Below are 144,179 nucleotides of genomic sequence, written 5' to 3'. Positions count from 1 at the left end.
ATGATTAATGAAAGCCCGAGAGACTGGAGAGATTTATGACTGAGAGAGGCCGAGGGCCTGATTGTGAGATATTGATATTATAGCACGTGAGTTGTCCGTGCAACACGTGATTTGGCTGTGCAGATCCTTATATTATACTATAGCACGTGAATTGGCCGTGCAGTACGTGAGTTGGTCGTGCGGATCCTTATATTATAATAGCATATGAGTTGGCCGTGCAACACGTGAGTTGGTCGTGCGGATACAGATATTTATATTATGGCACGTGAGTTATCCGAGCAGATTATAGCGCTTGGGCTGTAGGAGCCCCTCCGGAGTCTGTACAGCCCCAGTGAGCGCGGGTACCCATTGAGAGTGAGTGATGAGGGCTGGGAGCCTAGTGAGTGATGAGGACTGGGAGCCTAGTGAGTGATTGTTGTTCTCAGAGGTTGTACTTGATTTTTATTTGTTGTTGCACTTAGTTGCTATCTGTCATTGCTGTGAAATCTCTGAAAGATTTTTATCTACGGATTACATGAACATGAACTGTATAAAAATTGATTTGACATTAAATTGCCAGATTTGACAGCATGTGTATTTTTTGCTAGAATTACTGGAAATGAACCATAACTATGTAGCTCGTTTCTATCTTCAGTTTATTATTTATTATTGTTACTTGCTGAGTTGGTTGTACTCATACTACACCCTGCACTTCGTGTGCAGATCCAAGTGTTCCCGGACATAGCGGGTGTTGATCCTTTCGCGCAGTTGATTTTCAGGAGATTTTGAGGTAGCTGCCGTGTTCCGCAGACCTTGTCTCTCCTTCTCTATCTCCTTGTTTACTGTATTTGGTCTCTGGCTATTATAGACCATATTTTCTAGACTTGTATTCATATTAGATGCTCATGAACCCATTGACACCGGGTTTTGGGAGTATTTATATTTGTACTTGTGAGATTTTCTTCCGCTGAAATTAGTCATTATGTTTTCGTATTTAAAAGATATGTGATTTATTGAGATTGTCGGCTTGCCTAGTATTGAGTTAGGCGCCATTACGACGGGCTAGGTTCTGGGTCGTGACAGATTTCCACCTAGCAATTGAAGGTAAGTAATTCCTACACAATGTAAGTTAAATACATAGATTATGGGTATATTCTAACATGTAAAATTGTGAAAATTATGGGTTTAGTTGAAAAATCTAGGTTTCTGATAAAAATGGGATTTACCCACGAAAATAGTTATAGAATTGGGTGAAAATTATATATTTGCGTTCGTGAGGTTATGGGTAACAATTATCTTCAAACAAATTTGGAATTCGGGCACGTAGGCCGAGGGGTGAATTTTAGGAATCTTCTGATTTGGGTTGGGTAATAGTTAAATTATGAACTTTTGAACATGTATTGACTAATTTATATAACATTTGGCTAGTTTTGGATTGTTCGACACTGAGTTGAGGCTTTAGAACAAATTTGTGGGCCGGAAAGTGAGCTTTAAGACAAGGTATATTAATTATCTTGAATAGGACTGAGGCTAGAGACTTTAAAGTTAAAAAACTTCCAATTTAGAATTCTTATTTTGGGGAAGAATTGACGAATATTTAATATCTCTGAGATATCCACGTCCTCTCGCGTCGTAAGTACTTCTGCGAACGAGGTAAACTTCTTTATTCTCATCAAAATTGACAAATGCAAAACACACACTATAATATGCTCGCTAATCGAATATAGTATAATATAATATCGTATCCACATGGATTGGAGTTAAAGAGTATTATCATACTTTGTAGCTAGATTGCTATCCAAGATAATCAATAGTTTAGAATTATGTGATTAAAAACTAAAATTAACTAAGAATCTAAAGCTAATTGACGAATGACAATCAAAACAAAAATAAGCAAAGAAGATATCAATGGGAGAAAATAGGGATTGATTGGATATGTGCAAGATAAATGATTGGGATTTAATTCTAGTTAATTCACTTCTAATGTTCAAGTGCGTCTCTCGAACTCACTCAATTATTAGTTCAAACGTTTAGTAGAAACTCCTCTCTCGATTAAGTCTCAACCTCACAATATGAACCAATGTAAGCTCGGTGAAGATATGCACGACTTCGTAGTGGATTGGTTTTTAGGAGAACCTCTCTCGATTATCCTCCTAACTAGGTTTAATCAGCACTTCAACTAGCCTCTTTCGATTACTAAGAAGAGTTAATGAATTCAACCAAACAGATAATGCAAAGATATCACAAGTTATGCCTCTCTCGATTACATAAACATGTGAATATAGATGCAACTATATAAAACATCCAAAATGATTCAATACATAAAAAACTAGAGTTATAATCCACAAACAAATATCAAAACACCAAATCCATCAAACACTAAAGGGAACTACTCCATGGATATGGAGTAATTCATCACAAATATGTTTAAAGTAAAGAAAAACATAAAACGATCCAAACTCTTGTCTTGAGTGAGGATTGAATGATGAATTCCTTGTGCTTTTGCTTCTCCACCTCCTCCTTAACCTCCTTAGGTCTTAGATGAGTCAAAAGTCCTAAACATAATATTTTTACATGTATTTATACCAAGTAGGGTCAGGCCCAAATAAAACCACCTTTTCCTATGCGAATTAGGACAATTACTTTGTAAAATTTGTACAGGCGTGCCGCATGGGGCGACGCGCCAGGCGGGGCGGCAGTGGGAAACTTTACAGAGCTCAACAATTCATAGGCATCAGGATTTGTACTAGCGCGTCACACAGTGTGTCGCATAGTACGTCGCATTAGTGCAAATTTCTCAAATACGGATTTTGCTTCGATTATGACATCCAGACTTGGTCCTCGACCCCGAACACGATCCCGACTTAATCCCTTGGGCTTTTACTCAGACTTCAAAGCTCCAAATAGCTCAAATTCATTCTGTAATATCTACATAGCTCGGAATCCTCCTACCAGGCATAAAATACACAACTAGTCAGAACACTAGCGATTAAAGCTCAAACTCAATTAAAGTGCAGTAAATTAGAGTGCAATAAGTGACTAAAATACGAGATTATAGCCTACCATCAACACCCCACACTTAAATCATTGCTCGTCCTCGAGTAATCAAACTACACTTCATAAAGACACGACCGTTTTAAACAACTCTCATAACTCATCAAACCAAGAATATTTAAAATAGATTAAGCACAATAACGTAACATCATAGCCTCAAAATTTGACTCAAAAGTATCACGTATTTTTCACAACCTACTCACTTACTCTAACATAGAGGTCAATGACATTACCTTCCTTTGTGAATCATGTGCCCTCACATAACAATATAGAGTAGTTCCTCACACAATAAAAGATAATTAGGAATGCAAGATATAAAGAATTCACTCACTCTCAGAAACAACATTCATATGCCACAAAAGATGCACCATAGGCTTGCCCATAGTGTACTACTCTACTAATTGAGTTCAATCAGTCAAGGATCAAGTAGGACTTTAATTGGTTGTAATGTAAGATGCGGGATGGGCCGGATACCTTTAAATATAAGAGTGACTACACCTCCCTAGGCACTTTAATACATACATTTCATTGTTCAAAACCCCACACTTATGTCAAACCATAACTCCACCTTTACATCAATATACATTAACTCTCAACTTCTTTAAGCACAATTAAATCAAGATTTACCACTATCATGGAATATTTTGCACAATCATACAATATTTTTTTTTCCTTTTCAATTCAAGTGGCTCTTACTTTTTCAATACAGTGCACCTTTCTCCTTATTTCATTAGTTCCACTCAAAAGCCAAACCAACCACCCCACACTTCAAATTTTACAAAGTTCATAACAAATTTAAGTACTCACTAGAGGATAAAGGTTCAAATAGATGGTCAATTCACAACAAATGGGTAAGGCTTGTAATGTGATTGCCAAAGAAACAAGATTACAAGCTCAAAGGGGTTAACTAAGATACATAACAATTAGGTGGGTAAGAGCATATAATTGGTTCAACAAAGAAATGCCTAAATCACTTCCAAGCCTGAACAATACTACTATTTCGCTTTGCAAACACACAGGACAAGTTCTAGATATTAAATGCAATGCACAAAATACACAAAACCTCACACACACATGGCACCTAACTCACTCAAGATCAAACTATCAAGACACTTTAGTCAAAGCAGTTAAGCAAAGTTAAGATCATACACTTTAAGGTACTTATACAAGAGTCAAAAACTTAGCCTAAGCGTCACAGCTAAAGCACTCATTATTCTCAAGGTATAATAGAGTCAAGAGATATTACTTTCAATTGAAATCACAGCACAAGGTTTCCTACTATTCTACAAAACCAAAAACTAGCTACACCTGGTTCAAATAAAACCCTTGGAAAAGAATTGCGGCACAAAGAAAAACCAAGAGGGAATTATTACACTAACTACAAAAGAAAATCTTTTTGTCTCTTCCTTTCGACTTTAATCCCTCAAGTAACCTGTCGAATGATATCCATCGTCGGGAAAAGTCAAAAATTTTAAATTTTTATGGTTTTATTTTTCATTTTTTCTTTCAAACTACTAAAATTAACAAACAAAAACTAAGACTAATATACATACAACATACAAATATCCCCCACCCCACACTTTAAGTTGTGGCATGTCCCCATGACACATAATTAAAAAGCATAAGGTGAAGGAAACTTCCCTGAATTTTCAGTCGGGGTTTGAGTCGAAGTCGGGCTCCATTCTACACGCCCGAACTAATGTACACATCCATGCAGACAGCTTCTTCTCAGCCTTCTTGGGGTACACCCCACACTTATCATTTCCACTCATTGCAGCCTCTTCTTTCGAGCTCTTCAGTTTCCACTCAACACTTGTAACTGGCTTCTCATTCTTCACCCCCGTTTCTATATTTATCTCAAAAGTCACAGTCTCCTCACCCACTCTAAGCATGAGTCTTCTCTCGTGTATGTCTAACATTGCTCTGCCCATTGCTAAGAATGATCTTCCTAAGATGAGAGAGACCTCTTTATTCTCCTCTATATTCACTATTTAAAGTCTACAGGAAATACAAACTTATCTACCCGTACTAAAACATCTTCCACTATCCCCTCGGGTATCAGAGTTGTTTAGTCAGCCAACTACAAAGATATTGGTACCTACCATATCTCTACAATCTCACTCTCCAGCTTCATGTAAATAGACAAAGGCATTAGATTAATTGAGGCACCAGAATCACATAAAGACTTATCAAATTTAATAGTTCCTAAAGAGCAAGGTATAGTAAAACTCCATGGATCTCCACGCTTTTGTGGGAGTTTGTTCTGCAAGATTGCATTGCAATGCTCTGTGAGCTTGACTATTGATGTTTCTTCTATCTTTCTCTTCTTTGTCAGGATTTCCTTCAAAAATTTTGCATAAGCTGGCATTTGGGAGAGCACCTCTGTGAATGACAAATTTACATGAACTTGTTTCAGCATATCCAGAAATCTCTCAAATTGCTTGTACAGCTTCTCTCTATAAATCTTTTGGGGAAAAGGTAAAGCAAGCATGTGCTTACTCTCTTCATATTCATCCCTTCTTGAATTCTCTTCCTTCTTCTTTTTCTCAGTTCCCTTCTCGCCTTTCTTCTTCTTATCAACTTAATTTTTCAGCTGATCCCTACTTTCTTTTTCAAATACCACCTCTTTATGGATAGGGGTGGGCTCTTTCACTATTTGTCCACTTCTTAGAGTTACAACATTTACCGTCTTCTTGGGGTTTCTTTCAGTATCAACTGGCAAAGTACCTGGGATCCTTTCAGACAATATGGTGGCAATTTGTCCCACTTGCTTCTCTAAGTTTCGCAGCCTTGTGCCAAGTTCTTTGATAGATGCACCATGAGAATCTAACCTCTCATCTGTCTTGATAATAAAGAACTTCATCAGATCTTCTAACCCAGGCTGATTGGATTGTTGAGGTTGAAATTATTGCCTTTGATGATTTTGGAAGCCTGGAGCTCCTTTTCCCTAGAATCTGGAGTTGTTTTGTTGCTACGCATTTGCAGTACCCCCAGGTGAACTCCATGAAAAACCGGGGTGCTTCTGACCTATTGCATTGAAGTTATAATTTCCCATATTATTTACTTCCTCAGTTGAGGCATGACACTCATGAGTAGGGTGTCCTCTTCCAAATATATCACAAGTTGCATGATTCTCACTTTGTACAGAAGCTAAGGTCAGCTTCCATATCTTTTTCGCCATGGCGTCAAGATGTACCTGCACAGATGTGTTAGCATCAACCTGGTGAATACCATTCGCCCATCTTCATTCAGCACTTTCAGAGGGCCACTGCTTTGCATCTTCAGACAATTCATCAAGAATAGTTACTATCTCCTCTGGTGTCTTTTTCATCAAAGGGCCTCCAGCTGCATTACTCAATGTTCTACGTGAGGCCGATGTCAAACCATCCCAAAAATCCTGGAGTTGCATCCAGAGTTCAATTCTGCTATGTTGACAATTTCGAACTAATTCCTTAAACCTCTCCCACGCTTCAAACACAGTTTCAGTCTCTTTCTGGAAGAAGTTATGGATTTCCCTTCTAAAATTGCCCGTTTTAGCTGAGGAGAAATATTTATCAATAAATTTTCTGGTCATCTCCTCCCATGTTCTAATTGATCCCCAGGGCAAGCTTTTAAGCCACTGCTTTGCATCATCTTTGAGTGTGAAGGAAAATGCCCTTAAATACATTGCATCTTGTGACACACCATTATATTGAAAGGTGTTCATAATCTCCTCTAAGTCCATTAGATGTGTATTTGAATCTTCGTTTGGCTTCCCTATGAAGACACAACAATTCTGAAGAGTTTGGAGAAACCCTTGCTTCAATTCAAAATTGTTCGCAGCCACTGGAGGTGGTCTAATACTTGATAAGCCTTGGTTGTAGACCGGTCTAGCGTAATCACCAAGTGGTCTCCCAGCTCCGGGAGCTATGTTTCTGAATTGGTCTGCACCCACGGGTCGATTCTGAGCAATTCTTCGAGCCCTCTCCTCTTCATAGACAAGTTGTGCATTTCGAAGAGCATCTTCCTCCGCATCTCGTGCAGCTTTTTTTCATTGTTGGGCTGCCTCTCTTGCAGCCAAATCAATATTATCATCATCTCCAACCATAATTTCTTTGGTTGAGGATTGCCCAACCTTCTCTATATTCTCGGGGAGATTTCTTTCCTTCCTCAATTATCGCAGTTGTTTCTCGATTTCTAGTTCGTATGGTAGCAATTATTTCCAGAAGATCGAGTCATGCACCAATCTAACATGTAGCCTGCGCACAGTTAAAAACCACCAACATAAAACAAAAACAAAAAAAATAAATAAAAAGAAATATTTCTGAATTAGCACTACGAACTATTTCAAACACTATTGATGACAATCCCCGACAATAATGCCAAAATTGACGAACGCAAAACACACACTAAAATATGCTCGCTAGCCGAATATAATATAATATAATATCGTATCCACATGGATTGGAGTTAAAACATTATTACCGTAGTTTGTAACTAGATTGCTATCCAAGATAATCAAAAATTTAGAATTATGTGATTAAAACTAAAATTAACTAAGAATCTAAAGCTAATTGACAATGATAATCAAAGCAAAAGTAAGCAAAGAAGATATCAATGGGAGAAAATAGGGATTGATTGGTGCAAGATAAATTTCTGGGATTTAACTCTAGTTAATTCACTTCTAATGTTCAAGTGCGTCTCTCAAACTTACTCAATTATTAGTTCAAACGTTTAGTAGAAACTCCTCTCTCAATTAAGTCTCAACTTCACAATATGAACCAATGTAAGCTCGGTGAAGATATGCACGACTTCGTAGTGGATTGGTGTTTAGGAGAACCTCTCTCGATTATCCTCTTAGCTAGGTTTAATCAACACTTCAACTAGCCTCTTTCGATTACTAAGAAGAATTAATGAATTCAACCAAACAGATAATGCAAAGATATCACAAGTTTTGTCTTTCTCAATTACATGAACATGTGAATATAGATGCAACTATATAAAACATCCAAAATGATTCAATACATTAAAAAACTAGAGTTATAATCCACAAACAAATATCAAAACACCAAATCCATCAAACTCTAAAAGGAACTACTCCATGGATATGGAGTAATTCATCACCAATATGTTTAAAGTAAAGAAAAACATAAAACGATCTAAACTATTGTCTTGAGTAAGGATTGAATGATGAATTCCTTGTGATTTTGCTTCTCCACCTCCTCCTTAGGCCTTAGATGTGTCAAAAGTTCTAAACATAACTTTTTATATGTATTTATACCAAGTAGGGTCGGGCCCAAATGAAGCCACATTTTCCTACGCGAATTAGGACAATTACTCTATAAAATTTGTACAGGCGCGCCGCATGGGGCTCCAGGTTGGGAGGCAGTGGGAAACTTCAGAGAGCTCAACAATTCACAGGCATCAGAATTTGTACTAGCACTTCGCACAGTGTGTCGCATAGTGCGTCGCATTAGTGCAAAATTCTTAGAGTACGGACTTTGCTTCGATTATGACATCTAGACTTGGTCCTCGACCCCTGAACACGATCTCGGCTTAATCCCTTGGGCCTTTACTCATACTTCAAAGCTCCAAATAGCTCAAATTCATTCTGTAATATCTACATATCTCGGAATCCTCCTACAAGGCATAAAATACACAACTAGTCCAGAACACTAGCAATTAAAGCTCAAACTCAATTAAAGTGCAGTAAATTAGAGTGCAATAAGCGACTAAAACACGAGCTTATAGCCTACCATCAATAGGAGCGGGTCGTTCACCTCGGCAGTGTAACAGATGCATCTATGATTTGTGTCGTTCGACCCTCGGTAGTGCACACAGTATATATATTTTTGGATCGAGTCGTATGACCTCGGCATAAATCGTGTGTAATATTACTCGATACCTGATTTCACTTGATATTACGTTATGGCTCGAGATGTTGTAAATTTATTAAATGACAGATATTGATTTGGGGTTAAAGATATTGGTTAGAGATTTTGAAATTTATTATCAGTTAATGGGTCATTTACTTACTGCTTGACATTGTGTTATTGTTATTGTTTCCATGGCTTATACACGTTTCGAATTCCTGTATTTTATTGTTGGCACATAGTAAGTGTCGATGTCGACCGCTCGTCACTACTTCTTTGAGGTTAGACTGGATACTTACTAGGTATATTTTATTTATGTACTCACGCTACACTTCTGCACTAATCATGCAGGATCTGAGGTAGGTGCACCTGGCAGTTATCCCGGCGTGCACCCCTGATACTTCGAGACCGAGTGGTGAGCTGCCTTCCGAGTCCATTCTACAACACCTGGAGTCTCTCTTTTGAATTTATTTTCTGTCTACTCTATTTCATACAGTAGTATAGTGTTTTGTATATTCTACTAGTAGCTCATAAACTTATGACACCATGTCTTGGAAAATATGCTAGTAGACATTCTGTGGTTTTGAGTATTTATTTCACCACACTTATCCTAATAATTATTTATATTTTATTTTATTAAATCTTTCACCTCTCACTTGCTTAATAAATAAAAATCAATTATTTCGAAGTCGTTAAAAAGAGTAAATACATGTCTAGTTCACGTTGGCTTGCCTAGTGGCAACGCTGGGCGCCATCACGACCTATAGGTAAATTTGGGTCGTGACAACATGGTATCAGAGCACTAGGTTCATGTAGGTCTCACAAGTTATGAGCATGCCTAATAGAGTCTTGCGGATCGGTGCGAAGATGCCGTACTTATCCTCGACAGGCTATAGGGTGTTAGGAAACTACTCTTTCTTCATCTCCTATCGTGTAGTTAATGTTGTGCTAAGTATCTTTCTCTTATTCTCTCACATATTATGAGAACGCACACGACAGATGTACCTGATCATGGAGGAGTTGCTCCCCCAGTTGTTACAGGTCGAGGCAGAGGCCGAAGAAGGGCTCCAGCCCATGGTAGAGGACGTCCCAAAGTTGCCCCAGTTGTGCCACCAGTGAATCCAATAGAGGATCCGATTATTGAGGAGTAGGGGGGTGCTTGCAGCAGAGCTAGCCTTGGTAGATTTCATGTCCGCACCGGGATTCTAGGAGGTCATGGGTTGTATGCTGCGGTTCATGGATTTTATGACTCAGGCTGATTAAATTTCAATGGACCCAGCCACATCTCAGGCGGGAGGGTGAGCACATACTCCTACTGCTTAGGCTCCAGGGCAAGCAGCTGCCGTATATCAGACCCCGGGCGCACTACCCGTGGGCGGAGTTCAGCCAGCTGCAACAGTTATACGTGAGCCCAGACCAGTTGCGGCCGGCAAGCCGCAGAAGCCATTGGACAGATGGACCAAGCTACATCCTCCTATCTTTGGAGGTGAGAGACATGAGGACCCCCAGGACTTTATTGATCAGTGTAGAGACATACTGCACAACATGAGGATATTGGAGTCCCACGGGGTGGACTTTACCACCTTTCAGCTGAAGGAAATGGGATGTAGATGGTGGCATTCTTATCTTCTCGGCAGACCAGCATGTTCTCCTCCCATGACTTGGGACCAGTTCACATCTTCCTGGATAGAGATATTCCACCCTCTCAGAGGAAAGAGTTGCGATTTCAGTTCGAGCAACTCCAGTAGGGCCAGATGTCGGTGACCGACTATAAGGCGAGATTCTCTGAGTTGTCTAGCCATGCACTTATGATACTTCTTACCGATGCATAGAGAGTGTGGAGGTTTGTTGCGGGGTTGCACTCTAGTATCCAGGCCACCATGGCCCTAGAGGTTGATATGGGGACTTCTTATGAGCTAGTTGTGGAGATAACTCAGAAGATCGAGGGTGTTCGTCAGCAGAGCCAAGAGCAGATGCCGCAGGACAAACGGTTTCATTATTTTGGAGGGTTCAGTGGTGCTCCATCTAGGGGAAAAGGTCAGTTTGGCAGAGGTCAGCCTAGCAGGCCCGCATATCCAGCACCGCCGCCTCCTCGGGGTGCTCCAGTGCGACCCTATTTCACCGCCATGCCAGAGAATTCCTACCACCCACCAGCTATTTAGGGTTCCTCTAATGGTTATTCAGGCCAATAGGGTCAGACTTCAGGTCAGCAGTCCACTGTTCCGAGGGGTTGTTACGAGAGTGGGGATCCTGGCCACATAAAGAGGTTTTGTCCTAGACTTTGGGGAAATGCAGTACAACAGGGTTATCAGCCTATAATTACAGCACCAGCTGTCGCACCAGCCATCCGGCCGTCTAGAGGAAAAGGGCAGGTGGATAGGGGCCATCCTAGAGGTAGAGGCCAGACAGGTGGCACTCCAGCTAGGTTCTATGCTTTTTCGGCCAGACCAGATGCAGTGGCCTTAGATGCCGTGATCACATGTATTATTTCTGTCTGCGGTAGGGATGCTTCGGTACTATTTGATCCAGAGTCTATATATTCATATGTTTCATCTCTGTTTTCTCATTTCCTGGGTCTTCCTCGTGATTCCTTGGGTGCTCCTATTTATGTGTCCACTCCAGTGGGTTTTGTTATTATGGATCAGATCTATCGATCCTGCATTGTTACTTTCTATAGTTATGAGACCAGAGCGGATCTTCTATTTCTTGATATGACCAACTTTGAGGTCATCCTGGGCATAGACTGGTTGTCTCCATATTATGCCATCCTTGATTGCCAAGTCAAGACTGTTACCTTGGCGATGCCGGAGTTGCCTAGATTGGAGTGAAAGGGTTCATTTGTCAATGCATCTAGTCGGGTTATCTCTTTTCTGAAGGTTCGACACATGGTCGAGAAGGATAATTTGGCTTATCTAGCTTATGTTCGAGATACTACCGCAGAGACTCCGACGATTAATTCAGTGCCCGTAGATTGGGAGTTCTCCGATGTGTTTCCTTTTGATCTTCGAGGCATGCCGCCAGATCGTGATATCAATTTCTACATTGATTTTGCTCCAAGTACCCAGCCTATCTCTATTCCTTCATACCGCATGGCTCCGAGGGAGTTGAAGGAGTTGAAAGAATAGCTTGATGAGTTGCTAGCAAAGGGGTTCTTCAGACCGAGTGTGTTACCTTGGGGGTGCACCGGTATTATTTGTAAAGAAGAAAGATGGGACTATACGGATGTGCATTGATTACCACCGGTTGAACAAAGTTATCATTAAGAACAAGTACACGTTGTCGCGTATTGATGACTTATTTGACCAGTTGTAGGGTGTTCTCTAAGATTGACTTGAGATCGGGATACCATTAGTTGAAGATTTGTGATTCGGATGTTCCGAAGACGGCTTTCCGGACTAGATATGACCATTATGAGTTTCAAGTGATGTCCTTCAGTTTGACTAATGCCCTGGCGACGTTTATGGATCTGATGAACTGGGTATTTAGGCAATATATTAATTTATTTGTCATTGTCTTCATTGATGACATTTTGATCTACTCGCATGGAGAAGCACGAGCAGCATTTGAGAGTGGTGCTTCAGACTTTGCAGGAACATAAGCTATATGCTAAGTTCTCTAAGTGTGAGTTTTGGTTAGATTCCATGGTATTCTTGGGGCATTTTGTATCAGGTGAGGGTATTAAGGTAGATCCCGAGAAGATTGAGGCAGTTCAGAGTTGGCCTCTTCCTACCACAATGACCGAGATTAGGAGCTTCTTGGGGTTAGCAGGTTATTATCGTCGATTTGTTGAGGTTTTCTCATTTATTGCAGCACCTTTGACTAGATTAACCCAGAAGGGTGCTCCGTTCCGATGGTTTGACGATGGTGAGGCGAGCTTTTAGAAGCTCAAGACCGCCCTGACTTCAGCACTGGTGTTAGTGTTACCTTCCGGTTCAGGGATGTATGCTGTGTATTATGATGCTTCACGCGTTGGCCTGGGTTGTCTATTGATGCAGGAGGGGCAAGTTATTGCATATGCTTCACGTCAGTTGAAGCCCCGAGAGAAGAATTACCCAGTGCATGATTTTGAGTTGACCGCGATTATTCATGCTCTTAAGATTTAGAGACATTATCTTTATGGGGGTGTCCTGTGAGGTTTACATCGATCAGCGTAGCTTGCAGCATTTGTTCAAGAAGAGGGATCTCAATTTGAGGCAGCAAGTGGCTTGAGTTACTGAAAGATTATGATATTACCATCCTTTATCATCCGGACAAGGCGAATGTGGTTGCGTATGCCTTGAGCAGAAAGGCGGAGAGTATGGGTAGTTTGGCATTCATTTCATCATAGGAGAGGCCATTAGCTTTGGACATTCAATCTTTGACTAACTGACTTGTGAGGTTGGATATTTTAGAGCCCAGCCAAGTTTTTGCATGCGACGTCGCCCAGTCTTCACTATTCGAGCAAATCAAAGCTCGCCAGTACGACGAAACGCACATGTTGGTTATCAGAGAGATGGTAATACAATGTGGTGCCAAGGAGGTTACTATCGGTAAGGATGGTGTTCTGCAACTCCAGGGTCGTTTATGTGTCCCTAGTGTTGATGGGTTGAGGGAAAAGATTCTAGAGGAGGCACACAGTTCTCGGTATTTATCAAAGTGCTACAAAGATGTATCGTGACCTGAGGTAGCATAATTGGTGGTAGCGGATGAAGAAGAACATAGTTGAGTATGTTGCAAGGTGCCTAAATTGCCACCAGGTTAAGTATAAACGCCAGAGGACATATGGCCTACTCCAGCAGATGGTTATACCTGAGTAGAAATGGGAGCACATTACTATGGACTTCGTAGTTGGGTTGCTGCGAACCATGAGGAAGTTTGATGCAGTTTAGGTCATTGTCGACACATTGACCAATTCGTCACACTTCATTCCGGTTGTGACCAAGTATTCTTCAAAGAGGTTAGCCCAGATTTACATTCAGGAGATTGTTCGGTTGCATGGTGTGCCTGTTTCCATCATATCAGATAGAGGACCTCAGTTTACTTTGCATTTCTGGAGGGCAGTACAGAGTGAGTTGGGGAACCGGGTAGAGCTCAGCACAACGTTTCATCTGCAGACCGATGGGCAGTTGGATCAGACGGTTCAAATCTTGGAGGATATGCCCAGAGCATGTGTAATTGACTTCGGAGGGCAGTGGGATCGATTCTTGCCTTTGGCTGAGTTTGCTTACAACAACAGTTATCAGTCCAGTATTGAGATGGATCCATTTGAGGCTTTATACGGTTGGCGATGTCGTTCTCCCATCGGATGGTTTGGGCCCGGCAAGGCTAAGTTATATGATGCTGATTTGGTGAAGGTTGCCTTGGAAAAGGTAAAGTTGATTCAGGAGCGACTTCGCATAACACAGTCCAGATAGAAGAGTTACACGGATCAGAAAGCATGTGAATTATCATTTATGGTGGGGGAGAAGGTTCTCTTGAAAGTCTCATCGATGAAGGGAATCATGAGATTCGGGAAGAAGGTCAAGTTGAGTCCAAGGTTTATAGGTCCATTTGAGGTGTTGAGGCAAGTTGGGGAGGTTGATTATAAGCTTGCTTTGCCTCCCAGTCTATTAGGAGTTCATCCGATTTTCCATGTGTCTATGCTCCGGAAGTATCATGCCAACAGGTCGCATGTGTTAGACTACAGCACGGTTCATCTAGATGAGGGTCTGGGTTATGAGGAGGAACCAGTTGCCATTGTTGATAGGAAGGTTTGCCAGTTAAGGTCCAAGAATATTTATGCGGTAAAGGTTCAGTGGAGGGGTTAACCAGTCGAGGAGGCGACTTGGGAGACCGAGGAGGGCATGCGTAGCATATATCCACACTTATTCGGCACTCCAGGTACGATTCTAGACCCGTTCGAGGACGAATGTTTGTTTAAGAGGTGGAGAATGTAACGACCCGACCGGTTATTTTGCTTTCTAGATCCTCGTTCCCCTAAATAAGACTCTCTATATGTGCTTTTACTATTTTATGACTTGTGGGGATGGTTAGTTTGAGTTTGTAAGGATTCGCGTTGAAATCGGAATACTTAGTTCCTTAATATTGGCTTAAAAGGGTTAAATTTGACTTGGGTCAATATTTGTGGTAAACGACCCCGGAATCGGGATTTGAAGGTCCTAATAGGTTCTTATGATTATTTTGGACTTGGGCGTATGTTCGGATCGGGTTTTGGATGACCCGAGATTATTTCGGCGCCTAAAGTTGGAAGTTGACTCATTGAAGGTTTTAAAGTTCTTTAAATTTGGTTTGAAGTAGGTTTTGGTATTATCGAGGTTTGTTTGGAATTTCGAGCCTAGGAATAGCTCTGTATGATCATTTAAGACTTGCACGCAAAATTTGGTATCATTTCGAGTAGTTTAAGTATGATTCGGCGCATTCGGAGCGAGTTGGAAGAACTTGATGTTCATAAGTCGATTCGATTTGGTTTGGAGCGTGATTCTTAATTTTGATGTTGTTTTACACATTTTGAGTCTTCGAGCGAGTCTGTCTTATGTTTACGAACTTGTTGGTTTATTTGGACGAGGCCTCGGGTGCTACTCGAGCGATGTACAGATCGAGTTTAGGCTTGAAAGAGTTGCTGGTGCACCAGATCTAGTGTGCCCGCACCTGCAAGCTATTTGCCCACAGGTGCGAGCTCTTGGCCGCAAAATCGGTTTGGGGCGAGTGGTCAATGGCCCGCAGAAGTGGGAGCCCGTTCGCAGAAGCAAAGTCAGCCGGTCTGGGCTAGGACCGCACCTGCGATGGATTGTCCGCTGGTGCAGTGCTACAGATGCGGCTCATGGTCCGCAGAAGCGAAAACGCTAGAGGCAGTAAGGTCCATTTAATACGGGAATTAGGCCATTTTTGGCTCATTTATTTCACTTCTTGGGCGATTTTGGAGCTTCTTAGAGAGGGATTTCTACCTAGCTATTGAAGGTAAGTAATTCCTACACAATGTAAGTTAAATACATAGATTATGGGTAGACTTTAACATTTAAAATTGTGAAAATTATGGGTTTAGTTGAAAAATCTAGGTTTCTAATAAAAATGGGATTTACTCACAAAAATGGTTATGGAATTGGGTGAAAATTATATATTTGAGTTCGTGAGGTTATGGGTAATAATTCTCTTTAAAAAATTTCGGAATCCGGGCATGTGGGTCGGGGGTGAATTTTAGGAAGATTACGATTTGGGTTGGGTAATTACTCTAATAGTTAAATTATGAACTTTTGAACATGTATTGACTAATTTATATAACATTTGGCTAGTTTCGGATTGCTCGGCACCGAGTTGAGGCTTTAGAACGAATTTGTGGGCCGGAAAGCGAGCTTTAAGACAAGGTAAGTCTCTTGCCTAGCCTTGTAAGAGGGAATTCATCCCCTTAGGTGTATATTGTTGTGCGTTATTTGTTTGGGAAGCTACGTACTCACTAGGTGACGAGAGTCTGTGCGTAGCTATATTTCATGAGATGTCCGGGTAGTCTTAGATTTACATCATGCTTTGATTGTACTATCATATTTGTTATGTATATTAATTATCTTGAATAGGACTGAGCCTAGAGACTTTATAGTTGAAAAGCTTCCAATTTAGAATTCTTATTTTGGGGAAGAATTTATAAATATTTAATATCTCTGAGAAATCCATGTCATCTAGCGTCGCAAGTACTTCCGCAGGCGAGGTAAACTTCTCTATTCTCATGAGAGCGGGTCGTTTGCCTCGGCAATGTAACAGATACATCTATGATTTGTGTCGTTCGACCCTCGGTAGTGCACACAATATATATATTTTTGGATCGGGTCGTACGACCTCGGCATAAATCGTGTGTAATATTACTCGGAGCCTGATTTCACTTGATATTACGTTATGGCTCGAGAGGTTGTAAATTTATTAAATGACAGATATTGATTTGGGGTTAATGATAATGGTTAGAGATTTTGAAATTTATTATCAGTTAATGGGTCATTTACTTAGTGCTTGACATTGTGTTATTGTTATTGTTTCCATGGCTTATACCTGTTTAGAATTCCTGTATTTTATTGTTGGCACATAGTAAGTGTTGATGTCGACCCCTCGTCACTACTTCTTCGAGGTTAGACTGGATACTTACTAGGTACATTTTATTTATGTACTCACGCTATACTTCTGCACTAATCGTGCAGGATCTGAGGCAGGTGCACCTGGCAGTTATCCCGGCGCGGACCCCTGATACTTTGAGACCGAGTGGTGAGCTGCCTTCCGAGTCCGTTCTACAACACCCGGAGTCTCTCTTTTGAATTTATTTTCTATCTACTCTATTTCATACAGTAGTATAGTATTTTGTATATTCTACTAGTAGCTCATACACTTGTGACACCAGGTCTTGGAAAATATGCTAGTAGACATTTTTTGGTTTTGAGTATTTATTTCACCACACTTATCCTAATAATTATTTATGTTTTATTTTATAAAATCTTTCACCTCTCACTTGCGTAATAAATAAAAATTAACTATTTTGAAGTCGTTAAAAAGAGTGAATACATGTCTAGTTCACGTTGGCTTGCCTAGCGGCAACGCTGGGCGCCATCATGACCTATAGGTGAAATTGGGTCGTGACAACTTATCATACCATCTTCCTTAACTTCCTAGAACTGCGTGCCTGTCTAACCAGTACCACTATCTCGAGGGCAAAACCTCGTAATGTGACTTAAGTGAATGTGGTCAGTGCGTGGCGAACGGTTCATCAAGCCATTTTTCGCCTTAACTCCCTAAATAGGAAGAGGGTTCCAATTCCCTCTTCATAGAGCTATCCATTTTAACAAACTCCAGCACATTTTTCTTGGATTTTGCAGTCTCTCCTTCACTTATATCGAGTCGTTGCTCGGTCTTGATCAATTTTTGATCCTTATCAAGCTTTTTGTTTTTTTATCAAGACTGTTGCTTTTTTTTTGCTTTTTTGTGACCTATTTGGGAAATAATTATTCTTAACTACATCTTCAGCCTTTATACCAACTTCCCTAATTTGGAGAGCGATTTTGCCGCTGGAGAAAGAGAGATTGGGGTTGTGGATGTTAATTTTCCTCATATTGTCTTCATTGGGTTTGAGATTTTGGTTCAATTTTGTTTCTATGGTGGTGTTGTCTGCTGATGTTGAGGGTTACAGAGAGCTAGGGTTTTTGAGGGTTTTATGATTTTGACTTTTTGAGTTCCAAGTTATACTCGACCTAATACCTTTGTTTATAGGTCAAAATTATGGGAAAATGACTAATTCTTAATTTGGAAAAGGGCCATATATGTCCCTCTACTATCTAAAATAGGTCATATATGTCCCCAGTTACACTATTCAATTAACAAAGTCCCTACCGTTTGCGCCCAGAAATTAAAATATCCCTTTGCCGTCTACTCCTAAATTTAAAACAAAATTCACCTGTCAGTCTTTTATTGGATGAATTAAACCCACCCCTTAGTTTTAAATTAACCCACCGACCCAACTCAATTTATCCGACCCACCCAATCCTTTAATTAAAAAAGATCCCAAACACATCGGTCTCTCGTTCCCTTCATTCAACTAACGAGACCAAATTAGGGTTCTTCAAGAAAGAGTCCAAGAGGAAAATGTCTACTCCAATTTCTTTCATTATCAGTTATTTGATCTTATTACGCTGTAAATACTGTCCAAAAAGGTGGTTTGACATGTCAGAAAATAGTTCATCCAAAAGGAAGTGCTACTGTAGGGAATTTGCTAACCACTTCACTTCGACTACTCTTTTTAATCCTGGACGGAGATTCTATAAGTGTCCAAAACCAAAAGTAAGTGATTATTATTAAATTTTGTCATGTTTGAAATTTTTTATAATTTAATGAATTCTTTCCCTTTGATTTGTTTGAATTTTATTTTGGTGTTACATGATGCTTCATGTGGTTATTGGGAATGGTCAGATGATCCTATTCCCGATAGAGCGCTCATTGTAATCAACAATTTAAGGTCTCAGTTGGATGCGGAAAATATTAAAATCGGTACTTTGAAGTCGTCGTTGGACAATGTTAAAATTGAAAGGGATAAATTGAAGGAGAAAATGGTCGTCGTGAAGGCAAGAAACCATGTTCAAGTGACTAGGTTAGAAGAGAAAATCCTCAAGATGAAGATTTTCATTATCATTTTATGTACCCTTTTTTTGGAATTTTAGCTGCTAGGGTAATGAATTGAAGTTGATTATGATACTTGATGTATTGGTAGGGAATGTTACCTTTTTTATGTTTTGTAACTCCAAAAATTATGTAGGCTCATATATTAGATGAGTTCACCTTTGTTTAGACTACTTCAAATCTTGTAACCTTGATGTTTTAAGTTGATGTTTAAGTTCTAATGTTAATTGATCTTGTTGGTTCTACTATAGATTTAAGTTGAAGTTAAGTTGCTCCATGTTTAAGTTGGTCTTGATGGTTTAAGTTGAAGTTTAAGTTGCTTCATATCAGTTGGTTGTTCATATAGTAAGCCTCAAACTGCAGATTGAACAAACTACACAAACTGCAAATTCAAATATTAACACAAACATCATATTCAACAAATTGCAGATTCAATAATTGCACAAACTGCAGATTCAACAAACTCTGCACATACTGCACATGAAATAAACTCTGTAGATTCAACATACTGCACATACTGAATATTCAACATTAGCTGCAGAACAACAGATTCAACATAGTGAACATACAGCAGATTAACTGCAAAACTGCAGATTCAAAACTGAAATTGTAGATTCAACATAGTAACTGCATATTTCATTACACAAAATAAATCCAGATTTGTGGAGATATGGATGCCATATTATACCCCCTAAATACTAAAAAAATAATTGGCACAAACATGGTGATAATATGGCATCTAACCCTAACTTTCAGCAGGAAGTCTTAACAAACTATATAATAGTAAATGTACTGTCACATGGCAGTAATTACAACCCAAGAAACTACACAAAAAACAACCTATTTAGTTCTATTACAATAGACTTCAGTTACTTCCCCTTCTTGGCTTCAGCTTATCCACTTTCTTTTTGCTTTGCATCTCCAGTTGGCTTCCAGTTACAACATTTTATCCCTTCCATTTGAGGCCTGGTGGTTTGAAAGGAAGTGATGATGGAAGACTGACACCATTTGTATCACCAGTGAAGGAATTTACCCTTACATTTGAAGTTTGAGGTGGTTTTCGCCTTTGTAGAAGTCTTGTTTTAGATTCTGGCATAATTGTTGGCCTTGTAACTACATCTGGATCAAGTTCAGGGAGGGCAAAGTCAGGGAATGGACTGCTTGATTGACTGTGCACAGATGGTGTAGGCATGAACATAAAATTTGAGCCTTGAACACTCGATTGACTTGCTTGACTAGATTGGGGTGCTTTTAGGTATATTTCTTCTTCTGATTGTTGCCCCACACTATCATCTTCATCAACTAGATGTCTAGCATTTTTCCTTGACCGTTTTGTCATAGGTAGCTATTGTTAACAAGTAAAAACAGTTAGATAAAGTAAATGTTAGTATTGTTAACAACTAAAATAAGTAAGATATGCTGGAGGATTTACTTTCTCACAACCTCTTGCATTATGATTTGCCTCTCTACAGTTGGTGTAAGTCATTACTCTCCATTTTCTTGAAGTTTCTCATTCACCTTGCCTTTTGATTGCCTCATATTTCTGTCTGCTTCTCTTGATTTTAGGCCTCCCAGCCACCTTGACTAACTCAGGTTGTTCCATTTCTTGTGATGGATCTACCGTCCAAAAATTTTCACCCTTGACTGGCTGCAATTTGTACTTGTAGGTAAGCAGATATGCTTCTTTGTTGTACCACCAGCTGATTTCATTCATAGACTCCAAATTTTTATATTGCAGGGATTTAATTGCATGCGGACATTGGATTCCAATAAGATCCCATCCCCTTGTCACGACCCAAAGTTTCCTCCGTAGGATGTCGTGACGGCACCTAGTCTCGAAGACTAGGTAAGCCTAACACTTATTGAATTAATAGAATAATTTGACCAATAATTAATAATTATAAAATAGAACCTTATCACACAACTTACAATTCCTAAAATCGATAGTACAAGTCATAAGCTCTACTGAGTTCGCTAAGAGAATCCTTAAGTACAACTGTTCGGAATAGAAATCAACCAGTACAAAAACAAAATAGGAAGGTGACTCTGAGGCTTGCGAACGCGACAGCGGGTTTACCTCGAGTCTCTACAGCTCGACCAGCCAGCTAATAACCAACAACAACCATGGCACCTGGATCTGCACAAAAATGTGCAGAAACATAGTATGAGTACACCACAGCGATACCCAGTAAGTATCAAGACTAATCTCGGTGAAGTACTGACGAGGGACAGTCAAGACACCTACCGGACTAAACAACCTGAACAAGTGTGAAGGTGAACTAACGGAGGAAATAATATTAATATAAAGCTAAGCATGATAAGGAACACAAATTAGTACTTGCAATGATACATTAATAACAACAATATTTAACAGGAAGCAGTCAAGTGATAATAATGTAGAGTAAGTTGAGCACGGTCTAAGTCCGGGGAAATCAAATAAAGGGAAAACCACTAACAACTCCATAAGAACAACCGCTTTCACACCAGATCTGTTCAAGCATTTCCACGAGGTACCGAACCTCATAATCATCGCTCACGGTTCCCAATTCTTGAACCCTAATCACTTGGAATCTTGTGACCACATTACATATCATAACTGCATGGACGACTCACATGCCAAGAGAATAATTCTCACACAGAAGGAAAATAGACGAGAGTACATGTAATGGTCAACAACGTCAGGATTTCTCTCTTAAATTGATAAGGTGATTTAACGTGTATACTTGTGCAAGAATTTCAAGTCAACCGATAAGAGTAGAGACAATGAATGGCACATAAGAAACGATCAGCACAAAAAGTACAGAGTAATAAAAGCAGAAATGAAGCTGAAACAACAACTAGCACAATAAAATTAGCTACACGGAGCTGAGCAAATAATGCAAAATGGAGAAAGACAATTAATAGTATGCTAAGAAAATAACAACCAAAGACAAGTGCACAGAAAAAGAGGAAATGACAATAGAGCCCTCCCGAGGTACCGCCTCGTAGTCTCAAATCGTAAATGAATCACAACTGCATGGCAAAAACCTCATGCAAATAATAACAACCGCACGTCAGAAACCTCGTGCAACAATAACGACTGCACGACAGAAACCTCGTGCCACAATAACATCCGCACGGTAGAAACCTCATGCCACATGTTATACCCCATATTTTCGTACGTGAAAGTACGCCATAAATAAATTGATGAAAGCTCGGAAATGAGATGTTACATCCTGCATTTTTGTACGTTAAAAGTTCGTCGTAAGTTAATCGACGTGAATTCGGGAATGAGGTTATTTTGAAATTATAAGCATTATGCTATTTCAAACACGTGATGAGTAAATTTGTGAAGGAGAAAAGGTAAGCAAATCGAAGAAAATGAATTTAGTCGAAGTTTGACATTTTGGAATAAAATACGGCCCGAGCTAAAATACCCGGTATTTATGGACTAATACCATACAAGGTACCACATAGCCATGATAGTGAGGTGTATAAAGTGTGTTAAAAGTGAGTAGTATTTTAAGTAAATTGAGATAATTCTTAATTATGTGGGTAACTAGTTAATTATTGGGTAATAGGACATTACCTAGTTAATTAAGGAATTAAGGATAAAGACTAAAGGGCCCCAACGTGGCAGCCCATAAAGTCTTACAATGTGACTCTTAAAGTGCATAAGATAAGTGGAACAATTAGGGAAATTGTTTGGCCAAGTCATCCCTATCAATTGGGGCCCACAAAACTCCACAATTTTAAGAGATTTCTTATTAAGGTATGATGCTAGATGTCTAAGTAACGGATCTCTTTATCTTGGAATCTCTTTATCTTTACTTCATTAAGGAATTCATAAGAGATTATTAAAGAGTCTCTCTAATTCATTCAAGTGAGATTCATACAAATTGGTAGTGGTAACGTGATTCATACAAATTTACAACAAATTGCTCTCATCTACTACATTAGAAGAAAAAAAAAGCTTCAACAAGGGTAATAGTTTATAATAGCAACGTAGTTGCTTCAAACCTTTCATGCAAAGACCATTTAATATTATAGCAGCGTGGGATTTGCGATTCTAAAGGAGTACGGTGCAATCTTTCTCAAGAATATCATACGGAATGTTCCCTATTTTGATCTCACTGTCACGTGTGTTAGAGGGATTATCAATAGAATTGGTTCAGGTATGTTAAAGCTATCCCTTCTTTCTTTTTGGTATGATCCAAATAATACAAATGAAATGAGCAAAATACTCAACTTTCATAAATGACTCTATTTATAGAAATACTAGGGGTGTCTATATTCTTGATTCCCTATGTGAATTATTATTATATATTCCGTTCATGGGTCTCAGAAAAATACGTATTTGATAAAGTTAATCCGAAAGGCATATTAATTTTTATGACATTCCGAGAAATCTTATTAACGTATTTCTTATGCATTTCATGCATTTATACATATACATTGACCCATGACCAGATGGCATTATATACATATATATTATATGTATATGGGATATGGGAAAAGGTTACGGCGTTATATACGCACCACTACCTGATCAGCTGGTATACGTTGATGATTTGCCCACAGTGGCCTAGATGATATGATGGGATGGCCTCAGAGGCTTGATGATATTATGAACGCATATACCCATGCATGGTATGACATTTATATGCATATGCATGATATTATAATATTAAATGATTCACAGAGTTATTCAGATATACATGTCGAGTTTTTTACTCCATGTCTATTGTTTACTGATTTTCATTCCTTAAATACTCGGTACATTATTTGTACTCATGTCCCTTTTGCCTAAGGACGCTGCGTTTCATGCCCGCAGATCCGATAGACAGATCGAGAGTCCTCCGAGTAAGCTATCAGCTCAGCGTAAGATATTGGTGCGCTCTATTTGCTCTGGAGTTGTTATTGGTCAGTATGATTAGGAAATGTGTTGATTGGTATGGCGGGGCTCTGTCCTGACCTTTATAACATTTATGTATCCTTAGAGGCTTGTAGGCATATATCGTGTACGTGAAAGATTGTACGGCCTTATCGGCCTATGTTTAGTGAAATTTTGGTCCTATAGGCCCTATGTCACATGTATACTTGTTTATGTCAAATTGGGTCATCTTATATTGAGTATTCCCTTATGTTTATTCTGGTTAGCCCATGATGGCCCGTTTGGCTCATTTGCCAATGATAGTATGATAAGAATGATATGAAATGTTGGTACTCGATTAAGTAAGGCACCGGGTGCCCGTCGCGGCCCATCGGTTTGGGTCGTTACAAAAGTGGTATCAGAGGAGTTCTGTCCTAGGGAGTCTACAAGCCATGTCTAGTAAATTCTTGTTTATAGGTGTGTTGTGCACCACACTTATAAGCAGGAGGCTACAAGGCATTTAGGACTATCACTCTTTTTTCTTACTCTAGATCGTGTGGTAGAGCTCAGTTATAAGAACTCAATTTCCTAAACTCTATATTATTTATAATACGATGATGCCTACATCCAGAAAGACAGTTGGTAAGAGATTGAATATGTCTATGGAAGAGTTGAGTCAGAGGAACTTGATTTTTTTTCATGATGCTTATGATGAGTAAATGTAAGGTTTTCAACAGAACATGTGGGTACTAATACGTGTAAGCTTCTTGATAAGGAGCCTTAAGGCAAGAATATCTATCCATCCATATGGTGAAAAGCAATAATAGATTTAGAAGATAGATACAAGTTTTAACAAGTAAAAGAAGTAAGGTGAAGAATGGTACGAGGCGCCCAGTTAATGAAGAATATCAGTATTTACAATTCAGGCAGAGGAATATAAGCCTTTTGAGTTACCTTCAACAATAACAGAGGTATGTACAATTGGCCACACCCATCTAATTTATGCCTTATCTGGGCTAACAAAAATAGTATAAGAGAAGGACGGATATCAGGATCCGGCTGGGATGAGAGTAACCCAAAATGGTGAATGGATTGTTTGTGTTAGTTGACATTTCCGAAGGATATTGCAAATGTGCTAATAGATCTCCTTGTGAGACACCCAAATGGTGCACTCTAGAATAGTACAGCTAGATATGAGTACTGCAAAGATAGGCATTGGAAGCCTTGAAGGGATAAATATTACCTTAGTGTGGCTCCCGTCCCTAGTAGAGAAAGAATGTTAGGCAATCCGATGGGCCGGAAGATGCAGCAAGGGGAGCTAAAAGCAAAAGAATGTCTTGTTTGAGTTTCAGAATAAAGTGATAGACATAAATGTAAGCGGGAAATAAGAAGAGAGTTAATAAAGCATTATGAAGTAAGATGTGATATATGGATGACAATGGTAGATCAAAAAGATGATAGTATTACAGAGTCTATAGTAAAGTGAAGGAAAAGACAAGAGGTGACATACCTTGAGACGACAAAAGAGTATAGGCCATAAAGTCATATCCTCATTTCAAAAAATAAGTTCGTGACTCCAACGCTACTACCAAAAGGAAAAGTTAGACCCCAAAGTAATAAGAAATCAGCATGGACCGATGAACAAGATAAACTAAACATGAATTAGGGACTGAGCGATTTGATAATAGTCGGCATCATGAGAATTTCAGATTTCGTTCCGGCGATGATAGAATGGACGATAGAAGAATACCCTTTAAAGGTCATTCAGGAAGGCGCTTTCCTAAAGCAAGAAATGTGAGCAAAGTTAAGCTTAAGGGACTGTGTGTGCCAGTTACACTAGGTGTCACCCTCACAAGTAAGGAATTTTGTTATCCTTGGTACAAAAGGATTGCCGCAAAGGCGAGTAAGGGTCATCGATGATGTGAAAAGATGCTAAAGATGAAGAGGTAAAACATCTATAAGTAGATCGTCGTAGCTCTAAACCATAGTACTCCCCTAAAGGGGGGAATATGGAGTGATGTGGCATTAAGTCAGAATTAAGTAGTTCTAGTAATTATGGAATGGTAAAGGAAGAATGCGATGAAAATGAGAAAGGAGTGAGATTGCACTTATTCAAAGCCTACAGATATGCTACGATTCCAAAACAGTATGGAAACACGATGTCAAGGAGAGGAAGTAAGGATTACTACCCGAGATGTTATTGATAGATAAGGAGCATGTGCGAGACGTAAGTTAAGATAAAGGAGATAACCCAAGAAGATTACGCGGAATATTGATATGAGAATAGGCCAACGAGTAGTTAGTAGTTGATCTAGGAAGAGCCTAGTTATGGCTAAACAAGAGGACACGGACAAATCAATAGATCGTGCAAGATAAACAGAGTGAACCCCAACATGGGGAATTCATCCTCACAGATATGACATCGTGACCTTGAGAAATATTCAGATAGGAGTTGGGGTAGTTAAAAATATTGTATGAGTGTTATGGAAATAAAAAAGAGTCCCACTGGGAAGATAGTCAAAAATTCAGTTCAGAAGCAACCGTACGAGCACATGAGTGTGGAGGCAAGTAACTAAGGATAATTATACGTGAGTGCGAACATCAAAAATTTTGTCGGGTAAATGATATAACAAGCTTGTAACTTTAGAAGAGCCAGAAGTCTCCCTAAGTACTACAACGAATGACTAGATGAGGAAATAAGGAAGAAGACTTCAACCTAAGCACAGTGACCTAAAGAGGAAATGGTCATGTAACAACAGTCTCACAACAACATTATATGCACTCCATAAGAAAGTGGCACCTATTAGATCTAATGAGCGGAAAAAGAAACCAAAAGTAATATTCGAGATCATATGAGTTATACAAAAATTCCGGCATGCGTGGGAACTAAGATAAGCTAAGTATGCACGCAACAAGGGGGCAGAAAGCTGAGAAGGAACGAAAGGAATTATTCGATCAATGATCCAAAATCAAAAGATAGCCTAGGCCTACATAAAGGCTGATCAGAAGGAAGAGGAAACTAAAGAGTTACATCAACAAAGTAAATCAGGAGTCTAATTATTGGACCCAGAAAATTATAGAAATCGTGATTGAGTACATTGCAGAATCACTCTTAATATCGGAGGTACAAGAGAGATAGTACAGTAGCCATATTCTATAATGGCTCTACGATAAAGCCAGTCAGAAAAGTACCAGCCTCATAAGAAGTCAATATGAAGCTCCCACCAGATTGTGTATGCACTAGAGGTGCAAGTATTATAGTAGAGTTTCAAGTTATGGATGTGAACTATACTTGTGTTAAAGAGAGGTCATGCAAGAGATAGAAGATATAATGCGAAATTTTAAAGTAAGAAAGGTAAAGGTGAACAACGTACGAGATACTCAAATGCAGAAGGTTGTGAATAGTCCATACTTCAAATAGAAGGCTAGAAGCGTTGGGATCCAGTATCCGGGAATGATAGCGGTGTCGTTAGTAGCATATCTTCCAGCCTATGTTTTCTAGGTATCGATAAGCCTAATTAAGAGAGTAAAGAAGAGTTAGAGACAATATGATGTCTCGCTTGATGTTCCATAATAACATATGAAAATCTATGGTGCAAGCAAGTTGAAGGAAGGTGGAGAATAATATAAATAGATATGTGTAGGTCGCAATCTAAAGTATGGTAAAACGACAAGGTTTTAGCAAGACAGGAGTAAGGATAAGAAAGGGCGAGTGAGAAGGTGACGAGAATGGATAAGTCCTCAAGATTAAGCCCATGAAAATAAGAAGAGCTGATGGTTTCTCTAAAGTTATACAAAGCACAGTATAGCCTGAATGAACTCAAGGGAGTCTAAGACTAATGACATTTAGAAGAGATGGAATGCCGCCCTGATAGTACAATGAGGGTGTAATTGTGATAAATAAAGGATGACGATCGGGGCTTCAATTGAGTAATGATTTGAAGAGGATTTCATGAATTGTATGGAACTAAAATACCCACGTATGGTGAGTCATATTGGGATGCTATAAAATACGACAATTGAAGTACAGTATCGCCCCTAAGTGGATCAGGAAAATCACTTCAAATATTTCTCTATGCAACATAAGCCCTAGTGGCAATGTATTATGTAAGAAGTTTCAAGTTATCAATAGAAGATTGTAGATCAACATTGAGGTGAATCGACAATAGGTGGATAAAAGTTACAAAGTACGAGATGAGATTAGGCCATCAGTCTTAAGATGAACAGTAATGAAGAAGCGTTAAAAGACTTAGCTTTATGCATATAGGATAAGCAACAAGAGTAACCTGAAGTTTGGTCGCAGACCTCAGTAACGATAAATCGAAGTAAGACTTATGGTATAGTATGGACTACTTAGATGTAGTAAAGCTAATGACGCCCAGAGGGACAGCTTGACATAATTTTGTATATGTGCACAAAGTGAGGCCTAGAGATTGGCTAAAAGCTAGAGGAAAGAGAAGAGAAGCATCGCATAGGCGCGCATACAAAGTTAGAGTCGTACATGCTGCATAATAGAAGGTAGCAACAATTACGAGATTGGAAGGATTCCGACCATAAGTCATGGTGTGAGAAAGAGGCATAAAGGGGGGAATGCCCTGGCATTTGGGATTCATTCACAGAACAGTTGCCTAGATAGCAAGAGGAGTACTAAAGTATTCGCAAGAGCTATGTGTTATAAGAATGATAAGTGTATCAGTCAACATTCGACGATGAATGTTCCAAAGGGGGGAATGATGTTGCACCCCATATTTTCGTACGTGAAAGTACGCCATAAATAAATTGATGAAAGCTCGGAAATGAGATGTTACATCCTGCATTTTTGTACGTTAAAAGTTCGTCGTAAGTTAATCGACGTGAATTCGGGAATGAGGTTATTTTGAAATTATAAGCATTATGCTATTTCAAACACGTGATGAGTAAATTTGTGAAGGAGAAAAGGTAAGCAAATCGAAGAAAATAAATTTAGTCGAAGTTTGACATTTTGGAATAAAATACGGCCCGAGCTAAAATACCCGGTATTTATGGACTAATACCATACAAGGTACCACATAGCCATGATAGTGAGGTGTATAAAGTGTGTTAAAAGTGAGTAGTATTTTAAGTAAATTGAGATAATTCTTAATTATGTGGGTAACTGGTTAATTATTGGGTAATAGGACATTACCTAGTTAATTAAGGAATTAAGGATAAAGACTAAAGGGCCCCAACGTGGCAGCCCATAAAGTCTTACAATGTGACTCTTAAAGTGCATAAGATAAGTGGAACAATTAGGGAAATTGTTTGGCCAAGTCATCCCTATCAATTGGGGCCCACAAAACTCCACAATTTTAAGAGATTTCTTATTAAGGTATGATGCTAGATGTCTAAGTAACGGATCTCTTTATCTTGGAATCTCTTTATCTTTACTTCATTAAGGAATTCATAAGAGATTATCAAAGAGTCTCTCTAATTCATTCAAGTGAGATTCATACAAATTGGTAGTGGTAACGTGATTCATACAAATTTACAACAAATTGCTCTCATCTACTACATTAGAAAAAAAAAGCTTCAACAAGGGTAATAGTTTATAATAGCAACGTAGTTGCTTCAAACCTTTCATGCAAAGACCATTTAATATTATAGCAGCGTGGGATTTGCGATTCTAAAGGAGTACGGTGCAATCTTTCTCAAGAATATCATACGGAGTGTTCCCTATTTTGATCTCACCGTCACGTGTGTTAAAGGGATTATCAATAGAATCGGTTCAGGTATGTTAAAGCTATCCCTTCTTTCTTTTTGGCATGATCCAAATAATACAAATGAAATGAGCAAAATACTCAACTTTCATAAATGACTCTATTTATAGAAATACTAGGGGTGTCTATATTCTTGATTCCCCATGTGAATTATTATTATATCTTCCGTTCATGGGTCTCAAAAAAATACGTATTTGATAAAGTTTATCCGAAAGGCATATTGATTTTTATGACATTCCGAGAAATCTTATTAACGTATTTCTTATGCATTTCATGTATTTATACATGTACATTGACCCATGACCAGATGGCATTATATACACGTATATTATATGTATATGGGATATGGAAAAAGGTTACGGCGTTATATACGCACCACCACCTGTTCTGCTCGTATACGTTGATGACTTTGCCAACAGTGGCCGAGATGATATGATGGGATGGCCTCAGAGGCTTAATGATGTTATGAACGCATATACCCATGCATGGTATGACATTTATACGCATATGCATGATATTATAATATTAAATGATTCACAGAGTTATTCAGATATACATGTTGAGCCTTTTACTCCATGTTTCTCTCATGTCTATTGTTTACTGATTTTTATTCCTTACACAATCGGTACATTATTTGTACTCATGTCCCTTTTGCCTAGGGACGCTGCGTTTCATGCCCGCAGATCCCGATAGATAGGTCAAGAGTCCTCCGAGTAGACTATCAGCTCAGCGGAAGATGTTGGTGCGCTTAATTTGCTCCGGAGTTGCTATTAGTCAGTATGATTAGGAAATGTGTTGATTGGTATGGCGGGGCTCTGTCCCGACCTTTATAACATTTATGTATCCTTAGAGGCTTGTAGACATATATCGTGTACGTGAAAGATTGTACGGCCTTATTGACCTATGTTCAGTAAAATTTTGGTCGTATAGGCCCTATGTCACATGTATACTTGTTTACGTCAAATTGGGTCGTCTTATATTGAGTATTCCCATATGTTTATTCTGGTTAGCCCATGACGGCCCGTTTGGCCCATTTGCTAATGACAGTATGATAAGAATGACATGAAATGTTGGTACTCGGTTGAGTAAGGCACCAGGTACCCGTCACGGCCCATCAGTTTGGGTCGTGACACCACAATAACATCTGCACGGCAGAAACCTCGTGCCATAATAACTTCCGCACGGCAGAAACCTCGTGCCACAATAACATTCGTACGGCAGAAACCTCGTGCCACAATAATATCTGCATGACAGAAACCTCGTGCTATAATAATATCCGCACGACAGAAACCTCGTGCCACAATAACATCCACATGGCAGAAACCTTGTGCCATAATAACATCTGCATAGCAGAAACCTCGTGCCACAATAACACTGAATACTACAGCACAAATGACAATAACACAAGAATACAACAAGTAATTCAACTCAAGAACTCCAGAAAACAAAAAGACGGAGGGACGAACTCATAAGGAAAGACATAACAGGAGATAATGGTACAATATACCAATAGCTCAACAAGGAAAAGATATTGTGTAGCAATGATCCCACATAAGTACAATTCAACGATAAGAGGGATAACATCAATCAATGACTCCAATTAGGGGTAAGTCAGCAATGTTAAGGGATAATAAATCTTCACTTAGGGTGGAGCAATTACGGAAGAGATTCAGAAAATTCAATTAAGGATAAGCAGATTATGGAAAAGATAATAATAACTTCAATCAAGGATAAACAATTACGAACAGGATATCATAGCAATAAAAGAGGCAACAACTTCAATTAAGGCACATAAGAGTATAATCGACAATAAGGCTAGAACATGAAGCAATTAATTCCAGTTAAGGCTGGTAAGGGTGAATTTAGTAAATGAGGAATTTAACATGATAAAACAACTTCATATTTAATGGACATAAGAACCTAAGAGCACTAGATGGTCAAATTTCCACAAATAAGTTGAGGCATATACTCGTCACCTCACGTACTCGGCCTTCACATGACACAATTAGCACAAAAGACTCAAATCCTAAGGGGTAGTTCCTCCCACACAAAGTTAGGCAATATACTTACCTCAAAGAAGCTAGACCGTTACTCTAAAATGACTTTCTCGCGTGAAACAACCTCCGAACGGTTCAAATCTAACCAAAATAATTTTAATTCATAAATAAAACTCATAGAAACAATTTCGGATAATAAAGCTTCAATCTTTAACAAGAACTAAAATTCAACCTCCGGGCCCGCACCTCGGAACCCGACCAAAATTATAAAATCCGAACACTCATTCGATTACGAGTCCAACCATACAAGAATTACCAAATTCCGATATCAATTCGTCCTTCAAATCATCATTTTATATTTTGAAAGATTTCTACAAATTTTCCCTAAATTTCCAACTTAATTCACTAATTAAATAATGAAAATAGCAATGGATTCATGAAATATAACAAGATTCGGGTAGAGAACACTTACCCCAATGAGTTGCTTGAAAACCCCACGAAACATCTCCCAAAACCGAGGTCTACAACTCCAAAAATGAATAAATCCTCAAACCCTTCGAAATATATGATTCTGCCCAGGTATCTTGCTTCTGCGGTCAGCAGGTCGCTTCTGCGACATCCGCTTCTACGAAATTTATCCGCTTCTGCGGAAAGGCCTTGCCTCAGACAAAGTTGCTTCTGCGACATCATATGCGCTTCTACGTGCGCGCTTCTGCGCTCAACATCCCTCACCTGCGATCAACGCACTTGCGCCCAGGGGTCCGCATGTGCGACCACACTAGAACTCAGCCCAAACAAACCTCACCCAAAAAATGCTCCAATTGATCCGAAGTTTGTCGGAACCTCACCCGAGCCCCTCGGGACCCCGTCCAAATATACCAACAAGTCCAATAACATAACACGGACCCGCTCGAGATCTCAAATCACATCAAACAACATTGAAACTACAAATCGCACCATGAATCAAACTTATAAATTTCCAAATCTTCTAACTTCTAAAACTCGCGCCGAAACTTATGAAATCAACCCGGAATGATGCCAAATTTTTCATGCTAGTTCCAAATAACATAACAGAGCTAATTCAACTCTCGGAATCGCATTCCAACCCAAATATCACCAAAGTATACTCTCGGTCAAATCACTCAACCTTCCAAAACTTCAACTTTTCCAACTTTCGCCAAAATGCATCAAATTACCCTATGGACCTCCAAATCCAAATATGGACACACGCCTAAGTCCAAAATTACCATACAAAGCTATTGAAATTATCATAATATCATTTTAGAGTCCTCTACATGAAAGCCAAATTACGGTCAACTATTTTTATTTATGCTTCAAAAATAAGAATTGTCCTTCCATTAAATCCTGAATCATCTGAAAACCAATCTCGACCACACACGCAAGTCATAATACACATTACGAAGTTTCTCCAGACCTTAAGCCACCGAACAGGGTGCCAATTCCTAAAATGACTGGTCGGGTCATTACATTCTCCCCCTCTTAAATAAATGTTCGTCCTCAAACGTGCCCAGTACCACTCCGAGGTCATCAAATCACTGAATTCACTCATCATACATATACTCGCGGGTGACTCCACATCACCCTAATCCACATAGGCCCGATAACACCATCTCAGAACTACCAAAATGAGTAACAGAAAGTCATTTCTAGTCTCATAACTCTCAATAATGAATAAAACAAAACGATAGACTCGGGCTACCACTATAGAATCTCCTGACAGAGGTAAACACATAATTATAGTACAAGATCACGAAACTCACCCATATGTGAATTAAAATAGAAGGACTCACCCTGATAAACAGAACCGGAACAAGATATGAATGATGCTCCTCTATAAAAAATCAAAACCATAACTGTACGACATCATCTAGGGCATCGGCCTCATCCATACTGTAGAGAACACATCAATGGGTCGGGCCTCCCTCTCTTAGGCGCCCTCTACTCGCCTAACATGTACTCCAAGCTAGCGGTGCAGGGATATTAGCAACTGGAGAAGAACTCATAGCCTGAATACCCCGCTACGACATATATATTTAGAGTCTAAGACAATCTCTCACCATGCGATTGGTATTTCTACACTCAAAGCAACCTCTCCGCTGACGTGGCTGCGGAACTTGTCCAGTATGGGTACTTTGAGATCCATGGGTACCTGAAATACCGTGCGAAAATTGAAGTGCAAACTGAACTAGCTGACCCACAAAAACCTCTACCATGTCGTACCCTGCCTCCAAAATAGGAACCAATAGGTCTCTCCAGTCTACGAGGCCTCTTAGCCTCCCTTCCCTCTCTCTCCTGACCCCGCATGACCTCTAGTCGACGAGCGATCTCTACCACCTGCTGAAATGGAACATCTGGCTCCAACTCCAGAGCCATGTTGAACCGGATATCATGACTAAGTCCCCCAATGAACATGCGGCCCTACTCTCTAACTGTAGAAACCAAAGTAGGTGCATGTCTTGACAAATCACTGAATTTGACGGCATACTGTGACACTGACATAGTGCCTCAGTGCACCTGCTCAAACACCACGCGCCATGCATCCTGAAGGGTCTGGGGAACAAACTCTCTCAAGAACACCTCTAAAAATTGAACCCATAAAAGTGAAGCTGCATCGGCCGGACTACCCAACTCATACACTTGCCACCACTGAAAGTAAGAGGTTAATATTTCTTGAACCTCGCAAGCCTAAGCTGTTCTTCCTCATATGTCGCTGCCCTAACCACAGCCTGAACTGGGATAACAGGCTGTGTCGGCATGACACTTGGAACCTAACCAATGTGGGCTCACTGCTTTGCAGTACGGGCGGTGGGAATCTGAGCTAATCCCCCGATCTGTGAAGTAGCCGATGTAACCGGGATCAACCCCGCCTGAGCCAATGTTCCGAACATGCTCAGGAATTGTGCTAAAGTCTCCTAAAGTCCTGGGGTAAAAATAGGCACCTCTGGTACCTGTCCCCTAACTGGAGATACTAGTGGCTCCTCAACTACTGCTCTGATAGGTGCTCTAGCTGTAGCACGCACTCCTCTTCGGCCTCTGCCTCTGTCCCGACCCCTGGCAACACCGACTCTAGGGAAGCATTGTCCGTAACTGCAGCTCATGTCTTCACCATTTATGAGAGAATAAAATGACAAAGGTTTAAACTCCGAGATTAATAAACTTGCATGATAGGAATGAAGGAAAGTGAAACTGTCCTGATAGTTCTGTAGCCACTCAAAGATAAGTACAGACGTCTCCGTACCGATCCGCAAGACTCTACTAAACTCGCTTATGACTCGTAGCACCTATGAATCTAGGGCTCTGATACCAACTTGTCACTACCCAAATTTTCCTCTGTAGGATGTCGTGACGGCACCTAGTCTCTAAGACTAGGTAATCCTAACACTTATTGAATTAATAGAAGAATTTGACCAACAATTAATAATTATGAAATAGAACCTTATACACAACTTACAATTCCCAAAACCGGTAGTACAAGTCATAAGCTCTACTGAGTTCGCTAAGAGAATCCTTAAGTACAACTGTTCGGAATAGAAATCAACCAGTACAAAAACAAAATCGGAAGGTGATTTGCGAACGCGACGGCAGGTTTACCTTGAGTCTCCACAGCTCTACCAGCCAGCTAACAACCAACAACAATCGTGGCACCTAGATTTGCACAAAAATATGCAGAAGCATAGTATGAGTACACCACAGCGGTACCCAGTAAGTATCAATACTAACCTCAGTGAAATGTGGCGAGGGACAGTCAATACACCTACCAGACTAAACAACCTGAACAAGCGTAAAGGTGAACTAACGGAGGAAACAATATTAATATAAAGCTAAGCAGGATAAGGAACACAGATTAATACTTGTAATGATACACTAATAACAACAATATTTAACAGGAAGCAGTCGTGTGATAATATTGTAGAGTAAGTTGAACATTGTCTCTAAGTCCGGGGAAATCAAATAAAGGGAAAACCAGCAACAACTCCATAAGAACAATCGCTTTCACACCAGATCTGTTCAAGCATTTCCACGAGGTACCGAACCTCATAATCACAGCTCGCGGGTCCCAATTCTTGAACCCTAATCACATGGCATCTTGTGACCACATTACAATTCATAACCGCACGGACGACTCACGTTCCAAGAGAACAATTCTCACACATAAGGCAAATAGACGAGAGTACATGCAATGGTCAACAATGTCAGGATTTCTCTTCTTAAATCGATAGGGTGATTTAACTACGTGTATGCTTGTGCAAGTGTGCTACCACAAATCAAGTCAACCGATAAGAGTAGAGATAATGCATGGCACATAAGCAATGATCACAACAAAAAGTACGCAACAATGAAGTTGAAACAATGACTAGCATAACAAAATTAGCTACATAGTACTGAGCAAATAATGCAACACGGAGAGGGACAATTAATAGTATGCTAAGAAAACAAAAATCAAAGACAAGTGCACAGAAATAGGGGAAATGATAACAGATCCCTCCCGAGGTACCACCTCGTAGGCTCAAATTGTAAATGAATCACAACGGCACGGAAGAAACCTCGTGCAAATAATAACAACCACAAAACAGAAACCTCGTGCAACAATAACGATCGCATGACAGAAACCTCGTGCCACAATAACATCCGCACGACCGAAACCTCGTGCCACAGTAACCTTCGCACGGCAAAAATCGCATGCCACAATAACATCTACACGGCAAAAACCTCGTGCCATAATAACATCCACACGGCAGAAACCTCGTGCCACAATAACCTTCGCACGGCAGAAACCTCATGCCACAATAACATCCGCATGGCAGAAACCTCGTGCCACAATAACATATGCACGGCAGAAACCTCGTGCCACAATAACATCCACACGGCAGAAACCTCGTGCCACAATAACACTGAATATCATAGCAACAACAACAATAACACAAGAATACAGCAAGTAATTAAACTCAGGAACTCCAAAACACAAAAGGACGGAAGAACGAACTCACAAGGAAAGACACAAAAGGAGATAATGGTACAACATAGCAATAGCTCAACAATTAAGAGATATTGTGTAGCAATGATCCCGCATAAGTACAATTCAACGATAAGAGGGATAACATCAATCAATGACTCCAATTAGGGGTAAGTCAGCAATGTTAAGGGATAATAAATCTTCACTTAGGGTGGAGCAATTACGGAAGAGATTCAGAAAATTCAATTAAGGATAAGCAGATTATGGAAAAGATAATAATAACTTCAATCAAGGATAAACAATTACGAACAGGATATCATAGCAATAAAAGAGGCAACAACTTCAATTAAGGCACATAAGAGTATAATCAACAATAAGGCTAGAACATGAAGCAATTAATTCCAATTAAGGCTGGTAAGGGTGAATTTAGTAAATGAGGAATTTAACATGACAAAACAACTTCATATTTAATGGACATAAGAACCTAAGAGCACTAGACGGTCAAATTTCCACAAATAAGTCGGGGCACATACTCGTCACCTCGCGTACTCGGCCTTCACATGACACAATTAGCACAAAAGAGTCAAATCCTAAGGGGTAGTTCCCCCACACAAAGTTAGGCAATATACTTACCTCAAAGAAGCTAGAACGTTACTCTAAATTAACTTTCTCGCGTGAAACAACCTCTGGACAGCTCAAATCTAACCAAAATAATTTCAATTCAAAAATAAAACTCATAGAAAACAATTCCGGATAATAAAGCTTCAATCTTTAACAAGAACTAAAAGTCAACCCCCGGGCCCGCACCTCAGAACCCGACCAAAATTATAACATCCGAACACTCATTTGATAACGAGTCCAACCATACAAGAATTACCAAATTCCTATATTAATTCGTCCTTCAAATCATCATTTTATATTTTGAAAGATTTCGACAAATTTTCCCCAAATTTCCAACTTAATTCACTAATTAAATAATAAAAATAGCAATGAATTCATGAAATATAACAAGATTCGGGTAGAGAATACTTACCCCAATGAGTTGCTTGAAAAACCCACGAAAAGTCTCCCAAAACCGATGTCTACAACTCCAAAAATGAATAAATCCTCAAACCCTTTGAAATATATGATTCTTCCCAGGGATCCCACTTCTGCGGTTAGCAGGTTGCTTTTGCGACATCTGCTTCTGCGACGTCAGCTTCTGCGAAATTTATCCGCTTCTGTGAAAAGGCCTTGCCTCAGACAAAATCGCTTCTACGACAGCATATGTGCTTCTGTGCATGCGCTTCTGCGCTCAACATCCCGCACCTGCGATCAACGCACCTGCGCCGAGGGGTCCGCAAGTGCGACCACATCAGAACTCAGTCCAAACCAGCCTCACCCAAAAAATGCTCCAATTGATCCGAAGTTTGTCCAAAACTCACCCGAGCCCCGCGGGACCCCATCCGAATATACCAACAAGTCCTATAACATAACACGGACCCGCTAGAGGTCTCAAATCACATCAAACAATGTCGAAACTACAAATCGTACCACGAATCGAACTTATAAATTTCCAAGTCTTAGTGCTCATTCTGTCACGACCCGAAATTTCCACCTTCGGGACCGTGATGATACCTAACATTTTACTTGCTAGGCAAGCTAACGTTAGAATAATATTAGCTATTTTTAACTAATTTTAAATTAATTAATAACAAAAAAACAAATGCAAAAATAAAGTCTGAAATAAAGTGAATAATCCATAATAATAATAGCAATGTCTAAATATCATCCCAGAACTGGTGTCACAAGTGCATGAGCTACTAGAATAATACAAATAAAGGTCTGAATGAAAATGAAGCTGTCTGAAAGAAATACACAGCTACGAGAAAGTGGAAGGGGACTTCAAAACTGCGAACGCCATGCAGTTATACCTCAAATCTCCTGCGAATAGCTGAATCTGAGAAAATATATTGTACGCCACTGGGACCAACTCCGGTATCTGCACAAGAAGTGCAGAGTGTAGTATGAGTACAATCGACCCCATGTACCCAATAAGTGCCGAGCCTAACCTCGACGAAGTAGTGGCGAGGCTAAGGCATGTCACATACATTAACCTGCACGCAATAATAATAGTAATAATAATAATAATAATAACAACAACAACAATAATAGAAATAAAACAGGTAACTCATTTCAACAGTTGAAGCCAACTCAGCAGTCATAACTAATTATTATTTCAATCAGTTTTCGTTGCGGCGTGCAACCCGATCCCACAATATATTCATATTAAATTCCGTTGCAGCGTGCAACCCGATCCTATAATATATTCATTTTCATTTAATCATGTTGCGGCGTGCAACTCGATCCTCCAATATATTCATTTCAATTAATTATGTTGCGGCGTGCAGCCCGCTCCTCCAATATATATTCACTTTCAATCAATTATGTTGCGGCGTGCAACCCGCTCCTCCAATTTATTCACTTTTATTTCTGTTACGGCATGCAACCCGCTCCTCAATAATATAATTTACCGATTCTTATAAAAAAAATTACTCCAATAAATGCAACAATTAATATAAAATTATAAGACAACAAGTATACAATAATTATGATTTATTTAGAAATAAGTGATGACAAGTAGCAATTAATTGTGGACATTAAGGAGGAAATAGGCAATTTAATAATTAGTATGCTAAATGTCAAGTAGCAATTAAGTCACATAAATCAAATAAGCATGTAGCAATTATAGCATGGATTCAAGGCATAATATTGAGCAAGGAATATGAGAGAACCAATTAATATAATAATTAATTTATGATTTAAAATAATTTATAATTTTCAAATAATTATGCAAATAATTAATTTGACGACGTATAGACACTCGTCACCTCGCCTATACGCCGTTCACATGAATTTCACATAACAAATAATTCAAGGATTTTATTCCCTAATGCAAAGAGATACTTCAAGTTCTTGAATTGCTGGACTGAAGGTGACTCATTCATGCCTCTAGTTCAAACAATGTGGAGTAGACTATTCTTTGGGAACCCAATGTGGATCTTCCATCAAAAAATCAAAGTTCTGTGTTCTGAATTAAGCAAATGGTCAAGGCAAGAATATGGAGATATTTTTCAGAAGGTAAAAGAATTTGAAGAAAAAGATAGACAAGAAGAAGAAAAATGGGCACAAACCAACAGTGAAACTGATAGAATGCATCTCCAACAACTGAATTCCCAATATATCATATATATGAAAATATAGGAATCAGTTCTGAAACAAAAAACCCAATTGAAATGGTTCAAGGAAGGTAATGCAAACTCCAAGTACTTTCACAGTTTGATCATAGGAAGAAGAAGGAAGCTTTTTATCCATAAGATCAAAAACAATGACAATGAGTGGATTCAAGGAGATGATGCAATTGGGGAAGCTGCCTGTGAACATTTTCAGCAACTGTTCACAGATCCTGGAGGCATGATCAGGGAGGATCTTCTCTCATGTATTCCTACTCTGGTCAATGAAGATGATAATGAATCCATCAATAAGGAACCTACCTTAGATGAAATCAAGGGGGTGGTCTTCTCAATGAACCCTAACAGTGCAGCTGGTCCTGATGGTCTTAATGGCAAATTTTATCAACACTGCTGGGAAATTATCAAGTATGACCTCCTGAATATGGTAACAACATTCTTCTGTGGCCACTCAATGCCTAGGTACATGACACAAGCCTGTCTGGTCCTCCTTCCAAATGTGCAATTTCCTAACTCCCTTTCTGAATTCAGATCCATCAGCTTGAGCAACTTCATCAACAAAATTGTTTCCAAAGTTATATGTTCCAGAATTGTTCCAATCCTTACTAAACTCATCTCCCCCAACCAAACTGGTTTTGTCAAAGGAAGGAGTATCTATGAAAACATCATGCTTGCCCAGGAAATAGTCCAAGGCATCAAAAAACCAAACATAGGGGGCAATGTTGTGATCAAATTGGATATGGCAAAAGCATATGACATGGTATCTTGGTCCTTTACTTGCATCATGATAAGAAGGTTGGGTTTTAGTGAATTGATAATTGACATGGTATAGAGGATCCTCTCAAACAACTGGTATTCAGTCATTGTCAATGGAACAAGATGTGGTTTCTTCCACTCTACAAGAGGTTTGAAGCAGGGTGATCCCTTATCTCCTGCTCTTTTTATTATAGGGGCTAAAATCCTATCCAGAATGCTCAACAATCTCACTCATGACCAATTTTTCAATGGTTTTTACATGGAAAAGAGAGGCCCTCAGATCACACATTTGAGCTTTGCTGATGATATCATAATTTTTACCTATGGCAGTAGAACTTCACTGCAGAAAATTATGGATATCCTTCAGGCCTATGAAGACACTTCTGGACAGTTGATTAACAAAATCAAAAGTCATTTCATGACTTCCCCTTGTGCCTTTCAATGTACCATCAAGAGAGTCCAACAAGTTACAGGATTCTCCAAAAATGAATCCCCAATCACTTACCTGGGTTGTCCTCTCTATACATGAAGAAAGGGAATTGCTCACTTCAGCTCCCTTGTCACCAAAGTTGTGAGTAGAATCAGAGGTTGGCATACCTAAACATACCTTATGGAGCAACTTCCTTACTGCTAAATATTATCAAAGGTCTTACCTTATCTCAAAAAAATGGAATTATGGTCAGTCACAATCATGGAAAATAATGATGACAAATAAGAAGGAAGCTGAGCTTTCTATTTTATGGAGATTGAGATGGGTACTTCTTATGAGCGAGTTGTGGAGATAGCCCGGAGGATTGAAGGTGTGCGTCAGCAGAGCCGGGAGTAGATTATGAGAGATAAGTGGTTCAGGTACTCTGGAGAGTTCAGGGGTGCTCCGCCTAGGGGCAGAGGTCAGTTTGTGCGGGGGCAGTCCAGTAGACCCCCATATCCAGCACCACCACCTCCTCGAGGTGCTCCAGTGCGACCTTATCTCAGTGCCATACCAAAGAGTTCTTACCGCCCACCAGCTATTCAGGGTCCTCTCAGTGGGTATTCAGTTCCATAGGGCCAGACACTTAGTCAACAGCCCATCGCACCGAAGAGTTGTTACGAGTGCGGGGATCCCAGTCACATGCGAAGGTTTTGCCCCAGGATTCGGGGTAGACCAGTACAGCAGGGTCAGCAGCCTATGCTTACCAGACCAGTTGCTCCACCAGTGGTCCGACCACCAAGAGGTGGAGGACAGGTGGGTAGGGGCCATCCTAGAGATGGAGGTCAGCTAGTTGGTGCTCCAGCTCAGTTCTATGCTTTTCTGGCTAGACCAGATGCAGAGGCCTCAGATGCTGTGATTACAAGTATTATTTCTGTTTGCGGCAAAGATGCCTCAGTATTATTTGATCCAGGATCCACATATTCATATGTGTCATCTCTATTTGCTCCATTCCTGGGTGTTTCTTGTGAGTCCTTGAGTACTCCTGTTTATGTATCCACTCTTGTAGGCGATTCTGTTATTGTGAACCGGATCTACCGGTCTTGATTTAATACATTCTGTGGTTATAAAACTAGAGCAGATCTCTTATTGCTCGAAATGATCGATTTTGAAATTATTCTGGGTATGGACTGGTTATCTCCATATCATGCTATTCTAGATTGTTATGCCAAAACTGTTACCTTGGCTATTCTATCTTTGCCTAAGCTGGAGTGGAAGGGTTCGTCGGTTAGTTAATTTAATCGGGTTATTTCTTTTATAAAGGCTCAACACATGGTTGAGAAGGGTTGTTTGGCTTAACTAGCCTATGTTCGGGATACTACTACAGAGATTCTGGCTATTGATTCAGTGCCAGTAGTTCAGGAGTTCTCCGATGTATTTCCTTCATATCTTCCAGGTATGCCACCTGATCGTGATATTGATTTCTGTATTGACTTGGCTCCAGATACTCAGCCTATATCTATCCTACCATATCGCATGGCTCCGAAAGAATTGAAAGAGTTGAAAGAACAGCTTGAAGAATTACTAGCTAAAGGGCTCGTCAGACCAAGTGTATCACCTTGGGGTGCACCGGTATTATTTGTGAAGAAGAAAGATGGAACAATGCGAATGTGTATTGATTATCGCCAATTGAACAAAGTCACTATTAAGAACAAGTACACGTTGACGTGTATTGATGACCTAATTGACCAGTTGCAGGGTGCTAGAGTGTTCTCTAAGATCGACTTGAGGTTGGGGTATCATCAATTGAAGATTCGAGATTCGGATGTTCCGAAAACTTCTTTCCGTACTAGATATGGTCATTATGAGTTTCTGGTAATGTCTTTTGGTTTAACTAATGCCCCGGCAGCGTTTATGGATTTGATGAACAAGGTATTCAGGCCGTATATTGATTCATTTGTCATTGTCTTCATTGATGACATTTTGATCTACACGCGCAGTAAGGAAGAACATGAGCAGCATATGAGAGTAGTGCTTTAGACATTGCGGAAACAAAAGTTATATGCTAAGTTCTCTAAATGTGAGTTTTGGCTAGAGTCTGTAGCATTTTTGGGACATATTGTATCGGGCGAAGGTATTAGAGTTGATCCCAAAAAGATTGAGGTAGTTCAGAATTGGCATCGTCCCACTACGGCGACTGAGATCAGGAGTTTTTTGGGTTTAGCAGGTTATTATCGTTGGTTCATGGAAGGTTTTTCATCTATTGCAGCACCTTTGACCAAATTAACCCAGAAGGGTGTTCAGTTCCTATGGTCCGATGATTGTAAGGCAAGCTTTCAGAAGCTCAAGACAGCATTGACTATAGCACCAGTGTTAGTGCTACCTTCCGATTCGGGGATGTATACAATGTATTGTGATGCCTCACGTGTTGGTTTGGGTTGTGTATTAATACAGGAAAGGCGAGTTATTGCATATGCTTCATGTCAGTTGAAGCTCCATGAACAAAATTATCTGGTACATGATTTGGAGTTAGGTGCGATTGTTCACGCCCTTAAGATTTGGAGGCATTATCTTTATGGGGTGTTCTGTGAAGTTTATACTGATCATCACAGTTCGCAGCATTTGTTCAAGCAGAGGGACCTAAATTTGAGGTAGCGCAAATGGCTGGAATTACTAAAAGATTATGATATTACTATCATGTATCATCCGGGTAAGGCAAATGTGGTTGCAGATGCCTTGAGCAGAAAGGCGGAGAGTATGGGCAGTTTGGCTTTCATTTCAGCAGAGAAAAGGCCATTAGCCTCGGATATTCAGTCCTTGGCTAACAGACTTGTGAGGCTGGATATTTCAGCGTACAATTCAGATTTTGGAGGATATGCTCAGGGCATGTGTGATTGATTTTGGAGGTCAGTAGGATCGTTTCTTGCCTTTGGTCGAGTTTGCTTATAATAACAGTTACCAATCCAGCATCGAGATGGCTCTATTTGAGGCTTTGTATGGTCGGCGATGTCATTCGCCCATCGGGTGGTTTGAGCCCGGTGAGGCTAAGTTATATGATACTGATTTGGTAAAGGATGCCTTGGAAAAGGTAAAGTTGATTCAGGAGCGACTTCGTACAGCACAGTCCAGATAGAAGAGTTACGCGGATCAGAAAGCGCGTGATTTATTCTTTATTGTAGGTGAAAAAGTTCTCTTGAAGGTTTCGCCGATGAAGGGGATTATGAGATTTGGAAAGAAGGGCAAGTTGAGCCCAAGGTTTATAGGCCCATTTGAGGTGTTGAGACAAGCTAGGGAGGTTGCTTATGAGCTTGCATTGCCTCCCAGTCTATCGGGAGTTCATTCGGTTTTCCATGTATCTATGCTCCGAAAGTATCATGCTGACCTATCACATGTGTTGGACTTCAGCACAATTCAGCTAGATCAGAGTTTGGGTTATGAAGAAGAGCCATTTGCCATTGTTGATAAACAAGTTCGCCAATTGAGGTCCAAGAGGATTTCTGCAGTAAAGGTCCATTGGAGGGGAAGGAAGCGACTTAGGAGGCCGAGGAAGACATGCGGAGCAGGTATCCACACTTATTCAGCACTCCAGGTAAAATTCTAAACCCGTTCGAGGACGAACGTTTGTTTAAGAGGTGGAGAATGTAATCACCCAACCGGTCATTTTAACTTTTAGAACCCTGTTCCCTAAAATAAAACTTCTCGTATGTGATTTTAATGATTTATGACTTGAGGGGATGGTTGGTTTGGGATTTGGAAGTGTTTGGGTTGAAACCGGAACACTTGGTTCCTTAAGTTGGCCTTAAAGTGCTAAATTTGACTTCGGTCAACGTTTTGAGAAAATAACCCCGGAATAGAATTTTGACGATTCCAACAACTCCGTATGGTGATTTCGAACTTAGGAGCGTGTTCGGAATTTTATTTGGAAGTCCGTAGCTAAATTAGGCTTGAAATGGCTAAAATAGGAATTTAAGTTTGGAAGTTTGACCGGGGAGTTGACTTTTTGATATCGGAGTCGTAATCCATTTCTGATTATTTTTATAGCTCTGTTATGTCATTTATGACTTGTGTATAAAATTTGAGGTCAATCGGACTTGAATTGATAGGTTTCGGTACATAATGTAGAAGTTGAAAATCTTAAGTTTTATTAAGTTTGAATTGAGGGATGATTCGTGGTTTTAGTGTTGTTTGGTGTGATTTGAGGGTTTGACTAAGTTCGTATGATATTTTGGGACTTGTTTGTAAAATTGGTTGAGGTCCCGAGGGGCTCGGTTGAATTTCGGACGACTAACGAATCACTTTTGGCCTTTGGAACACTGATGTTAGCTGCTGGTATTTTCTTCTGGTATCCTTATACGCGATCGCGTAAGTTGGTCTGCGATCGCGTAGAGTAATTTAGGCAGAGGTGGATTTATTCTACGCGATCATGTGAATGGAGTTGCGATCGCGTAGGGTTAATTTAGGCAGCTGGAAATTTGTTCACTGCGATCGCGTGGATACGTCCGGGATCACGTAGGATTGGCCAGTGTGTGTATCGCGATCGCGTGTCATTGTTTGCGATCGCGTAGGGGAAATTTGAGAGGAATCTGGGCCACGCATTTGTGCTACGCGATCGCGTGAAGAGGGATGCGATCGCGTAGAGTCAGAACTTGGTGCATCGCAATCGCGTGGGACTTGATGCGATCGCGTAGGGTTAATGTTTGGGCAGAAAATTTGTGCTACGCGATAGCGTGAGGAAGTTCGCGATCGCGTAGAAGAAATCACTGGGCAGAGAGTTTAAGTTCTGAAAATGGGATTTTTAACGATTTGGAGCTCGGATTTAGGCGATGTTTTGGAGATTTTCAGAGAGAACAACGGGGTAAGTGTTCCTAATTCAATATTGGTTAAATTACCTTAATCCATTACTATTTTTATCATTTAATTGGTGAATTGAGTTGGAAAAGTTTGAAAACCCTCTTGGATAGATTTGAGGATTTGAGGGCCGAATTGTTATTAGAATTTAGTGATTTTGGTATGGGTAATGCAATGTAGATACCCTCCCCATCATCATTTGTTGGAATCTATGGAAAAACAGATGCACTGTCAGATATGGGGGGGAATATCATCCATCACCAGGACCTGCTATTCCATTGACTCTGATATTCAGCTGCTTCTCGATACCACTCATCCTAACACCAGATGGCCCAGAAATTGGTCAGATCTTTTCCACACCATTGAAAACCTCTCCCAGCACGCTAAGGTAACTACGGTAACCTGGACAAAACTTGACCTTGGCTTTGTAAAAGTCAATAGTGATGGCAGTGCTCTAACAAATCTTGGAAGAATTGGAGTTGGGGTCATTATTAGAGATCATGAAGGTGCCCTAATACATGCCATTGCAAGCCCTTTAGGTGAAGGCACCAACAACCTTGCAGAAGCTCTAGCAGCATACATTGGGATAAATTGGTGCATTGAGAATGGTTATACCAAGATTCACCTTGAAACAGACTTAAACCTCCTGATTCAGTGGTTGACCAACAATTCCCCTCCCTCATGGAACCTATATATGCAGATTCAGAAGCTCAGAGATTTGTGCTCCCATTGTGCAATCATCCATTACTCTCGTGTTTACAGAGAAGCCAATTGTCCTTCAGATGCTCTTTCTAAACTCATCCACACCCTTTCTTCACGAACTCATTACCACGGCTTGTTAGAACTCCCTTCTCACATCAGGGGTCAGATCTGCTTGGATCAAAGTGGCACCCCTGCCTTCAGACACAAGAAAACAAACAGGATCCATATGCCACCATACCTTCTACACCCTCATTCTGATGCTCTTGATTGAGATTTCTAGACATAGGGAAGCAGGCCCACTGATTTACCTCACCAAACCCCCCCCCCCCCCCGTGCTAACAGTTTTCTATTTTTTGTAGGTTATATCTCCTAGTGAACTACCTAATTCATTGTCTTTCCTCCAGTGTGTGGTATCAACACTCTTGGTGCTCATTCTACTGAAAGCTAAACAAAGAACTAGTGTAGGGCATTTGGAGATAAGAATTCTCCCTCACCAGTCATACCCACTATTAGACTTGTGCATCCCCATCGCATTCCACAGCAACACCTCCCAGATCCTTACCTATGCACCCTCATAACAACACCCCATCCCCACTCTCCAAATGTAGGAATGCACAGAAACCTTCTCAGAACCAACCATACACCCTTAACCATCAGTCAACAACCTTTCAATCCCTTCCAAATTGCACCAGTAAACACAAAAACCTGAGTTCAACCATCCATGAACCTCACAATACTGACAGAACCAAACAATTGGGCAAAAATATCCAACATTTATCTAATTTTGTTTTCTTTTTGGCAGGTTTCAACACTATCTCCATGTTCAATCAATTAGTGTATTTTCAGAGTGTGGTATTAGCATCTATGATGCTCATTCTTCTGGAAATATACCAATTAAGAGAAGTTGATAGGCCCATCAAAACTAAGAATAATGCAGCAGTTTCTCCTATGATAGTCCGCACAAATGGATAATTCTCCTTACCTCAATGCTGCAGCCACCCTTTAAATGGCAACCAACCACCTCATGTCAACCACACATTCCAACAATACAGTTCACCACATAACTGCATTTGTGAATACTTTCCCAATCCTCATCTCTTTGTCTCAGAATTCCATTTACCTACAACCAACCACCCCACAGCTAACATCACACCCCAGTATTGTAGCCCAACACATACCTGCAACTGTGTTTTCTTACCCTCTTCTCACCCTTCTAGTCACAACAATAACCAAACAACCTACTTCAGTATCCACAAGAACCTACAAGTAGGTGGCCAAACAGGACAAGAGATACCCCCAGTTATCCTTTGCCATCCTCATTCACACTCAACTCCACTCAGTGTTCCACCTCTGAATCCAGAACCCCAAGAACCTGGAAACAAAGTCCTCTTCTCAGAATATGGAGCCCTTCTGCTCCCTCTTTGCTAACATGTTTGCTCAGTTTTGCATGTACCTTCAATAGACTTAGCCAATTGATGCACTTTTAGTGTGTGGTATTAGCATCTATGATGCTCATTCTGCTGAAATTGCATCAATTCATCCAAGTCCCTCATGACACACTCTTACTCACTGTCCAATCACACAACTGTTGGACACATGGTTGTATGAGTATCACATCTCAGATGCACACAAATAACAGTCACCAGCAACTTCAACTCTACTGCCCTCTTATGCCATACATCAGCCACCACCAGAAGACATCAATAATGCTGACACTGCACCACCAGTCAGCCTCCTACTCATCAGTTCCTCAACACCGGGAATTACCTAGGGGACCAGTCCCCCTGACTTGTTCAGTGCAGCCACAAATGTCTAGCCCCAGAATTCAGAAGACGTCACCAGCAGGCCTACAAGATCTTTGGACAACTGAAGCAGGACAATGCTTACTTTTTTCTGTCAGAAAGATCAGACAACAACAGCATTTCAGTCCAATTCTATGGACCTTTTTGTTAGTTATCTTCAACCTGGATTTCTTTGACCTCAATGTCAAAGCAAGGTTGAAGATAGTTCCTCCCCCCCCCACACACACACACTATCATATGTATTTTGCCTCACCTCATAGGGATCTTTTACTATTTTGTTAGATGTAAAATTTGTTGTATACGGAAGTCCACCTTCCAACTCATTTGCTTAGTAGATTTAGGATCACTAGTACCTTTTGGTATAGTTGACCTAGGCTTACTTCACTTTGTTTTTTTATACCCAAGTGACTATCATTTTTGGATAGACACTTGGCATATCACTATACAACTAACTTAACATAACATTCAGGGCTCACTTGGTTGTCAGAATAGGATGAATAAGTGGTCTTTCATTTCTGGAGGTCTGGTTTATGTCCCCCTCCATTGTTTTACTTTATTGTTTATATATGAAATCAGCCTTTGGCACAATGCCTAGTGGAGTCATTATGGAAATAAGGGTTTTATTCCTTCAAGTCAAGGTTAACCACGATATTTACCTCGCTTTGCAACCAAATTCAAGATTCCAATAAACCTTTGCCTCGCGAATTCCTGTCCAAAATCTTCAAATATAATCACAAACAATTCAATATACTCAACATAATTAATTCCATATGAATTTACTAATTTTTCGGATTAAAATTCGAAATTCATTTTAAAACTCGACAGTGGGACCCACATCTAGAATCTCAGAAAAAACTCATTAAATCCGAGCACCCATTTCGATACGAGTTCAACCATACAAAAATTATCAAATTCTGATGCCAAATGGACCTTCAAATCTTAAATTTTATATTTGGAAAGTTTTACAAAAATTCTAATTTTCTTCCATCTAAATCCGAAATAAACGATGAATATAAGCATGGATTTATGAAATATAATCACTTTCAGGTATAGAACACTTACCCAAGTCGAAGTCGTGAAAAAACCCTTTGGAATCGTCCAAATCCGAGACTCAAAACTCAAAAATAAGTAAAAATGGCTAACACTCTATTTTTATGTGTTCTATCCAGCATTTTCGCATCTGCAGACAAATTTCTGCATCTGCGGACTCGCATTTGTGATACAAAGCTCGCATTTGCGGAATAGGGCAGCCAAGCAGAGGACCGCATCTGCGGACTTTCACGTCGCAGAAGCAAAGGCGCAGATGCGCGAAGGGAACCGCAGAAGCGCGAAAGATCGCATCTACGATCATGGCACCGCAGAAGCGGGCATCGCACCTGCGTCCCAAGCTTCGCAGAAGAGAAGCTTATCCCCTAGACTCAAAGTTGCAGAAGCAACACTGCCTCCGCAGAAGCGATCACGCACATGCAGCCAAAATTGCGCAGGTGCAAAATACCAGAACCACACATGCAAGTTTTTACCAAAATGGTCTGAAACACGTCTGAAACTCACCCGAGCCACTCGGGACCTCGTTCAAATATTCCAACAAGTCCCATAACATAATGCGGACTTACTTGGGGTCTCAAATCACGTCAAATAATGTCGATATCATAATTTACACCTCGATTCAGACTTATGAATTTCAAATATTTCAATTTACAAAACTCGTGCCGAAACATGTTAAATGAATCCAGAATGACTTCAAATTTGACACACAATTCATAAATGACATAACGGAGCTATTAAAATTTTTGGAATCTCAATCCGAGTCCGATATCAATAAAGTCAAATTTGCGGTCAAACTTTAAAAATCTTTAGTTTCCGTTAAATGGCGATAATTTGAGGTAGGGACTTCCGAATCCAATTCCGGGCATATGCCCAAGTCCCAAATCATTATACGAACCTACCGGAACTGGCAAAACACTGATCCGAGTCCGTTTGCTCAAAATGTTGATCAAAGTTAACTCAGTTGAGTTTTAAAGCTCTATTTCATATTTTAATCCATTTTTCATATAAAAACTTTTCAAAAAATTATACGAACTGCAAATGAAGGTCGAGGAATGAAGAATAGTGATATTCGAGGTCATAGAACACAAAAATGAATGTTTAAATTAAAGATGACATTTTGGATCATCACATTGTCCACCTCTAAAACAAACGTTCGTCCTCGAACCGAATTAGAAAAGTACCTGAGCTAGTGAAAAGATATGGATATCTACTCCGTATGTCCGACTCGGACTCCCAGGTAGATGCTTCTACCGGTTGACCTCTCCATTGCACCCGAACTGAAGGATAACTCTTAGATCTTAACTGTCGGACCTGCCTGGCTAGAATAGCTACCGACTCCTCTTCATAAGTCAAATCTTTGTCCAATTGAACTGAGCTGAAATCTAACACATGGGACGGATCACAATGATATTTCCGGAGCATGGATATATGAAACACCGGATGAACTGTTGATAAACTAGGTGGTAGTGCAAGCTTGTAGGCTACTTCACCTACCCTTTCAAGAATTTCAAAGGATCTAATATACCTAGGGCTCAACTTGCCCTTCTTTCCAAATCTCATTACACCTTTCATAGGTGAAACCTAGAGCAATAATCTTTCTCCAACCATGAATGCAATATCACAAACTTTACGGTCGGCATAACTCTTTTGCCTAGACTGAGCTGTGCGAAGTCGATCTTGAATAATCTTGACCTTATCCAAGTCAATCTGTACCAAATCGGTATCCAACAAGCAAGCTTCTCCCGGTTCAAACCAGCCAACTAGCGAACGACATCGCCTCCTGTATAATGCTTCATATGGAGCCATCTGAATGCTCGACTGGTAACTATTATTATAGGCAAACTCCGCAAGTGGCAAGAACTGATCCCAAGAACCTCCAAAGTCTATAACACAAGCGCGAACCATATCTTCCAATATCTGAATAGTGCGCTCTGACTGTCCGTCTGTCTATGGATGAAATGTTATACTCAACTCAGCTCGCATTCCTAACTCACGTTATACAGCCCTCCAGAAGTGCGAGGTGAATTGCGTACCTCGATCAGAAATGATAGACACGGGCACACCGTGAAGGTGGACAATCTCGCAGATGTAAATCTCAGCTAACCGCTCTGAGGAATAGGTAAATACTTCTGGAAGGAAATGTGCTAACTTGGTCAACCTGTCCACAATGACCCATACTGCATCAAACTTCCTCTGAGTCCGTGGGAGCCCAACAACAAAATCCATAGTGATACGCTCCCACTTCCACTCAGGAATTTCTAATTTCTGAAGTAAACCACCAGGTCTTTGATGCTTGTACTTAACTTGCTGATAATTCAGACACCGAGCTACATATGCAATTATATCATTTTTCATTCTCCTCCACCAATAATGTTGTCGCAAATCTTGATACATTTTGGCGGCACCCGGATGAATAGAATACCGGGAACTATGGGCTTCCTCAAGAATTAATTCACGAAGCTCATCCACATTAGGAACACATATACGACCCTGCATCTGCAGAACTCCATCATCTCCCACAGCAACCTGCTTGGCACCACCGTGCCGCACTGTGTCCTTAAGGACAAGCAAATGAGGATCATCATACTGTCGCAATCTGATACGTTCATACAAGGAAGATCGAGCGACTGTGCAAGCTAGAATCCGACTGGACTCTGAATCATCTAACCTCACAAACTGATTTGCCAAAGTCTGAACATTGGCAGCTAATGACCTCTCACCAACCGGAATATACGTAAGGTTGTCCATACTCACAGCCTTTCTACTCAAAGCATCGGCTACCACATTGGCCTTTCCGGGGTGATACAAAATGGTGATATCATAGTCTTTCAACAACTCCAACCATCTTCTCTGCCTCAAATTGAGATCTTTTTGTTTTTACAAATACTATAGGCTACGATGATCAGTAAATACCTCATACGAGACACCATAAAAGTAATGCCTCCAAATCTTCAGCGCATTAACAATGGCTGCCAATTCTAAGTTATGAACAGGATAATTCTTCTCATGAACTTTCAACTGCCGCGATGCATATGCAATCACCCTGCCATCTTACATCAATACTGCACCAAGTCCAACGCGAGATGCATCACAATACACTGTATAAGATCCTGAACCTATGGGTAATACCAATACTGGCGCCGTAGTCAAAGCAGTCTTAAACTTCTGAAAGCTCAACTCACACTCGTCTGACCATTTGAATGGGGCACCCTTCTGGGTCAATTTGGTCAATGGAGATGCTATAGATGAAAATTCTTCCACAAACCAGCGATAATAACCTGCCAAACCCAGGAAACTCCGGATCTCTGTAGCTGAAGTAGGTCTAGGCCAATTCTGAACTGCCTCAATCTTCTTAGGATCCACTTTTATGCCTTCTGCCGATACAACATGCCCCAAAAAGGCAAATGAGTCTAACCAAAATTCTCATTTTGAAAATTTGGCATATAACTGATTATTCTTCAAAGTCTGAAGCACAGTCCGAAGATGTTGCTCATGCTCCTCTCGACTGCTGGAGTAAATCAACATGTCATAAATGAATGCAACTATAAAAGAATCCAAATAGGGTTTGAACACCCGTTTCATTAAAGCCATAAATGTTGTCGGGGCATTTGTCAGCCCAAATGACATCACTAGAAATTCATAATGCCCATACCGAGTCCGAAAAGTTGTCTTAGGGACATCAGATGCCCTAATCTTCAACTGATGATAGTCATACCTCAAGTCAATCTTTAAAAATACCTTGGCACCCTAAAGTTGATCGAATAAGTCATCAATTCTTGGCAACTAATACTTGTTCTTAATAGTAGCCTTGTTCAACTACCGATAATCTATACACATCCGCATTGAACCATTTGTTTTCTTCACAAACAACACTATTGCATCCCAGGGCGAGACACTAGGTCTAACGAATTCCTGATCAAGCAAGTTTTGTAACTGCTCCTTCAATTCTTTCAATTCCGGTGGTGCCATACGGTATAGTGGAATAGAAATGGGCTGAGTGCCCGGAGCCAAATCAATACAGAAGTCAATATCTCTGTCGGGTGGCATCCCCAGTAAATCTGCAGGAAATACATCTGGAAATTCATGAACAACTGGTACTGAGTCCACAGAAGTAACATCCGCACTGAGATCGTGAATATAAGCAAAATAAGTTAGACACCCCTTCTCGACCATACGTCGAGCTTTCACGTAAGAGATAACCTTACTTGTGGAATGGCCAAGAGTCCATTTCCACTCTATTCGAGGTAACCCTAGCATGGCTAAGGTCACTGTCTTAGCATGACAATCCAATACATCATGATAAGGTGACAACCAATCCATTCCCAATATAACATCAAAATCTACCATATCAAGAAGTAGAAGATCCACGCTAGTCTCAAGACTCCCAATAATAACAACACACGAATAATAGACATGATCTACAATGATAGAATCTCCCACCGGTGTGAACACACACACAGAAGCACTCAAAAAATTACAAGGCACAACAAAATATGAAGCAAAGTAGGAGGACACATAGGAATAAGTAGATCCTGGATCAAATAGAACTGAAGCATCTCTATAGAAAACTGGAACAATACATGTGATCACGACATCGGATGACTCGGCCTCAAGCCTAGCTAGAAAAGTATAAAATCGGGGTTGGGCCCCACCAGTATGAACTACATCTCTGGGATAGGCCATAGCTCGTTGGTCTCCACCTCTAACAGTCTGGCCTCCACCTCTAGCAGTCTGACCCCTGCCCCTAGCTAGTCGGGCGGGCGGTGGAGCAACTGGTGCCGGTATGATAGCACGAGAATCCTGTTGTGATCTGTTGCTCAACAACATAGGGCAATGCCTCCTGATGTGACCAATGTTCCCACACTCATAACACCCATCCTGTTGTCATGGCTGCTGAAGCTGAAGCTAACCCGAACGAGTCGGATAGCCGCCATAGTGACTCTGGAGTGGTGGTGTACTAATAAAAGCTGGATATGCACCAAATGTCGGCAGCCCAGAGTAAGGCATAATAGGACCATGACTCCCTGAAGCACCGTGAGATGCCTGAAGTTTTGAATAAAATGGCCTGGGAAGATGACCCCTACCATAAGTACCCCTGCCTCCAGATGAGGCACCTCTGAAATTACCAGAATGGTGGGGCCTCTTATCTGACACTGGCCCTATCTCCTATGAAAGAACCATCTCGATCCGCCTGGCGACGTTAGCAGCCTCTGAAAAGAAATCTCACTCCCAGTCTCCTTGGCCATCTGTAGCTTGATAGGTTGAACGAGTCCATCAATGAACCTTCTAACCCTCTCTCTCTCTCGGTAGGAAGCAGAAGAAGAGCATGACGAGCTAGATCCACAAAATGGGTCTCATACTGAGTGACTGACATACTGCCCTGCTGGAGATGCTCAAACTGCTTGCGGTAATTCTCCCTCAGTGTGATAGGAAGGAACTTCTCTAGAAATAGCTACGAGAACTGCTCCCAGGTAAATGCAGTCGAACCAACTGGTCTAGTAAATACATAATCTTTCCACCACCTCTTGGTGGAACCAGTCATCTGAAACACGGCAAAATCAACCCCATTGCTTTCGACTATCCTCATGTTTTGCAATACTTCATGGCATCGGTCAAGAAACTCTTGTGGGTCCTCAGAAGGTGTACCACTGAAATGGATTGTAAATAGCTTAGTAAACTTGTCCAACCTCAACAAAGCCTCAGAAGACAAAGTAGGCATATCATCGGCATGCGCTGCAACAATTGGCTGAACTACCCCAACTAGCGGGACTGTTGGAGCCTGATACTGGGGAGCTGTCTGCCCCAGAGCTGGAGTAGTGGGAGATTGTGCTCCTCCCACAGCCTGTGAGACGGCTGATGCCACTGGAAATGTACCATTTTGGGCCACACCCTCCATTAGGCTCACCAAACAGACTAGAGCATCCTGAAGCACTAGAGTAGCTATGAATCCTTCCAGGACCTGAACTGGTCCAACATGTACAGTCAGAGCTAGAACCTCTGCTCCCAAATCCACTTGAGGTTCTACAATAGGTGTTGTTGCTCACGCTCTAGACTGAGCTCTACCTCAGCCTCTGCCTCGGCCTCTAACTCGACCTCGGCCCCGACCTCTACCCCTGGTCATAGTTTCCATCGGGGGCTCTAGTCCTTGTCCGTCAGTAGATGTATTATGTGTTCTCACCATCTGCGAGAGAATAAGAGTAGAATGGTTCAATCATCGATGATAGAATAAAATCGCACGACAGAGTAGAATAGAAGTGAAATTGTTCCTAAACTTGATAGCCTCTAGAAGATAATTACAGACGTCTCCGTACCGATCCTTCAGACTCTACTAAGCTTGCTCGTGACTCGTGAGGCCTATGTAACCTAGTTCTCTAATACCAACTTGTCACGACCCGAAATTCCTACCTTTGGGACCATGATGGCGCCTAACATTTCACTTGCAAGGCAAGCCAACGTTAGAATAATATTAGCCATTTTTAAATAATTTTAAATTAATTAATAACAAAGAAACAAATGCGAAAATAAAGTCTGAAATAAAGTGAATAATCCATAATAATAGCAATATCTAAATACAAACCCAGAATTGGAGTCACAAGTGTACGAGCTACTAGAATAATACAAATAAAGGTCTGAATGAAAATGAAGCTCTCTGAAAAAAATACACAACTACGATAAAGTGGAAGAGGACTTCAGAACTGCGAACACCATGCAGTTATACCTCAAGTCTCCTGTGAATAGCTGAATCCGAGCAAATCTACTGTACACCACTGGGACCAACTCTGATATCTGCACAAGAAGTGCAGAGTGTAGTAAGAGTACAATCGACCTCATGTACCCAGTAAGTGTCGAGCCTAGCCTCGACGAAGTAGTGACGAGACCAAGGCAGGTCACTTACATTAACATGTACGCAATAATAATAATAATAACAACAATAATAGAAATAAAATAGGTAACTCAATTCAACAGTTGAAGCCAACTCGGCAGTCATAACAAATTATTATTTCAATCAGTTTCTCGTTGCGGCGTGCAACCTGATCCCACAATATATTCATATTCAATTCCGTTGCGGTGTGCAACCCGATCCCACAATATATTCATTATAATTAATCTTTTTGCGGCGTGCAACCCGATCCTCCAATATATTCATTTCAATCAATTCTGTTGCAGCGTGCAATCCACTCCTCCAATATATATTCACTTTCAATCAATTTTGTTGCGGCGTGCAACCCGCTCCTCCAATTTATTCACTTTTATTTCTGTTGCGGCGTGCAACCCGCTCCTTAATAATATAATTTACCAATTCTTATAAAAGAAATTACTCCAATAAATACAACAATTAATATAAAATTATAAGACAACAAGCATACAATAATTATAATTCATCTAGAAATAAGTGATGACAAGTAGAAATTAATTGTGGACATTAAGGAGGAAATATGTAATTTAATAATTAGTATGCTAAATGTCAAGTAGCAATTAAGTCACATAAATCAAATAAGCATGTAGCAATTATAACATGGATTCAAGGCATAATATTGAGCAAGGAATATGAGAAAATTAATTGATATAATAATTAATTCATGATTTAAAATAATTTATGATTTTCAAATAATTATGCAAACAATTAATTTGACGACGTATAGACACTCGTCACCTCGCATATACGTCGTTCACATGAATTTCACATAACAAATAATTCAAGGGTTCTATTCCCTCAAGTCAAGGTTAACCACGATACTTACCTTGCTTTGCAACCAAATTCAAGATTCCAATAAACCTTTGCCTCGCGAATTCCTGTCTGAAAGCTTCAAATCTAATCACAAATAATTCAATATACTCAACACGAATCGTAGGAATTAATTCCATATGATAGTGGGACCCATATCTCGAATCCCGAAAAACTCACGAAATTCGAACACCCGTTCCGATACGAGTTCAACCATACAAAAATGATCAAATTTCGATGCCAAATGGACCTTCAAATCTTAAATTTTATTTTTGGAAAGTTTTACAAAAATTCAAATTTTCTTCCATCTAAATCCGAAATAAACGATGAATATAAGCATGGATTTATGAAATATAATCACTTTCGGGTATAGAACACTTATCCAAGTCGAAGTCGTGAAAAACCCATTTGGAATCGCCCAAATCCGAGACTCAAAACTCAAAAATGAGTATAAATACCTAACACCCGATTTTTATGTGTTCTGTCCAGCATTTTCGCATTTGCGGACAAATTTCTGCATCTTCGGACTTGCATTTGTGAGACAAATCTCGCATTTGCGGAACAGGGCAGCCAAGCTGAGGACCGCATCTACGGACCTTCACGTCGCAGACGCGAAGGCGCAGATGCGCGAAGGGAACCGTAGAAGCGCGAAAGATCGCATCTGCGATTATGCCACCGCAGAAGCGGGCATCGCACTTGCGTCCCAAGATTCGCAGAGGCGAAGCTTCTCCCCTGACCTCAAAGTCATAGAAGCGACACTGCCTCCGCAGAAGCGATCACGCACATGAGGCCAAAATTGTGTAGGTGCGAAATACTATAACCAGACCTCCAAGTTTTTACCAAAATGGTCCGAATTACGTCTGAAACTCACCCGAGCCACTCAGGACCTTGTTCAAATATTCCAAAAAGTCCCGTAACATAATACGGACTTACTCGGGGTCTCAAATCACGTCAAATAATGTCGAAATCACAATTTATACCTCGATTCGGACTTATGAATTTCAAACTTTTCAATTTACAAAACTCATGCCAAAATATGTTAAATGAATCCGGAATGACTTCAAATTTGGCGCACAAGTCATAAATGACATAACGGAGCTATTCAAATTTTTGGAATCTCAATCTGAGTCCGATATCAATAAAGTCAACTCCGCGGTCAAACTTTTGAAATCTTTAGCCTTTAGATTTATAGTTTCCGTTAAATGGCGATAATTTGAGCTAGGGACTTCCGTATCCAATTCTGGGCATATGCCCAAGTTCCAAATCACTATACGGACCTACCAGAATTGTCAAAATACCGATCCGAGTCTGTTTGCTCAAAATGTTGACCAAAGTCAACTTAGTTGAGTTTTAAAGCTCTATTTCACATTTTAATCCATTTTCACATAAAAACTTTTCAGAAAATTATACGGACAACGCATGTAAGTCGAGGAATGAAGAATAGTTTTATTCAAGGTCATAGAATAAATAAATGAATGTTTAAATTAAAGATGATATTTTGGGTCATCACACGTTCTTTATTACACTACCGACATCAAAAACCTATTTCAAACCACCATTACTAACATTAAGTACGATGGTTCCATCAATTCCATGCGTGACTCCAAATTGAATGTTGGTTCCATCAACAATTACTCATTATTTGATCTCTACAACTGCTATTGATAAAGGTTAAATTATTTTCACCTTCCCCTAAGAAATCAAAAAGGGAAAAAAATGTGCCTCACTCATGAAAAAGGATAACATTGTTAGTTGAAATCTCCACATATGATAGTTAATTTTAAAAAAAATTATGTTTCTTACATTAATTACTCCTTGGTTAAAGGTGGAGTTGTCACTATTTTAAACTAATAAAATTACAGAACCTATAGGGATATCATTTAAGAAGCTTCAGGGAAAGCACCATCAGAAAATTTGCCCCTTCCGTTAGTTTTTAACTTGGTTATGTTAGTGAGACTAAAGGTGCTCCACTTTAGCAAAGTTAAGAGATTAAAGATGCTCCGGGTTATATTTGAAGGACTAAAATGAACCTACTCCCATAGATAAGGGACAATTTTAGTCAAAGCTCCTAACTAGTCACTGGTAAAAAACTTAATGCTCATTCGAACAACAAAATATAGTAAATACTTTTTTTGTGATGACATGACCGGATGTTTTAAGCTCTAGCGCATCGTTCAGTATTTTGAGTCCTTGAGTAGCTTTACTTTAGGTATTATGACTTGTAAGTGTGGTCGGAGTTAAATTTCAGAGTTCATTTGGAAAGAAAATTCTAATTTCGGAAGCTTTAAGTTGGAAGAATTGACTAAGGTTTGACTTTTGAGTAATCGACTTCAGAATCGGAATTTGAAGGTTCCAATAGGTTTGTATGATAATTTCGTACTTGGGCGTAGGTTTGGGTTGAGTATCGGATCACCCGGGAGCATTTCGGCGATTATTGTGGAAAGTTGGCATTTGGAATGCTTTAGAATTTCTTAAGTTTGGTTTGAGGTGGACTTTGGTATTGTCGATGTCCGCTTGGGATTCTGAGCCTTGGAATAGGTTCGTATAGTGATTTATGACTTGTGCGCAAAGTTTGGCGTCATTGCGGAATGTTTTGATATGAATCAGACGCGTTCGTCGAAGTTTGAAAGTTTAAAGAAAGGTTTCGATCGTCGATTTGCAACTTTGATATTGTTTGGTGTAATTTGAAATCCCGAGTAGGTTCGTGTAGTGTTTTAGTATGTGTTGGTATGTTTGGATGGGATCCCCGGGGCCTCGGGTTTGAAATGAATTAAAATCGGATTGAAATTTAGATCTGAGGTAATGCTGGAAACTGCTGAAATCTGGTGTCACCGCACCTGTGGTGGTTTGGTCGCAGGTGCGGACACACAGGTGCGATGGGGGTCATCGCAAAAGCGGAGAAAGCCTGCCAGGAGAAGGGCCGCATGTGAGGCTGAAGGCGGGTGAAGGTGCAGGAGCGAAAGAATCTCGCACATGCGATGCCGCAAAAGAGAGGAATGTTTTCGCACATGTGAGGCTTCGTGTTGGGGGATTTTCCGCAGAAGCGCAGGAGTGGTCGCAAAAGCGATACCACATGTGCAGGTGTTTTGTCCGCAGAAACGGAGTTGGATGGGCTTAGTGGGAATCGTACCTGCGATGGGAATTTCCGCAGGTGCAGAGTCGCAGAAGCGACTAATGGACCGCAGGTGCGAAGGTCAGGCTGGGCAGTGTGTTCTTTGAAAACGGGGATTTGGCTCAATTCCACTTCATTTGGTCCATGGGAGCCGATTTTGGAGCAATTTTGGAGTGCCATCTTCATCTTCTATTTTGAGGAAAGTGATTTCTTCACATTGTGAGTTAAATACATGGTTTATATATGAATTTAAGCATGAGAATTTGTAGAAAATTTGGGATTTTGGTGGAAAATCTAGAAATTGGTATTTTTGGATTTTGATCACGATTTTGGAAATGGAATTAGGAATAAATTATATATTTGAGTTCGTGGTATTATGGGTAAAGTTATCTTCGAATATTTTCGGAATCCAGGCACGTGGCCCCGGGGGTTGATTTTATTGACTTTTAGAGTGGAGTTGGGGATTTTTATGAATTGATTAATTATAATCATTGGAGTATATTTTGATTGAGTTGCAAATTATTTGACTAGTTATGGATCGTTTGGCTTTGAGTTGAGGTGTTAGAGAGGCGTTGGAGCCGGTTATGGATCTTCGAAGTGAGGTAAGTCTCCTGTCTAACCTTGTGAGTGGGAAACTACACCTAAGTGATATTCATTGTTATGTGCAACTAGTTGTGGGTGCTACGTACGCACGAGGTGACGAGAGTCCGTACGTAGCTAAAGCATGTTTATGTCCGGGTAGACTTAGGACTTTATCGGGTAATAATTGAATTATTTGAACTCGTTCTGCTGGCTTAATTAATTAAAGTTATAACTGAATTTGATTTAGAAATAAATATATGTCCGAGCCTTAACACTTTGAGTTGTGGGCGAGTTATTTGAGAAACGGTAAAGATTATATTCGTTCTGTGCTCATGTACTGGATTGTAAACACGTGTCTCGTAATTCGGTAACTTCCTTCCTTTCTTGTGGAGCAGGCCGAATGCCTCAGCAGTATCATAGATGCATCTATGGTTCGTGTCGATCTACCCTCGGCAGTGTACACATTATTCTGGATCGGGCCGAACTACCTCGGCAGAATCGAGCGTTATATAGCTAGTAGTCCGAATATTCACGAGATACACCTTCCACCGATGCTTGACATTTTTATGGTATTCCTTATTTATTTGATATTGACACTTGGCATTTCCTGAGCTATTAAGGTAGAATATAAGATCGAGAAATTTATACTTTAAAAGAAATATTTGGAAGATTATGAAATTTACAGATTTACCCCACTATCGATGTGCACTTCATATATGTTATGAATTATTATATTATTTTATTGGACCTCAATAAAGTATAGATATCGACCCCTCGTCACTACTTCTCCGGGGTTAGGCTAGATACTTACTGGGTACGCGTTGAATTACGTACTCATGTTGCACTTCTGCACTAAATGTGCAAGATCTGGTAGGTTCATTTGGTGATCATCTTGGCGCGTAGGCGCATCTATTGAGGAGACTTTAGGTGAGCTGCAATTCAGACTACGCATCACAGTCCACCGAGTCTCCATCATACTATTTATTTTATCATGTCTTATTTACATTCTGGACAAATGTTGTATTATTATTGTACTCCTTAGAAAATGTTCATGCACTTGTGATACCGGGTTTTGGGCGTCGAGGAGTTGTAATGGTACTGCAGACATGGTGCAAGATGTTTTTCCCTTCATGTTCGGGCATGCTATTATCTTCGCCTTGCGGAAGGATGTTCTTTTATTTCAGCTCAGTATCTGTATTTTCTATGGTTTAGGGACTGTGCACGGATTGCTACGATGTTTATGCGTTGTTATCGCACAATGTTAGTGTAATGGTAAGGTACTTGTTTATATGCCGAGGCAGTGAATGACTTGGAAGGAGGATTTCTCAGTGCATGATTTAGAGGTTCAACATTTAATTCCAGTAAAGGAAAGGCAATCGGAACATAGATGTTCAGGCCTTGGTCGATGAAGCGACGAGACTTGATATTTTCGAGTGTGGTAGAATTCTCATTTATGATGTGGTGTCGTCGTCCATGTTGGAACGCATTAAGGTTCGCCGGTGTTATGGTCTTCTTCGAGTTACCTTCGGGGCAGGATATTGGGAAGTGGCGCCTAAGAAGCGGTTGTTAGAGATAGCAGTGGGTAGTGGTTCAGAAACGAATTGGTATTTCTACCGTTGATGGCTCGAGAAAGATGATCTTCTAGGAGGTTTAGAGTTTGTAGCAATTCATTAGTTTCGATGCTACATGTATAGATTTTATTTGAGGCAACGTTTGGGCAGCGAAGTATGAGGAAGGACATGGCGGGAAGTGTTTTGTGGTGGTTAAAGTACTAGCGGGTCAAGTATGAAAAGCAGAAGTCGAGAAGTTGCTTAAAGGAGATGGTTTAACCAAAGTAAGAGTGAAAGATTAACATATGGATTCTGTGGTAGGATAGCCACGTGCCTTGATAAAATTTAGAGTTGTTTGGGAATCATGGTGGAAAAGTGACTAGGTCTACGGATTTTATTTGGGATGGTGGCTACTATATTGAGGAACATTGAATATGTTAGAAGGGAGTTTGCTTGAAATGAAGAGGGGTGTAAAAACTTGATTATCGTTGGCAGGATGAACAGACTTGTACAGCTGGTGGGCGAGCATGGGCTCAGGAGAGTTTACTGATTTCGTGGTAGTTGTACCTAGTGCAGCGTCGTTGGAAGATGTCGGTAAGGAATTCCACAGGTGGGTGATCTCCTATGAGTAGATTGGCAGTTGCATGATTCTGATGAAGTTTCTACGAAGAGTTCTACTTACTACCCGACAGAAGGTCGAATATGCGATTATGGCTGATAATTTGGGATGTCCATGAAAAGTTTAATAAGAAATTATAAGAAATTTTGCGGGTTAAGTGTGCGAGATCATGATAATTGAGAAGGAGGAATCCTGATGGGTTCTAGGTTTATGTAATTGTAGCTTCAAGCTAAGTGGGGGAGCCCCACCGTCTACGATTGAATCACGTGGTTGTTTGCTTGTGCGATTTCTGGTTATCGGTGTATTGGTGGGTTATTATGACTAAGGGAAAAAAACATCACGGGTAATTCGAGCAAAGAAATTGATAAATGTGCATTATATTCCGCCTTATCAATTTATGTGCAGGTTTTAGGAAGATTCAGAGTTTATACTTCTTGTGGATGTGATGTACAAGGAAAAAAATTCCGCCAGTTGCTTCTTTGAGAGGGTGTTCATGTGCTAGTAGAGGGTTGAAGTTTGGTTATATTCGAGATCAGGTCAGAGTAGGTGACTCTCAACAACGGCCCTAGTGGGTTCAAGAATTAAAGTGCAGTGCCTAAGGATTTCGGGTCCGTTGTGTGGTTAAGGATCGAGTTTTCATAGTGGATTACGAATGGGACTTCGAATGTTATATGTTATTATCGGGTATGCGGTGTAGTATTGAAGGAAAGGAAGAAATAGCTTCGGATTCGCGGAAGGCCTTGTAGAATGGTTGCACCAGTTGGAGATGCTATTGTGCACATAAGGAGAGTATGAGAGGGTTCATGAGTATTGAGACGAAGTGGTCTCGTGATGCGGGTCACTCGGGATGAGTGCGGATTTGGTTCGTTACGTTTTTGAATGGAGCTATTGTTATTTCTAAGGCAAGTCGAGAGTAAATTAGAAGAAGTTGGGTCGGTTAGTAATGGCTGAATCAGTATGATTGTGGCAAAGATCAGTTCCTTCAGCGTGTGAAGTTATACATGTAGTTTGTGGTTGTACGCGCAGGCTTGACAGCCACCACAACTTGATTGATTTGGGAGGCATCTGATTTAAATGGCCTTGTAGTGTAAATGGATTCTGGAGGAGTCATGACAGTTTAGATCACGACTTGAGGTTTGTATTTTCTGCAGTTTGGGAATTCAGTTGCGTGTTGCATTGGTTCTTCTGAAATGAGCTAAGTGAGAGGTTTCTAGCCAATGAAGTGTTTATTCTACTGGTAGTTCAGGGGTTATGATGAATTCGTGTATTCTCGCGTAGCGACATGATAGGTGAAGTGAGCGACATGGGAATTTGAAAGTTGAGAATCAAGGTTGCGGTTCGGTGTTGACAAGAATGTCACGAGCTCAGATGAGCAAGGGAGAATTCAGATGTTTAGAGTAAGCTTTTATTTTCTTTAATGTCACCTGAGAATGGCATTCTATGTAAGAGGCTTTGTGTATTGATTTGCGGATTCTTGATTTGCTCTACAGAATTAGTATGGTTGGTGGTATGGATGTGCAGACTTTGCTACATGGGCGGAAGATCGTGGGAGCGGACCCCACGGGAAAATTTGTATGAGTGTGACATGTTAGTCACATGATTGTTAAAGATTGAAACCAAGTACAGAGATTTTTGGTATTATCGTTAATGTGAGAGTTTATGCTTAGAATGTGTTCTATTCCCTTGGTTGTGTACTGTGGGAGTTGGCCCAGAGTGGACGGTTGCTCGTGTGTGTCATGAATGGGGCCATTGTAGATCCTTGGAAGGTTATTGACCCGGTATGGCATGATCAGAATCGGGTTGAGTTCCGTTGATGGTTCTAATGTGAAGGTGTGCTCTACATCAGGTCGGATGTGTTCATTCGTCATAACATTGCTTACGGAGGAGTCGTCGGGCATTGGATGTTATTTCCGTCGTCATCTATTCTATGTAAATCTATATTATGTCATGTTGGTTGTGAGACGGCTTGATTATTTGCACGTGTGTTGAGGGCCCGTGTAGCTTGTGGTGTTATATGAGCAGGATGGCTCTCGTGACGCAAGTCGTATATCGCACCTTAGTTGTGCTTAGGTTTCATAGCGTATGGCGCTATCCATCTCCCCAGGATTTGTATTATGCACTTGGCGTGCTTGTGGTCGATATTCAGGTATTTCATAAGTATAAGCGTTATGACTTGATATGTGTGTTTTCTTCTTGATTGTTATGTGCGGATCGGGTGGCACGCCGTCACGTGTATATTGTTTGGATCGGGTGGCACGCCGCCACGGGCATATTGTGTGGATCGGGTTGCACGCTGCAACAGTGTCATATTGGATCAGGTTTCACGCCGCAATAGTGAGATGTTGAGCATAGTTCCTTACACTTATTCCGTGTGCCTTGTTTTTCATCCCTGAGGTAGGTTCATAGCATCTATTCGGCCGTTTTATTCGTTACGCAGGCTAGGTAATTTCCTGCCAGAGTTCGTTCTTCCTTATGAGTTATATTCGAGTGATAACTTGTTGGCGCTTTGATAGTGTTGCATAAGATCTTTGTCAGTGTTTGAGGTGACTTATTGCCTGAGCAGTTTGTACTGGGTGAGACGAGATTATTGGGCCTAAAATTAGTGCAATCATATTTATATAAGGTATATTAAAGAGAAAATATCGTTATTCAGTTCAGAATGAGGTAATGGTTCTTGTCAGGAGGAGAGACTCCATGCTTTATTGATTCGACAGGTGGTTATGAGTTTCTACACGTCTCTTTCGTCATGGCAGTATTGCTAGAATTGGAACAGGGCTCATATGTGTTATGAGGCATATTGCAGGCATCAGATTCGTGAGATTTCAGTTGTTATGGTCGGAGGATGTATTATGGGCATGTGAACTATGTGGTGCATGGTGTGAATTCAGCAAATATGTACGATCATGTTTTGGTACAGTGTGTAGTGATTGATATGGTGTTCGTATGTTAGAATCAGGTTTTGTAGAGAAATTCGGAGGTTGGAATTTGGTTCTAAGGCTTTTTGACTAAATAAAAAGGGAGGATCTTCAGTCTGGCTCGGGCTAATGTGTTTAACTAGGTTGTGGTGGCAGGGGTAGGTGCACGAGGTGTTAAACAATGGTTTTGGACAACTCCGGATCAGTCCTTAGCACGTTCGAAGACGAATGTATGTTTAAGTGGGGGATAATGTAACGACCCGACCGGTCGTTTTGAGTTCTAGCACGTCGTTTAGTGGTTTGAGGCCTTGAGTAGCTTCACTCCAGGTATTATGACTTGTACATGTGGATGAAGTTGAATTTCGGGAAGTTCGGAGTTGATTTAGAAAGAAAATTCTAATTTCGGAAGCTTTAAGTTGGAAGAATTGACTATGATTATTTTGGACTTGGGCGTAGGTTCGGGTTGAGTATCGGATCACCCGGGAGCATTTCGGCGCTTATTGTGGAAAGTTGGTATTTGGAAGGCTTTAGAATTTCCTAAGTTTGGTTTGAGGTGGACTTTGGTGTTGTTGATGTCCGTTTGGGATTTCGAGCCTTGTAATAGGTTCGTATTCTGATTTATGAATTGTGCACAAAGTTTGGCGTCATTCCAGAATGTTTTGATATGAATCGGACGCGTTCGTCGAAGTTTGAAAGTAAAGAAAGATTTTGATCGTCGATTCACAACTTTGATGTTGTTTGGTGTGATTTGAGACCCCGAGTAGGTTCGTGTCGTATTTTGGGATGTGTTGGTATGTTTGGATGGGGTCCCGGGGGCCTCGGGTTTGAAAAGAATTAAAATCGGATTGAAATATGGATTTGAGGTAATGCTGGAAACTGCTGAAATCTAGTGTCACCGCACCTGCGGTGGTTTGGTCGCAGGTGCGGACACACAGGTGCGATGGGTGTCGTCGCAGAAGCGGAGAAGCCGGCCATAAGAAGGGCCGCATGTGCGGAGCTTTGGCCGCATATGCGCAAGCGCATAAACGATACCCTGGGCGCAGAAACGAGTGAAGGCGCATGAGTGGAAGAATCTCGCACTTGCGATGCCGCATAAGCGGGGAATGTTTCCGTAGGTGCGAGGCTTCGTGTTGGGGGATTTATCGCAGAAGTGGAGGAGTGATCGCAAAAGCGACGCCACAGTGTGTCGTGTTGTCCGCAGAAGCGGAGTTGGCTGGGCTTAGTGGGAACCGCACATGCGATGAAAATTTTCATAGGTATGGCCACGCAGAAGCGACTAATGAACCGCATGTGCAAAGGTCGGGCTGGACAATGTGTTCTTTTAAAATGGGGATTTGGCTCAATTCCACTTCATTTCGTCCATGAGAGCCGATTTTGGAGCAATTTTGGAGTGTCTTCTTCATCATCTATTATGGGGTAAGTGATTTCTTCACATTGTGAGTTAAATACATGATTTATATATGGATGTAAGTACGAGAATTTGTAGAAAATTTGGGATTTTGGTGGAAAACCTAAAAATTGGTATTTTCTGATTTTGACCACGATTTTGGAAATGGAATTAGGAATAAATTATATATTTGAGTTCATGGTATTATGGGTAAAGTTATCTTCGAATTATTTTGAAATCTGGGCACGTGGCCCCGAGGGTTGATTTTATTGACTTTTAGAGTGGAGTTGGGGATTTTTATGAATTGATTAAGTATAAGCATTGGAGTATATTTTGATTGAGTTTCACATTGTTTGACTAGTTACAGATTGTTTGGCTTTGAGTTGAGGTGTTAGAGAGGCGTTGGAGCTGGTCATGGAACTTCGGATTGAGGTAAGTCTCTTTTCTAACTTTATTAGGGGGAAGCTACCCCTAGGTGATATTATTGTTATGTGCAACTAGTTATGGGTGCTACGTATGCACGAGGTGACGAGAGTCCATACGTAGCTAAAGCATGTTTATGTTCGGGTAGACTTAGGACTTTATCAGGTAATAATTGAATTATTTGAACTCGTTCTCCTGGCTTAATTAATTAAAGTTATAACTGAATTTGATTTAGAAATAAATATATGTATAATAGGCCGAGCCTTAACACTTTGAGTTGTGGGCGAGTTATTTGAGAAACGGTAAAGATTATATGCGTTCTATGCTCATGTACAGTATTGTAAACACGTGTCTCATAATTCGGTAACTCCCTTCCTTTCTTATGGAGCGGGCCGTATGCCTCGGCAGTATCATAGATGCATCTATGGTTCATGTCACTCGACCCTCGGCAATGTACAAATTATTTTGGATCGGGCCGAACGACCTCGGCAGAATCATGCGTTATATCGCTAGTAGTCTGAGTATTCCTTATTTATTTGATATTGACACTTGGTATTTCCTGAGCTATTAAGGTAGAATACAAGATCGAGAAATTTATTAAATATTTGAAAGATTATGAAATTTATAGATTTACCCCACTATCGCTGTGCACTTCATACATGTTATGAATTATTATATTATTTTATTAGACCTCTAGTAAGTGTCGATGTTGACCCCTCGTCACTACTTCTCTAGGGTTAGACTAGATACTTATTGGGTACGCGTTGATTTACGTACTCATGTTGCACTTCTTTACTAAATGTGCAGGATCTGATAAGTTCATTTGGTGATCATCTTGGCGCGTAGGCGTATCTGTTGATGAGACTTTAGGTGAGCTGCAATTCAGGCTATGCATCGCAGTCCACCGAGTCTCCATCGTACTATTTATTTTATCATGTCTTATTTACATTCTGGACAGATATTGTATTATTATTGTACTCCTTAAAAATGCTCATGCACTTGTGACATCGGATTTTGGGGTTATACTAGTTGATGCTTAGGGTTTCGTACATTATTATCGCCTTTCATTTCTTTTATAAATTACAAATGTTGTACGTTCCCATGACTTGAAAGTGTAAATCTCCTTTTCTTATTAAAATTTGTGATTTTGAAAGTAATAAAACGAGCAATCAAATTGGCAAATCACCGTTGGTTTGCCTGACGGCCACGTTAGGCGCCATCACGACCTATAATGAGTTTTGGGTCTTGACATTTTTACTATGGTTACCTCTTAAATAGAAAAGATTCAGGGCTATTGGCCTGCCTCTGGACGAAAAAAGATACAAAAAAGACAACAATAAACCTAATGTTGTCATCATACTTTTTTGAATACCACCTACAAAGTAGAATGATTAGTTATGTCATCATAAGAATACGAATGAACATTTTATTTTTAGCAAGTTTTGTCCTTTCATGAAAAGTTAGATTTAAGGCAATAGGAAGACAATTTGATTGTCACATATTAGGTTCACTTGTTTGACTTCACTTCACCAGAATTATTATAAAAATTATTTCAACTAGATTAGCTCACGAGTTACAAGCGCCATAACTCGAAATTATACTTTTTATACAAGATCTAATGGATAACGTCTTTGCTCTTATCTTGTTGAAAGCTCGTCTAGTTTGCATTAGAATATCTAATAATGTATGTGTTGAGCTTAAGGTTTATTTTCTTGACATATATAGTAGAGACAAACACACTAAGTTTTTGGTACCAACCTTGGCCCCAAGTGTTTCAAATTGATTGATAGAATGAATTGTTATCTTTTTATACGGTCTCAGACAATCATTGTCTCATGAGTTAATTTGGAGTTGAGTTATGTTTAAAATTTATTTTTTTAACCGTACGAGTGTTCTTTTTCCTCGTATGCTAGTTCCTCCTCTAACTATTGAAATACCTTGGAGCTATACGAGGCTTGAAGTTGATAGAATAAAAATATTTAAAGTGGAAATTAAATAAGAGTATTAAGTTGAAAATGAGTTTTGACATGAACTTTACTTAAAAAACTTTTGAACTTTTATAGTTGAAAATCATTATTTTACTTGAAATACTCCTCAAATAAGTTGAAAACTTCATTTTCATTATTTAAACTTGAAGTATAAATAATAGACCAAATTATAAAATAAAAATTTATTTGTAAATAGTATATCAAATTGAAGTTGAAATAATGAAATAATTTGTATGGACAAAAGGATTGGTGGAATAGTAGTAAAGGTTAACAGTTAAAAAAAACAAATAAAGCTCTTTTTAACATTCCGGATTCGAACACGAACTCTTTGAAAGAGGGCAAAAACTCCAAACGGCACTTACCACCCGATCTACACGACATACGGCTGTCGCCGCCTTCACCATTCAAATAAGTATGTGTAGGGTTTGTCTGTCTCCTTATTTAAGCGCCTCAGTCGTCGTTGTCAGTAGCGCATAAACCCCAACCCTCCCGCCCAATAAGCAGCTTCTCCTTAAACCCCTACACTTCACACTTTCATTCCTCTGTACTATTTCAGTACAGAAGGAAAAAAAAAGAAGTCTCTTTGAGATGAGGAGAACACAAGAGATAATCCAATTCACTAAACAGCCCTACATTGAAGATGTTGGTCCTAGAAAAATGTCAGTTAATTGAATTTTTTTTTGTTTTTTGTTTTTAGTTAATGTTTTGATCGATTGTTTTTTATTGTTGTTGTAACAGAAAAAGCATTCAATTTTCTCTATTCTCAGAGGCGGAAATTTTGAAGTTAGGAGAAGTTGAAGTCTACCGTGGGGTTTACTATGAATCTACTAAAAAGCCTATTCCTAATGGCTTGTTAGATCCCCGCATGGTAACCCTCTTTTAACTCCAATTCACATAATAATCACATTTAAACTGATTTAGCAACATAACCACTGGACATTGTTTATAGAAGGCGGGTCCCAACTCATCTATATACTACTCCATCCGTTCCATTTTATGTGACGCAGCTTCTGTACAGCTTGTTGGATGGTTGTGACGTATTGTATCAATTATTTTGGTGAATACAATATTTGTTTTGGTTGTTACTTAAATTTTATTGTATCATATTGTTAAATCCGTAGTCATGCAACGATAAAAAGTTCCATTTTATGTAACGATGGATTTGGTGTGGCCGCGCCGATTATTTGTTCCCCCCATTTTTGTATTAGTATTTAATAATTACATTTTATTCTTTACCCTATCCCTTTTTAATAACTCTACCTAGTACCCTACTCTTTCTTTATAATATTGTAAGCTTATTCCTCATTAGCTAGGGGTAATCTGCGTACACTTTACCTTCCCCATACCCTACTTGTGGGATTTCACTGGGCTTGTTGTTGTTGTTGTTGTTGTTGTTGTTGTTGTTGTTGTTGTTGTTGTTGTCGTCGTTGTTTGTATTCCTCAAATTGATGGCTATGTGACATTATAAAACGATATAATCTATCCAAATATTGGATTCATCAATACAATACAGTACAATACATTATGAAATGATACATAGCAACCAACAACAACAAAAATAACATACCTAGTATTATCCAACACCGTGGGATATGGGGAGGGTAGTGTGTACGCAGACCTTACCCCTACCTTGTGAGGATAGAGAGGTTGTTTCCAATAGACCCTCGGCTCAGTATAGTATAAGTACCACATTAATGAAAATATAGGCAAGAAGGGACAATATAAAAAAGTCATATAAAAGCAGAATAAAACAACAAGACAGTAAAGTGATCAACAATGAAAGAAAATAACGGTTAGTCATAAAACCTACTACCAACAGAAAACGAGAATGCGTGCCAATACTAATGTTATGAACACTCTACACTACCTACTCTATTACCCTAATTCTTGATCTCCATACCTTCCTATTACGGGTCATGTCCTCGGTCAGCTGAAGTTGCGCCATGTCTTGCCTAATCACCTCTCCCCACCTCTTCTTTGGCCTAACTCTACCTCTCCGTAGGCCCTCCAATGTCAACCTCTCACACCTCCTCACCGGGGCGTCTGTGCTCCTCCTCCTCACATGACCAAACCACATAGCAACCATCAAAACAAATTGTTATTAGTACATTTCAATATTTGGAAACTGTTTAACTTTAACTTCCCATTGCACTTACTGAGAAACTTCTATAGCCATACAAATACTCTGGCATGTTTAAGATCAAAGATCTCAAACGTCTTCGTTTTTCCTTAATATCCATACCAAGTCCATACCAAGTCAAACTATGTCACATAGAAAGTATATAATTTGTGGTTTATTGTATAGAGGTGTAGCTGTTGCTCTGGAAATTATTTTTAGGGCTGCTGGGAGTATAATGCAGATTAATCATTATTTTTGGAGCGCGAGTTGTTTACAGGTTTTTAGTTGCTAACAGTTTATGATCTGTGCATATCAGTTTAAATGAGTGGAGGCTAAATAAAGCTATTTTTATTTATGATTAGATGATGAAAAGGAACAACCTTGACCTTCATGTTTCTCTTTGAGTTTGATTAACTTTTTTTTTTTATGTCTTTGATGCTGATTTCTGTATCTTGATTATACGAAGTTTTGGATTTTCAGGGGCCTCCAAACAAGAATGGGGGTTGTGAAACATGTCACGGGAACTTTAGAGAGTGTCCAGGTCATTACGGATACTTGGTGCTTACTCTACCCGTTTATAATGTTGGATATTTAGGCACAGTTGTGGACCTCTTGAAGTGCATATGCAAGGTGATATCTTGTTTGAACTTAACCCCTTTGATTTCTGCGGCAATAAGCTATTTGTAGTTTTCACTTAGAGGGTGTTTGGATTTATACAACTTCAAGAATGCAATTTAACTAGGCAGAGAGGTTGAAACTTTAGTTTTTCTTCCACATCATATTGGTAGTAGTGAGGAAAAATTGTATACAAATTGTTTAAAATTTCTTTGATTGAAAAAAAAGAAGTCATTTATAACTTTAATTTTTAGCTGTTAAATGATGAAAATTTGTGATAGTTTTATGTTAAGTTATATTTTTAGAACTGTGAAATTTATTTAGAGACATTAAGTAGAATAATGAGAAAAAGACACTTAATTTCCTATTATTCTCAAGACAAAAATAGCAGTATATTGATCAAAACTCCAGATAATTGATGTGCCTTTTCATAATACTTGTGCAAAACTCCAAAGTACAAACAGAATATTCAGTTTAGAGTAGGCGTTCATTTATTATAAATCAGATTGCATTTCCTATTAACATGACAATAAAATTATCAGATAATTGCAGTTGTCGTAAATATCCCATTAATACAGAAAAGGATAAGAAAACATGGTTACGAGCAGATGTCCTCCAAAAAATACGTAATCTGATTTTTCCAGTTAACGATTATGAACTCTGGAGGGAAAGCCTTAGGATCATGTAACTCTTAGTGAGAGACCTTGATTTTTATAGTCTTGTTCTTGTTTTTATTACTTTGTTTGTTGTATACTTCAAAGTTCTCATATGTCGTGGTCCAAAATAATTAGTGAAGAATGAAGTTGAGAATAATAAGCATTTTTGGTTGTCATGAACCTTTTTTTTTTTACAAATTAAGGTTATTATGAACATTATTATGATGTTAAAAAAACATGTCTGGTGCTTATGAACATTTTTGTTTCTGGTTGAAATTAAAAACAGAAATGCTCTTAGAGATCAAATATAAAAGTCGTTTTGGTATCAAAGTTTTTGTTATGGAAAATTTAAATGAAAAGTAGAAGCTGGTTTGGAGGCACAAAATTTTTTGAAACAAATTCAAAAAAGAAGAAGTGGGGCGTACATATTATGACACTGACTTGCTCTTTTATCGATGAAATTGTTTCTCCCAAAAACGAAAAGAAAGAGAATTAAAAAGAAATAGACGAGAATGACTTTGAAGTAAGAGGAAAAAAGGCAGTAATTTGAAGTTAATGTTGAAAAACCAGTAATTTTGAATTAGCATGGTAGAGGAAGTAGATGGGATGTTTGGGGAGTATGCTATTTATGCAGTAATTTTAAATTAGCATGTAAAAACTAGCTTCGGAGGCAGCAAAATCTTTGAGTCAAATTTAGAAGAAAGAAGAAGTGAACTCTGATGGGTTTGTAGTAGGGGAGAGATAAAAATAGTTTTAAGGTGAGTTAGTTTGGGGGGAAGGTAAAAGATGACAGGTAGGGTAAGGGTAGACTTATCATGGCATGAGGGTTTAAGGCGTGTTATATGTGCAAACACGAAATTGCCTGTTTTACGAATATAAAGAAAAATAACATTGCGATGCATTTCATCCGCTGAAGGTAAAGTTAGGATGTCCTGGTGGAGAATGGTCACTGCAAAAGTTAGCTCAGATAGGGATATAGCACAGGTCACTAATAAAAATAAACTTGGCTGGGAATAGCGATAGAGTAGGTACAAATTGAACAATCCTAACTGACTTCAAAAGCTAATTGGTAGTCATCCATGCCACAACAACAATTTATTTGATTCTGATACTTTCACCAAGATTCCCATGTGAAGTTGGTTAGGAGAGTAGTATTTACCAAACCAAAAAAAAAACAAGAAAAGAAAAAGAAGAAGATGGTTTGGAGATAGTACGAGTGACATTAGCAATTTATGATGCCCTGTCAGAATTTTGTTTTCTTTTGGCTTTTTTCCTTCCTTTGACCGTGCTCAAGAGCTTGGTATCTACTTTGCATGCAGTGCTTTAATATTTTTCCTTATGCAACCGCTTTTTTTATCAGTGCTGCTCCTCAATACTTCTAGATGACAAGGAGCGTCGAGTCTTTTTGAAGAAGATGAGAAACCCAAGAACTGAGCCTTTGATGAAGAGTGAACTACAGAAAAAGGTTGTGAAAAAGTGTACTTCCATGACAAGTGGCCAGAAGACTGTCACATGTTCCAAATGCGGATACATGAATGGTTTGATATTCTTCTTTATCTTCATCTTTTTGGCTAAAGCTAGTCCTTTGTTCTAACTAGATGCCATCTACATTTTTGTTGACTATTCATTATGCATGTGCAACTATTTTTACGCGATTTTGAAGGGCATTCATTTGAAAAAATCTAGGAAAATTGCTTTATCTCTAATATCGAAATCTAAGTGAGCGGATATTATTTAACTTGTAAATTTGAAAAATATGTGAAAATTGGTGAAACTTTTTTCTTGAAAAATTGCTTCAGATTCTCCAAAGCTGAAAAAGTAAATGTTTTTCGATTTTTCTAAAAGCTGAAATGCTACTCCAGTGGTGTTTTTTATAGTTTCCTGCAATAACTAAAAACTTTTATCGAGAAATGGCATTTGGTTGCAATTCTTTTTTCCACAAAAATTGATGAAGATTTTCGCAAAAGACTTTCGACACTTTTTGATAACAAATGCTCCATTGTTTAGAAGGTTGGGCCTTGAATTTTTCTTGATATCTAGTGCTGAATGTTAAATTTTGTTTTAGCTTTTACGTTGAGGAATTCATACTCGGAAACAGTCTTTCTGCCCTTCCAGGGTAGGGGTAAGGCTGCGTACATCCTACCCTCCCTAGACCCCACTTGTGGGATTATACTGGGTGGTTGTTGTTGTCGTTGAGGAATTCATATTTCTCTTTATAGAACCAATGATGTAATACTTCTTTTGGCATGTGAATCGTATAATATGTGGATAATTCTTCAACAAAAAAATTCCTTAATACTAATTGTTAAATTCAAGCTCATTGTAACATGCATATTGCCCGTAAGATTGTATCAATAAAGAAACCAAATTGTTATAATGCCTCTTGTAGATAAATAGTCACCATACCTACTAATTTACATTGGGATGGATCTTTGGTCCGAGCTGCATTTTTTCTTTTTATGCTGGATTATATTTCATAATGGATGAAGGTGTTAAAAGAGAACGAGGTAGACCTAAAATAACTTGGAAGGAAGTTGTCTCGAAAGACCTACAATCTCTTGGAATCAGTGCAGATTTAGCGAAAGAAATTTTTTATATAGGCAATATCAGTTACTCCGTCCCAATTTACGTGGCACCGTTTGACTAAGGACAAAGTTTAAGAAAGAAAGGAAGGTTTTTGAAACTTGTGGTCTAAAAGAAGTCTTGGATATTTGTGTGACTATAAATCTTCTTATTAAGGGTAACATGGAAATTTTAAAGTTAAATTGTTTCCAAATATAGAAAATTGACATTCTTTTTGGGACATACTGAAAAGGAAAGAGTGACACATAAATAGAATGGAGGGAGTAGTTAGGAATGTATTTTAGTCATGTTAAGACGTTTGTTTAGGTCCTATACTTTGTAGGAGTCTTTTAACGCTATTAGATATTCCTATGCGAGTAGGAAATATAGAGAATGTCTAGCACTTTTCATATTTATTTTTATGTTGTATAATGTTAGCGTGAGACGATTTAAATGGGGAAAAAAGTTATGGGTTGATTGGTTTGGGGTGACGCATTACATCATCAACACCAACAAGCCCAGTGAAATCCCACAAGTGGAGTCTGGGGAGGGTGAAGTATACGCAGACCTTACCCCTACCTAATGAAGGTAGAGAGGCTGTTTTCGAAAGACCCTCGGCTCAAAAGAAGTGAAAATGAAGCAATAAACAGACAGTAGCACAGGTAAGTAGACATGGGAACAAATGAAGATACGTGCAACAACAAATATCTAAGAATACGACACTATAAAAGTAGATTCAGTCTTGCTGGAAATAATGACACAATATAAAATAGCAAGGGGCTAGGCATGGAAAAATACAAGACTAGGACTAATACTACTGGGATGCCTAGACGAAACTCTAGAGTGCCTATTAACTCACAACGCTAATCCTCTACCTCCACACCCTCCTAATACTACTGGGGTGACGCGTTACATGAGAAACGTTAAATCATGTCAGCATTTTGCTTCAGTGGCTTCTCTTTATGCATAGAGTAGATACTTGTCATGTAGTTCTCTGATAAGCGAGGAATTTGTTCACTAGGATAAGTAAATAAAATATCTCTGTAAGGACTCATGGAGGGTAGGGGTAGGAGTAGATGGGTTATTTTCTGAAGTCTTTATCATAAGCTCTAGGCAAAGGATGAGTTAGAGTTTTCCATACTTATCGATTTGGATTCCCATATGACAACAAAAAAGTTTGCTTTTTCGCTTGGTTGGCAGCGAGAATTTGAGAAAAAGGCGAATTACATATGTAAGTTGGTGCTTCGTGTGCACATGTCTAGGTGAAGATAGATGTGGACCACATCCTACTATATTGTTAAGCGGTAACTCGCTTGTCGTGTGTGGTTTTGAGATGATTCAGGATGACTCTTCAATTGGAAATTCAGAAGAACAAAAGAGAATTAGAAGAGCATGAGATGTTGCACTACTAGCATTTATTTGGGTCATGTGGAACGAAAGTAATATGAGAACATAGAGAACGACTATGTACATTTGAGGATTAGCTTGTCATTCCTAGTTTCTTTTTGGTGCACCCATGAGATTCCAGTGTATATAGAAGATTGGGTATCATTCATAGAGACTCATATTATGTCGTAAATTTTCTAGTTTTTGGTATACCGCTTGTATATGAGAGATTTCCCATTATTAATAAAAATATTTACCGTATGAAAAAATGTCGAAGTTTATATAATTTTTGTTGAATTGTGTGACCATCTCATTCAAAAAACTAAGCTGTTAGGGAGATCACACTGTATTTACTTAATTATATATTCAGCATGCCCACTCACGTGCATATCTGAGTTTTTTTCATGAGCCAATCACATGGAAATCCTCTTTGATAATCTGTAGCGATGGGACTCGAATTCGGAACCTCTGCTTGCTAGTATGCAATGTTGAAGTGTGTGACCAACTTATATAAAAGCTTAAACCGTCAGCGAGCACTTTTGATAAGTATTAAGATATTATAAAAATATTTGAACTAAGCTAGTGGAATAAGCGTAGTTGCAAATTGCGTCTCTTTTTAGCATTGTATCTACTTCATTTATATTAACCAGTTTTCACCAAAAAGCAACCAAAAAATACATCTATGTTCAAGGCTATGAATGCTTCTTCTTTTTCTTAATTATGCCTTCAACGATTTCGAATGGTTGAGCTGAAAATTTTATTAGATATAGGGGAGACTGGGTGCTTTATGGTTTTTGCATGGTGATAGTATCTTCTAGACCTCATTGTTTATCTTATTCTTTTATTTTATTATAATTATTAGGTATGGTGAAAAAGGGCCAGTTAAAAATCATCCATGAACGAGGAAATCGTTTCTTGGATGAGTTTAATGCGGCTATCTCTCACAAGATAGAGCTCAAGACATCTGTTAGTGTACCTCCAGAAATTGATCCAAAAGCAGTTTACTCCCTTTTTAAGAATATGTCTGATGAGGTATTGTTTGATATTTGTTAACTTTTGTACTCCTTCTGTGCAATCCTTTATTCTTCTTTCTACCATTGTTCTCTCATTGTTACATATGCAGGATTGTGAGCTACTCTACCTCAGCGATAGACCAGAAAAACTTCTTGTCACAAGTATTCCAGTGCCACCAATAGCTATTCGCCCTTCAGTATTTGTGGATGGTGGAACACAGAGGTCATATGCATTTTTGTCTTATAAATTTTTAATTTGATCTAGATATTCGTAGACAATATAAGATATTTTAATGCACAAAATTTTTTCTCCAAATGAAAGTTTTTAAGTTGTTTATAAATTCTCTTTTCTGTCAATTTAGGTCATAAGTAGTTGTGTTACTTGTTTTGGGATGTAAACTTTTCGAGGTGTAGGTCGTCGACAATCTTATGTTTGCCCGAGATATAAAAATATGACAAACAAACGTCTTGTGTTGGAGGAGATTGGCAGTAATCAGGATATTTTGTGACTAATGGTTACATCGTTGACCTAACATAGGCTAAATAATTTCTAATTGGACATTGAGACCCCATTTGTTTTTGTTGAGATTAAGACGTATGAATCTGGATACACGTATGAATATTAAGATGTGTATTAGGATTAAGACGTCTGAATATTAAGATGTTGTATTAAGATTGCTTGTTTTCTTAACATATGGGTGTATAAATTTTTCTTTATTTAAAATTAATAAATATGAAATTCAAATAAAATACTAATTAATCTAATAATATATCAACAACATAATTTTAAAAAAAATTATATGGTGTTTGGTGGTGGTGATGACTAGTGGTAGTGGGTTGTGGGTGCTGACTGGGAGTAGTGGTTGGTGGTGGTGTTAGCTGATGGTGGTAGTAGTAGGTAGTAATTAGTGGTAATGATGGCTGGGCGATAGTGGTTAACCGTTAACAATGGTGGTAGTTGGTGGCGGCGGCTTATAATTGTGGTGGATGATTGTAGTATCTAATGGCGGTGGTGACTGATATGGGTGGTTGATGATATATAGTGGTAGCAGATGGTGGTGATTGTTGGTAGTGATTAGTGGCTATTGTGGTAATGGTGGTGGTGATTGTAAATAGTGTCCAGTGATGGCGGCGTCTGACTGTGGTGACCAGCGGCGACGATTGTGGCTGAGTAAGGTGGTTGTGTCTTGTGGGTGGTGGTAGTTAATAATGATGGGCAGCTACTGGCGATGACGGCGGTTAGCGATGAAAGTGGATGAAGTAGTTGTGAAATGTCATTTTTGCAGAAATCTCAGAATGGTTTGCATCTTAATGATATTAATACTTTGTTGTAGGCCTTAATCATTCAGATTTATTTAGACCCATTAAATGGTTGTAAAATAAAAAAATAGACACACTTAATGATTGAGATATGAATGATTAATAGCCTGTTTGACCAAGCTTCAAAAATTAGCTTATTTTGAGAAGTATTTTTTCTCAAAAGTACTTTTGGTGAGAAGTATTTTGTGTTTGACTAATTAATTTGAAAATCACTTCTGAACAACAATTAGTGTTTGGCCAAGCTTTTAAAAAGTATTTCTAAGTGTATTTTTCTCAAAAGTGCTTTTGGGGAGAAAATACTTTTTTCTGCTTCTCCAAAACTGCTTCTATTAAAAAACACTTTTTTTCTTCTAAAAAGGTTGGCCAAACACTTCAACTTTGAAAAAAAATACTTTTTTTTGTTGAAAAAAAGTGCTTTTGGTTTTGGAGAAGCTTGGCCAAACAGGCTATAAGATTTAGACATAAAAACAAACTTTAGTTAATAACTGAAATATACAACAACAACAACAACGACCTAGTAAAATCCCACTAGTGGGGTCTGGGGAGGGTAGTGTGTACGCAGACCTTATCCCTACTCCGAGGAGTAGAGAGGCTGTTTCCGAAAGACCCTCGGCTCAAGAAGACGAAAAGAAAAGAGAAAGAAAAGAAAAGAGACAATATCAGTACCACCAACAGATACCATAAGAAAAAATTAACAACATCATGAAAGCCAGAAAATAGGTGCAGAGCAAAAGCGGTAACCATTAAATAGAGTTGGTTCTATGAAAAACGAAAGAGTAGTAAGACACAACATTGCCACTAGCTGTCTCAGACAAAAACCCTACCAAGCTAGCTTCACAAATGTACGAACTATGGAAAGACTCAACTACCTCCTAACCTATAACCCTAATACTCGATTTCCATAGCTCCCTATCAAGGGCCATGTCCTCGAAAATCTGAAGCCTCGCTATGTCCTGCCTAATTACCTCTCCTCAATACTTCTTAGGTCGCCCTCTACCTCTTCTCGAGCCTTCCAAGGCCAGCCGCTCACACCTCCTTACCGGAGCGTTTAAGCTTCTCCTCCGAACGTGCCCGAACCATCTAAGCCTCGCTTCCCGCATCTTGTTATCAATGGGAGCCACGCCCACCTTCTCCCGAATATCATCATTCCTAATCTTATCCATCCTAGTGTACCCCCACATCCACCTCAACATCCTCATCTCTGCTACTTTCATCTTCTGGATATATGAGTTCTTATCAGGCCAACACTCAGCCCCATACATCATGACCGGTCTAACCACCGCTCTATAAAACTTACCTTTGAGTATCGGTGGCACTCTCTTGTCACACATGACTCCAGATGCTTAACCTCCACTTCATCCACCCCACTCCAATACGGTGTGTGACATCCTCGTCGATCTCCCATCCCCTTGGATAACCGACCCAAGGTACTTGAAACTGCCTCTACTCGGGATGACCTGTGATTCAAGCCTCACATTCACGTCCACTTCCCTCGACTCAGTGCTGAACTTGCACTCCAGGTATTCCGTCTTTGTCCTGCTCAGCTTGAAACCCTTGGACTAAGAGCCTGTCTCCAGGCCTCCAGCCTCTCGTTAACACCGGCTCGCGACTCATCAATCAGAACTATGTCATCAGCGAATAACATACACCATGACACCTCCCCTTGAATATGATGTGTTAACGCGTCCATCACCCGGGCAAATAAGAACGGGCTGAGCGCAAAACCTTGGTGCAATCCCATAACAATCGGGAAATGCTCAGAGTCGCCTCCTACTGTCCTAACCCGAGTCTTAGCCCCATCATACATGTCCTTAATCGCCCTAATGTAGGCAATCTCCAGAGAACTTTTCTAGGAACCTTGTCATACGCTTTCTCCAGATCAATAAACACTATGTGCAGATCCTTCTTCCTCTCCCTATACTGTTCCACCAGTCTCCTAATAAGGTGTATAGCTTCCGTAGTAGAACGACCCGGCATGAACCCAAACTAGTTGTCGGATATAGACACCAACCTCCTCACCTTTGCTTCAACCACCCTCTCCCAAACTTTCATGGTATGGCTCAGTAATTTGATACCCCTATAATTGTTACAACTCTGGATATCACCTTTGTTCTTATACAACGGAACCACCATACTCCACCTCCACTCATCTGGCATCCTCTTCGTCCTAAAAATAACATTAAACAACCCCGTCAGCCACTCCAAGCCTGCTCTACCCACACCCTTCCAAAATTCAACCGGAATTTCGTCCGGCCCGCTCGCTCTGCCCCTGCTCATCTTACGCATAGCTCCTGTGACCTTCTCAACCTTGATGCGCCTGCAATACCCAAAGTCACGGTGGCTCTCGGGATGCTCCAGTTCACCTAGCACAATATCTCGATCCCCTTCTTCATTAAGAAGTTTATGAAAGTAAGTCTGCCATCTCCTCTTAATCTGGGCATCTTCCATCAATACTCTACCATCTTCGTCCTTGATGCATCTCACTTGGTCCAAATCCCGAGCCTTCCTCTCTCTCGTCTTGGCCAGCCGGAATAACTTCTTCTCCCCGCCTTTCTCCCCAGTTCCTCGTACATACGACCATAAGCCGCAGTCTTAGCCTCTGTGACCGCCAACTTAGCTTCCTTCCTAGCTACCTTATACCTCTCCATGCAGGCTCGCGTCTCCTCCTCACTTATGCTCCCTACTAACTTCAGGTACGCCGCCTTCTTCGCTTCCACTTTACCTTGGAACACTTCATTCCACCACCAGTCTCCTTTGTGCCCTCCAGAGACGCTCGCCGAGACCCCTAACACCTCTCTCGCAACCTCCCTTATACAGTCTGCTGTCGTCGATCACATAGTGCCAGCATCCCCACTACTCCTCCAGGCTCCCATAGCCGACAACCGCCCCTCCAACTCCTGGGCTTTGTCTAATGACTGAAATATGAATAATTAAAATTCAAACCTTCATTGAGTACAAACAAATGAGGCCTAAGCATAGTTTTATTACGTTGTGAATTTATAGTCCATGAAAACTTGATTCCTAATATTATGGGGATATTCTTCTTATTTTTATAGCTTTACATGATTGACACATTGATATATCTATCCATATTCTGATAGATGGTCAAATTACCACTTGAAGTCTGACTTTGTCCTTTGCAGTGTTATTATCTTCGAATTACCACTTAATGATTGAGATCTGATGATTAGGATTCAGACCTAAAAAATAAACACACTTAATGGCTAAGATATTAATGATTAAGATTTAGACCTTCATTAGTGTGAACAAATGAGGACTAAGCATAGTTTTATTGCTTTGTGACATGAACAACAATTTTCAGTGTTAACTTTTAGTCTATGAAACTCGATTCCTGATTTTATGGCCAAATCATTCAGCTTTACATGATTGATACTTTGATATTCTGATAGATGCTCAAATTACCACTTGAAGCTTTGTCCTTTGTAGTGTTATTATCTGTCACTGTATTGATTCAAATACTTTTGTTAATGCCTTGAAGTTGTTCAATTGCATGTTGCAGCAATGAGAATGACATCACGGAGAGGCTTAAGCGTATTATTCAAGCAAATGCCAGACTTCTCGAAGACATTTCTGATACCAGTTTTCAAAATAAGAGTCTGGTATTTTTTAGTTCACTTCCTGATCTTTTTTGATCAAAGACTTCCTTCTCATTTTGAAAATCAATGATTCAGTGTTATCAATTATCAGCTTTTTGTAGCTTCCTTTTTTGGTTAATTAGATGGAAATTTTAATATAGACTTTATATTCAATATGTGCTGTATTGCTGTTATGTTATAGTCGAACTCTGCCTACTGGAATGAGAAGTACTAAGCATGTTTTGATTACTATTGCATCTCACCCATCGCCAAAATATTTTACATTTCATATCGACATTTTAGGAGTCCATTTTTCTTATAAGTGATGTTCAGAAACCTAATTTGATTATATCTCCCGTCCCATAATTGTGGGTGGCTATTTGTGTTTGTTTTTTCTTACAACAAGTATAGAGTAGAGTGTTAAGAGGAATCTCAATTGGTCTTACTCCTTATTGAAGTTGTTGAGTTTTATAAAATCCACATTAGATAAATAAGAGCAACCAAATTATAATGATTTTGGGCCACTTTACCATTTGCATGAATGTTTCAGTTGGATGCTTAGGTCTTTAGTGTGGTATCTGAGACACACTTTGTTAATTGTGAAGAACATTTACCTTGAGTCTGATTCAGCCTCAAAAACTAGCTCATTTGGTGAAAATTGTACTAGACCACATGAGAATTTCTGCTTCTGCCCAGCTTTTTTTCACCTTGCCACTTCTGTTAACTCCTTATCAGGTTCTCAGCGTGTTATTTCTAGCATCAGCTTTTGCCGGCTGTAGAAAAGCACCAGTTGATAACTTTATTTCTAAGTTGGAGATGTACTTTAAGATATTTATGATGCAATAGCATGCAAATTACAACTGATGGGAATTCTTTCATATATTATGCACTTTAACACTGGTGGGTTAGTCCTTTGTACTTGCTGGCTTAGCAGATAAAGTTGTCCTCAGGGGTGAATACTAATACCAGGGTTACATTCTCTCCTATCTAAATTAACCTTCTTACTTCCATAATATGAATTAGAGAATTTATCCATATATACCTGTGGAGAGAACTGCAACAATAGATTTTAAACCTATGTTAGGTAAATTATTTATCAAATTCTTTTAGAACTGTTGAAACGGAAAAAGCCTTGCGCTTTTGTTAAATCTTGGTATTCCGCACACTATTGCAAATTACTGTGTCTTCAAGATTAAATGGCTAGGATAGTGTCAGGTAGATCTTTGAATCTAACTACTGTATAAGCGATTCGACTTGGTTTGTCTGGTAGTTTTGTTAGTTCTGCCAAATCCTAGTACTACTTCACCAAATTATCTCCTTTTCGAAAGATGCACCTGTTTCTCTTTATAGTCTTATTGAACACTATGACAGTCACTCGAGAGTCTAGATATCAATCCTGCTAAACTGTGTGTGCCAAGCTTTCTATTCCCTGATGAACACTACAAAATGATCATGCATTTTTTGACATTGGTTTGGCATAGTTACTGAATGTTTAATATGAGCTTTTCCTATTAGAGATATATGTCAGCAAAAGGTGTCTATTTAGACTGCACTCGAGGCGCGTAACAGGCAGGGTTTTTCCAAACGTTAGAGCTGTTTGGAAGTTATGTACCGTGCATGGATAATCGTCAATTTGCTGATGCATTAGGACCAGATGTTTTCTGCCTATTCATGCTACTTTCCTTTTTTTTTAGCTTACTAGATGTTACAACTTTGATATAGAGTGCTTGGGTTGATCTGCAAATGGAAGTTGCACAGTATATAAACAGTGATGTTCGTGGAGTGCCACTACATTTGCAAGCTAGTAAACCAATGAGTGGTTTCACTCAACGCCTTAAAGGAAAGCAGGGACGATTCCGTGGAAATCTCTCAGGGAAGCGTGTGGAATATACTGGCCGAACTGTTATATCTCCTGATCCAAATTTGAAAATTACAGAGGTCTGCCATGGAACTAATGTTTGATCAATATTGGTCGTTTTATTTCACTATGAAGGGAGAATCACAAATACATATGCAGGTTGCCATTCCAATACTGATGGCTCGAATTTTGACATATCCTGAGCGAGTTTCACAGCACAACATAGAGAAGTTGAGGCAATGTGTTCGTAATGGACCAAATAAATATCCTGGTGCAAAGTTTATTAAGCATCCTGATGGAACTGAGATGTATGAACTATTAAATTTTTTAACCCCTTCCTGTAAATCGCATCCATAAATCTTCTAAAGCCTGTCTTAACTGTATAATGCAGATCGTTGATGTTCTCTTCTAGAAAGCGTCATGCTGATGAATTGAAATTTGGTTATATTGTCGATCGACATCTGGAAGATGGAGATATAGTCCTGTTTAACAGACAGCCAAGTCTACATAGGATGTCAATCATGTCTCATCGGGTGACTATTCTTTGATCAAATGATGTGTGAATGGATGTTTTGTTCATGCGGGCAGTGGATTGATTCTGTTTTTAAATTTTAAAATTTTCCTTCAGGCAAGGATAATGCCATGGCGCACATTGAGATTTAATGAATCTGTATGCAATCCTTATAATGCTGATTTTGATGGGGATGAGATGAATATGCATGTGCCACAAACAGAAGAGGCGAGAACAGAGGCTCTTATGTTAATGGGGGTAAGTTTATTCCTTCCGTCCATCTTTCCCTGACATATGTGAAGAATTGAGTAATATGGTAGTGTTTTGAGTTAGCTAGACAAGTGTTTGAATTAATAGTAATGTGAAAAAGAGAAGTCCAGGTGAGAAAAAGGTCGCATCTTAGTGTTTTGAGGGTAAACATTTGATGTGTTGAGAAAAGTGTCAACCTTTTGTGGTTGGACTAAGACAAAAATATGGCCTATACTATCCAAACGATACAAAGTCTGTTTTGACTTTTTTTATTTTGACTAACATTTTCAATTGTATTCATATTTAAGAGAAGTAATTTGCTTGGTATAGTCCTTGCGATAAAAAATTTCTTGGTATAGTCCACGGTTTTATTTTATATACATTATAATGTAGTACAATTTCTGGGAAGAACCAAAAATCTAGATTCAATATGGGATGATGATATGCCGGGTGGTGTTTTTCATTCCATTTATGCAGCTTAGAGTTTACTGCTTCAGGACATCTATTTGACTGATGACCATGGGGTCTCAAAGGCTCCATTTCGTCGATGTAGTTTACTTTTTCCCTTTTCCAAAGCAAGGCAGCTTATCTTTTCCCCTTTCTACTCAATCTTTTTGTGATCAGTACTCTTGTTTCCTGTTGGAGATAAAATATAGATTTGCTTGTTCCATTGTCAATGGTGTTGTCTGTCTGAAAGCTCCATTGGCGTATCAGGATGGTGTCATCTTATATCATGATGACATCCCTAGCTGCTGCTTATTAGCTGAAGTTATTTAATTGGATGTATAGGCATATGTTACAAGATCGAGGGGGAGGGATTTGGTTCTGCTTCTAATTTTCCTTTATTCCAGATTTTTTCTCAAGGCTTTTTATGTGAGGTCAAGGTTTCATTATCTATGCTTTAGTAATCTTACTTTTCGGTTAGAAAGTTTCCTGATAATTGGTAATAAAAAAAATTCCTGAAAATTATAATTTGAAACTTAAAAGGCAGAACTTCAAAACTCTTATCTTTTTCATGATATTTTGTGGCAAAAATGTGGCAGAAATTGTTTCGGTATCCTCTAGCTATGACCAAAACAGGCTATGAAGAAATATCGAACCTGTTCTTTGCTTGTCCCTACATTAGTTTTCTCCTTCAAGTGTTTGTGATGGTAATGCAGGTTCAAAACAATTTATGCACTCCGAAGAGTGGAGAAATTTTGGTTGCTTCTACCCAGGATTTTTTGACGTCTTCCTTTCTCATCACGAGGAAGGACACATTCTATGAGCGTGCTTCCTTTTCACTTATATGCTCATATATGGGCGACGGAATGGATCCTATAGATTTACCAACTCCAGCACTGATTAAGGTTGGTAACTACGAAAGAGTTTGTGAACTTTTACTTCTGTTTGCTGCCTAATTGATGAAGTTTTCATTTTCAAACATTCTTCTTTGATCCTTTTTCTATTCCTCTATGTGTTCCTTTCATGTTTCCAACTTGCTTGATGATTGATCAGACATAAGGTTTCACAAGCCAATGAAGTGTTTTCACAAAACTTTGAAAATTCTAAAGTAGCAATTGCACAGTTCAACATGTGAACTGCAGTGATTATCAAGAATAAATCAAATATGAAATACTTTCCCCGGAAGTGCTTTCACAAGTATTAAGCATATGGATGTGCAATTTGCATTTTTTAAATTTCAGAAGTTGAGTTTTTCTTTCAATTAATTCTTTTTTCCGTTCAGTTAATATCTTTTTATTGTTTTTATGTCAGAATGTTAGTGTTGAAGAAACAATTAAGTAAATAAAGTTTGTTGTCTCTAATAGCTTGAGCTTTTAGATGAGATGGTCACACACTTCAATATGGTATCAAAGTAGTCATAGATCCTGTGTTCGAGTCTCACTGCCATCATTATAGAGAATGAATTTCAACGTGCTTGGCCAATGAAAATATGAATGAAGCCTGCAGAGGGGGCGTGTGAAGAGACAATAAAGTAAATAAAGTGTGCTCTCTCTAATAGCTTAAGCTCTTAGATGAGATGGTGATGTACTTTCAAGGTTTTGCACCTCTCAAGCACAAAGAAGAGATTAAAAACAAAAGCACCCCGCTAAAGTTTTTCACAAAACTAGCGAAAGCGTTCTTCAAACTCACGTTAGAAGAATGTAAGATGAAAAAAAATCTAACCCACACCGCCACACGTTCCTCAATCCCACAAGATTGCAAGAAGCGTTGAATAAGCGAAGAAGAGGAAACAAAAGAGTCAATCACGTTTTTGAAGCTAATGCTCAAAGAAACTATTCACCAATGTTTATTTTCAGCATATTGAGCCCTTTAAATAAGCCTTACAATGGGTATAATTGATGAGGTTAATGAAAACTAATCCTAATTGAACTAGAATAAGAATAAGGTTAAGAAAAATCTATTCTAACTAAAATAGGAAAAGGTATTCTAGTAAGGATGAGATAGTAACTAACAATCCTAGTTTGACTAGAACTATAAATATAATCCTACTAAAATAAGAATTAAATTACTAGGAAACAAGAAATAAGAAATCCTAATCTTTAAGGAAAAGAAATCCTAACCTTGAATGGATTCTTGGCTTCTTGGCCTTCTTCATTTTGCATAAGATGGTCACACACTTCTACAGTTAGAATAGAATACTGGCCGCGCATATACTCTTACATTGGAAGAATGTTTTTAAGCATTGTTTAAAGTCTATAAAAGCATATATGCATAAAAAACTTGTCTCCATGCATTCTTCAATCTCTTCCCTTATTTCTCATCTATTGGCCATGTTTTTAGTTTGTGCGACTACTTTAGTCCCTGGAAGTGTGGACGTCTTTACTTTGGAATGCTGATAGGGAATGCTGGCTTGGTGATCAACAGGTCTTTAACATGTTCTTCTGACGAAAATATATGTTTCCTAAGGGGTTGAAAAAAAATTGACACTCCCAATCTGCTGAGAAGAGAAGGCAATGTAGTGGGTTGTGGAAAGGGTGTGCAAGGACTCGGAAAGTCTGGCAATGAACTTTTTGTTTCCTTTTTTTTTTTGGCTGGTCTTGGGGCTGCCTTACACAGCATAAGCAGACTAACACCTTTTAGCTTTTGAAAGCATGTGTAGTTACTAGTTACCTCTGTGTATTTTTCAGTAAAGATATAACAGTGAGGCTTTTGTAGACTCATTATGGCAACCGCTTTTTAGGAATTTGCTGGTTATGGGGCTTCCTTACCCACACCATCAGCAGATTTCCACTTTTTTGCTTTTGCAAGTATGCGCTGGTGCCTCTTTCCATCTGTCAGTAAAGAAGCGAGTGAGTTCATCATAAAGTAGTACTCTGGAATTAGGTCGTTGTCCTGTGTCTCATGAGGGCTTGTCTGTGTCGGATTTGTGGGTGGAATAGTCCATAGATGGCCATACTTTCTTTTCCCCTAATGCTCTCTCTCTCCCTCAGAGAGGGAGAGATAGATATATATATATATATAGAGAGAGAGAGAGAGATATTATCTTAGCCCAAGTAGTAGATAAGTGTGTAATCGAGAGGAAGAAAAGGAAATTGGGTGGGAGGGGAGGGTATTGGGGATATGGTTCTCGAGAGAGGTGCTTAGAGAAAGGACGGGGGCAGTTGTTTCAACAATTTCTTTCTGTATTTTCTTTATATTGTTTAGCTTATTTTATTCTTTGACAACATAGAGTCAGCGAAGTGGGTAGTTGCCCTAATTAAGGAAACTATTAGTGACATTTGACCTTCTTTTATGTTAATACTGCTAAAATTCAGAAATATCATTTGATTGAAAATTTTGATCTTTGAAGCTTTTGGCGAAAGCAACAAGTCATCTTTCTTCCTAGGTATTTGATTTGGATTGGAATATGCATATTAACACTAACCAAAATCATAGTGCACACCCTTCTTTTTTTTTTTTATTAGTAGCTATGGTTTGGTTGAGTTTTGTTTCCATCTTTTTACGTGCTGAAGCCAGTAGAATTTACTGTTTGTCTTGTCTTTGGATCTTCAAATGACTGAGATGGCTTTTCACAGCCGGTTGAGCTTTGGACTGGGAAACAACTCTTTGGTGTGCTGCTGCGTCCATATTCAAAGATGAGAGTCTATGTAAATCTAACAGTCACAGAAAAGAGTTACAGCGGGAAAGGGGAAACAATGTGCCCAAGTGATGGATTTGTTTATTTCCGTAATAGTGAACTGATCAGCGGGCAACTCGGGAAGGCTACATTAGGTCAGTTTACCTTTAGTGCCCATTTAATCGAAACAGACATGATTTTTATATTATTTGCCATATAATTTGATTTTGTTGATTCCCCTCTTGAGGTACATGTGTAAAAGGCCACCTGCTTATGCACTAATGTTGCTATGGCACAGCCTTAATCTTTTCTCGTACCCTTTGATTGATTACATTGGAAGGGGTTCTCATGTGTATTGTCCTTTTAACTTATGGTCTGTTCTTTTTTTGGATTTCAAGACCGTAATCAATAATGAGTGACAGTAGTTGTTATTTGTGTGAGATGACAACAGGAAATGGAAATAAGGATGGTCTATACTCTGTTCTGTTGAGGGACTACAAGTCACATGCTGCTGCAACATGCATGAATCGGCTTGCAAAATTAAGGTGCGCTAGTTAGATTCAGATCAGCCATTTACTTCTGCATTTTGCTGTCAACTGAAGTTAATTTTTTATGCTGACATTAGAGAAGTGTACTTCATACTTCAACTTTGTAGTTGATATTTAGACTTTTAGATGAAATAAATGATTAGAGGATTTCAATTTCACGGCTAAGATCAATTGTAACACACTTTCTGCCCTTCTTACTTGTGGTTGGATATGAATGTCTAATAAAGGTTCTTGCTGTGATTGATTTTAGCAAGTTTACTGTGTATGTTAAGGATTTGGTGCGTCTAGGCTAGCACTAGGAAGTCAAAGGAACATCAACAACAACAACAAAAAACCCAGTGTAATTCCGTAAGTGGGGTCTGGGGAGGGTAGTATGTACGCATACCTTACGAAGATAGAGAGGCTGTTTCCGGAAGACCCTCGGCTCAAGGAACAGTGAAACTAAAGCAACAAACAATTGCAACAACAAAATAACATGGTAATGGAAGCGAAAAACACAACATATACGAATACGAAACAAGAATAAGAAAATACAACAATAGAACTAGTAAAACAGGCAAGCCTAGGAGCGACTCACGACAAATTTTCAACCTTCCACCCTAATACTCGTCCTCCACACCTTCCTATCGAGGGTCATGTACTCTGTAAGCTGAAACAATGACATGTCCTGCCTAGTCACCTCACCCGGTACTTCTTAGGCCTACCCCTACCCTTCCTCAGACCCGCCATGTTCAACCTCTCAGACCTCCTAACCGGGACAACTATGTCTCGCCTCTTCACATGCCCGAACCATCTCAGCCTTGATTCTCGCAACTTGTCCTCCACAGGGGCCACTCCCACCATGTCCCTAATAACTTCGTTCCTAATCTTGTCTTTCTTAGTATGCCCGCACATTCATCTCAACTTTCTCATTTCAGCTACGTTCATCTTTTGGACATGGGATTTCTTGACGGGCCAACACTCAGCCCCATACAACATAGTCAGCCTAACCACCACTCTGTAGAACTTGCCCAAAGGAACATCAAAGAAAACATACGATTAGAGTAAGGTAGCTCTTAAACAGTGCAGCAGAGATGCATTATGCACAAAAAATTAGTGGCAATTTTTTCAGTTTAGGGTTTTCCGTTCCTTGATAGTAGTCATAAGCTAGCTTCCTTGTGTTTGTTCGTATCATTTTGAATGCTTGAAATATTAATAGGAGTGTAGTTCTTTAGTGCAACTGAATTAATATTGCTAACTTAATGAAGCTTAAGAAATTCTCCAAGGGAAAAATCCCCAACAGAAAAGCTGTAACAAGATTGTTTGCCTTGCAAAATTGAAGCTCTAAATGTTTTATGATATCCAATGTTAGAAGAAATTTGATCTTTCTGAATTTTATGATTAACACTGTCAACACATAGAAGTTAATATATAGCATTTTAAGTTCAAATATTCTTGAATTAAGTTAGTCAAGCACTTTTTTGTCGCAAGTAAGCCTGCCCAAGGATGCTAGGTTGTATCAAAGTTGTATATATACACATTCTGTAACACCAAAATTGTTCTGTTCAAGAGGAATACCTTGTTGCGATTGAATCCTGAAATACCATCATGGTTCGACACAATTATTTCATATAGGTCTTACTCTAATAGTGTTTACAAAATAATTGCAAAGCTGATGGCTGGAAGACTGAAAAAGGTGATTGGGAAGCTGGTATCAGATAATCAGAAATGCCTTTGTAAAAGGCAGGCAAATTGTTGATGCTGCTATGGTAGCAAATGAATGCTTGGAGTATCTATTCAAAAGAAAGATCAAAGGAGTGGCTTGCAAGCTAGATTTGGAAAAGGCTTATGACTATATCTCTTGAAGCAAATGGACTTTGGTGAAAGGTGGATTGGGTGGATACAACAATAACAACAACAACAAACCCAGTATAATCCCACGAGCGGGGTCTGGGGAGGGTATTGTGTACGCAGACCTTACCCCTACCATGAGGGTAGAGAGACTGTTTCCGATAGACCCCCGGCTTAAGGAAAGAAGAAGAAAGTAGTAACAACTAGCAATACCAACAACAAGATAATAAGAAAACAAACACTAACAATAACAAGATAATAAGAGAACAAACAGTATCAACAACAATATAATAAGAAAACATGTAGTAATCAAGACTGTCAATAACCGAATACAAGGCTGACTACTACTACTACTACTACCGGTATGGGAAGACGCACACTCGACTACCTACTAACCTTCTACCCTAATTATCGACCTTCACACCTTCCTATCAAGGGTCATGTCCTCAGTGAGCTGAAGCAACGCCAAGTACCGCCTAAGCCTCGCTTCCCACATCTTGTTCTCACACCTTCCTATCAAGGGTCATGTCCTCAGTGAGCTGAAGCAACGCCAAGTACCGCCTAAGCGTCGCTTCCCACATCTTGTTCTTCATCAAGGCTACTCCTACCCTATCCCGAATATCTTCATTTCTAATTTTTTCAATCCTGGTATGTCCGCACATCCATTTCAACATCCTCATTTCTGCTACTTCCATCTTCTGGACATGAGAGTTCTTGACTGGCCAACACTCTGCTCCGTACAACATGGTAGGTCTGACAACGACTCTGTAAAATTTACTCTTTTGTTTAACATAAAACACCGGATGCGAGTCTCAATTTCATCCACCCTGCTCCAATACGATGAGTAACATCTCAATCTCCCCATTTTCTTTGATAATAGACCCAAGGTACTTGAAACTAACTCTCTTAGGGATGACTTGTGTATCAAGTCTCACGTCCACGTCCGCACCATCAGTTTCATCACTGAACTTGCATTCCAAGTACTCAATCTTGGTCCTACTCAACTTGAAACCTTTATACTCCAAGGTCTGTCTCCAAACCTTCAGTCTCGCGTTAACACCGCCTCGCGTCTCGTCAATCATAACAATATCATCCGCAAATAACATACACCATGGCACCTCCCCTTAAATGTGGTGCGTTAGTGTGTCCAACGCTAAGGCAAATAAGAATGGGCTAAGAGCTGACCCCTGGTGCAACCCCATCATAACTGGAAAGTGGTCTGAATCCCCCCCGCCCGGTCCTCCCTCGTATCTTAGATCCATCATACATGTCCTTAATAACCCTAGTGTAAGCCACCGGAACACTCCTAGCCTCCAAACAACTCCATAGAATCTCCCTCAGAACTTTGTCGTATGCTTTCTTTGGATCAATGAACACCATATGTAAGTCTCTGTTCCTCTCCCTATACTGCTCCACCAACCTCCTTACAAGATGAATGGCTTCCGTAGTCGAACGTCCCGGCATGAATCCGAACTGGTTTTTGGAAATAGACACGCTCTTCCTCACCCTCGCCTCCACCACTCTCTCCCAAATTTTCATAGTGTGACTCTGTAGCTTGATACCCCTGTAGTTGTTACAATTTTGGATATCTTCCTTATTCTTATACACCGGAATCAGCGTACTCCACCTTCATTCCTCAGGCATTTTCTTCGTCCTAAAGATGCTGTTAAACAACCCAGTGAGCCATTCCAAGCCAGCTTTACCCACACTCTTCCAAAATTCTACCGAAATTTCATCTGGCCCAGTCGCTCTTCCTCTGCACATCTTACGCATAGTCCCCCGACCTCCCCCATTTTGATACGCCTACAAAAACCAAAGTCACGACGACTCTCGGAGTGCTCCAAATCATCCAACACAATACTCTTATCCCCCTCTTCATTTAGGAATTTATGGAAGTATGTCTGCCATCTGCGCCTAATATGCGCATCATCCATCAATACTCTGACATCCTCATCTTTGATGTACTTCACCTTATCCAGGTCACGAGCCTTCCTTTCTCTCACGTTGGCTAGCCTGTACAACTTCTTATCTCCACCCTTATCACTAAGTTCTTCGTACAAACGTCCAAATGCTACCGTTTTAGCCGTTGTAACCGCTAACTTCGCCTCTTTCTTGGCCCTCTTGTACCACTCCCTGTTCGTCCTCTTCTCTTCTTCGTCCTTGCTCTCCACCAGTTTCAAGTACGCCGCTTTCTTGGCTTCTACCTTTCCTTGGACCTCTCCATTCCACCACCAATCCCCCTTATGACCTCCAGAGTAACCTTTCGAGACCCCTAGCACCACTCTAGCAGCCTCCTAATGCAGTTCGCTGTCAAAGTCCACATACCACTCGCGTCCCCACTACTCCTCCATGCTCTCATGGATATTCACAGTTAACTTTTCTGTCCTGATTAATGAATGTCCTCAGGGTTACTTCAAGTATTACAGGTGGCCAAGGCAGCGGGATCCTTTGTCTCCTTATCTATTCTTGCTGATGATGGAGATTCTAAGCATCCTGCTTCAAAAAGCAGAAAATTTGGGATGGATCAGAGGGTTGAAGTGTAGAAGAAGTGAGGGAGAAGACTTCCAATCTCACACATACTTTATGCAGATGATACTTTGATTTTGTGTGAAGCTGAGTATTAATGCAGAACATTGCATTGGTGATTTGGCAGACATTATTGGTTGTAAGATGGAGCAGCTCCCTACGGCTTACTTAGGCCTGCCTTTAGGAGCTAAAAAGAATGACCAGAAGATGTGGCAGGGAGTTCTAAGGTGTAGGAGTAAACTTGTTCCATGGAAGAAACGGCACTTGTCATTTGGGGGAAGACTTACACTGGTTAACGGTGTATTGGATGGTATGCCTACTTATTTGATGTCAATAATAAGAATGCCAACAACAGTGGAGAAAAAATTGAGTGCTATGCGAAATAAATTCCTTTGGGAAGGTAATGCTGATAGAAGGAAGCTCCACTTGCTCTTTCAGTGCTTTTTCCATTTTCCTTCCTTCACTTCCAACTCTTGTCCCTGATTTTTTCTTATCTGCATTTTGTCATCTTTGGCTTTTGTTGCCTTGAGGTGTTTCTGGAGCGTAGCTATTCATTGATGACATGTAGATTTAGTATTTAGATCCCTTATCAACCTGATATCGTTTTTCTTTGTTATCATTGTGTCAACCATGTTTCTTTTCCTGATCGAGTCCATGTTCAACTATATTGTCCCTCTCTACCAAGGAAACAGATGATACTAGATATTGAGTGCTGACATTTCCAAGTTTATTTTTTGAACCTAAGCATAAGTTTTCATTGATAACCCAAAAGCCAAGCACTCCGATAATGCTGGTCATTGGTTATCAAAAATATAATGCTGGTCATTAAAAACTGATCTTTCTTACAAAAGCTGCTTTCTTGTGTAAGGAGTCTATGAAATCTATCAATCTATATTCATCATATACTGCACCAGAGGGCTCGCATGCTAGGACATATCAGTTATAAGGTAAGCAAGGCATATCCTTCCTTTTAAAACATCTCCTATTCTTTTCATTCCTTAGTGTCCAATCAATACAAGCTGTTCTTTTGAATCCCCCTTTGTTTTCTTTTACCCTTAGTCCTATCCTGATCTTTCTTCCGTCCCAGCAGCAAAATAACTCTATACCTGATAAAGACATCACGTAGTACACACCAAAAATGCTACGGATAGTTCCCAGAGTTGGGGCCACCACTGGACTATGTGATGCTTTCCAGTTTGTTTACCCAATTTTGTTAAAATTTTATCAGCACCTTTACAAGGGTGGTTCTGGTTCTACATAAGATTGAAACTTCTTTCCGGTTGCCATTTGGTTATAGCAGGTGAATGGGAAATTTTCTTTTTGTGATTTCTTGGCTATTTAAGCTTAAAAAGTCTCTTTCACCAATATTGATGCTGAAATTAGTTATTCTGATTGCAAGTTGTTTTTTTTTTTTCATTCAATATATAGACTTCATTGAAATTAAAACACATCATGTTTCATCACAGCATAAGCTCCTATAAAATGAAACGACATAATCCTACAAGTATTTTTTTCATTAGAATCATAAATAAAGCACGGGTCTTCCACCTTAAAACCCTAGCTTGGTTCTACGCCAGTGCCTGCGCATAGCATTGTACCTGATAGTGTTGTCAGTCCTCATATGGCTCCAGTAAGGAATGGGCCTGTTTTGCCTCTGCTTCTTCGCCAGTTTCTTCTTAATCATATGTCTATGTGACGGCATTTTCACCAGTTAGAGATTCTCAGCGATAAGCTCTGATGCTGCTTGAACATTGAAACCCTCAATTGCAAGTTGGCTATTGTAGCACTAAGTTCATACGCTTTTGGTGTTTTTGAATTTTCAGCAAATTTGCGCCCATTTCAAAGAAGCATGCATTTTCACATCAACCTTTTCGCTTCAGCACCATGGACCTTATCGTTTTGTTGCACTTTTCTTTATTACAAACACTGACCTTATCTCTGTTTGTGTCTTGCTAGTGCTCGGTGGATTGGTAATCATGGATTTTCTATAGGGATTGATGATGTCACACCTGGGGAAATCTTAGTTAAGCAAAAACTAGAAGAGATTCATCAAAATTACAAGAAATGTGAAGACCGTATCCAACAATTTAATGAAGGAAAGCTTGCCGTGCAACCAGGCTGTGATGCTGCCCAGACTCTGGAGGCTGAAGTAACTATGTCGTTGAATAAAGTTCGTGACGACATAGGAAAAGTAAGAACAACTTATCTTTTCATGTGCTGCGTGTTTCCAACTAACAGTCGTCACTTGTGGGGTTCTTATCTATCATAACAGGTTTACTGCTTGTGAGCTCTCTCTTGCTACTAGAACCTTCACGTCTTTGATCTCTTCCTAGCTTCCCTGACAGATAAAAGGAGGGAAAGCATGGACAAGGAGAGCTTAGCCACAATATTTAAAAAAAGGGCAGCCTGATGCACGAAACATCTGTCGTTCACGCAGGGTCCAGGGAAGGGCCGCACCCCGAGGGGTGTAATATAGGAAGCCTACCGTGATGCAAACATCAGTGGCTGATTCCACGGCTCGAACCTGTGACCTATAGGTCACACGCAGACAACTTTACCGTTGCTCCAAGGCTCCCTTTCCTTAGCCACAATGTACAAACATTTAAAACTTCAAGACCGAGTGAAGTGCTAAACTTGTGAAAGTACAATAGTAAGTATAGAAGGCAAAGAGTTACGTTTGGCTGCTGACTGAAGTGCTCATCATGTAAACAGCAGCTCGAATGGATCACCATAAGTCAATCTGATTAAACCATATCTGATGATGTTAAAGTTCAATTCATCAATTAAAGAGTTGTGGCTACCCATATAAAGTATAGGAAAACCCGTGTGCATCAAAGCCTTCAAAATCCAGGGGCCTAATTTAGACATAATCTACAGCCCCTGCAAAATCTACTGTCCTAAGACCTTATGTTTCCATAGTTTTTTTTGGCGCCTCTTCACGGTCTTCTATCAAAATTTTGTCAAATTAGAAAAACCCTTGCCAAATTGCACAAACCATTTTATGATTTAATCAAATTGTGGCCTATTATATGTGGATTTATACATTATATTCATGTTCCTCACTTAAATCCCCAACGGACATCAAAGCTTTTTGCGCTTTTCTCCTTTGCTAACACTGGGTCGAGCAGATAGGGAATTAAAAGTCTACGTTAGTCTGAAAATATGCAGAGTGGTTGTGTTTTCCTTCTCTGAAGCGCATGCCTTCACCTATGAGGCTCTAATCCCCTCGCTTCGCATCGCTTGAGAAGCAATGACTGGTAATAACACGAGTAATAAGATAGATATGCAAAAGAGTTTGTAATGGAACACGGTATTAGCATGCATACTACGAGTATGGGAAAAGATGAACTGTAGATGTCTTGAAAACAAGGCTGTTGCAGTGCATAGACTGAAATGTAAATGTTTATCTCTTTTGGCTTTTTGGACTTGTTACTTGAATTTCCCAGTTCCCTCCTGGAGCAAAATTGATTGGCACCTTTGTCACTTGTATATAAGTGGGCACCCTCTTAGTGCTGTTTTTGTGGAGCTAACCTTTGTGATGTTCTTTTTTTCTTCTTTACTATCACCTGGAGAACAATGTCTCCTTGCATCAAAGAAGAGAGCCCAGTCAGTAATAGTGCCAACTTGTGATGAGAATTTTCTTCCTTAAAGCAAATCGTCGCTTTAAGGTCCCACCAAATCTATGAAAAAAAGAAATTGAGTGGTCATTTGCATCTAACGCCTGCATCAAATAATATTTAGAGTTAGGAGGCATGCTTCTTTGCAGTCTCTTTCTTTCCTCTTGTACCTTTCTCCCAGAGATATAGTTGTTGTGATGTTTAGTTATTAACTCATAATGTCACATTTTGATACGGGATGATGGAGCAAATTTGCCTGAATATGAAATTTTTTACAGATCTGTATGAAAGCACTACATTGGAGGAATAGTCCTCTGATCATGTCACAGTGTGGTTCAAAAGGATCCCCAATTAACATAAGCCAGATGATTGCATGTGTTGGTCAGCAGTCCGTTGGCGGTCGTCGTGCTCCTGATGGATTCATAGATCGCAGTCTTCCTCATTTTCCTACCAAATCAAAGTTTCCAGCTGTGAGTACTTCATGTTACATTATCAGTTTATTTGTTATTCTCTGGATCTTTAGTCATTGCTCTTCCGACAAGAGCTTAAGGTCTTTTCTTGTACGCCTACCTATACTGGTAGTAGGTGGGATCCCTGAGAACATCCTCCTATTCTTGTCATAACTGTGTTCACTTATTTTTTGTTCAATCTTTTCAATTAAATTTATTAAGCTGCCGAGGGTCTATCAGAAACAACCTTCTCTACCTTGCACAAGGTAGAGGTAAGATATGAGTACACCCACCCCCACTTATGGGACCACACTGGGTATGTTGTTGTTGCTGTCTGTTGCTGCCATAAAGTTATCATGATTCCGTATCTAATTCTTTATGTGACGTGTCTTCAGTAACACATTGTCATATATAGTTATTTCAGCGGACCACACGTTACAATTGTTTCTCATTCACATACGTGGCTGCACTTGTACTATTAAATGATTGACCGGACGCCTTAGGTGAGATATGCATTTAGCAGATAGTGCTTGTGACTATTGTCTGTCTATTCTACCAATGGAAGTTCACCTGCCCACTCGTTAGCTATTGGTCTATCTGTTCTACCAATGGAAGTTCACCTCAGCTCAATTGCCTCTCGTATATTATAGTTACTTTGAGTTGGCTGAAGAAAAGGTAATGAACTGGAAACCTAATAAGAGCGGATAAATGTGGTGCTTTTGAACACATAAGGATGATTCTGAATTTGACAAAGGAACACATTCTTTGCTGGCAGCCATCTGTTGTGGGAAGAACAACATTTCTTTGGTGGGGCCGTGGGGAAGACGTATCCTAGGGACTAGGCACATTTACCATGTTCTGCAGCGGGGGTAGATGGGCTCTCCATGTCACGGCTGTTTCTACTGTGAGATCCCAGAATTATTTCCTTTGATAAGCCATTATATGTAGGTCTAAGTGGTCATGTGGTGCACTATCTTTGGTTCCAGGAATGGGAAAGGGTGATAAGCCATTATATGTAGGTCTAAGTGGTCATGTGGTGCACTATCTTTGGTTCCAGGAATGGGAAAGGGTGATAAGCCATTATATGTAGGTCTAAGCGGTCATGTGGTGCACTATCTTTGGTTCCAGGAATGGGAAAGGGAGGGGATGGTTTACTTCACTTAGGTTAAGTATTGATGATATAAAAATAAGAGAGAGAAGCAGATGCTTCGATGGTTTTGATGATTTGATGATTATAAGACATGCCTATTTATAGGTGTCAAATGGAAGACTATCCACATTTATGCTGTAGCATGTGATGTTTCCACATTAATAATGAAAACTCGATCCCTTGTTCGAAAAAAAACGAAAAAAAAAAAATGGAAGACCATCCAACTTCTTTGTCGTTTCCTGGTAAGACATTCCTTTTCAGATTTTGATCTTTTTTTGTTTTATTCAATCACTTTTTAAGTGATTGGTTAAAAACTGAGATATAATGACGGAGAGATGGGAATAAATTATATGACATCATGGAGAACATTGATTGCTCAGAAGCTTGGTATGACTGGGTTGAGAGAAGGACAAATACTTTATGCTGCATGTCAGTGAGTAGGAAGGTGCTTTTATGGCTGTGTCAACTGCTTTTAAAATGGTTTATTCAGATTCATCAATTGCAGTTATGTTATATTAAGGAAGAAATGCTTAAAGTAATTATTGATGTTACTTATGCACTCAATTGTACAAATTGCTTGTATGTACGCCCGCTGATGCTGATTACAGTTATGTTTTTGGTCCAGGCTAAAGGGTTTGTAGCTCATTCCTTTTTTGACGGTTTGTCAGCAACTGAGTTCTTTTTTCACACAATGGGAGGAAGAGAAGGCCTTGTTGATACGGCAGTATGGATTTCCTCTTTCGACTTATTTGATGGTGTTACTATTTATTTCTCATTCGGACATTAGATATGTTTACCTGAATTCTTCATTTGTCTGCCTTGACATACTTGTATGGAACGGATGTGATATAAGTGCGGATACTTGTAGATTTTCTTGAAATGCACTAAAAATTAACAAAAAGATTGCACAAACTCGCATCGGATGCTTACCTGTATCAGATATGAGAGTGCATGTAACATAGAATATGTCCGGATCCAACAGATTCTTGCTGATGTCTTCCTTTTAAGTGTCAAGGCTAAAGTTTTGCCAGTGTTGGGTGTTCATCCATTTCGATCGTCACAGGTTAAAACTGCTGACACCGGATACATGTCTCGTCGACTTATGAAAGCTTTAGAGGACCTTGCTGTTTATTATGACAACACTGTACGAAATGCCAGCGCAAGTATAATTCAGTTCATGTATGGTGATGATGGCATGGATCCTTCACAGATGGAAGAGAAAAAAGGCCGTCCTCTGAACTTTAGCAGATTATTTATGAAAGTTAAGGTATGAGCTTCAATTTTTTAATAGAATTCTCAACAGTTTTATGGCGAAGGTTAGAAAATTTTGATAATAATTTCTATTTACAGGCAACGTGTCCTCCTAGAGGTGAGAAGAGTTTGTCTTACTCGGAAATCTGCGAGATTGTCAATGAAAGGCTCTCATATCATGATATGAGTCCTGAAGGGGGGTGCTCAGAGGCATTCCGGGCTTCATTATCAGATTTTCTGATTAAACATTTAGCTGAAACCTTGAAGAGATTACGGGAAGCCCTCTTATTGGATGGAGAGCAGTATGCAGGGGGTGACCGTGAATATCTTGAAAACATTGCATTAAACATATCTGGTATTACAAAGAAGCAACTACAGGTAAATAGATTTAGAAGTTCCTTTTTGCCGTTCTCGAGGATTTTTGGGTAATTCCTTGCTCCAACTATAAGGGGTTTACTAACAGAACTTTGAGCAACAATTAAGTCACTACCTGATTTTTTCCCTTCATATGGAGTATTGGTTATCCTTTAAGATGTGAAGGTATATTATAAAATTAATGTCATTGAGTATGATGCCAAATAGTTATTCAGATGTAGCTTATTATCTTGTCAGGAGTTCAATATGACATGTTTTCTATTACTGCTAGACTTTAAATTCTTATGGCTACTATATTATTGATAGAAGTTTTCTGACTGGCCAAGTATAAATTAAATAAATAGCAAGAAAAAGCAAGAATTAAATCTTTGTTTCTCCTTAGTGGAAACTTTATATACTTCAATCTAACCATTGTATGTGGCATTATTTGCTTTCCCAAGTGGATTCAATGAACTTTTATTTGCATTTAGCACTAATATAACAAAATATATGGATTCAAAATCTTTTTCAAAAGTTCTCTGTGCCCTTGAATGATAAAAATATGAAGTATGTGAAACAGAATATAACTGTTCTGCTTCACATACTGTAAAGGCGATACAATTTTGACTAGTGTAAAGATTGCATAAAACAAAATGAAACAGAGGAAGTAATTTATTTTCAATCAAAAGTTTCATAAACTAATTTGTCTGAAGTATCTAACAAGCTATCTTGCTTAATTGTGAATGCTAAATTCAAGTTTAACTGGATCACGGGAGTAAGTGTTTGATGATATGTCTCAAATGCTAACCAAGTAGATTTTAGTTCTCTATTTCGGAAATTGTTTCTCTTTTAAATGAAATTGTGTCTTAGTTTCATATTAAAAAAAAGTAAGCCCCGTAACAGGAAAAATCAAAGTTAAAGTCTAATAGGTAAATGAATATGAATTCTTCAAATTTTGAAAGTCATATACAACAGTCTTTTTAGTTGAAGTGTGTCAGATATTTAGGGAAGTCCAAAATTAGAAAGAGTGTCGGCAAATTAGAGCAAAGCGGTTATTGACCTTGATGTGTCACATTTGCTGTAAACTATCTTATGTTGCACTTTTTCTGTCAGTATTTTTAAAATCCTAGCTCCCTCCATGTAAAGTCGAGAATGTTATCCTATATTAACTGTTCTGCTAGCCAAAATCATTTAAATTGGAATCAAGGAATAATTCTATGATATCCCCTGTAGTAGGACTTGGAAATAAAGATATAGCATGTAAAAATTGACATGAATCTGTGCCCGGTATTCCAGGAACGGTTGGGTATCAAATAGGTTATAAGACCTACGAGCTGTACTTCATTGAGTAAATAATTTCAACGGGAAATTTAGGAAAAGAAAGAAAGGAGAAACTAAGAGATAAATCTTTTCTACTTAAAAAGAAAAAGTATCTGTAATTTCCCCAAGCAATAAAGTTACTAATAGCACTGTGTGATGTGTGGGTTTTTATTTTTCCTTGCTTGTTTGTAGGTGTTCCTCAACATGTGCATCTCTCGCTATCACCTGAAAAGACTAGAATCGGGAACTGCAATTGGTGCAATTGGAGCTCAGAGTATTGGGGAACCTGGGACACAGATGACATTGAAAACCTTTCACTTTGCTGGAGTTGCAAGCATGAGTATCCTTGATTATTTGGAGCTTAATTTTGCATCTTCAAGTTGGATTTTTTGGATAGTCTAGATGGGTTTTTATCATATTATCCTGTTTCTTTAACTCTTTGGTAGACGTTACACTTGGAGTTCCTCGAATAAAAGAAATTATAAATGCAGCAAAAAAGATCAATACTCCTATTATTACTGCAAAACTTCTGTCTGCTGCTAATTTAACTGCAGCAAGGATGATAAAAGCCCGCATTGAGAAAACTCTTTTGGGACAGGTAAGTTACTTGTATTTGCTAAATCTTTTTAGACTTAATGCCTCAGTTGACACCTCAACTTATCCCGTTCTGCAAAGCTGGCCCCTAAGTTCCGTTTTTTTCCGTTTAAACACCTGTACTTGGTAAAAACACATTTCAAACGTTTCTGAAAATAGAAATAGCGCGTATCTCTCAATCACTCTTATGTGTTATACATATCGTTTAACTTTTTGACACGTCTCAGACAAAAAAATGACACGTCAAGGCATATTATAATTGGCAACACATTCATCTGGAAACCATTCCTCTCCTTCCCCTTGACTGCCTCTTTATTCGCTAACTCCAACCACCACTCCCTTGACGACCTTATCTCCTTTGTACCTTCTCTACATTCTCATCTCACCCACCATTTATCACTGGCAGCGCCCTCAAGCGGGGAATCCCAACAGCACCAGGCCTCCACCTCTTACTCACCTCCACCCTCATTGCCTTACCACCACTGCCACCACTGAGCATATTGCCTCCACCTAAGTTGCTTGGACTCAGGTGCAGGTGTCCGATACGGGTGCGAATCTAGAGTCGGATCTTTCATGATCTAAATTTTAAGATTCGGTAGTACGGATGTGGATGCGGGAGTTATAAAAATATTTCTAAATTATGAAACATTATGTGGAAAACTTACAAGGTATTCCGAGAAGGAGAAAAATATTGATCAAGAGGAGAATCTAAGAAGGAGATAAAAGGAAAAGGACTAACATAGAAATTTCTATTTACAAGGTATTTCAGTTTCTTCAATTTCATCTTGGCATTTATTTTGGTTTCAAAAATCATTGTATCTGTCCCGAATTTCTCCGTCGATTTTGGTCGAAGTACCCAAAATCAGTTGACCAAATCTGGTACGGATCCCACACCCACACCCATGTCGTGTCGACATGGGTGCGGCACCGAAAGTGAAGAGTCCGAGCAACTTAGGCCTCCACCACTTCCTCTCTTGTATACTCTTCACCTCCACCCCTGTCTACAGTGCTCCTTGTGCACGCCCACCACTGCCCTCCTAGCCATTTTGCTTTCTTTGTTGACCGGCAGGATCCCTGTTTTTCAATCACAAATCCAACCTCCTACAACTCTTAAAGGTCCGGTCTGCTCTTGTTGGCTTCAAAATTCAAGTTGGGTAAGAGTGGTACAGATAGAACTCAAAGGATGGGATTTGGAGTTGGGGATATTGAAAGATCATGAGGCATGAGGAATTTGGTAATTTGATTATTTGACCTTTGGTTTTTAGGCCAATTCTACAGGAAAAAATTAAATTTTGATGGCAGCAGAAAGCATAGCAGTGTTTGGAGAGCTGTAACCAAAGAAAAAGAAAGTAGAGAGAAAGATAACAGGGATGATTTTCTTCTTATTTGCGCTCTCCAAACACATAATTCACATGCTTTTAAGCCACATCATCGAAACCGATGCCACATGAGCATGGTCAATGGTCAAAGGTTTTAAAATATGTCTTTTTACCAAGTATAGGTCTTTAAATGGGGAAAAACGGGAGTCGGGGGCCGTCTTTGCAGACCGGGACAAGTGAGATGTCAATTTAGGTATTAAGCCGTCTTTTTATGATATAATAGTTGCTTAGTTCTTGAACTGCTTACTGTGCTGCTAGAGATGGTTGCTTTTTTTTTTTACTTCATTGTTTGCATCTTCAACTAAATCATTGATAATAACACTACCGAGCCCTAGTTGGATTGCTACACTGCTTCTTTCTCTGAAGCTTTTATCAAATGACTCCTATAATAGCCTTACATTCCAGTACACTGGGCTTCTCAATTGAAAATCTACCGAAAGCAACGCCTGTAAGATCTCAAGTTTTAACTTTGGTATAACTCATGCAACATTTTCAACTTTCTACTTAACTTATGTAGCATTTACTTGTTCTGAAAAATATGAAGTTCATGAAAAGCTACTTAAAATCTGTAAAATATATGCATAATATTAAAAATATTCCTTGCCCTGTTTAGAGCAATATATTTTGATCCCTGCCATTTCTTCTTCCACTCAAACCTCCCTGATTAATTTGTGAAGCTCTCATAATGACATTGAACTAAGTACTTTGTGAGTTGAACATTTATTTCCTATGCAGGTGGCTAAGAGTGTAAAGATTGTGATGGCGTCTCGATTAGCATCAATTGCTATTACGCTAGATATGGAGACAATTCAGGTGTCACAACTGTGTATTGATGCTTATACTGTCAAGCAATCGATTTTGCAGACCCCAAAAATAAAATTGAAAGAACAGGTGAGGAAGGTTGTGTTTCTGGTTCAGCTGCTTATCTGTTAATGATATCTTATTGGGTAAAATTCCTATTTGCTGCAGCAAGTAAAAGTTTTGAACCACAGGAAGCTGGAAGTTTTTCCTCAGGCTAATAAAGATAAGCTGCATTTTGAACTTCACCGGTTGAAAAATAAGCTTCCTGCTGTTGTTGTGAAGGTATGACAATTATCAAGACTTAATTCAAATTTAATCTGTGGGTTTTTGTCCGAACTACTCTGTTCACTTCAACTTGCAAATCTTGTCGGGATTTCAGGGTATTACTACGGTTCAAAGGGCTGTGGTGAACAAAGAACAAGAAAGAGACCGTAAGAGTGATGTCAAAGGAGAAACATATGAGTTGCTTGTTGAAGGGTAAGTTTTATGTACAGCTTCTGCATTCTACATCATTTGGTTGTGCTCTGTTTGGTGTGGCAAGATTGTTATTCACTACAATATTCTGATAACTAGATGTATTCAAGATCTCAGAACTTATTTCTCTTTCCGGAAGAGAGATTCCAAAAGTTATTTCACTTTCCATATTCTGTTTTGTTAAATTAAAGAATAACCTAAGAGAAGGGCTAGTTAGGCTATCGAAAACGATGCACCAATCTAGAGAATTTGAAACCTCCTTCTCAAACAATTGCTTAAAGTGAAGTAGATTAGAACTTGGGTCAATCTTAGTCTTTGTAACCTCCTTTTGGACAGATCCTTTTCAGCCAGGATAGTCTCGGACTGATAATGCCCCCCCTACCAAATTGATTATCTTCAATTATTTATACCTCTAACATTAGATATTCATCTGATTGTATCTAGCAAAATAAATTGGTAAATTTTAATTTTAAAAGTATATTCATTAGCAAACATAGTGTATTTAACTAGTCAATGGCTACAAATACTCATTAAAATCCAGTGAAGTTATTGCAAATTTGTCTGGTATTTTTTTCTTTGGGACTTGCATACACATCTTATGTTTGCTGTGAGAAGGCACGGGAGAAAATATGTTATTGATATTGGATGATAAATACAATACAAGAGGTCCCTATTTATAGCTATACACTACAAAGAGATATTACTCCTCTTCCAATGTGGGACAAGAATACACTATACATATCTATAAACTAACACTCTCCCTCAAGCCGGTGCATACACATCATATGTACCGAGCTTGTTACACATGTAACTAATACGAGAACCAATAAGAGACTTAGTGAAAATATCTGCTAGTTGATCATTCGACTTTACAAACTTTGTAACAATATCTCCTGAAAGTATTTTTTCTCTGACAAAGTGACAGTCGATCTCAATGTGTTTAGTCCTCTCATGGAACACCGGATTTGACGCAATATAAAGAGCAACTTGGTTATCACACACTAGTTCCATCTTGCTGATTTCTCCGAACTTTAACTCCTTGAGCAACTGCTTGACCCAAACTAACTCACACGTCGCCATAGCCATGGCCCGATATTCGGCTTCGGCGCTAGATCGAGCAACTACATTCTGTTTCTTGCTCTTCCACGAGACCAAATTACCTCCTACTAGAACACAATATCCAGACGTAGAACGTCTATCAAAAGGTGATCCTGCCCAATCAACATCTGTGTACCCAACAATCTGCTCGTGGCCTCGATCCTCGAATATTAATCCTTTGCCTGGAGCTGACTTTATATACCGAAGAATGCGAACAACTGCATCCCAGTGACTATCACAGGGAGAATCCATAAACTGACTTACAACACTCACCGGAAAAGAAATGTCAGGTCTAGTCACTGTGAGGTAATTCAATTTGCCAACCAACCTCCTATATCTCGTAGGGTCTCTAAGAGGCTCCCCTGTCCAAGGGGAAGCTTAGCATTCGGATCCATAGGAGAGTCAATAGGTCTGCAACCCATCATTCCAGTCTCCTCAAGAATGTCTAAGACATACTTCCGCTGTGAAATAACAATACCTGAGCTAGACTGAGCGACCTCAATACCTAAAAAATACTTCAATCTGCCCAGATCCTTAGTTTGGAAGTGCTGAAAGAGATGTTGCTTCAGATTAGTAATACCATCCTGATCATTACCAGTAATAACAATATCATCAACATAAACCACTAGATAAATACACAGATTAGGAGCAGAATGCCGATAAAACACAGAGTGATCAGCCTCACTACGAGTCATGCCGAACTCCTGAATAATTGTGCTGAACTTACCAAACCAAGCTCGAGGGGACTGTTTCAAACCATATAGTGACTTGCGCAATCTGCACACACAACCATTAAACTCCCCCTGAGCAACAAAACCAGGTGGTTGCTCCATATAAACTTCTTCCTCAAGATCACCGTGGAGAAAAGCATTCTTAATGTCTAACTGATAAAGAGGCCAATGACGTACAACAGCCATGGACAAAAAAAGACGAACAGATGCTACTTTAGCCACGGGAGAGAAAGTATCACTATAATCAAGCCCAAAAATCTGAGTATATCCTTTTGCAACAAGACGAGCCTTAAGCCGATCAACCTGGCCATCCGGGCCGACTTTGACTGCATAAACCCAACGACAACCAACAATAGACTTACCTGCAGGAAGAGGAACAAGCTCCCAAGTGTCACTCGCATGTAAAGCAGACATCTCGTCAATCATAACATGTCGCCATCCTGGATGAGATAGTGCCTCACATGTCGTCAATCATAGCATGTCGCCGGAAACACTGTAGCTCGCCGGAAAATTCCAAAGTTGTCGGAATTTGTTGTAACCAGGATGGATAGACTCGGAATTCCTTTGCGAGCAAGCTGACCTGAAGAAATATTTTCAAAAAATGGCCAGAAAGGTCACTGTTCACGCCGGAAAAATATAAAAGTGGCCGGAATTTGATTTGAATTAGATGGTTAGGCTCGGAATTTTGAGGAGAGCACACTGTCCTGAAGAAGTTTCGCGAAAAAATGGCCGGAACCCTCGCCGGAAAAGTTGTTGCCGGCGCGTGGAGGAGCGTGGCGGCTTTTCTGCCGGTTAAAATTTCAGGGGTTGGTAGTCGGAGAGTGATCTACCTCGTGGTGGTGTTGGTTTTAGCACAACACCGACAGAAAGTGACTTTCACTTAGACAAGCCTTAGGTCACCGGAAAAATTACACGATGACTAAGTTCTTTCTCCCCGGTTAACGCTGGAATGACGCACATCGATCTTTTCTCACTAATGCTCTGATACCATGTGAGAAGGCACGGGAGAAAATATGTTATTGATATTGGATAATAAATACAATACAAGAGGTCCCTATTTATAGCTATATACTACAAAGAGATATTACTCTTCTTCCAATGTGGGACAAGACTACACTATACTTATCTATAAACTAACATCAATTAATGATTTTAGACAGTCTCAATATCATAACAGTACACCAAACTAATTTAAAAATTAAATGCAATTACGATCTCAAATATATGAAAAGAAGACAAAAAACTGTAACTGCGGGCTGCATTTTATGTCTATGCAGGCAGCGTAAGGCTGTCGGCTGTTACATGAAAATTACTGTCTCTACCAAGATTCTGGAGGCTCTGATACCATATTGAAGCATATCACCTACCTCATCTAAAAGTTTAAGTTGTTAGAAAGAAGGAACACGGTAAAATATTTATTTATCTATGTAAATTTAGGTTTGTTACATTTTTGAAAATCAAATAAGGAATAACTTTGAAATTATCTTTTCAATTGAAAAAAAGTAATTAATGGAACAATTTTAATCACGAGATCATGATTTGGAGCTTTTCTGGGGCTGGTTTGTTGCAGTTAGATCATTTAAAAAGATTTGAAAGGATTATAAAGTATGTGCAGAAAATCTGTATCTGTTTGTTTGATTGAGAGGTTAACTGGAAGGCTAGCAACTCATCTAATCAAATGATATTTCAAAATAATATTATCTAATATAGTTTCAAGGATCCTGTGAATGAAGTGTAAAAGAGAGTAACAGTCCTACCTTACTGTTTTGGTTCAATTTTCAGCAGCTTGGGTTTTTGGTTTTTTTTTCTGGGACTCCATGATCCAGTTAGTTCTTGCTATAAAATAGAAGTCCTTCCACACGATACCTGATTTGCTCTTTCCTTTCTGCAGTACCGGTCTCCTAGCCGTAATGGGCATTGACGGAGTTGATGGACATAATACAAAGAGTAATCATATAATGGAGGTGCAACAAAGACTAGGCATTGAAGCAGCAAGGATCTCCATAATTGATGAGATTAACTATACCATGTCAAGTCATGGAATGACAATAGACTTGCGGCACATGATGCTTCTAGCAGATCTGATGACATATAAGGTAATTCTCCTGGAAATTTTTTCCTCATCCAAAAACATGTTGGATTCCTTTAATGTCCGATTAACAAGTTTAATGGACGCTTTTTTTTTTCTCTCATAGGGTGAAGTTCTGGGAATTACCAGACATGGCGTTCAGAAAATGAAAGATAGCGTACTGATGTTAGCCTCATTTGAGAAGACAACCGACCACCTGTTTAATGCATCTGTAAATGGAAGGGATGATAAGATAGAAGGAGTTAGCGAATGCATCATCATGGGCATACCAATGCAGATAGGCACTGGGATGTTTAAACTTCGGCAATGGTATGTGTCTGATATTTTGGCATGAAATTTTTAATCTTGAACCTTAACGTATCTTATATGTGTGTCGTAATTATTTGAATAAGCTAATCATCAGAAGCTCCAAAGGGAGAAAATTGATTAGTCTACACAACCTTTAAGGTCTTATTGCTAGATCAGAGAAGTAATATTCTGAGGAATGGTTCCTTTTCATATAATAATCTAGTGTTGGCCTATCTTTGCTTCCGACTGATGCAGGACGAGAAGGGAGATGGGATAAATGGGAGAAAATTAGAGAGAAGTGCACGAGTGAGAGAAGAATAAGATAGACCACAGAGATTTCTATCATAGGTTTAAGTCATCTTTTTTGCAAGTTTCTGAAACAAAATAAACAAAGCCTTATTTATAGAGTAGGGGGTCCTAAACAAGATTTTCTATTTTTGTTCCAATTACCTGCAGTTATTGTGGTAGCTCCTAAATCCTAGCTGCATATTAAAGTGACTTTTCTATCTTTGGTGAATCTCTAAAATCCAATGAAATCCAAACGTCTGCATTGGGAGGATAATGCCAGAATAACTTGGCTATTTTGATCCCTCTAATTATCATATTTTATCCTTTATTTCTGCCCTCTTCTCTTGTCATTCCTGTGAATGTCTTTATAGTTTGATGTTCTTCATACATTCCAAGTTAACTAATCCCTTGTTTCCCGGTGTTGTCTTTCCTTTCTCTATGCCAGTGTTCAGCAGGTTGAGCTGAATTATCAATCAGAACCTATGTTATCCTAGGACTTCTAAATGAATTTTTCTGGTTCTGCTAAGGTAATACTTTGTCAATGCCTCAATGGCATTTGGGAGGCGTTGCTGAATTCTCTTTGAAGGATAATGGCAGAGGTAAAAATGAATTTAATATGAGGAGAATATGCACTCTTTTTGTGGCTTGATATTTCGATGCAGCTGCTTGTTTTCTCCCATTGCATATTGTGCATCAAATTTGTTTTTATAGTTCCTAATCTGGAACTATTCTTCAAAATGCTTTAATGGATAGTGTATTCACTTTTCTGCCCTTTTTCCTTCTGCTTATTGTTTTCCATCTATTTTTCATGGGGCACCCGCTCTCGGGTTTGGGGGAGGACGGAAATGGAAAAGCTGGAGCATTGTCATATGTTATTTGGATATTAATTGGGTGCTACCTTTCTCGATTTAACCATCTTACCTTTTATCTTCTTTGGCACTGATTTTACAGGTAGACGACTTGTAATATTTCTTCCTATGGCGTGATATGCAGATGCTAGCATTGACCATGCAACATCAGGTGAATTTTAAAGAAATCGTCGAAGGAGGCAGTCTTACCAACACCTGGAAGATTGGTTTCACCAACCTTATAATGTAGAAAGTTACTCTGGCCCCTGTTGGTAATCATGTTTACGGGTGACATTGTTTTCATCTTTATTCAAGGCAAAAAGTATCGTTGGGATTTCCTCCTCCATCCTGTGGTAACACATCCTTATGTTACTTCATTATGGCTGGTGCAGATTTTGTTAGTATTTTTTATGATTCATTTGTAAAAAGGGTTGGCATATTGATACCTCATATTGGGAATCTTCCCTCAGGGAATTGCAGAATGTCTAGAGGAATAGGAGTAGTGTAGAGTCTGTGAAGTGAGGATATATCAAGTTGCTATGTTGGCTTGAAAATATATATAATATGCACAGAAAATATATTTAAAGATAAATGTGAAACTTCTTACTTGGTGATGTGCTTTTTGCATAAATTTCTAATTTCCTAGTTTACGTTTCGCAAATTAGGAAATTTGAATTATAATATTCAGAAGAGGAATTTGTCCTTTTGGCATAAATTTCCTAGTTTATGTTCATTTAGAGTCAAGATAGAAAGGTAACTTGTGATCAAGGGAATTACACTTTTCTTTTCTGGAGTTCACCATTTCTGGACTTCAAATTTAGGGTAAAACCTCTCACGTGTTTGAAGAGGTCGATGACGTACCTGTCACTTTATTAGATGTGTTCTTCTGGATGTCAATATTTTTTTTAATTTACAATGTTGAAATTACATGAAAGGTGATGTAAATTGATTTTTTGGCGTTCCACAGCATCAATTTTCTTTTCTACAACATTGATATTTGTGTGTGTATGTGTTGCAATGTTTAGTGATGAATTAGTCTTATTTGGCTATTACTTAGCTGATGTTGCAAAGCAGTTAGTTTGTTAGATGGTTCCCGAAATTAGTTAGGAGTTAGTTACAGTGAAGGGGAAAATCCTTGGGCTTAGATTCATCCATATATAGATTGTATTGTGTACATTTGGATTCATTCATGAAAATAATACTTTCTCCTACTCTTGAACACTCTTTCTCTAGCTAATATCTCGGTTGTAGCCCTGACTTAGCTGTACTGTTCTTCGAATTCTTGCAATTCCTAGAGCTATTGTCTTTTGTCTGCACTATGTGCATCAATTGGTATCAGAGCAACACGATTCTCGGCTCTAAATCATGGCTAAAAACAACGAAATCGTGACCAAAAATAGAAGTCAAGACCAACAATTGAAGGAAATGGGAGAAAAACTTGTCCATATTCAAATGCAATTACAGAAGCTTATGGAAGGAATGACTAGCATGAATGAGCGCAATTTAATGGCGGACAAGGAGATGATGGAGAGCGAACTACCATCAATAACCTCAACAGAAAAGGGAATGGAAATGAAACTCGTAGAGTTGAATCTTCATCAGAGGACAGAGATTGTTTGAAGTTGTACCTGAAAGGAGAGCAAGGGATAATCATGGCAATCAAACACCTACTGCTAATTTCTTCACTAGGTATTCGAGGTTAGAATTTCCTAAATTTTCTAGACACGACTTGAAGACTTGGCTGTATAAAGTGGATCAGTTCTTTGCTATGGATGAGGTTCCCTTTGATCAGAGAGTCAAGGTAACTTCAATTCATTTGGAAGGTGAGGCAATTGCTTGGCATAGGTCATATATCAAGGCTAGGAATTCAGTGATCGGTCCTACTCGGACTGAATATGTAATAGCTTTGAATGAGAGGTTTGGGGAAGAATTTGAAGATCACATGGAGTCGCTGAAAAATTTGGTGCAGTCTGGTAGTGTAAGGGAATACCAAGCTGAATTTGATAGGTTGTTAACTGGTGTGAATCTCTCTAATGAGAATACTATTAGCTGCTTCTTGGGTGGTTTGAAACTTGAACTTAACAAAGCAGTAAAAGTACAGGTCCCAAGGACACTAATGCAAGCTTACAAGATTGCAAGGTTACAGGAAGAAGTGTTTGAAGCTCAAGCAAAAACTTGGGGATTAAAACTTGTGTATAAACCAACTCAAAATGGCCTGCTACCCACCCCAAGTCACTATAAATCACAGAGCTTCCAAAAATCAACTATTCCTCAGCCCTCATTCAAGAAACCAGTTGAATCCCGACAGGCTAGGCCTAGTAAAATTTCAGGAAGAAGGTTAACTGCTGCAGAAATGGTTTTTTCTGTGATGAAAAATATGTCCTAGGGCATAAATGTAACTCCAATAGAAAGATTTATATGGTGGAAGATGTTGATGGTGACACAGCTGCAATTGAGGCATTGGAGGATCCATTGCAAGAGGTCATGGAGGAGATAGATGAGCTCATGACCATATCCTTGCAAGCTTTTATTGGTGTGACAGGTTACCAAAACATTAGGGTAACCGGATACCATGATAAGAGACCTCTACAAGTCCTTATGACACATGAAGCACACATAACTTCATTGACCAGGACATGGCCAAGGAGTTAGGATGTCAAGCAAGCAGTATTATGGCTCAATCAGTTAGTGTTGCTGATGGGAGGAAGGTGCAGACAACCTCAGTTTGCAGAAATCTTCAATAGCTTCTACAAGGTACAACATTCAGTTCTGATTTCTTATTACTGCCATTGGGTAATGTAGATATTGTTTTGGGTGTATAATGGCTAAACACCTTAGGTAGGATTCTATTTGACTTCAGGAATAGGACTATTAAGTTCATGTATCAAGGCAAAAAACATGTCTTAAGAGGAACAACTAATCACTTGAAGTCAACTAAGGCAAAAATTGTTAATAAAATTGAAGGAGGGAGTACTCAGTTTTACATGCTGACATTGACAACTGGTGAGGAAGAGGGAAGTTATTGTCATTATATTCAGGCTGCACAGGGTGACCCCATTGCTCCTGAATTATCTGATCTAATTGATCGGTATGCTAGCATCTTTGCCTTGCCTAGTACTCTTCCACCCCACATAGGTGCTTTTGATCATAGGATACCATTGATTGAGGGTGCAAATCCAGTAAACAAGAGACCCTATAGATATCCTGGGTCAAGAAGGATATCATTGAGAAGTTAGTGCAAGAGATGCAGACCAAGGGGTTATACGGCACATCACAAGTCCTTATGCATCACTAGTTGTATTAGTGGGGAAAGAAGATGGAAGCTGGAGGATGTGTATTGATTACACAGAATTGCACCAGCTGACTATTAAGGACAAATTCCCTATACCTATTATAGACGATCTGTTGGATGAATTGGGTGGAGCAGTGGTGTTCTCTAAGATTTATCTTAGAGCAGGTTATCATTAGTTGAGAATGGCCGAGAGTGATACTCATAAAACAACTTTTAAAACTCATGACGGCCACTATGAGTTTTTGGTTATTCCATTTGGACTAACCATTGCCCCTCCTTTCAAAATCTCATGAATTCAGTTTTCAGACCCTTGCTAAGGAAGACAGTATTAGTCTTCTTTGATGTTATATTAATATACAGCTAGTGTATGACTGTGTATGACTGATCATATTGAGAATGTGAAGGCTCTTTTCGAACTGATGCAAAAATTCCAATTGTATGCTAAGATGTCTAAGTGTGCATTTGAAGTTCCTAAGGTAGAGTATTTAGGTCACTTTATCATTCAAGAAGGGGTCTATGCAGATCCTAAGAAGATTATAGCAGTGAAGCAGTGGCCTATTCCCACCAATATCAAGCAGTTAGGAGTTTTTTTGGAGCTTGCTGGATATTATAGAAGATTTATACAAGGTTATGGAGCTATATGCGGACCATTGCATGACTTACTCAAGAAAGATGGTTATGCATGGAACTCTGAGGCTACTGCAGCGTTTGAGAAGTTGAAACAAACTTTGGTTTCTGCTCCTGTGTTGGCAATGCCTGACTTTTCAAAACCTTTCTTGGTTGAGACTGATGCAAGTGGTTAGGGTATAGGAGCTATATTGATGCAACAGGGGCACCCTATAGCCTATATCAGCAAATCATTGGCACCGTCTATGATAGAGAATTACTAGCTCTCATATTTGATGTCACTAAGTGGTCACGCTATTTGTTGGGAAGGCCATTTATTGTCAAGACTGATAAAAAAGCCTTGAAACATCTGTTGGAACAACATATTCATACTGATTGGCTTTTGATTTATCTGGTGAAGTGGACAGGCATTGATGCTTCTCAAGCTACTTGGGAATATCTCTCTGAGCTACATCGTAGATTTCCTATATTACAGTCTTGAGGACAAGACTGTTCTTCTGTTGGGGGCATTGTTGCAATGTTTAGCGATGAATTAGTCTTACTTAGCTGATGTGGCAAAGCAGTTAGTTAAACTGTTAGAAGGTTCCGGAAGTTAGTTAAAGTCAGGAAATTAGTTAGGAGTTAGTTACAGTGAAGGGGAAAATCCTTGAGCTTAGATTCATCCATATATGAATTGTATTGCGTACATTTGGATTCATTCATGAAAATAATACTCTCTCTTCCACACTGACTTAGCTGCACTGTTCTTCGAATTCTTGCAATTCCTAGAACTATTGTCTTTTGTCTGCACTATGTGCATCAGTATGTGCGTGTGTGTGTGAAATGGTAGTCACTACCTTTTTGGCTGAACCTATTGTTGGCAAAATTTTCTCCTTTTCTTGGAATGTAAATAATAGTTTGGCCACCGTCTAAAAACATAAGGCAAATGACCAAGATATTTCACATCGTCAGTTTGTTCGTATGAATATCTCGCCGGCAAGGTTTAACTCTTAAAAAGGAAATCAAGAATTATAGAGTATTATTCCCTAAAGAAAAGTCGGGATGTACCAACATAGAAGGAAAAAAGGCTAGCTTTTTAAAAGAATATTCCTGCACTATCCTATTTCCTGTGATTAGTTTATTCTTTTTAGTCTTTCCCAAAAAAGTACTACTATTACTTAAGTGAATCAGAGAAACTGAGAAAGAAAAGGAAGATGGTAGATATTAAACTTACACGTATTGTATGTTAGACTTCCACTGATACCACTAAGTTGTAGCCTTGATTAAGGAAAAATGATGTAGCCATTCTTACCCTCATATATGTTTATCGATTCTATTCAAATAAAATTTTCTAGACTGAGAAAAAAATGTTCTTCCACTAATTTTCTATACTGAGGTTTTCTAGAGCTTAAAAAACATTTATTTTCTCCTTTGTGGCTCTTCACTTGTCCCTTTTGCCCTAAACCATCTCCCTGTACCTTCTTCTCCATGGGGAAACAAATGAATACAGCTACTTTTTTCCAAACTTTGTTCTTTTTATTTTTTTTAGAAATACAAGGTAAGGTTGCATATATCAGTCTCAATATGGTCCAATCCTTCGCCGGATCACACACATAGCGAGGGCTTAGTATGCCAGGCTGTCCTTTTTAATGGTCTTAAGTACATCCAACTACTTTGGGATGAAGATGTTTGTCTGATTAATTGACTTGTTCTGGTTTAGGGTCCTACAGAAGAGAAAACTAGTAAATATGAGAAACAGATTTGAGTTAATCATGGTCTGGTTTGGGTATAGTCTATTCAAGTGACTGTCATCTTTATATAACTAGATGGTTTTATTTCGAGTACATTAATTTTCTGCTACTCTTCCCCTCTTTAGATAAATCGTCAAACAAGCCAAAACTCCAAATTTACATCAGAAAGAGCTACACAATTGTTGGAAAGAATGGCATTTCATATATACATTGGTGTATAGGAGCACATAGCAATTTAAGATTGATATATTGTACAGTGTCTACTCAATCTGTATAATCACAGAGAGCTAATTGTAACTGAGAGTCAACTGTGTATTGCTTAACGAATGACCTTCTCCACCAAATTTCAAAGGCTCTCTGAATATTGGGACAATCGTCCCCTTTATTAAGAAATCGATCGAACCAGTTAAGTAGTATGGTTTGTTGCTGAGCCAGTGGTAGTGTTAGAATAGTCTGGCCAAGTCCCTCCTCAACTAACTTCTTGTCAATTGATCTACCAGCCCTCTTCATCCACCCGAAATCTTCATATAAACTTTCCAGCCATGTCGATAACAGAGAATATCTAACCTCTTTAGGCACTAATAAATTTCCCCTACCAATTGCAACACAAAGTTGTGCAGTGATCTTGCTGATCTCGTGGCGATACATGGTGGGAATCTTGGAGTGGAGAACAGAGAGTTCTTTTTGTTCTGCCCATAGGTTTACAAACTCATCTCCCATTTTCCTGTCAATTAGGATATCAACTAGCCACTGTAGATTGTCTGCTTCTCGAGCTATCTCACCCATTAGAACCCCTCGATCCTGTCTGTTATCATCCGCAGATGTAGCTTCAGACAAGCAAAGTATTAGAGAAGTGAGGCATCTGTGACAAAAATGATACAGACTATCCCTAGAGATATCAAGGTTACTTTCACGACTGCTACTATTGCTTGCGTTTTCTCTAAGCAAACGAGATATCACTGTTTTCATCTCTTTGCGGGCTTTATCATCCTTGGCATGTAAAACGCCAGTGAGTAATCTCTGGAGAATGTCATCAGAACTTGAAGATGTTGATGGTTCAGCGACCACTCTTTGAAGCACATCAGCTGCTGAATCGGGAAGCTGAAGTTGACTGAGATGAGATACTACTTTTTCCTCTTCTTGTATGGTCCAAGGAACAGCCTCGAGATACTCCAAACAAGCCAGTACTCCATCATCAAACATAATTGCTGAAGATATCTGCGATAAAACATGATAAAGGAAAATTTTAATATAGAAAATAAAAACAAACTCAAAGTCATAAGCATGTTAGTGTAGTTAAAACCTTGCCATACTAATCACTGGAAAAAATGAAGCTTGGTTTAGTACTTTCTATGCATTCCGCTAGTTGCCAGGATATCTATTCGCACATTGCATTAATTTCTTTCACAATGTTTAGCTCTGCATTTTGATTTCATTTACTTAAGGAGCAACAAAAAGCAAAGAATGGAAGAAGATGATTTCCGTAAGATTTACTCTACATCAGGATTAAATTTTCGCTTTTACCACAAGCTGGAAATGTAAAAAGATGGATTTCAGAGGATTCAGTTCGGTTTCACAATTACAACGCCATTCCCCCCTTCTGAAACCTTTCCTTTAGAGCCAAACAAAAGGCTGCTACTCTATATTTGGTTCAACACTTATATCAGCATACTGAATTACAATACCAGTCACTTGCTGGATTACAAGAAGCATCTTTATATTTTAGAATGTAAAAGAAAATATCAACTGCATCAAGTAGTTCTAAACTTTATCAGCTCCCACACATGAAAGTTCATTTTTCTTTCTCTCATTGAACAACACAAAAAGAAAAAGAATCTTGCAACAAGATTCACAGCTCCTTTACCTTCCTAAAAGATAGTAAATAGCTAACCAAACAATGAGTTGAAAAACAGATCAAACCACTGAACATTCACAAACGACCAAAATATAGCAAGATGAAATAATATATATGGCCAGATTTCTAATAAACTTAAAAGCAAATGAATTAAAGGGCATAAGATGTTAAATCCCCCAGCACCCTGTCTTAGTGGTACTTAACACCCTCGCTCGCACTATGACATGAACCACATAGCGCATCATTGTTTTAACAAAACCTACAAGTTTCCCCTACAAAGCCACATTCAGCGCAAGAAATAACTTTTTTGTTATTTTATTGTTTTAGCGCAAGAAAAACTTGCTGAAAAAAGTTAGATTTGAAAACCTGCTTCCAAATGTCATATTTTGTTACTTCTTAAGGAGATTGAGTCTCCTTTTTCACATCTTAAGAATAGTCTTTTATCTTTGATCGCTTTTTGGTGCACTCATTTAGCCCCTACTTGTATAGAAGATTGGGCGTCTTTTGTAGAGAATCATGTTCTGATGTAAATTCTCTACGTCTTTGGTATACTTCGTGTACACGGGAGTTCTCTCCCTTTTGATTAATACAATTTACCTTATAAAAAAAAATATTTTGTTACTTCTTCTGAACATGTCATTTTATAGCTAGTCATTGGTCTCTTATATAAATGATTCTCCTAACTTTATTTGTATTCCACTAAATTTCCTACCTCTATGCGATTACTTTTCCTGCTACTGTCTTCTTCATCAATTTAGGCATTCATAAACTTAAAAATATGAACATACTTCCATTTCAAAAAAAAGAATACGACCATACATTTGTAGAGTATAAATTTATCTTAACAAGCCTTTCCTTCGGCAGGTCATAGGTTGGCATGGTACAAAATGCAAATTATAGGCATCCTTACGTTCACGAACTAGCTATATATGCAATATAATACAGGATTATCACACAGTAAATAATGATCGCTAGGCGATGAAAGGCGATACATGTATTGTTATGCAACTATCAAGACGCCATTAGCTTTATAATAATATTGCTAATATCCTTATTCTTACTCCACATTTTATCATGTACAAAATTCTAAGCGTAGATTAAACTTTTCTTAGATAGAAAGCACAATTAGCCCAAAGCATTTCCAATAGGGTAAGAATACACCAACAAACAACAACAACAACAACCCAGTGAAATCCCACAAGTGGGGTCCGGGGAGGGTAGTGTGTAGGCAGACCTTACCCCTACTCCGGCGGAGCAGAGAGGCTATTTCCGATAGACCCTCGGCACAAGAAGATGGAACGAGACAGTATAGCAGTAACAACAAAAGAATAGGGTAAGAAGAAAAATAATACTCTCTCGTCCCTCCGCCCAAGTCTATCCATTCCTATATTTAGAAACAATTTAACTTTAAATTTCTCATTTTACTGACAAGTTTTTAAAGCCATACAAATGTTACTGCTTATTTTAGCACAAGTTTGAAATGTCTTTCTATCTTTCTTAAACCCCACGCTCAATCAAACTGCTTGAGTCACAGAGGGGTACTAGAAATGATGTTAACACAAAGAGTCTAAGTTATAGAATTCAGGTCACCCAATGGATATCTATGGGTAAAATGTAACCTTAAAAACAAGATAGGTTACTTGCTACAACCGGTATAGTGTAAAAAATTCTTATCTAACAGTGTATATAACTTAAACTCCAGCAAGAAAAAGAATACTAGAACATACCTTAAGCAATCCGATGACCTTGGAAACATCCTCGCCAATCAATTTCTTCTTCAAATCCTCACAATACATAAGCACTAAAGTCTCCACATAAACCTCCACGTCATCACAATCAAGAATCTCCACCGAATGTGACCCATTACTCTTAAGCTTCTCAGCAAAAAACCTACTCCGTCCTATAAGCACGCGCCGGTGAACGTCCATTGAAACCTTAAACCCATCACGCGCCGCTATAGTCAGCCTGACGTCACCCACACGTGGGAACGGTGCATCAGCCAAAACTTTAGAAACTCTCTCGTGTGCCTTGTGACGCGATTCGAAAAGCGAGTGTTTGGACTCTCGGGTCTGTTCCTCCGACATCATTTCGAAAAGGGTCGGGCTTGGGTTGTTGGGTCGGGTCGGAATTTGGGTAGGGGAAGTTGGGCTGAAGACACGCGGCGGCGAAGGAGAAGGAGAAGGAGAAGGGGAGATATAGGGGTTGGAAATGAAGCCTTGTTTAATCATAGTGGAGACTAATTGGTTCTTGGATTTGTTGGTGGTACTGTTAGGGGAAGCAGCCATTTGAAGAAGCTAAATTTTGAGCTTTTTGTTGTGGGGGTTTTACAGTTTTGTGAATTGAGCTTAAATGGAGAAGCAAATGAAGAAGCCAAGATTGATATAGCCGACCCCAACTTATTTGAGATTGATTTTTGTTGGTTTTACAATTTTTCTTGAGTGTGAGTTATTTTGAGGGAATTGAAAAAGAGAAGTGAAGATAGAGAGCTCCAATGGCGGATTTTGGGAAAGGGGGAAGACGGGGGTGTTGGATCTGAAGTTGGTAGTGTGACAGAGTGTATAGGGAAGTGACAGTGTAAAAGTAGTTAATTATTTTTGGGATGAATATAAAACTATAATAACTGCTCCTCAAAAAGTGGGGTTTTCTTTTAATCATATGCTGAAGAGGATTATACTATGTTTTTACACCGTTTTAAAAAAATAAATATATTATACATAGGGACAGGGGAAGGAAAAAATGCGAGAAAAAATTATAAGGTGAAGAATCAAATCATTACCAACAAAGTGAAAGTTCAATAATTTTGATTGTGAAAAATTATATTTAAAAAAAATATTTACTTTACCATTTTTTTTACTTTTAACGGCCTATCGTAAGGGCATACCTCAAGCCTACCTCAAGGGATACTAATCTCTTCAAGCAAAATCTAGATGCACGAAATCGACCTATAGATAGAAAAGTATTATAGGAGAGAAAAAATAAAGAAGAAATCAAAATTTGTTATGAAAATAATTATAATGTGAATGTCCATTTATTACTCCGTTATAGATAATCTTTCTGAAAAAGATTATCCGTTTGGTACTTTATTGAAATTTATCTACAAGCAGCTGATGCAGGCATGTTGCAAGCAATTGAAATAATTTGCAGCAGCTTTTTATTAAACAGGCAGGTTGCAAGTAGATCATGCAGACAGCTTACAAGCAGCTCAAGAAAAGCCTCGCAGCTGCTTCCTGAAAAACCTCGCAGCTGCTTCCTTTCTTCTATAAATAGAGGAGTTTTCAGTTCACTATGTACAACAGTTTGAAGTTGAATAAAAATATCAATCTCCCTCTATACTTGTCTTCGATTTATTTACTTTACAGTCTTTATTTTATAACATATTATCAGCACGAGACTCTGCCATTTTGAGCACTTACTTCAAATTTAATTTCTATTTCAGTGTTCATCTCTGATGTAAGGAGACGTTCTTATCTCCGTGGTTAGATTTTGTTCATTCCGGACATCATAGACAGATTATATCCTTGAGGTGTGTTCATCTCCGATGTAAGGTGATGCTCTTACCTCCGTGGTTAGATCATGTTCATTCCGAGCTTCATAAGGCATTATTATATTCTTGAGGAAGTGAGTTTTTCTTCTTGGCATTAGTGATGTAGATATCACTTACATCTGGAGTGGCCAAATTTGCGTAAATTAATTTGAGCCTTTTGCTTATATTTTTATATCTTTATCATCGCTTGCTTAGTTATATGTTATGTATACAATACTTATTTTGGTATTTGTTTTCATCCTAATTATCTTAATAAAGGACTACAAAGTGGATAACATTGTTAGATCCACTTAAACTCCACCACGAGTTTGCTAGAAATATACAACCACCAGAAGTGGTTATGTTTCATATATCTCATTATAACTAATATTGTTAACCACCAGAAGTGGTATATGTCTATGACCACCAGAAGTGATAATTTAGGCTTTCTATGGTTACAATTAAAGATAAGCTAGAGAAATATTCTCTATATTACATGCACGCCTCGATTTGCTCCTGAAGTAGTAAATATTTTAAAAGAGGTTGAAGCATCACAATTTGATGTGATTAATGCGCGTTCAAATAATTATGTTCGATTTCCTAAAGGATGTGAATTTTTATAAATATTAATCCATTCCCTGAAGTGAATGTGATAATATTAATAAAGTCGTAAATATGAACGCGCTCTTGATGCAAATATATTACAATTCACCTCCAGAAGAGTTAATATGATTGAGAGAATATATACTCAATATTTCATATTTTAAATTTGCTCCTGAAGAAGTAACACAATTGAAATTTTCTCCTAAAGTAGAAAAATATTATGAAGAGGTGTTTTCGTGTGCTTAAACAATTATTTTATATTGTTTATTTGATTATGATTTTCTCTCATGATACCAGAAGTGTCTGAGTAATATTTGATAGTACAAAACTTATCAACAACTCCTGAAGAGCTAACTGTTTATCTAGAAGATATATGATACCAGTAGTGATTGATAAATATTAGATTGTGGATAATAAATTAAGGCTCTCGAAGAGCTTATATACAAATATGTCATTCATAGTATATGATTATGGTCAAAACATATGTTATAGTAAACCTGAAATTTACTAATACAAATGGCTATCATATTGAGACTACAAATGTCTGAAAGATTAAAATTTTTTATGTTTTCACAATCATAAGGGGTAAAATAATAGGTATATGAGAAGTGACCCGCTTTATTCTTCAATTTGTATTATATCATGTGTCACAGTAAACCAGAAGTTTATTAATGCAAAAACAGTCACCGTAAATCAGAAGTTTTACTGAGGCAAAAGTAGCTACTATAAACCAGAAATTTACCGATACAAAAGTAGTCACAGTAAATCAAAAGTTTACTGATGCAAAAGTTTATGTCACAGTAAACCAGAAGTTTACTTAGAGATAGCACATGCCATGATAAACTTGAAGTTTTCATTTGCCATTTTTAAATGAGCTATCTGAGAATTCAGATAAGCATATACTGAAGAACTAGAAAATTCTTCAAGAATTCTCTTGTGTTGCTTGTTCTTATAATAAATTGATTACACTAGCTAAAGTTGGGATTAAAATTCTCGAATTCTGGAATATATAAAAGGTGAATATGGGCTCATTCACCTATCATGTGAACCACTTATAGATGCATATATGAGATGATTACATGTGTGTTTATTGTCAACCTGTAGTTTGGCATTTGAAATTGCCTTTCTTAATTAAGAGCATAATTTTCAGATTATGAAATCAAGATAGTTCATCTTGATGATGTTGGTTTATATCCAAGCTAGTTTAGCATTGAATACCTCTTATTAATGACTAAACTATTGCTTATGAGAACAAAGCCTCATGTGTTGGTCTAAGATTTTCTAAATTGCATACAACAACACTTGTATGCATCGGACCAACAAAATATGATAAGTCCTCTCTTCACAATTGATTTTCGATCAGAAATCAAATATTCTTACTATCTAATAACTTTTGATGTGTAGTATATGATTAATTTCTCTACCACAATGCACAAAGATAGGTTTTCCAAAGAAGATTGGGGATATGAGTTATTTTTTCTAACATTTGGGGGATGAATAAACAGCTAAAAAATATGCTATATAAATCGAATTATCATTAATATGATCCTCACTTAGAACATAATTCAAGTCAAATGCCAGAAGCATTTGCTGATCCAAAATAAAATATCATATTTCAGCTGCAAATGCTCCTATTAAAATTAAAGTCCCTGAAGGATAAAGTTTACTGCACGCATGAAGCGTAGTAAACCGATCGGTTCCAAAGGTAACAATCCTTGAAAAGGATATGAGCAAATGATCAAAATGATCATAGTGATGAGAAAATGAGCTTTAGAAGAGCCCACGGCATAATATTTCATGAAACTCCAGAAGAAGTTCAGGTACCTAAAAATAAAGAAAGTGATGAGATCTCAACGAGTTATGCCACTTGCGAACCGATACAAAATGATCGTCGACGATATATTTGATATAATATAGTGCACAATATTGTGAGGATCAGACCTGTAGTCCAGACACTTGAAGATGTCATGCCATTTAGATGCAAGTCATAACCTATATGACCCATTTGATCAAATTTATATAAATATCCCTGAAGGATTTAAAATACTTGAAGCATATAATTCAAAGTCTCGAGAAATGTACTCAATCAGATTACAAAAATCTTTGTATGATTTAAAAAAATTAGGGTGCATATGGTATAATCGCCTCACTGAATTGATGAATGAAGGTTATATAAATGATGGCATTTGTCCATGCATTTTTACAAAGAAAACAACATCAGAGTTTGTTATACGTGTTGTTTATGTTAATGACGTAAATCTCATAGGAACTCCACAAGAGCTCCAAAGGGAAAAACTTTGTCTTAGACTGCAAATTGAATATTTAGCAGACGGGATCTTTATCCATCAATCTGTCTATACAGAAAATATCTTAAAACGCTTTTACATGGACAAAGCACACCCATTAAGTACACCAAATGGATGTTCGATCACTTGAAGTGAATAAGGATTCGTTCTGACCTCCAGAAGAGGATGAGGAACTCCTTGCTAATGCTAACAAAGGTGGTGCAGATCAGATTGGTGATGCAGATGCATGTTATTTATTCGATCCCCATAAAGCTCGATCTTAAATCGGGTATGTGTTTACATGTGGTGGTACTGTCATATCATGGCGCTTCACAAAGCAATCTATTGTTGCTAATTCTTCAAATCATGTTGAGATAATAGTTATTCATGAAGCAAGTAGGGAATGCGTATGGTTGAGATCAATGATTCATTTTATTCGAGAAAAATATGGGTCGGAATGTGATAAAAAAACCCACAATATTATACGAAGACAATGTTGCATGCATAGCCCAATTAAATGGAGAATTTATAAAAGGAGATAGAACGAAGCACATTTCACCAAAATTATTCTACACACACGATCTTCACAAAAATGGTGACATCGATGTGCAACAAATCCGTTCAAGTGATAATCCAGCAGATTTGTCCACTAAATCTTTGCCAACTTTAACTTTTGAGAAGATGGTATACAAGATTGATATGCGGAGACTCATATATTTGGAACAAGTTTTTCATCGGGGGGAGTGAAATATGCGTTGTACTATTTTTTCCTTACTAAGATTTTTCCCATGAGGTTTTTCTTGTAAGGTTTTTAATGAGGCAGATAGAATTACGTATTACTAAATATGTGTACTTTTTTTCCTTCACTAGGATTTTTACCACTGAATTTTTCCTAGTAAGGTTTTTACGAGGCACAATATCTTTTAATGAACATCCAAAGGGGAGTGTTATGAAAATAATTATAATGTGGATGTCCATTTATTAATAGATAATCTTCCTGAAGAAGATTATCCGTTTGATACTCTATTGAAGTTTATCTACAAGCAGCTGATGCAGGCAGCTTGCAAGCAACTCAATGAAATGATTTGCAGCAACTTCTTATTAAACAGACAGGTTGCAAACAACTCATGCAGACAGCTTACAAGCAGCTCAAGAAAAGTCTCGCAGATGCTTCCTTTCTTCTATAAATAGATATATTTTCAGTTCATTATGTACAACAGTTTGAAGTTGAATAAAAATATCAATCATCTTCTATACTTATCTTCGATTTATTTAATTTACAATTTTTATTTTATAACAAAATTTACTTTCAAAGTGTAATATATGCATCGATTCATTAAGGGGCATAACGATGCCCTCTCGTGGCGCCATTTCGGACCTAGCAGCAAACGAGCAACCAAGAGGTAGAAAAAAATGATATTAAAATTTAATTGAAGTAATGATATAAAGTTAAGAATTGAGGTTAATATGATGGAGAATAGCTTCATACATCACTACTAAAATAGGCAAGTCATTCTCCTTTATTTGATGGAACATTTTTTCCAATAAAATATTTTCTCGCAATCATAATTCAGTTTATATTTTAAAAATATTTTCATCATACAATGTCTAAGTCAATAAATACGTAATGTGTAATTTTTACATATATTTTTATCACTTGATATACAATCTTATATTTATCATTTATTTACAATAAATTAATTTTGTATATATAAGGTATGTACTTTTACACAACACAAAAAGTTATATGTTGATTTTTAGTAAAGTAATTTACCAAGAAAAGAAAGGTACTTTAGCCTGAGCAATTCTCATGCTGAAAGGGTTTATGCCTAAAAGATAAACTTGTGATTGTTTTCTTTAGCTTTTTACCTTTTTTCCCCCTTAAAGTGCGGTAAGTGTGTGAATAGTAATGGAAAGAAAAAAAGTAGGAGAAGAGAGACTTTATTAGAATTGATGTGACATATATATGTGAAGTTGCACTAATTACAATTCCAAGTGCTGCATTCTCTTATGGTGCACAATGAGTCACACAAACTACACTGAGATACTTTGTATTTTCTCATTGTTGACCAAAAATCCTATTTCTACAATTGATAGGTTACACAATTATTCAAATAAGTCGTGTTTTTTATGATTTTTTTATGTTACAACTTTCGTACCAATTCGGCCGAGCCGGAAGGATTTAGCTATAGAATTTGAAGTCCTTAATTTTTATATTATAGGGTTTCATACCCTCTTCAAGAACTTTTTTTGGCTTTAAGTTTAATATGGGCGTAAATCAAATTAGTACAAATATAAAGTTCCTAAAAAATATTATAAAAAATGATTTGGAGCAGTATATTAGACAAAGGATTAATTATGTCTGCAGTTTAATGTTCCCCTTCTACGAGGGTTCTAATAGTGGAGTAATGAGTATGCCGTGAAATTCAAGATATTATGACGTTTAACTATCACGTTGTTAATTGGAGAAGATATTTAAATCTGTCAATTTCATAATTATATCTCTCAAAAGGCCAAGGTTTTTCGCGTACAGTTAGACCTTTATATAACATCATCCCTATATAACAATATTTTTCTATAAAAGCTAATTTTTTTCGGAACCAATTTTTATGTTATATTATAATATATATTCTCTATAATAACACTTCGGTATAACATCCAAAAATATTCGGAACAAACAAAACTTTTATAGAGAGGTTTAACTATAGTACTATTATTATTTTAGACTCGTTCATGGATAACTATTTGTATGTAATTATTTGATAAAGGTAAGGAAAAAAAGACTCTATATCAGATTGGGTGAAAATCATTTTGATCTTTCAACTTTATCCTAAAAATCAAACAACTCCTCCAACATTAAATAATAGATATTTTGCTCCTTGAATCTCAACTGTATTTTTAAAATACATATTTTACCCTCAATCTTATCAGCCTTGGTATAAATTTTTCTAGCTTTTTTTAATATCACGATATTTTTTCTTAATCTATGCAATGAATTTACCTATAGTGAAAATATTTTTTTAATTTTTTTTTAAAAAAGGAAATCATATATAATTTATTGAAATTATAACAACAACAACCAGTGTAATCCCATAAGTGTGGTCTGGGGAGGGTAGGATGTACGCAGTCTTATCCCTACCCTGGAAGGGCAGAGAGACTGTTTTCGATAGACCCTCGACTGAAAAAGACGGAAGAAGCGTTGATAGCAAGTAATAGCAAGACAATATATTTAGAAAACTAAATCGAAGATAGCAATAGAAAGTATGAAAGAAGTACCGATAGCAAGTAATAGCAAGACAATATATTTAGAAGACTAAATCCAAGATAGCAATAGAGAATATGAAAGGAGGACTGATAGCAAACTAAGGAAGTACTGATGGCAAGTAATAACAGAACAAGATATGCGATAGTAAACTAAGGATAAACGGGGTACAATACTAATACTAAAACTATCGAACTAATGAAGATAAAGGGAAACGCACGACTACGTACTAACCTTCTACCCTAATCCTCAACCTCCACACCCTCTTATCCAGGGTCATATCCTCGGTTAACTCGAGTTGCGCCAAGTCCCGCCTGATCACCTCTCCCCAAGACTTCTTTGGCCTACCTCTACCCTGCATTTTACGCCCCCAAGGTCAACCTCTCACACTTCCTAACTGGGGCTAGCATCTGTGCTTCCCCTTTTAACATGCCCGAACTATCTTAATTTCGCCTCTCGCATCGTTTCCTCCACAAGGGCCACTCCCACCTTGTCCCGAATAACTTCATTCCTAATTCTATTTAACCTAGTATGCCAACACATCCATCTCAACATATTCATTTCAGCTACTTTCATCCGTTGGACATGGGAGTTCTTAACTGGCCACCTCCTGCCCCATACAACATAGCCGGTCCGACCACTGCCTTCTAGAACTTTAAGTCTCAACGGCACATTCTTATCGTACAAGACACCGAAAGCGAGCCTCCACTTCATCCACCCTGCTCCGATACGATGTGTGACATCCTCATCAATCTCCCCATCATTCTGAATTATAGACCCAGATACTTGAAACTTTCTCTCTCTCCTGGGGATGACTTGCGTATCAAGCCTCACATCCCCGTCCACTTCCTGGGTAATATCACGGAACTTGTACTCCAAGTATTCTATCTTGGTCCTGCTCAACTTTAAATCCTTAGACTCAAGGGTATGTCTCCAGAATTAAAATATTATAGTAAAAGATCTTACTAATATCAATCAACTAAAAGTTAGTGCAGTAATAGAAAAAATAATAATTAAAAGTATAATTATAGCTTATAACAAATTCTTAAAAGATTACATATTTATACCTTAGATGTTCTTCAAATTACAATTTAGAAACTATGTCGTCAATGAAAATAAATATTCAATATATATATATACGCGTGCGCACACACATAATATAGAACAAAAAAGAAAGTAAAACTTAAATATATATATACTTAATACTAAAGTAAAAATAACAAAGAGTAACGATAAATTTTGTTACAGATTTATCAAAGTACTATTCTAGTTAAATTTAATGAGTTTTAATTATAAAATTTATAATAAGATATTTAGCTAAATATTTTTCCAATTTAAATATAATAAAATTACATGCATAGAGGAGGAATTAAAAATATTAAGGGTAAAATAGATAATGCATATGATACGAGGAGCAGATTCAGAGGCAGCTCAACAGAATTCGGATCCTAAAGTCAAACTGTAACGAGGGACTTAAGTTCCTTAAAAAGGTTATATATATTGAGTACTCTTCGATAGAAAAATACATATTTTATATATTCAATACTCTTCGATCGGCTCTTGCCATCAAAATGGAGTTCTAAACAAAATTAAAAATCCGACTCTAATTTATAATAAGCAACAGAGAAATTCTATTGTGGATATGAAATTGCAGTCATACAATCAATATGTAAAATTGTAAGTAATAAAAATTCAATACATATTATAAAATTATAATTTTTTCAATCCTCTCTTAATTGACTGCCAAAATTACAATAATATAGAGAAAAGAAAGGAAAAAAAATATCATTGAAAAAATTCCGGCCTTACCAACTTTGTATTTTATTCCACAAGGAAGGATCACAAGAGTGTTGTAGTTCTTTTGACAGGAAGGAGTGAGAATTTATTATAAAGCTCATTGGAACTTAACGAAGAACAGAAGAATGTAAAGAAAATAATGTCAGAATGTCCTTGTAATTGTGAATAAATATTTAAAAAGTCAATCCCAGGCGGAAAGGTTTCAACTTATCTATTCAGATCTCCAAGATGCAGTAACGGTAAAAAGTAAACCTTCATTTTCCTTTTCCACAACAAAATTATAGCTTTTCACATTAAATACTTACATTTTCTAATAAGGAAAATAAATACATAAATCTAAACTACTAAAAAATGGGCCATATAGGACAATTTTGATATTACAAAAATCTCTAATGCTGGGTTTAAACTAGAATTTGTTGAACCAGAATTGCATGGAGAGGTTCCAGTTTGTGAAATAGAATTAGAGGATAAAAGCACTGAACTAGCTTATTGGCAGAATGTTGTTGTTTGCTATGTGTTGGGGCACACCCACTCTTTTCTGTATTGAATGGATACATTAGAAGACTTTGGGCAAAGCATGGGATAAACAAGGCGGCAATGCTCAAAAATGGAATTGTTCTGGTCAAGTTTGACACAAGTGTGGGGAAGAATGAAGTAATTCAAGGGGGAATTTATCACTTCGATAACAAACCCTTCATTGTTAAGGCATGAAATCCGGATATGGGATTAACAAGAGAGGAGCTACATACAGTTCCCATATGGGTGAAGTTGCCGGGATTGGACTTCAAGTATTGGAGCCCTAAGGGTCTAAGTAAAATTGGGAGTTTGAATGGGAAGCCTCTTATGGTAGACCAAAATACTGAGAAAAAGATAGGATTGAACTTTGCGAGTTTGCTCATTAAAGTGTATATAGACACTGCATTACCTGAGAAGATAGCTTTTAAAAATGATAAATGAAACTTGGTGGAGCAGAAAGTCCAATACGATTGGAAGCCTACTCTATGCAAGTTCTGCCAAAAGTATGGGCATACTGAGAAATTTTGTAGGAAGAAGAATAAGCCACAAACCCACCCTGAGAAAAATCAGGCTACTATTTAGCCATTTGCAGAGGATGTGGAGGCTAAACAAGATAGAATTGCTAATGCAATCGCAGGGAGGTCAAAAGAAACTGGTAAACAGGATGGTCAAGGGAAAGCTCAAGTCAATCAGCAAAATACTCAGCCACAATAAAGACAGATCAAAGGATGTTGGATAACCCCTTTGAATCCCAAAAGACAGCAACATAGGCAAGAGCAGACCGTAATACAATCTCCAAATGCGTATCAAGAGCTGGATAAGCCAGGGCCAAGTAAAGTGGTGCAACATAGGGAGTTCAGGAAAGAGGGAGCTAGGCGATCCAATACCTCTCTCTGACAATGGATAACATACTATGCTGGAACGTTAGGTTGGTTGTTGGCCACTTATTGAGGATCTTAGAAAAAACGCTTCTGCACCTTTCAAGGACAACAAAATTTAAAAAATAAAAACAAATAGAATACCTGACATTGCTGGGGTCAAGATACCATCACCTATTATCATTGATGTTCCCATCAGAACCAACAGCAAGAGAAGGGTTTTTAGAGAAGATTTACGTTCCAAAATCTCTTTTATATTTAAAGCCCTTTCCAGCTCTGGAGTGGGCAACTTGAGCTTAAAACTTGAGATGCGTTCATCAGCTGGCTGTCGATTAGGCATACAATACAAAGGATGAAAGAAGAGAATTATGGTCATATTTGGAGTCTGCCAGTGCTAGTTGTAAGGGTCCATGGATCCTAATGGGTGACTTTAATGCAGTGTTGAATATAGAGGATAGACTGGGTGGGAATCCAATGTCAAGGATAAAGTATTGGACTTTCAAAATTGTCCGGACACTTGTGAATTGATGGAATTGCCATCAAAAGGCAGTAGATATACATGGAATGATAGAGGAGAAGAAATGGTATATTCAAAGATAGATTGAGTGTTTATAAATAATGATTGGTTGGCTCACATGCCATGCTATATTGCTAATTTTTTGCCTGAGGGAATTAGTTACCATAGTCCAATCAAGGTAGAAGTATTAAATGCAGATAATAAACCAAGAAGACCTTTTAAATATTGCAACATCTGGGCCATTCACCCAAGTTTCATGGAGAGGGTGGAGGCAGTTTGGCATACACTAATTCAAGGTTATACCATGCTACAAATTGTCAAGAAACTCAAGCTATTAAATAAACGTTTGACAAAACTTAACAAGCAGCACTTCAACAACATATTGGCTGAGGTTGAGGAGGACAAAATGGCTTTGGATCAGGTACAAAAAGGACTGCAATTGAATCCAACTGATCAGCTCTTGCAACAGCAGGAGAGGGAGCAATATCACAAATTTAGGAGGTCATCCTACTTAGCAGAGAGCTTCCCACAGCAGAGGAGCAAGGCAAAATGGATAAAGCTTGGTGATGATAATTCAAGATACTTTTTTCAGTTATTAAATATAAGAATTTACAACAAGCTATAACTCAACTCAAAGACTCTCATGAGGTTATCCAGTCAGAAAATGCAAAGGTTGCTGACATATTAGTGGAATTCTATAAAGATTTGCTAGGCAGGAAATCACAACATAGAACTAGAGCCTTCCAAAGTTTCTAAAGGCTTGGCCTTACCCTCTCAACTCAACAGCAAATACAGATAATCCAACCTTACTCTAGAAAGGATGTGAATAGTGCTATATTTGGAATAGATAGTACGAAGAGCCCAGGGCCAGATGGTTATAGAAGTGACTTTTTTAAGAAAGCATGGAGTATTGTGGGGATGATATTGGTACTTCAGTGCTTCAGTTTTTAGAGAATGGGAAGTTGTTGAAACAGATAAACTCCACCATAATTTTCTTGATTCCAAAGGTGCCAAATCCTTAGTATGCTAGCCAATTCAGACCAATATCTTGTTGTAATATCATATACAAGTGCATATCAAAGGTTATCTTTGTAAGATTAAGGAAAATACTCACCCATTTGGTAGCTAAAAATCAGGCTGCATTTGTAGCAGGTAGGTCATTGATCCATAACATCCTGATAAGTCATGACCTGACGAGACATTATAATAGAAAAACCTCACCCAGATGTTTAATGAAGATAGACTTAATAAAGGCATGTGATATGATGAGTTGAGAATTTATTGAGGAAGCTTTACATGGCTATGGGTTTCCAACATCATTTATCAAGCTAGTTATGCATTACCACCACAAAGTTCACAGTGAAAGTAAATGGAGAAGGCTATGATTATTTTGAAGGGAGAAGGGGCGTCAGGCAAGGAGACCCCGTCTCACCATTGCTATTTGTTTTGGTAATAGAATATTTGGCCAGGATACTCAAGAAGATGAGTGATCTCCCAGATTTCAAGTATCATCATATGTGCAAATCCTTGAAACTAACACACCTAATATTTACAGATGACCTAATAATTTTTTGTAAGGGTGACTATAGATCCATAGCCAGAGTAATGGAGGCTCTACACACTTTCAGTGATGTTATTGGGTTGATAGTAAATGTGGACAAATCTAATAACTTTCTGGCAAGTATTGATGACACAACAAAGAAGGAGATACTGGCAAGCACTGGGTTCTCTTTTGGGACCTTGACAATAAGATACCTTGGTCTACCTTTATTTTCTAAGTGTAGCAAAATGGAGTGTCACCAATTGGTAGGGAAGATTACTAGCAGGATAAATATTACTTACTCAAAGTGCCTATCTCATGCAGGCAGACTTCAGATCATTAATATTGTATTATTCTCCATCTATAATTTTTGGGGGCCTGTGTTTATCTTACCTTAAAGCATACTCAAAGAGGTAGATAAGCTATGCAGAGACTATCTTTGGGGCAGCACTGAGGAGCATAGGAAAATGGCTCTATTTTCATGGGATAAGGTGTGTGTTCCTAAGAAGTATGTGGGCTTGAATATTAAAGGGTGTGTTGCTTCAGTAGGAAAGTATATAACGACCTGACCGATCGTTTTGAGCATTTGCCCTTCGCTTGGTGGTTTAAGAGAATAAGTAGCTCCGTATGATGTATTATGATGAGGTTTTAGGACTTGTTGGTATGATTGGTTGAGGTCCCGGGGGCCTCGGGTTGATTCCGGATGGTTAACAGATCGAAAGTTGGAATTGACAGGTTACTGAAGCTGGACTCTGCTGGTGTAACCGCACCTGTAAAGCTTTGATCGCAGGTGCGAGCCCGCAAGTGTGGACTGGAATGCACAGGTGCAAGTTTGGAGGGGAATGTGCAGGTGGCCACAGGTGCGAGGGAATTTTTGCACTTGCGTGATCGCAGATGCGGTAGGGGAACCGCAGAAGCAGAATTGGGCAAGTGAGCTTGGTCCGCAGAAGCGGCTTGGATGCTCGCAGAAGTGAAGTAAGGGACCGCAGGAGCGGAAGGAGCCGCAGATGCGGGTGAGAGGTCGCTTCTGTGATGCCGCAGAAGAGGTTAAGTTTCCGCAGAAGCGGTAAGTGCTAGCAGAATACTTAAATACAAGTGTTCGCGATTTTGCTTCATTTTAAACATTTTGAGCTCGGGTTTTGGCGATTCTTGATAGGATTTTCGAGGGGATTCTTGAGGTAAGTCCCTTGTGCTAATTTTTGATCAATAATCTTGCTTTCCCATTGAGTTTCTCACCTAGTTGATATGTATTTAAGGTGTAAATTGAGGGTTTGAGGCTATGGATTTGGAGAGTTTGATTTGGGAATTTGGGTGACGATTTAGTGTCGGATTTTGATAGATTTGGTATGGTTGGACTCGTGGTTGAATGAGATTTCGGGTTTTGTGACTTTTACCGAATTTCAAGACGTGGGCTCGGGGGCCGACTTTTGAGTTATTTTTGACTTTTGATTAATAATTTAGCATTTTCTTATGGAGTTGATTCCTTTAGCCCCTATTAATTATATCGAATTGTTTACGGCTAGATTCGAGGCATTCAAAGGTCGTTTCATGAGTCAAGGGTATGTTGGAGTAGAGAGTTGCTCGGATTGAGGTAAGTAACACTTCTAAACTTGGTGCTGAGGGTATGAAACCCCGAATTACGTGTTATGTAATTGATGTTGAGGTGACGCGCATGTTAGGTGATGGGCGTGTGGGTGCGTACCATGTGAGTTATGATTTAGTCGATTCCATGGAACTCTGTAGCCATTTTATTTGAACATTTTTACTGTACACTATGTGTTAGAGCACTTGAGCTGTAATTTATGCTAGAAATAATATTTAGGCTATATGCTTGTATTATTGGGACCCACAGTGGTCGTTCTTGCTGTTGAGTTATATGTTTAATTGCAGTCGTGAACTCAGTCAGATTCATTATTACGTGCCATATTTCTGTATCTATTATCGTATATTGTCACACCTCGTATCATTGATTAGGGCTGCTTACCATGAGTATTGTGAGCCCGAGAGACTTGAGAGATTAGTGACTGAGTTGGGGACCTGAGTGTCGTGCTGTGAGTGATATCTATATATTTATATATGTGGATGAGGTTGCACGCCGCAACGAGCCTTATGGGTATATATATATATATATATATATATATGTGTGTGTGTGTGTGTGTATGTGTGTGTGTGTGTGTGTGTGTGTGTGTGTGTGTGGATCAGGTTGCATGCTGCAACAAGCCTTATGGCTATATATATGTGGATCTGGTTGCACGCCGCAATGAGCCTCTGGCCATATATTGTGCTGAGTGACTGAGTGTGGTGAGCGAGGATTGAGACGGGCATATTGAGCGCTCTGAGAGAGTGAGTACTTGGGATTTCACTGTGTTGCATCACATATGGTATTCACCTTGGCATGTAGTCATATAGATGTCATTTTCATATTATCAGTCACACTTGGTCTCTTTTTACCGGTGTTAAACTTAACTGTTGAACCTGGAAGCATGTCTATTTTTCTGCATTGTTAAATTATGTATCTTTATTGTATTGTTAGAGCTCGTCACTACTTTCAGACCACAGGTTAGACTTGTTACTTACTGAGTTGGTTGTACTCACGCTACACTTTGCACCTCGTGTGCAAATTCAAGTGCTTCCGATCACAGCGGTTGCTGAGTTGCGGAGTCCGAACATTTGGAGATCATCAAGGTAGCTGGTGGGCATTCGTATACCTCGACTCTCCTCCCTTACCTTTCATGTTATTTATTTCACTTTTATTTTCTAGACGGTGTACCAGATTATATCTTATGTAGATGCTCATGTACTCGGTGACACCCCAATTTTTGGGAGAGATTATGTATTGAGTTATGACTTCCTATCCTGTTTTAAATGATTTTCCTTTAATTAAGTTGTTTTCATATCTTTCAAAGGTTTAAAGTGTTGGAAATATTTGAATAGTCGGCTTGCCTAGTACCATGATAGGCCTCATCATGACGGGTTGGTTTTAGGTCGTGACAAATTTCATGTTTGAAGCTTTAAGTTGGAAGAGTTGACCAAGTTTGACTTTTTAGTATTTGACCTCGGATCAAAGTTTTGATGGTTCCGTTAGGTTTAGATGGTGATTTTTGACTTGGACGTATGCCCGGATTCATATTTGGATGTTTCTAGAAGGTTTCGGCACTATTTGACAAAAGTTGGCAATTTAAAGGTTTGTAATATTCATAAGTTTGACCGGGAGTTGACTTTGATGATATCTGCTTCTAATTATTATTCCGGGAGTTGGAATAGGTTCGTTATGCCATTTGGAACTTGTATGAAAAAATTGGATTCATTCCGTATTAGTTAGGCTTGAATCAGACGCTTGGTTCGAAGTTAGAAGTTTATGAACTTAAGAGATTGATCTTGATCGATGATTCATGGTTTTGATGTTAATATGTTTTATTTGAGGCCTCGAGTAGGTCTGTAATATGCTTTGAGACTTGTTGGTATGTTCGGACGGGCTCCTGAGGGGCTTGGGTGAGTTTCAGGGTGATTTCAGACCATTTCTACGCCATTTTGAGTTGCTGGTTTTTGGCTACAGCAGTGTGCATCGTGATCGCAGACTTTGGGTCGTGTTCGCGATGAGTAAAATGGAAAAAAAGGCACCTATGATTCGCGTTCGCGAAGAAGAAATTCTGTTGTCACTGACCTGATTTTGGAAGCTTATATCTTACAATCTATAAGAATTTAGAGATGATCCAAAAATAAAAGTTATGTCCCTTTGTGTCTAATTTTCAAAAAATCAAACCGTTTGTCATTTGGATTTTTGTACAAAAAGTTATGGCTGATACACTATAGGCTGTATAGAAGAGTTGGGCAAGCTTGTTGGAATTTGTTCATCGCGATCGCGAGGGAATGCTCGCAATCGTGAAGGGTAAAAATTGAGCTGTGATATTTTTGAATCGTGATCGCGATGTTGGGAACCGCGATCGCAAAGAGGGACCCCTGGCAGTGCATTAAAACATCAAATTTCGGGATTTTGAGTTCATTTTAGCATATTTTGAGCTATGGAGCTCGGATTGAAGCGATATTTGAGGCGATTTTCACCATATGGATTGAGGTAAGTGTTCTCTACTCGGTTTTGATTATATTTCATGAATCTATCCTCATTTTTGTATTTGGTTGATAATTGCTAAAGAGAAATTTGGGGGTTTTGTCTAAAATTTCATAAAGTGAATATTTGAGTTTTGAACATTGATTCGGAGTCGGATTTGAGTAAAACTAGTATGGTTGGTGTCACGACCCAAAACTCTGACTAGTCATGATAGAACCTAACCCAACCCGCTAGGTAAGCCAATTAACCACTAACCAATTCTAATAACAATTAATAAAGAAATTAAGTAAAGAAATATCCGAATCTTATACATTCCCTAAGGACTGGTAGTACAAATCATGAGCTTCTAAGATTAGAATTTACAAAACTGGTGTAAAATAAAAATACATCATCTATTTGAAAAGTACATAAACAAAGTTTTATGAATCTAAGGCTACCATGAACAAGAGGCAGCTACAACTGGAATGCAGGTACATCTTCATATCCAACTCCCAACGAACATAGCAACATCAGCAGCCAACATCTGCATGCAAGGTGCAGAAGTGTAGTATGAGTACAACCGATCCCATGTACTCAATAAGTAACAAACCTAACTTTAGGTTGAAAGTAGTGACGAGCCAAGGTCGGGTCCAACACCAATAGCCAACAACAATTCATAACAACATAACACAAGTAATAAAAGAAGTAACTCAAAGATATAATGCTCAGTTAAATCATGATTTCTGAAAATAGTTCTGCCTTTTCAGTATATCAGAGAAAACCTAAATCATTTACCGATGTCACGACCCCAAATTCCCCCCGTAGGATGTCGTGATAGCACCTAGTCTCTAAGACTAGGTAAGCCTATCAATGTAGAATAATAATAAATATCTGAAATAAATAAACTACAATTCAAACAATTTCAACTCCCAAAACCCGGTAGAAATAAGTCACAAGCTTCTAAGAATTTATTCTCTATGTCTCTATACATCAGAGTCTAAAGCAAATAAGAAAGATAACATAGTAAGATAGAAGGGGACTCCGGAGTCTGCGGACGCTTGCAGATATACCTCGAAGTCTCCTCGTATAGCTAGTTTACTGATGCGTGGTCTGATAAGATGTACGTAGATCTGCACAAAAAGATGTGCAGAAGCGTAATACATCTTATCAAACCACGCATCAGTAAACTAGCTGTACGATGAGACTTCGAGATATATCTGCCAGCGTCCGCATACTCTGGAGTCCCCTTCTATCTTACTATATTATCTTTCTTATTTGCTTTAGACTCTGATATATAGAGACATAAAGAATAAATTCTTAAAAGCTTGTGACTTATTTCTACCGGGTTTTGGGAGTTAAAATTGTTTGAATTGTAGTTTATTTATTTCAGATATTTATTATTATTATTCCGCATTGATAGGCTTACTCAGTCTTAGAGACTAGGTGCCATCACGACATCCTATGAAGGAAATTTGGAGTCGTGACAAGTTGGTATCAGAGCTCTAGGTTCATAGGTGTTATGAGTCACAAGCAGGTTTGGTAGAGTCTTGTGGATCGGTACAGAGACGTCTGTACTTATCTTCGGGAGGCTATGGAACTGTTAAGAAAATATTTACTTCTTTGATTTCTTATCGTGCGACATTGATTTAGCTTGAAACATATATCTCATATTCCTTTGTATCCACTCATGTATGACATTGCGCACTCGGTATCAGTTGTGTGTCAACCGTTCGTGATGCCACAAATGGATTATGAGGGAGCCAGAGATGCTCAAACATTGCCTTAACGTGTGGTTCCGACTAAAGATGCGGGCGTATTGATAGATCACCTAGTGAATCATGTGCGGGGTGCAACGGACATTGGTGTCTCATTGATTTATACAAGTTGTGAAGGTTATTATTGTGGATCATCGGACGTTGTGACCTATGAATTCACGCCGTCCACTATCAATGGGTGAATTGCGGGGTCATGTATTATATCAGTTTTTGGCCTGAAATGTATATATGTGGTACTGAAAGGTTCCCTAAAATTTACACATATTTAAGGCCTGAGATTTTGTAGAGGATAAGGTTGGGACTTGCGGTATGTCCGCCTCCTTAATAATCCTATACTTCAATACCAAAGGAGTTAGAGAAACAACTCTAAATTTACAGAAGGTCTACTCAGCGTGGACGTCACAATTGCGGATTTTCGGGTGCTTCGGAGGAAGTACTCTTGTTGACGAGATTCTGGACTATGTGGTTCGTGCCAAGATTTGTCTGTATGGAGCTCTACTTTTGTGATCGTTGAGTATAAACAGGGGTAAGGGTTACCCCAAAGAAGAATTGAAGAGTATGTTAAGAAATGGGTCAGCTCAATAGTGTTGAGTCAGCATAACAAAAAAAGAAATTTGCCTTGGGAGAGATAATTCTCCACCGGTGTTCGTGGAAAGCCTATGAAGAGGGCAGACCAGCTAATGCAACACCGCCCACTTGGCCCAGTTCTCAGAAATGCTTTTGAAAGTGTTTGTTTCCCGGACTCTTCGTAATATGTGGCGTATAGGGTTTGAACGGTTGCGTCAGGTCACCATTGACGGTGTCAGAATATGCCATCAAGTTCAATAAGTTAGCCCATCATACTCCTACTTTGCTTCCTATAGCCAGAGGGCGAGTTCACAGACTCATTAAAGGACTCAATTAAGATCGTAAAATTTTATACTGCTCGGGAGCTACAAGCTGATACTTCATTTCTGCTAGTTGTACAAATTGCCAAGATATTAGAATGTGTTCGAGGTGAGGAAAAAAGGAAACAAAGGATACCAAGACGTCTCGAGGTTCTAGGGGATTCAGTAGATTCTACTCTGCAAGTATAAATCATTATGGCGGGGGCTCGGGCAGTCGGCCAGCCCAGTCCGCACATCGGATTAGTCGGGGTGCTTGAGTAAGTTCTTTTAATACACCACCGACATGAGTTCCTACAATGGTTATTCCAGTTATCTGGCACAGACTCAATATGAGCATCCTAACCCGCAAAGGGGTTGTTATGAATACGGGGATACTAGGCACATCATGAGAGAATTGTCCCAAACTTGGGAGAGACTTATTTCATCAAAGCACTCAAGATACATGCCCCATTGCAGTTACGACACCACCCACACGACCAGTTATGGGTGGAGGATAGACGGGTAGAAGGCGTCCTAGAGGTGGAGACCCAGCCATTGATATATTTGTTTTATGGTATGGCGAAGGTCGCTACATCAGTTGGTGTCGTTACAGGTACGACCTTGATATAATATAAAGGAATAATTTCCTTAACTTGATTCGGTTCTGAGTATCGAGACGAGTCCTCCTATTGTGCTCCACTTATGAGTGAGTTTCATAATTCTATAATCTACTTATGTGTTTACTCCTGTTGGGAGATTCCATGGAGATAACTACACCTATCATTCCATGTTGGTCACTAATTAGACCTGTGAGGCTAAATGTGTCTTTCTGTTACTCATTTAGGTAAGTTTTGATGTAATTTATGGATAATTAATTACAAATTATGAATTATATGCCCTACCGGTGTGGGGTTCATTATGTGTTGTGATTTTGTTTAACGGAAATTATTTAGAAGGAGCAAATGAAAAGTTTCGATTGGCACGATGTGCATGTTACTTGTGATTCAGAACCGAGGACGAGATCCTCGCATTTTAATATAAACTGATATGTTTAAACCGGGCTACGAGCTGCAGTGGAAGTTATATAAGGACGAGATCCTTGTGAGGAAAATTCTTGTGTTAAATTCTTCCTTGTGAATTTTAATTTGTACAATAGTACTAATAGGGAGTCATGCCTGTTAGGCTTATTTGAAAATTCTATATGAAATTCTCTGTGCATACTTGCCAATTTTGTGTTGTAATTATTGAGTTTTAACCTACGAGGTAGGTTCCCGCCCAGGTGACGTTAAATGTGACTCATTAATTCGGATAAATATTTATGAGGTCTTCATGCCTCGTATCTCATTATCAATATTGTGAAGGTTTGAAATGAGATTTTTGTTAACATGAAGTTAATTGACGATTTTGTAATTGATTATGAACAACTATTAAGACCAGATTGACCTAGAAGGGTGCTTCGTTCATATGGACCGAGGAATGTGAGAAGAGCTTCCAAAATCTCAAGACAGCTTTGACTACAACCCCAATTTTGGTATTACCTACAGCTTTAGGGTCTTATATTGTGTATTGTGATGCGTCGCGTATTGACCTCGGCGCAGTGTTGATACAAGGCGGTAGGGTGATTGCCTACGCGTCCAGACAGTTAAAGGCGCATGAGAAGAATTATCTTGTACACAACCTTGAGTTAGCAGATGTTGTTCATGCCTTAATTATTTGGCGGCATTATTTGTACGGTGTCCATTGCGAGGTCTACACCGATCACCGAAGTCTACAACATTTGTTTAAACAGAAGGATCTTAATTTGCTGCAGCGGAGATGGTTGGAGTTGCTTAAGGATTATTATATCACCATTTTCTATTATCCTGGGAAGGCGTGGCCGATGCCTTGAGTCGTAAGGCAGAGAGTTTGGGCAGCTTAGCATATTTAGGCCTTTAGCCTTGGATGTTCAGGCCTTGGCCAACCAGTTTGTTAGACTGGATGTTTCCGAGCCGTGCCGAGTTTTGGATTGTGTGGTTTCTCAGTCTTCTCTTTATAACTGTATCAGGGAACGTCAGTATGATGATCCCCATCTATTTTTCCTTAAGGACACAGTTCAGCACGGCGATGCCAAGGAAGTTACTATTGGAGATTAAGATGTATTACGGATGTAGGGCAGGCTATGTGTGCCAAATGTAGATGGTTTGCGCGACTTGATTTTTTCAAGAGGCTCACAGTTCACGGTACTCCATTCATCTGGGTACTGCAAAGATGTATCAAGACTTGAGACAACACTATTGGTGGAGGCGGATGAAGAAAGACATAGTGGAATATGTAGCTCGGTGCCTAAATTGTGAGCAGGTGAAATATGAGCATCAACGACCGGGTGGATTGCTTCAGAAGTTGGAAATTCCAGAATGGAAATGGGAGCGGATCACTATGGATTTCGTTGTTGGGCTCCCACGGACTCGGAGGAAGTTCGATGCAGTTTGGGTGATTGTGGATAGATTGACCAAGTCGCTCATTTCATTCCTATGATTACTACTTGCTCTTCAGAGCAGCTGGCTCAGGTATATATTCGCGAGATTGTCAGACTTCATGGTGCACCGGTATCTATCATCTCTGACCGGGGTACACAGTTTACCTCACGGTTTTGGAGGGCTATACATCGAGAGTTGGGTACTCATGTGGAGTTGAGTACAACATTTCACCTTCAGATGGACGGGCAGTCCGAACGCACTATTCAGATACTGGAGGATATGCTTCGTGCGTGTGTGATAGATTTTGGGGGTGCTTGGGATCAGTTCTTACCACTTAAGGAGTTTGCTTACAACAACAGTTGCCATTCAAGCATTCAGATGGCTCCGTATGAGGCCTTGTATGGTAGGCGGTGCCGGTCCCCAGTGGGTTAGTTCGAACCGGGCGAGGCTAGGCTATTGGGTACATACTTGGTACAGGATGCCTTGGAAAAGGTTAAGTTGATTCAGGATTGACTTCGTACAGCCCAATCTAGACAGAAGAGTTATGCGAATCGGAAGGTTCGTGATGTTGCATTCATAGTTGGTGAACGGGTATTTCTCCGGGTTTCGCCTATGAAGGGTGTGGTGAGGTTCGGGAAGAAGGGCGAGTTGAGCCCTAGGTATATAAGGCCTTTTGAGATTCTTGAGAGAGTTGGAGAGGTGGCTTACAAACTTGCATTACCACCTAGTCTCTCTGCGGTTCATCCGGTATTCCATGTTTTCATGCTTCGGAAATATCACAGTGATCCGTCTCATGTGTTAGACTTCAGTTCGGTTCACTTGGACAAGTATCTATCTTATGTTGAGGAACCAATGGCTATTTTGGATAGGCAGGTTCGAAAGCTGAGGTCAAAGAGCATTGCTTCCGTGAAGGTTCATTGGAGGGGTCATCCGGTCGAAAAGGCGACTTGGGAGACCGAGCATGATATGTGCAACTGTTATCCACACTTATTCACCAGCTCAGGTACTTTTTCTAACTCCGTTCGAGGACGAACATTTGTTTTAGAGCTGGAGAATATGATGACCCACAATGTTATCTTTAAATTTAATAATTAATTTTGTATTGTAAGACCTTGAAAAGCACTATTTATCATTTCTCGACTTGCGTGTGCAGTCCGTAAAATTTTTCGGAAAGTTTTCAGGTGAAAATAGATTAAAATGTGAATTAGAGCTTTAAAACTCAACTAAGTTGACTTTGGTCAATACTTTGAGCAAACGGACTCGGATCAGTGTTTTGACAGTTCCGGTAGGTTCGTATCGTGATTTGGGACTTAGGTATATGCCCGGAATCAAATTCCGAGGTCCCTAGCCCGAGATATGGAATTTTG

At 38.9% G+C, this 144,179-nt stretch overlaps 3 protein-coding genes and 1 non-coding gene across 7 annotated transcripts; 3 read left to right on the top strand and 1 right to left on the bottom strand.

The window, feature by feature from the left end:
* Nucleotides 1-6,452: 6,452 nt before the first annotated feature.
* Nucleotides 6,453-6,559, top strand: LOC142164439 (small nucleolar RNA R71). The gene has a single exon (XR_012695210.1). It is a non-coding gene; the product is annotated as a small nucleolar RNA R71 (small nucleolar RNA).
* A 63,407-nt stretch (nucleotides 6,560-69,966) lies between these two features.
* On the top strand, nucleotides 69,967-111,834 carry LOC107797308 (DNA-directed RNA polymerase III subunit 1). Of its 4 annotated transcripts, none has more exons than XM_075222073.1 (28): nucleotides 69,967-70,321; nucleotides 70,401-70,530; nucleotides 72,262-72,411; nucleotides 74,413-74,590; nucleotides 77,863-78,032; nucleotides 78,124-78,236; nucleotides 82,854-82,953; nucleotides 84,652-84,867; nucleotides 84,947-85,095; nucleotides 85,179-85,320; nucleotides 85,416-85,556; nucleotides 86,708-86,896; nucleotides 89,567-89,762; nucleotides 90,059-90,152; nucleotides 96,468-96,702; nucleotides 98,407-98,598; nucleotides 100,353-100,451; nucleotides 100,791-100,994; nucleotides 101,078-101,356; nucleotides 102,845-102,992; nucleotides 103,099-103,250; nucleotides 105,361-105,516; nucleotides 105,595-105,708; nucleotides 105,806-105,903; nucleotides 109,621-109,825; nucleotides 109,925-110,127; nucleotides 110,840-110,993; nucleotides 111,388-111,834. In XM_075222073.1, the coding sequence occupies exons 1-27, from the start codon at nucleotides 70,251-70,253 to the stop codon at nucleotides 110,886-110,888; spliced, it is 4,173 nt and encodes a 1,390-aa protein (XP_075078174.1). In that variant the 5' UTR covers nucleotides 69,967-70,250; the 3' UTR covers nucleotides 110,889-110,993; nucleotides 111,388-111,834. The 4 variants fall into 4 exon arrangements, with proteins under 4 accessions (XP_075078174.1, XP_075078173.1, XP_075078176.1 ...); XM_075222072.1 differs by having other exon boundaries at nucleotides 111,346-111,834; XM_075222075.1 differs by having other exon boundaries at nucleotides 110,922-110,993; nucleotides 111,388-111,586.
* Nucleotides 111,835-114,911: 3,077 nt separating this feature from the next.
* LOC107797307 (putative mitochondrial protein AtMg00860) lies at nucleotides 114,912-115,337 on the top strand. Its single transcript, XM_016620179.1, has one exon. The coding sequence runs from the start codon at nucleotides 114,912-114,914 to the stop codon at nucleotides 115,335-115,337; it is 426 nt and encodes a 141-aa protein (XP_016475665.1).
* Nucleotides 115,338-117,073: 1,736 nt separating this feature from the next.
* Nucleotides 117,074-121,322, bottom strand: LOC107797312 (BTB/POZ domain-containing protein At5g60050-like). The gene is made up of 2 exons (XM_016620186.2): nucleotides 120,474-121,322; nucleotides 117,074-118,109 (listed from the first exon to the last, which is right to left on the bottom strand). Exons 1-2 carry the CDS (start codon nucleotides 121,029-121,031, stop codon nucleotides 117,156-117,158), a joined length of 1,512 nt encoding a protein of 503 aa, XP_016475672.1. The 5' UTR covers nucleotides 121,032-121,322; the 3' UTR covers nucleotides 117,074-117,155.
* Between the last annotated feature and the right edge of the window lie 22,857 nt (nucleotides 121,323-144,179).

Source organism: Nicotiana tabacum, chromosome 9 (assembly GCF_000715075.1).
Source record: "Nicotiana tabacum cultivar K326 chromosome 9, ASM71507v2, whole genome shotgun sequence".
NCBI lineage: Eukaryota > Viridiplantae > Streptophyta > Magnoliopsida > Solanales > Solanaceae > Nicotiana > Nicotiana tabacum.
The sequence above is the reverse complement of the archived record's forward strand: the minus strand, read 5'-3'. Positions and strand labels throughout refer to the sequence as shown.

Excerpts from the sequence above, each read along its gene's own strand:
- LOC107797308 (XM_075222073.1), top strand. The coding sequence starts at position 70,251 with ATGAGGAGAACACAAGAGATAATCCAATTCACTAAACAGCCCTACATT. Across the intron at positions 100,452-100,790 it reads AAGGCCTTGTTGATACGGCA|GTTAAAACTGCTGACACCGG; the intron begins GTATGGATTTCC and ends CGATCGTCACAG. Across the intron at positions 103,251-105,360 it reads AGAAAACTCTTTTGGGACAG|GTGGCTAAGAGTGTAAAGAT; the intron begins GTAAGTTACTTG and ends TTTCCTATGCAG.
- LOC107797307 (XM_016620179.1), top strand. The coding sequence starts at position 114,912 with ATGACTGATCATATTGAGAATGTGAAGGCTCTTTTCGAACTGATGCAA.
- LOC107797312 (XM_016620186.2), bottom strand. The coding sequence starts at position 121,031 with ATGGCTGCTTCCCCTAACAGTACCACCAACAAATCCAAGAACCAATTA. Across the intron at positions 118,110-120,473 it reads AGGTCATCGGATTGCTTAAG|ATATCTTCAGCAATTATGTT; the intron begins GTATGTTCTAGT and ends GTTTTATCGCAG.